The 121,700-nt window shown below is 35.8% G+C and overlaps 9 protein-coding genes and 1 pseudogene across 12 annotated transcripts; 4 read left to right on the forward strand and 6 right to left on the reverse strand.

Annotated features, from left to right (window-relative positions):
- Positions 1-3,080: 3,080 nt before the first annotated feature.
- On the forward strand, positions 3,081-11,926 carry LOC101897108 (probable metabolite transport protein CsbC). The gene is made up of 11 exons (XM_005183848.3): positions 3,081-3,278; positions 3,343-3,588; positions 3,677-3,839; positions 5,430-5,608; positions 5,662-5,843; positions 5,919-6,130; positions 6,199-6,352; positions 11,120-11,231; positions 11,300-11,459; positions 11,586-11,713; positions 11,779-11,926. The coding sequence occupies exons 1-11, from the start codon at positions 3,230-3,232 to the stop codon at positions 11,832-11,834; spliced, it is 1,641 nt and encodes a 546-aa protein (XP_005183905.2). The 5' UTR covers positions 3,081-3,229; the 3' UTR covers positions 11,835-11,926.
- A 2,763-nt stretch (positions 11,927-14,689) lies between these two features.
- LOC131801844 (synaptic vesicle glycoprotein 2A-like) lies at positions 14,690-23,519 on the forward strand. The gene is made up of 11 exons (XM_059120834.1): positions 14,690-14,779; positions 14,840-15,127; positions 15,188-15,350; positions 18,699-18,877; positions 18,933-19,114; positions 19,172-19,365; positions 20,905-21,058; positions 21,125-21,236; positions 23,010-23,169; positions 23,228-23,355; positions 23,419-23,519. The coding sequence occupies exons 1-11, from the start codon at positions 14,755-14,757 to the stop codon at positions 23,472-23,474; spliced, it is 1,641 nt and encodes a 546-aa protein (XP_058976817.1). The 5' UTR covers positions 14,690-14,754; the 3' UTR covers positions 23,475-23,519.
- A 4,736-nt stretch (positions 23,520-28,255) lies between these two features.
- Positions 28,256-29,929, forward strand: LOC101898261 (formin-2-like). The gene is made up of 4 exons (XM_020036853.2): positions 28,256-28,575; positions 28,747-29,044; positions 29,096-29,680; positions 29,743-29,929. Exons 2-4 carry the CDS (start codon positions 29,006-29,008, stop codon positions 29,908-29,910), a joined length of 792 nt encoding a protein of 263 aa, XP_019892412.1. The 5' UTR covers positions 28,256-28,575; positions 28,747-29,005; the 3' UTR covers positions 29,911-29,929.
- A 2,261-nt stretch (positions 29,930-32,190) lies between these two features.
- LOC101897576 (3-oxoacyl-[acyl-carrier-protein] reductase FabG) lies at positions 32,191-33,050 on the reverse strand. The gene has a single exon (XM_005183851.4). The coding sequence runs from the start codon at positions 33,016-33,018 to the stop codon at positions 32,248-32,250; it is 771 nt and encodes a 256-aa protein (XP_005183908.1). The 5' UTR covers positions 33,019-33,050; the 3' UTR covers positions 32,191-32,247.
- A 1,933-nt stretch (positions 33,051-34,983) lies between these two features.
- LOC101898434 (RUN domain-containing protein 1) lies at positions 34,984-39,990 on the reverse strand. Of its 2 annotated transcripts, none has more exons than XM_059120946.1 (4): positions 38,442-39,990; positions 38,178-38,358; positions 36,118-37,044; positions 34,984-36,058 (listed from the first exon to the last, which is right to left on the reverse strand). In XM_059120946.1, the coding sequence occupies exons 1-4, from the start codon at positions 39,832-39,834 to the stop codon at positions 35,869-35,871; spliced, it is 2,691 nt and encodes an 896-aa protein (XP_058976929.1). In that variant the 5' UTR covers positions 39,835-39,990; the 3' UTR covers positions 34,984-35,868. The 2 variants fall into 2 exon arrangements, with proteins under 2 accessions (XP_058976929.1, XP_058976928.1); XM_059120945.1 differs by having other exon boundaries at positions 38,424-39,990.
- A 763-nt stretch (positions 39,991-40,753) lies between these two features.
- LOC101898608 (protein bcn92) lies at positions 40,754-43,139 on the forward strand. Its single transcript, XM_059120950.1, has 3 exons — positions 40,754-40,915; positions 41,027-41,147; positions 42,833-43,139. The coding sequence occupies exons 1-3, from the start codon at positions 40,836-40,838 to the stop codon at positions 42,908-42,910; spliced, it is 279 nt and encodes a 92-aa protein (XP_058976933.1). The 5' UTR covers positions 40,754-40,835; the 3' UTR covers positions 42,911-43,139.
- Positions 43,140-43,162: 23 nt separating this feature from the next.
- Positions 43,163-63,488, reverse strand: LOC101897293 (6-phosphogluconate dehydrogenase, decarboxylating). Of its 2 annotated transcripts, XM_005183850.3 has the most exons (6): positions 63,377-63,483; positions 47,961-47,991; positions 47,558-47,666; positions 47,373-47,487; positions 43,838-44,708; positions 43,164-43,778 (listed from the first exon to the last, which is right to left on the reverse strand). In XM_005183850.3, exons 2-6 carry the CDS (start codon positions 47,966-47,968, stop codon positions 43,436-43,438), a joined length of 1,446 nt encoding a protein of 481 aa, XP_005183907.2. In that variant the 5' UTR covers positions 47,969-47,991; positions 63,377-63,483; the 3' UTR covers positions 43,164-43,435. The 2 variants fall into 2 exon arrangements, with proteins under 2 accessions (XP_011292656.1, XP_005183907.2); XM_011294354.3 differs by lacking the exon at positions 47,961-47,991 and having other exon boundaries at positions 43,163-43,778; positions 63,355-63,488.
- LOC101898784 (D-2-hydroxyglutarate dehydrogenase, mitochondrial) lies at positions 53,764-63,371 on the reverse strand. Of its 2 annotated transcripts, none has more exons than XM_059120948.1 (6): positions 63,355-63,371; positions 57,220-57,312; positions 55,029-55,571; positions 54,796-54,964; positions 54,595-54,724; positions 53,764-54,439 (listed from the first exon to the last, which is right to left on the reverse strand). In XM_059120948.1, exons 2-6 carry the CDS (start codon positions 57,310-57,312, stop codon positions 53,866-53,868), a joined length of 1,509 nt encoding a protein of 502 aa, XP_058976931.1. In that variant the 5' UTR covers positions 63,355-63,371; the 3' UTR covers positions 53,764-53,865. The 2 variants fall into 2 exon arrangements, with proteins under 2 accessions (XP_058976931.1, XP_058976930.1); XM_059120947.1 differs by lacking the exon at positions 63,355-63,371 and adding an exon at positions 60,592-60,695.
- A 6,262-nt stretch (positions 63,489-69,750) lies between the features above and the next one.
- LOC131801867 (D-2-hydroxyglutarate dehydrogenase, mitochondrial-like) lies at positions 69,751-76,194 on the reverse strand. Its single transcript, XM_059120949.1, is given in 7 exon segments — positions 69,751-70,420; positions 70,575-70,704; positions 70,764-70,817; positions 70,820-70,931; positions 70,990-71,532; positions 73,181-73,273; positions 76,054-76,194. Coding segments are annotated over 6 exon segments (1,506 nt in total). The 5' UTR covers positions 76,054-76,194; the 3' UTR covers positions 69,751-69,846.
- Positions 76,195-79,741: 3,547 nt separating this feature from the next.
- LOC101898953 (D-2-hydroxyglutarate dehydrogenase, mitochondrial-like) lies at positions 79,742-95,177 on the reverse strand (annotated as a pseudogene).
- Positions 95,178-121,700: the final 26,523 nt, after the last annotated feature.

A 121,700-nucleotide genomic window follows, 5' to 3' on the forward strand; every position in this document is an offset into this window, starting at 1 on the left:
GGGTGAGGCCGTTGTATGGGGGCCCTACCAAAACGCGAACCTCCATAGGCAATTTTATACTTCAATGATTGTTACCCATTACGAGTCTTAAATGCCAAATTTGAAAAACATCGTGGGTAAATATGGCAAAAATCATCAAAATACCGAATACCTATAAGTAGCGTTATATGGGGCTATAAAAAAATACCTACACCTGGACCAATATATCTCATTTTCAATACCAACCATCCTAGACGCAATACGAATTGTTGTTCCAAATTTTGAAGCTCTCCGTCAAATAATGTGGCTATATCGTGATTTCAAGAGGCAGACAGACAGACGGGCATCGTTAAATTGACTTTATGGGGTCTATGGCGAATATTTAGGGATGTTACAAACGGAATGACAAATTTAATGCACCCTCCTTTTCAAGGTGAAGGGTATACCTATTTTAAAAATCGAAATTTCTTGTAAATTACGTATTCATAAGCCAATATGAACTTCCAACAAATAAATTTTAAACCATTTTAAATAGGCTATAGTCGTGCGGGGCCGATTCCACCATGTTAGAAGCCCCCTTAGGTCCAAATTTATTTTGAAAGATTTAGCTTTTGAAATTATGTCACGCAGCACTACCATGACATTAACCTTAGCATTTCGACCAGGGACGTTTGCCCAATATTTACGCACTCCAACGTGCTGTTAGTTGTTGTGGTCCATTTTACAGCTAAATATAATCCAATGATCATCCAAAATGCTAGAATTCTTCCCTGTCCTAAACTCTCTTCTCAGGCGTGTCGATTGGCTTCAATTTTGTGATCAGGAAATTTTGTCTGTTTTCGGTTCATTTGAACCCCTAAATATTTTGCGATCATCTCCAAAAGCATGAGCCCCCTCTGTATCTCAAAATTTAGACTCGTCTATATGATTTGCTTGTCTACTATATTTGGCTATATTCGTCAACGAAATCAGCATAAAAATCCAGAAGTTCGGTAGAATGGAAATGTTGGTATTTTTCACACAAAAGTAATGGTATTATACCCGCTGCCCTAAACTCTAACTTCATGCGAGATTTTGTGTCCTTTGGTTTCTATTTGTAACGTTTATAACGGTTGCAAAATCAGGAACATATTTTGCGGACTTCTTGATATATAAGCATTCTAACTAACATCGCCTTCCATTGTATATTTCGCTATATACATCCGATATATTTACTATCGGCATCTACGTGATGGTCAGAGTTGACCTGTTCGTCTATTTGTGATTTCGCGGGGATTAAAAATATTCGCTGTTTAATGGAATATTTGACTTTTATTTAACACAAATGTTATGGTCTATTATACCTATAAATATTACCCGATGACCATCAAAATTGGAAGACTTCTGAAAAGCCCTAAGCTCTAGCACCATACTAACTTCCGGGTCCATTGGTCTATAATTACGACCTGTAGAGCAACTGCAAAATCAGGAAATTTTTCAGTTCTTGGTCCATTTCAAATATTATGCGATCCTCTCCAAATGCACTAGGCTTCTATTCTGAGCATATCCCCACCTACATTTTCAATTTCGAGAATCGGGCCATAATTGCGACCTGTAGAGTGATTACAAATTAATATGGACAGACGGACGGATATACATAGCTTGATCGACTCAGCTCGGCGAGATAGGAAGATACATATATATACTCTCCTATGTGGGAAACCAATATCGAGGTGTTACATAATTTTTGGCCCAATCAAACTTATAATACCCCCAACACATACAGAAGACGTTGCTTTAAATTCTAACTGGCAAACGTTACTCCATTCTGATCTCGACACTTCATCCTTTGAAACCGAAAAAAATGTACCCCTTCCTGGAACCTCCTTCTTTCTGCATATTTGACAAATTGTCATTTTCACAAAATTCACAAAATTTACTGTTTATTTATAATTTATTTAGATTTGTATTCAAATACCCACCATACTATGGAGAGTATATTAACTTTATCATTCCGTTTGTAACTCCTCGAAATACTCATGTCAGACCCAACAAAGCATATATATAAGTCGATTTAGCGATTTCCGTCTCTTGTAATGACACTATCTTTCGAACGAATTGAGATAGAAGGCTAAAATTTTGCACACATGTTTATTTTTTCAATAGGCAGTTTAAGTTCGTAAATGGGCCTTGTGGGTCTACGTTTTCATATAGCCCCGATATAACAGTACCTCCCGATATTCAGTATTTTGATGATTTTAGCGACATTATTAATCGGAATTGTTTAAAATTTTGTATTTGAAGTTCGCAATGGATTCTACAGCCTAAGACAGAAAATTGTCTGTGCAGGTCCACGTCTTCGTATAGCCCCCATATAACGGTACCTCCCTATATACGATATTTTGATGATTTTAGCTACATTACTCACCGTTTATTTCAAGTTCCGAATTTGAATTTGGTAATGACTTTTGACAAACAATGCCTGTGTGGGACCACGTCGTATAGACACCAATATAACGGCTATATTCGGTATTTCTAAAATTTTAGGAAAATTTTTTAAGGCTTCTATTTTCAAATTCGTTCCAAATCGTGGAGGGTATTCAAAGTTCGGCCCGGCCGAACTTACTGCTTTTTAACTTGTTTGTATTCATATGGCGAATCCAAAATATATTTTGACAGAAAACTTGGTCGTCAGATGGCCTTACTGGCCGACCTTATATAAGCCTTGTACAAAACTTTACTAAACAAAATTTTGCAGTATAATTTTGTGAGCACAAAAATTGTGAAATTGTCAAAAAAAAAAACTGTTGAGTCCTTCTTATTTGCTGAACTTTTAGTTTGGACACACTTAACGTTAACACACCGACATAAACATGTTGTAAATATTTGGGAATTATTTTCTTCAATATTACAAACTAATTTAATTTAAATATTAAAAATTCGAAGGATATTAAACTTTTTTGTTTAGCTTTGGCTCAAAACAAAAAACAGCAAATATTCGACTTAATGCCGAGAGTATCATAATTTTGTATAATCCCATAAAATTTATGAAAGCTGATAAAAAGTGGATAAGAACATTGTATCTCAGAATACAAGATGATACTGAGTAAATCTATGTCGCTTTATTCAGTTAGATTTGAAACGGTAGCTAGAACGGTTCTAAACGAATTGCCTTAAGGGCAATTATAACAAATATTACTATACAATGTGTGTTTCCTCCCTTACAACACGATAAAGCAGCAACAACAACAACAATTAGTGACACAATAAAATGGATTCCATACCAAACACCCCCGTAACAGAAAATGACGCACCACGAAGTAATATATATATGTTCAATTTAAAATAATATTAGCAAATATTTAATTTTAACGTTTCGAACAGTTTATCCCATCAAAAGAACCAACACAGAGGATGACTTAGATTTTGAAACACCAGCCGATTATGAAACAGCCATTAAAGTTTGTGGTTTTGGACGTTTCAATGTGTTGCTGTTATTGGTGGCCATACCAGCCATTATGGCGGCTGTATTTGAAACTGCTGTGGTTTCATTTATCCTGCCAAGTGCCGAATGTGATTTGAATTTGGATCTGGTTGATAAGGGTATTTTGAATGGCATCACTTATGGAGGTATGTAGGCATTGAACAAAGTTCGAATGAGTTAATTTGTTTTGGTTTTCTTCTGTCATTTTATCACAAATATTTGTGTGCGCTTTAGGTATGATTGTATCTGCCGTTGCCTGGGGTTATCTGGCCGACACGAAGGGTCGTAAAAATCTACTTATCTGGGGATTTGTGATCGATGTGATATGTGTTATCTGCTCAGCCTTGTCTCAAAATGTTGTCCAACTGATGCTGGCGAAATTTTTTGGCGGTTTTGTGTAAGTAAATTATGAATGAATTTTTGGGAAGACTCGATTTGAAGTACTTCCTGCGGGAGATCATAAATTAGGCCTTGGGTTAGAGCGCTCCAGCATTTGAATATGAATAAATCTTTTGTGTCTCGTACCATCGCTCGGTAGCGTAGCCCGACGTCAAGGAAGTGGGCGAAAAAAAAACAGCAACATCAGCAGAAATGTAAATCAAGTAAAGAAGCGACTTGTTCGAAACCCGCGTTGTAGTGGCCGAAAAATGGCTCGTGAGCCGAATCTATCGCAATATACCATTCGGCAAACATTGAAAAATTAGCTCGGTGTAAAGCCATTTAAATTCCAAAAATTCAAAAACTTACACCGCTACAGAAAGAGCTAAAGAGTTGCTTCGATTGGTCGAAAGTGGTGAACTGCCGAATTTGGGTTTCTCCGATGAGAAAACATTCGTTGTCCAGCAGTTTGTAAACAAACAATATGATCGTGTTTACTTACCACAGAGGTCGGCTGAAAATGTGCACCTTCGGTTGGCCATCAGAACTCAAGCGCCGGCCATGGTGATGGTGTGGGCCGCCATAACAGCCGATGGTCGCTCTCCGCTCGTATTAATCGACCGTGGCATCAGAATAAATGCCGAATATTATCGCGAAAGTATTCTGGAGGGTATATTAAAGTCTTGGGCGCGCAAACATTTTGGCCGCAGGCCTTGGACAACAGGACTCAGCACCATAGCGCTCGGCACGCGCCACCCACGAATGGTTACAAAATGAGGTTCCTCGCTTAATTTCCAGTACACACAATCGCCACCAAAATCTCTGAATACCAATCCGTTGGACTATTTTGTCTGGAGTATTTTGGAAAGCAAGGTTGGCACTAAAAATAACAAAGTGTCGATCACCTTAAGCAAGTGCTAGGTAGGTACTGATATATGGGGCCTATACGAAGACCTGGACCTGCATAGACAATTTTCTTCCACAGACTGAAGTTCACATTACGAACTCTAAATACGTACTTTGAAACAATTCCGTTGAATAATGACGCTAAAATCATCAAAATACCGAATATTGGGAGGTACTGTTATATGGGGCTATACGAAGACGTGGACCTGCACAGACAATTTTCTGTCTTAAGCTGAAGTATCCATTAAGAACTTCAAGTGTCAAATTTGATACAATTCTGGTTAATAATGTCGCTAAAATCATCAAAATTCCGAATATAGGAAGGTACCGTTATATGGGGAGCTATACGAAGACGTGGACTTGCACAGACAATTTTCTGTCTAAGGCTGTAGTATCAATTTCGGACTTCAAATGCCAAATTTGAAACAATTCCGGTGAATAATGTCGTTAAAATAATTAAAATACCGAATATCGGGAGGTACCGTTATATGGGCGCTATATGAAAACGGGGGCCTACATGGCCTATTTATGACTTAACCTACCTACTGGAAAAATAAACATGTGTGCAAAATTTTAGCCTTCTATCTCAATTCGCTCTTAATGTTTATTATTGTGAGAGTCTTAGCCTTACTTTCTCACTCCGTTTGCTTTATCACTTTTTTGTCGCTTTTACTTACGATGATTTTTGTTTTCCTCATTTCAGAATTTGCGGGCCATTTGCCGTTCTAATTTCATATCTAACCGAGTTCCATGGCACAAATCGTCGCCCCCAGGTTATGATGATTATTGGCATAATGTTTATGACCGCAAACATTGTATTGCCGATTTTGGCATTATCAATTCTACCAAACGATTGGAGTTTTCAAATATTCAATATGAAATGTAAGACGTTTAACTTTTCTTTAAATATTTCCAAAAAAAAATATTTTTTTCAGTTGTTTCATGGAAAATATTCATGGCAATATGCGGATTACCGAGTTTATTAAGTAGCATACTGTTGTGTTTTCTGCCTGAAAGTCCACGTTTTCTCATGTCGAAGGGTAGAAATTGCGAGGCAATGGAAGCATTTAAAATGATGTATTCAATGAATAAGGGGAAATCAAGGGATTCATTTCCAGTAAGTTGAAAATGAGTTTATAAATATTTTATTTTATTTAATGTTTAAATTTAATTATTGTTTGGTTAATTTAAGATAAAATCCCTGATTGAAGAGGTAAAGCAGAAACAATATAAAACTGCAAATAACCAATGTAATATATCCATAATTGGTGCAGCACCGAGAATAGAAAACAATGTGGAGTTGAAATCTTCTAAAAAGTCCAACACTTTTCGAGAACTTTGCTCAAAGAGAAATTTGGGATTATGCCTTGTCGTCTGTTTAATGCAATTTTTTATTTTACTGGGGTGAGTGGGATAATTTGAAGAAGTTTGGAAAATTTAATATAAGAATTTTTATAATTTTTCTCCAACAGATTGAACACAATGCGTCTTTGGCTGCCGCAACTATTTGCATCGCTTAATGAATATGAACACATCTCTTCGGAGGCAACCAGTATGTGTAAAATTTTGGAATATAGTGTTAATAAGACAGAGATTGTTAAAAATGTAATCGATGAGTGTGTTGTGGTAAGTAATGAAGGGGATATTAGCTTCCTATTAACAGTGGGAAAGACGCCTAGTAATTTTCAATTTTTATACCCTACAACACTATGTGTTGGGGGTATTATAAGTTTGATTGGGCCAGAATTTATGTAACACCTCGAAATATTGGTTTCCCATATAGGAAAGTATATATGGATCTTCCTAGCTCGCCGAGCTGAGTCGATCTAGCTATGTATGTCCGTCCGTCCGTCTGTCCGTCTGTACGTCTGTCCGTCTGTCCATGTTAATTTGTAATCACTCTACAGGTCGCAATTATGGCCCCATCTTCACGAAATTTAAAATGTAGGTGGGGTTAATGTCAGAATAGAACCCTATTTCTTTTGGAGATGATCGCCAAATGTTTAGGTGTTGAAATGGACCAAATACTGAAAAATTTTCGGATTTTGCAGTAGCTATACAGGTCGCAATTATAGACCAATCGATCGCGGAATTTCGCATGTAGCTAGAGTTTAGGGCGGGGAAGAAGCCTACCAATTTGGGTGGTCATCGGATAATATTTAGCGGCTAAAATAGACCATATCTTTTTTGTTGAAAAAATTCAAAATTTTTCATTAAACCGCGAATATTTTACATCCCGGCAAAATCACAAAGCCATGACAATGTTCCTTCTGATCTTTAAATTGATGTTAAGATCCAACAAATCGAATATATAGCAAAATATGTACGATATATATGTCTATCAAAGAAGATATGCTTGAAAGATCTATTTTATGTCGAGAACGGCTGAACTGATTTCGACAGTTCTCATTAATTCAGAATAGCCTCTTGGCAGAAAAGAAAAAACGCCTAAAAAATCGCATAAAAATATCTCTCTAAAGATGAAAATATAGATTTTGTAATATTTTCTCATATTTTTTCAATTTTGTCATATTTTTGGCATATTTTCATTTTGAATTAAACATTTGGTAATATTTCTACAGCTAACAAAACTAAGTAGTTAGGATATCAGGATATCATATACAGATCGCATTTATGGCCCGATCCTTACAAAATTTTGCATGGGGATAAGATGAGGGTCAGAATAGAAGCCTACTCTTTTTGGAGATGATCGCCATATATTTAGGGGTTGAAATGGACCAAAAAACTGCAAAATTGTCAGCAGGTCGTAATTATCGCCCGATCCTCAGGCACATTTGAATGGGGGTTACCGGACATTGCAAAAGCCAAGCAGTTTTGGATGGCCATCCAAAAATATTCAATGTGTGAAATAGTTTGCCAACTTTTGTCGACAAAATACGAAAATGTCCATTACAGTGACATTGCCACTTCTGAGAGATTATGGGTCTTTGGGAAATATTGGTTCCAGATCTAGGAAGATCATTTACGTGCAACATCTACCAATAAATTGGAAATGAGCAAATTAGTTTAAGTTGCTATTATTCGAAAATTAGAGAACGAAACCTGATGGTTTTCTTTTATTATTTGTCACAATATCTTGTGGAATTCTTTCGAGTATCTCGCCTATATACTGTATGGTTTATTATAGTGTTGTAGGGTATTCAACGGTCGGCCCCGCTCGACTGTAGCCTTTGCTTACTTGTTTTTTTTAATTAAATTAGATCATCCACAGATCAATAAGTTCTTCTCGTAGGAGAAATTAACTTATGATCGTCACCATAATAGAAAAATATGGAAATTATCTTTCATTTGGCATTTCTGATTGATAGTTGACATAATATCTCCTAAACAGTAACAAGTAAAAAAGCTGTAAGTTCGGTCGGGCCGAACTTTGAATACCCTCCACCATTAGATACAAATTCGGTCGGGCCGAACTTTGAATACCCTCCACCATTAGATACAAATTCGGCAATTTTCAAAAAATAAAATCCGTTAAAAATTCTGTTAAAATCTTAAAAATACCAAATGTAACTGTTATATTAGGGTCTATACGACGACGTGGACCTGCATAGGCAACTTTTGTCACAAGCTATTACAATATTCAAATGCGAAACTTGAAAAAAAAAAAATCTGTTTATAATGTAGTTAAAATCATCAAAATACCGAATATAGGGAGGTACCATGGGGGTTATAAATCGTAGACCCGCACAGACAATTTTCTGTATTAGGTTGTAGTATCCATAACGAACTTCAAATTCGAAATTTGATACATTTCAGGTAAATAATGTCTCTTAAATCATCAAAATACTGAATATCAAGGGGTACCGTTATATGGGGGCTATACGAAGACGTGACCTGCACAGACAATTGTTTGTTATAAGCTGTAGTATTCATTACGAAATTCAAATACCAAATTTGAAATAGTTCCGGTAAATAATGTCTCTAAAATCATCAAAATACCCAATATCGGGAGGTACCGTTATATGGGGACTATACATGGACTATACATTCCGATAAATAATGTCGGTAAAATTATCAAAATACCGCATATCGGAGGTATCGTTATATGGGGGGTATACGAAGACGTGGACCTACATGGCCCATTTTCAATACCAAAAGTCCTGCAGACACATTTGAGTAAGTTTTTATCAACTTCCTTCATTTCGTTGGGAAGCTAGAGCGATTTTCACAGACGGACGGACGGACATTGCTAAACCGACGTAGCATTTTATACTGATCAACAATATATATACCTTGTGGGGTCTAAAATGTATATTTCGAGGTGTTATAAACGATATGACAAACTTAATATACTCTCCATACTATGAACTTTTAATACCCTCCACCTTGAGCAAATGGAAACATTAGAACCCATTATGACCCACAAATACCAAGTTTCGGACAAATCCATGAAAAATTGTGGCAAAAATCGTCAAAATACCGAATATCGGGAGGTACCGTTATATGGGGACTATACCAAAACGTGGACCGATATATCATTATATCATATATCATTTCAATACCAACCATTCTCAATAGCAACCATCACAGACAAATTTTGACGCTCTATGTCAAATAATGTGGGTTGTATCGTGATTTCAACAGACAGACGGACATCGTTAAATCAACATAGAATTTTATGCTGATTTTGAATATATATACTTTGTGGGGTCTACGACGAATATTTAAGGATGTTAAAAAATTCATATACCCTCCTTTCCAAGGTGGAGGGTATAAAAAGATTTCTGACTAAGGAAAATATTTAGATATAGTAAGTTGTATAAAATCGCCGACTTATTTCGCAATTATTACAGATATAAGTATTGGATATTTCGACCCTTTGTGGTTGAAGAACCAGAACAGGTTGGCAGATATCTATCATCTTCACATCAGATTTTGCGTTTGTAAAAATGTTTGGATGTATTAAATTTGAAGAGTATTGGATGTCTATTTCGACTTCATTGAGCGTTTTGTTTTTCAAAATGACATTTGAAGAGAACGGGATGCATATTTTTTATGATTTTACGAGTATTTTTTATGATTTTACGAGTATTAAAAATGTTGACCTTTGTGGGTGAGGTACCAGAAGAAATGGCCCGATCTCGACCATTTTTATAAAAGATATTTTGTTCATAGAAATATTGAGATGTGCCAAGTCTGAATGGAATCGGATGTTAATTTAGCGTCTTATGAGCTACATAGATATTTTGACCCTATGTGGGAGCGGTACCAGAAAGAGTGGACCGATATATTCCATCTTCACACCAGACCTTGGGTTGAGAAAAATATAGTGATGTGTGTATTTTGGAGACAATCGGACTCTTATACACATTTTATAACAGTTATAACAATTCAAAATGATGACCCTTTGTGGGTACTTGATAGAGTAGACCGACATTGTCCACTTTCGCACCTGAGCTGTTGCAAATATTGCGATTTGCAAAGTAAGAGCAAAATCGGATAATCCTTTTCTCTCTGTGCAATAAAATATTTTCTTTGAAAATTTCGGCATTTTGTGGGGGAGGTACCAGAAGGAGTGGACCGATATTGCCCATCTCCGAACTCGGTCTAAGCTTGATAATAATATTACGATGTACCAAGTTTGAACCAAATCGGATCTACCTTCGAGAGTTATCGCGCGCACCAGCCAAAGAGACGGACGGACATCACTAGATCGGCTCCAAATATCCTTTGCACATTTTCAGCTTACCTCTTTGACTAGTAAACACGATCATTTTGTTTGTTTACAAACTACTGGACAACGAATTTTTTCTCATCGGAGAAAACCAAATTCGGCAGTTCACCACTTTCGGCCAAGCGATGCAACTCTTTAGCTCTTTTGAGTCTATTTTCTTTCTGTTGCGGTGTAAGTTCTTGCATTTTTTGGAATTTCAATGGCTTTACAGTTGGTTGCAGTTTTTTCATCTCACCCTGATACCCTCTCTAGCTATATGGTTGAGGGTATAAAGCTAAGAGAAATTTGACTGGTGGGCGAGTTCTTGCTTTTGCGAAGAACTAATATAGTTGTAATTTTAAAGTAGCGGTAAATTTGAACTACCCTTAAATTTATTGAATCGGTTTTAAAATAAGTTATAAACTACTTTCGAAATTAATTCAATTGATTCATTTTGTAATTATTTTCATTTATGTCAATTGGCTATTTTAACATGGGGACCATGTAGAAAGAGGTCATCATCCCGTCCATCCCTGCAGTACTTTTCAACTAGCTAGATATTTGGAATGATTGTTTAAATATTCTAATTATATATCACAATATCTTAAAGGATTAATCCATTCTTATCAGATACATACATAGAATATGAAATGGACGTCGTGCCCAACTGTAGCAATCGCTACAGTTGTCTTGCTCTTTATAATTATGTTTAATTACAGGTCATAACTCCTGCCACTTACACCAATAACATTGTTGTGGCCTGTGTTGGTTTGGTCACCTACCTCATAGCTGGGACTCTGGTCAATAAAATTGGCAATAAACAAATGCAGAGTAAATACATCAAATAACCAAGAACAATTTACAATTACCAAATTTCAAACTCTATTTTGCAATTTTAGTAATCGGTTTATCTTGCGCTGGTGTCTGTGGCATCGGCCTCTATTGGTCATCATCTTCGGTGGCCACTTTAATCATATCTTCATTGTACGTGGCTCTGTGTAGTATGGCAAACACCTCTGCTGTGGGAGCCTCGGCGAATTTATTTCCTACTTCATTAAGGTAATTATGGTAGAATTAAAAAAGTAACCTTATGCAATCGTATGTTTACAATTTTTCAAATTTATACCCTTGACCTCTTTTTATTTAATTATCAAATTAAAAATTATCAAATATTATTTTTCATAGAACAATAATTGTCTCCATGGCCATGATGCTTGGCCGCATTGGTTCGATTTTGGGCAATGTTCTTTTTCCGGTCTTCATGTCATTTGGTTGCATTCCACCTTTTGTGATGGTTGGTGCTGTTTTGTTTAGTAAGTCTCTTCTGTATTCATTATTGTTTTATTTTAAAATAAAAATTTTATTTTTATATTTTCAGTTGGTTGCATATTGGCTTCAATTTTACCAAATACTAGTAAATTAGAACTAAAGTAAATAGATTTTTATTAAAATCAAATATTACTTTTAAAACAATACAATAATAAGGAAATAATGAAAATGTGTTAAAATAAATGTCATGTAAAATATTCGGATATTTTGTTATTTTTAAGTTCAGAAGGATTGAAAAGGCTATATCGAAGTGGGGAAATGGTTAAAATATTGTTTACATTACACTGTGTAACACAAAAAATTAGAACAGGTAAAATCCAGCAGATTATTAAGGTAGAGCTTGAAATAGTTGGGGAACTATTCGGCAACACTGGTACAAACATCTCATGCACTTTCCGTGTTCTGTTTGATCTGTATTTTTACCAAGAATCGCCTTATACACAAGTAACGCTCGAAAATTATTTAATTGTATTATATTAGGAAAGGTCAAAAGTCGCACGGGTCCAACTATACGATACCCTACACCACTATGCGTATTTAGCAGAGTATATTGGGAATTTATGTGAAGTAGATCATACCAACCAAATAACATTGCAGTATAGTGCCTGATATGACTTCGATAATGATTATATTATCAATTTATCTGGTACCATTCTTGTAGAGTGCATATTATGCATGTGAGGGACTTTAACACCAAATCGGATGAAATATAAATATGAGAGCTACAACAATAACTGAAACGATTTTCTCCAAATTTGACGCACTTGCCTCTACACTGAATGTGGTCAGATGTGCCAAAATTTAGGTTATTTGGACTGAAATTGGGCATTTTGTGCACAATTAACCCGAAATCGTTTGAAGATGTAGGGTGAGATGACAAAACTGCAAACAATCTCAGACTGCTGTCATTCCTAAGCCACTCGTTCGACAGCTGTTAAAATTATTCCAGTGACAGCTCATTATATTGTTTACAAGCGTTGAAAAGCATTTTGGTGAAAATTTGCCAGAAAATATGTTATTCGTGATGGAATTCAATCGTGATAGTGTGATTTCTTTTTATTTGGCTGGAAAACCACAAGTGGCTATCGTTAGAGCACTCCAGCATTTAAATGTGAATAAATCTTTTGTGTCTCGTACCATCGCTCGTTACCGTGATGCTGGTAGCGCAGCCCGATGTGAAGGAAGTGGACGGAAGAAAACAGCAACATCAGCAGAAATGGTTCGAAAAATAAAGAAGCGACTTGATCGAAACCGGCCGAAAAATTGCTCATGAGCTGAACATATCGCAATATTCCATTCAGCAAATACTTGTAACATGAGCTCGGGGCAAAGCCATGGTCGATCTCCGCTCGTATTAATCGACCGTGGCATCAGAATAAATGCCGACTATTATCGCGCAAATATTCTGGAGGATGTATTAAAGCCTTGGGAACGCAAACATTTTAGCCGCAGACACCACGCCACTCAAGAATGGTTACAAAATGAGGTTCCTCGCTCCATTTCCAGCGCATAATGGCCACCAAAATCTCTGGATACCAATCCGTTGGACTATTGTGTCTGGAGTATTTTGGAAAGCAAGGTTGGCACCAAAAATACTAAAGTGTCGATCACCCCATCCAAGCGCTTCGCCGGGAATGGGCCAAAATATAGCAGAGCAACATTCGGGCAGCGTGTGACGGTTTCATTCAGCATTACATTCTAAGTCGATTTAACGATGTCCGTCTGCCTGATTTTCTGTGGAAATTACGATACAGCCCTCATTATTTCACGTAGATCTTCAAAATTTGCCAGAATAATTTGTATTGTGTCTAGGATGGTGGTTATTGAAATGTTTTGAATGTTTTGGTATAGCCGCCATATAACGGTACCTCCCGATATTCGGTATTGTCTAAAATTTGGTATTTGTAGGTCATAATAGGTTCTAGTTGCCGTGGGGGAACGTAGAATGTAAAGGTCAACATTTTCATGTAGCCCCCACATAATAGTACTTCCCGATATTCGGTATTTTTATGATTTTTGCCACATTTTCCACGAATTGGTATTTGTAGTTCGTAATAGGTTCTAGCTTATATGTTCATCCACATGTTGGTCCCCATTGTATGTATAGGTCCACGTTTTTGTATAGCCCCCATATAACGGTACCTCCCCATATTGGATGTTTTGATGATTTTTGCAACATTTTTCCATGGATTTGTCTAAAAAAATTGGTATTTGTAGATCATAGTGGGTTCTAGAAGACACCATAGATTAAAAAAAGGCAAGAAATCTTAATCTGAAAATTTTCAAATTACTGTGATATGTCAATTTTCAAAACCGTACCGTAGCTAAATATTGTTTGTGCAATTTAATTTTCTTAAAGTTCTTAACAGAATTTTCTGACATTTTCACATATGGCCATATAATTGAAACTCCGGATATTGTGTATTTTCATTATTTTTGTCAGATTTTTCTATCGGAATTATGTGGAATATTTGAGATATGTGCCAAAATTACTGGGTTAAGAATTGTACAATTATAATGCTTTGATTTGGCATAAACATCGCTGAGGACATAATGCCAGACAAGGCGTTTAGAATAGGGTACTTACGGAAACATTGCACATTAGCCAAAAGACATTATACAGATTTATTGTTAGTATACTGAAAACAAAAATGATGGTACATAATTTCCCATCCCTGACTCTCAGATTAGAAACTCCAAAAAAAACGATGTTGCATGTATGCATGTATTCACAGAGTACATTCTACATAGAGCCAAAAATCGATGCTACCCCCTTGTGTTTCCACACTTACATATATCAGCAAACATAATGAGTTCTTTTACATTATCAATCGCTCAATTGGTTTCCAATTAGAATGAGGAATCATGTCATTGCTAAAGATAAAAAAAGAATTGTTGACGACAAATGCGCTGAAAAGTCTACAATTGAAATCAGTAACATGGCAAACAGTCAGCAATAATAACGGAAATATTTCGAAGCATTAATAAAAGTTAGAACGCTGAACTAAAAAAAAAACAACTCGACATGGATATGAATTTGGAAGGAAAATGTAAGCTATTGCCTAGTCTCTGGTAATTGAGAATTTGAGGGAGAATTTTTTCTTTGACAGATACCCCCAAGGATTTTGCATCAATAATGGATATGAAAATTCCACCAAAAAAGCCAGCAACTGATTTTGCACCACCGCCACCTCCCCAGCAGCCAGCTGATTTTGAGGCAGCCATAAAAGCTACAGGATTTGGACGTTTTAATATTCTACTGCTGGCAGCAGCATTTCCAGCCATGTTGGCGGGGGTTATTGAAACAGCTGTCATCTCTTTTATATTACCCAGTGCCGAATGTGATCTTGATCTGAGTCTTATGGATAAGGGTATACTGAATGCCATAACGTCTTGTGGTAAGCTGTTGTGAAACTTGATTTTTAGAAATGTTTTAATTTGTTTTCGAATCTCCTTAGGAATGATTTCATCTTCATTGGCTTGGGGTTATTTGGCCGACACAAAGGGACGTAAAGGCATTATGGTATGGGGCTGTTTGGTGAATGTTATATTCGTCCTCTGGTCGGCCATGAGTCAAAGTCGCATAGAATTAATTATTGCGAAATTCTTTTCGGGATTCGTGTAAGTAGCGAGGTGAAATTAATATTTTTTACCAAAATCTCATTATTTCTTCCATTTGACGACCTATTATACTTGTACAATTCAAAATTGTAAGTTAAATTGAAAAAATCGCATGCAATAGGGTCTATTTCGCCCTCTAAATATTGTCCTATGACCATCCAAATTGGTAGGCTTCTACCCAGTTCTAAACTCAAACTCCATGAAAATTTTCGCGTCGATTAGTTTTTAATCGTGGTCTATAGAGCAATAGCCAAATCAACCCCCTTAATATTTTATGATCATCTCCAAAGACAAGAGGCTTCTATTCTGACCCTAACCCCATCTTCATTTTCAATTTCGTGAGGATCGGGCCATAATTGTAGCTTTATTACAAATTAACATGGACATACGGGCAGACGAACGGACATACATAGCTAGATCGACTCAGCTCGGCTAGATATCAAGATCCATAAATAGTTTCCCAATCAAACTTATAGTAACCCCAACACATAGTGTTGTAAGGTATAAAAAGACGATTCTCTAAAGCTAGAATCTTAAAAATGAGCACGTAGGTAAGTCTTGGTGTGTTGTCGTGTAAAAGCCTGGGTTTTTGAAAATTCGTATTAAAAGTGTACGAAAACTACTTAAATTACTAATAATTGAATATTTAGTATTGGACAAACGGAATGAGCTAGAATTCTGACATTTAGAATGAGAGTCCTGATGGAGTGCAGGATAAATGTACCACAGGGTTTCTTGGAAACTCGAACTTACAGGTTACGAAGAGTACTAAATTGGTACTAGACTTCTAAAATGGTACCCTTATGTAAAGGAATAGATCTAAAAATTTAAAATTTGATAGGAGAATTAAGGTAGGAATATATATATTCATATATCAAGGTGGTCTTGGTACCATTTAGTAATGGTACTAAATTCTAAACAGTTTAGTTAAGCGTGAACGGATGTAGCTACAATTTTGAGAGTTGGTATTGAAGTCTCTTTTGTTGAAATGTTTGTGATAGAAAGGTGTTTTTGGAAATATGTACCACAAGTGCACGAAAAGTACTAAATAGTACTACAGTTGGTACAATTTGAAAAATGAAAATTGGTTTGAAAAACTTGATATTTGGTATGAAAATCAAGATTGGGAAGTAAATTTGATATAGGGAAGTTGTGTGCGAACTGTACTAAATGATACTAAATTTGTAAAAGTTTGGTTTAGGGTGAACGGATGAAGCTGGAATTTTGAAAGTTGCCATTGGAGTCCCTTTTGATGATAGGTTTGTGATAAAGAGATGGTTTTGGAAATGAGTACTACAAGTGCACCAAAGGTACTAAATAGTACTACATTTGCTACAATTTCACATTGAGTGAACAGATATTTGCTAGAAATCTGAAATTTGGTATTAGGATCGCTGTTCATGTGTAGCTTGAACATATGGAGGTGGTTTTGGAATTGTGTACTGTAATTGTAGGAAAAGTACTGAATGGTACTATATTCGGTATTGGGTGAAGGGATAGAGATGAAAATATGAAATTTGATATTTAGATTGCTGATGGCATCTGTGTTTGAGATTTGGTGTTGGTTTAGAAATGCTATATATATTTGTACGAGAAGTACTAAACGGTACTAAATTTGGTACAATTTGGTATTTTTGGTATATATTTGGTATATTTGGATTACTGATGGCATCTATGTTTGAAAGTTGGCGGTGGTTTGGACATGTGTACTACAATTGTACGTAAAGTACTAAATTTGGTTTCGGGTGAAGGAACAGTGCTGAACTCCTGAAATTTGATATACATGTCACTTTTGGTATCTGTGGTTAATATATGCAGGTGGTTTTGGAAATGTGTACTATAATTGTACGAAAAGTATTGAATGGTACTTTATTTGGAATTGGGTAATAAAATTCTAAAATTTGATATTTAAATTACTGAAGGCATCTGTGTTTGAGATTTGAGTATGTACTATAATTGTTCGAAAAGTACTAAGTGTTACTAAAATGGGTGTTGAATGCAGGGGTAGAGCTTAGAACCCGAAATTTTATATAAATCCACTTTTGGTGTCTATGTTTAAGATATGGAGGAGGTTTTGGAAATGTGTACTATAATTGTTCGAAAAGTACTAAATGGGACTAAATTTGGTATTGAGTGAAGGGTAGTGCTGAAATTTGATATTGAGGTCACTGTTAATTTCTAGGGTTTACATATGAAGAGGTTGAAATAGTTTTGGCCCGAAAGATTGGATGTGTGTCAGGGTGAGATGAAAAAACTGCAACCAACTTCAGACTGCTGTCATTTCTAAACCACACGTCCGACAGCTGTTAAAATTATTTCAGTGACAGCTCATTATATTGGTGAGAATTTTCTAGAAAAAAAAGTTATTCGTTATGGAATTCAAGCGTGATAGTGTGATGTCTTTATATTTGGCTGGAAAACCATAAGTGGCTATCGTTAGAGCACTCCAGCATTTAAATGTGGTAGCGTAGCCCGATGTCAATGAAATGGACGGAAGAAAACAGCAACATCAACAGAAATGGTTCGAAAAGTAAAGAAGCGACTTGATCGAAACCCGCATCGCAGTGGCCGAAAAATGGCTCGTAAGCTGAACATATCGCAATATTCCATTCGGCAAATATTAAAAAATGAGCTCGGTGTTAAGCCATTGAAATGGCAGAAAGTGCAAGAACTTACACCGCAACAGAAAGAAAATAGACTCAAAAAAGAGCTAAAGAGTTGCTTCGATTGGCCGAACGTGGTGAACTGCCGAATTTGGTATTCTCCGATGAGAAAACATTCGTTGTCCAGCAGTTCGTAAACAAACAAAATTAAAGCCTTGGGCACGCAAACATTTGGCCGCAGACCTTGGACATTCCAACTGGACTCAGCACCATCGCATTCAGCACGCTCCACTCAAAGTGAGGTTTCTCGCTTCATTTCCAGTGCATAATGGCCACCAAAATCTCCGGATACCAATTCGTTGGACTATTGTGTCTGGAGTATTTTGGCACTAAAAAAGCAAGGTTGGCACTAAAAAATACCAAAGTGTCGATCACCTCAAGCAAGCGCTTCGTCGGGAATGGGCCAAAATACCGCAGAGCTACATTCGGGCAGCGTGTGACGGTTTCATTGGCCGTTTGAAGGCTATAATTCGTGCAAAGGTGACCAATTCGAACAAATCTAAACTTATTTAAAAATTTGATGCTATTTCTGACATTTTTGCTTTCATTTAAAAATTTAAAAAATATGGCGTTTGACTTTGGTACAGTTTTTTATCTCACCCTGTAAATATAGACTAATGGCATATAACGGCCTTAAAAACCGAGTGCTTCCTTTTACCACCATTCGAAATATCTTCCTTTACAGAATCTCTGGACCATTTTCTGTTCTAATGCCTTATATAACCGAATTTCATGGCTGCAATTACCGGTCACGCATCACGATGATTATTGGAACCATGATTTCCATTGGCGCAGTTTTATTGCCAGTATTGGCATTGCTTATTTTGCCAAATGACTGGAATTTCCTACTAGGGAATATACAATGTAAGTATACAAACTTTCGAACAAAAAATGTATAAAAATGTCGGTACATTTACAGTCAACTCCTGGCGAATATATCTGGCAATATGTGGCATACCAAGCCTTTTGGGTGGACTGGTGTTACTAGGATTTCCTGAAACCCCAAGATTTTTAATGACCAAAGGCAGAAATGAAGAAGCTCTAAAAGTGTTTAGAACAATGTATGCAATGAACACAAAGAATTCGAAGGAAACGTATTCGGTATTGTTGACTATTTTATTATTTCGATATATTAATTAATTTTAATAAAATTTGCAGATATCGGAACTAAAAAATGATTTCCCCACTCACCAACCTGAAGAGGACAATGTGAAAGTTACAGGAATTACAGAAATAAATCTAACAAAAAATCCTTTGCAAGGGCAAACTGGTCCATTTAAACTTCTGTTTTCAAAGTCATACATAAGTTTGACTTTGCGAGTATTAACCTTGAAGTTTTTCATGTTGTTTGGGTAAGAATATTTTTGATTTAAAAATTCACAGAACTAAGGAAATGTCTCCGAAGTTTAATCCCTTGACCAACAATGTATTTTTACACTGATACAAATCTCGGTTTTTATAAAAACAACCATATTGTAATAACACCCAACTATTTATACCCTACACCACAAGGCGGTCAGGGTATTATGCCTTTATGCATTCGTTTGTAACAGCCAAAAGGGAACGAGATAAACCCATAGTTCCTTTTGATGATCTGCATAGAATCACATTCTGAGTCGATTTATGCATGTTCGTCCCTCTGTCCCTCTGTCCGTCTGTCCATGTATTTTTGTAAACAAAGTACAGGTCGCATTTATTGCCCGATCCAGATGAAATTTTGCAAAATTATTTGTTTGGCCCAAGGAGGAACCCCATTAAAATTGGCCAGAATTTAGATATAGCTGCCATAAATATCTTCGTCCGCTTTGCTTTTTATTGTGCACCAAACGTGTAATATCAGCCTAAATAGTATGGAATTTTCCACATACGACCAAATTAGACCTGAAAATAAGTATGCCAAATTTGAAAATTTCGAAATCGGTTCAGATATAGCTAAAGCTCCCATATATGTTGTTCATCCGATTTGTTACTTTTTTCTCCGCAGCCGTAATATGCTCTCTGTAACAACAATATTTGGGGAAACATATCAAATACAGCTCAAAAATACAATTGTTAAATTCTATGGAGATCGGGTCAGATTTGGATATAGCTCCCATATATCACTTCGTCCGATTTGTCTTTTATTGTGCACCAAACGTATAATATTGGCCCAAATGGGATGGAATTAGGCATTTACGACCGAATTGAGTCTAGAAGCTAGTATGTCAAAGAAGATCGGTTCAGATATAGCTATAGCTCCCATACATATTGTTCATCCGATTTATTATATTTGTTCCCCACAGCCGTAATATGCACTCCCTAACAACAGAGAAATATAACAAATACAGCTCAGAAATATCTTTGCCAAATTTTATCGAGATCGATTCGGATTTGGATATAGCTCCGATTTATATATTTTTATCCGATTTCAAGTTAATTGTTCACCAAATGGGCAATATAAGCCCGTATTGAAAAGTTACAAATGCTTCGGCATATTTAGTCCTTTGAACTTTAAATAATAATTAATTGTTATGTGAAGCTCTACTAAATATGCAAAGCCGTGTGGGGTATCATAAAATTTACAGCTTTTTTACTTGTTTTAATTAAAAAATGTATTTTTTTAATTTTTATTATTTTTATTATTATTATTATTATTATTATTATTATTATTATTATTATTATTATTATTATTATTATTATTATTATTATTATTATTATTATTATTATTATTATTATTATTATTATTATTATTATTATTATAATAATTATTATTATTATTATTATTAATATTATTATTATTATTATTATTATTATTATTACTATTATTATTATTATTATTATTATTATTATTATTATTATTATTATTATTATTATTATTATTATTATTATTATTATTTTTCTTTTTTTGCCAGAAAAAACACCTTGCGCCTCTGGTTGCCCCAGCTATTTGCCTCCATTAATGAGTATGAACAGATATCATCGGATGCTACAAGTCTGTGCACAATATTGGAGTATAGCGTTAACAAAACCGAGATTATTACAAATCCTGAAGAGACATGCATTGTGGTAAGGAGTTTTTTTTAAAGGTAAATTAAAAACAAAGAATTTTTGGAAAATTTCTTGATTCTACAGATTATAACTCCATCAACATATGCCAATAACATTGTGGTGAGCTGTGTAATATGTGTTGCATTTCTGGCTGCAGGAACTCTTATAAACAAGTTGGGAGAAAAGAGAATGCAAGGTGAGTAAATAAAATTGTCTGAGAGGGGATGGACGTACTACGCATACAATGATTACATGGAAAATCTCGCTGATTGTGAAAGTAGAACTAAAAAAGAAGACCGTGTATCGGCAATTTGAAAGTTTGCATTGCAAAGTAAACTTCATAGAGATGGTAGGTTCTTCTCCCTCTTCCACACTTTTGGAAATGTTCAGATTAAGATTCCTCGAAATCCGCACATTTAAGGTAGATAGCCTCTTCGGTAATATTGCAGATAAAAATACAAGAAATATTATAGTAGAAAAATGTAATATCCAAGCGAGTTTACAAAGGAGTCTTTTGGTCCTTTTTATACACTCAACCGTATGGTTCTTGAGTGTATATACAGGGTGAGATAAAAAACTGTAACAAAGTCAAACGCTATATTTTTAAATTTTTTTTTTAATTTAATTGAATGAAAGCAAAAAATTTCGGAAATAGCATCAAATTTTAGAATAAGTTTAGATTTGTTCGAATTGTTCGCCTTTGGTACGAATTATGGCCTCCAAACGGCCAATGAAACCATCGTTGCCCGAATGTTGCTCTGCGGTATTTTGGCCCATTCCCGGCGAAGTGCTTGCTTCAGGTGATCGACACTTTGGTATTTTTTAGTGCCGACCTTGCTTTCCAAAATACTTCAGACACAATAGTCCAACGGATTGGTATCCGGAGATTTTGGTGGCCATTATGCACTGGAAATGAAGCGAGGAACTTAATTTGGTAATCATTCTTGGGTGGCGCGTGCTGATTGCGATGGTGCTGAGTCCGGTTGGAATGTCCAAGGTCTGCGGCCAAAATGTTTGCGTGTCTAAGGCTTTAATAAACCCTCCAGAATATTTTCGCGATAATATTCGGGATTTATTCTGATGCCACGGTCGATTAATACGAGCGGAGAACGACCATCGGCTGTTATGGCGGTCCACACCATCAGCATGGCCGGCGCTCTTTGGCAAGTAAACACGATCAATATGTTTGTTTACAAACTGCTGGACAACAAATGTTTTCTCATCGGAGAAAAACAAATTCGGCAGTTCACCAATTTCGACAAAGCGAATCAACTCTTTAGCTCTTTTGAGTCAATTTTTTTCTGTTGCGGTATATGTTCTTCCACTTTTTGGAATTTCAATGACTTTACCCTTAGCTCATTTCTCAATATTTGCCGAAAGGAATACGGCTCATATTTCAGCCACTGCGACGCGGGTTTCGATCAAGTCGCTTCTTTACTTTTCGAATCATTTCTGATTATGTTGCTGTTTTCCTCCGTCCACTTCCTTGACGTCGGGCTACGCTACCAATATCACTCCTTACCAGCCATGGTACGAGACACAAAAGATTTATTCACATTCAAATGCTGGAGTGCTCTAACGATAGCCACTTGAGATTTTCCAGCCAAATATAATGAAATCTTACCATCACGCTTGAATTCCACCACGAATAACTTTTTTTCTTTAAAATTCTCACCAAAATGCTTTTGTACTCTTGTAAACAATATTATGAGCTGTCACTGCAATAATTTTAACAGTTGTCGGACGAGTAGCTTAGAAATGACAGCAGTCTGAAGTAGGTTGCAGTTTTTTCATCTCACCCTGTACACCCTCTGCATCCATTATGACTTAGGGTATAAAAACAACGTTTATTTATTGGTAGGGGAAGATGGCAATATTTACCAGGGCTAGGCAGGGAATAGTATGATTACACCAAATTAATTGAATTAAAAATATATATGTATTTAATTTTATTTTCAAATTCTTTCAGTTATAACCTTATTAATTTGTGCAGTTTGCGGTTTCACTCTCTATTGGTCATCGTCCACTGTTACAACGCTCATCATCTCTTCTACTTACATAAGTATGGGCACGATAGCAATGACAGCTTTGATTGGGGCATCGGTTAATTTGTTTCCAACATCATCCAGGTACTATAAAATATTCCACTTTAATATATGTTTGAGTTATAATTGATATTTATTGCAGAACCATAATTGTTTCCTCCTCCATGTCATGTGGTCTCATCGGCACCATTTTGGGTAATATCTTATTTCCCATATTCATGGCAATGGGTTGCATACCGCCGATTGTAATGTTGGGTGGTGTTATGTTTTGTAAGTAGATTTGTAATAATTTTAGTACATTTTTGAATATTCACGACTTAATTTTCCTTACAGTTGCAGCGATTTTGGCATATTCTTTACCCAGCACCAAGAAATCAGAACTTAAGTAAATGTCATTTTATGGTAGTCCTAGAGCAATTTTGTTTTGAAAACGTTATGTTTAGAATTTAAAAAAAAAAAAACAACAAAAATATAAAATAAAGAATGCAGTGGTTGCGCCCAACGACAAATTGATTTTATGAAGGAGCAAAATGCACCTAAGTGTTCTTAACTATTAAAAATTACACTTCCTAACTATTAAAAATTATACCTTGTTTTTAAATTCAAATCACATATTAAAACAAGTAAGCAAAGGCTACAGTCGAGCGGGGCCGACCGTTGAATATCCTACAACACTACAATAAACGATACAGTTTATATAGGCGAGATACTCGAAAGAATTCCACAAGATATTGTGACAAATTATAAAAGAAAACCATCAGGTTTCGTTCTCTAATTTTCGAATAATAGCAACTTAAATTAATTTGCTCATTTCCAATTTATTGGTAGATGTTGCACGTAAATGATCTTCCTAGATCTGGAACCAATATTTCCCAAAGACCCATAATCTCTCAGAAGTGGCAAAAGATTAACATTTATTATTGGTTTTTGACTGAAACGCATCTATATGAGAAACAGACATTTGACTATATTCGTTAACGAAATAGTCAGAAGTGCGTCTTTCCTGTATTTGTGAATTCTCCAAAAAGTCACTGGAATGGTCATTTTCGTATTTTGTCTACAAAAGTTGGCAAACTATTTCACACATTGAATATTTTTGGATGGCCATCCAAAACTGCTTGGCTTTTGCAATGTCCGGTAACCCCCTTTCAAATGTGCGTGATGATCGGGCGATAATTACGACCTGCCGACAATTTTGCAGTTTTTTGGTCCATTTCAACCCCTAAATATATGGCGATCATGTCCAAAAAGAGTAGGCTTCTATTCTGACCCTCATCTTATCACCATGCAAAATTTCGTAAGGATCGTGGCATAAATGCGATCTGTATATGATATTCTGATGTCATAACTACTTAGTTTTGTTAGCTGTAGAAATATTACCAAATGTTTAATTCAAAATGAAAACATGCCAAAAATATGACAAAATTGAAAAAATATGAGAAAATTTTACAAAATAAATATTTTCATCTTTAGAGAGATATTTTTATGCGATTTTTTAGACGTTTTTTCTTTCCTGCCAAGAGGCCATTCTGAATTAATGAGAACTGTCGAATCAGTTCAGCCGTTCTCGACATATAAGAGATCTTTCAAGCATATCTTCTTTGATAAACATATATATCGCACATATTTTGCTATATATCCGATTTGTGGGATGTTAACATCTATGTAAAGGTCAGAAGTAACCTTGTCATGGCTTTGTGATTTCGCCGGGATTTAAAATATTCGCGGTTTTATGAAAAATTTTGAATTTTTTCAACACAAAATATATGGTCTATTTTACCCGCTAAATATTATCCGATGACCACCCGTCCTAAACTCTAGCTACATGCGAAATTCCGCGTCGATTGGTCTATAATTGCGACCTGTATAGCTACTGCAAAATCCGACATTTTTTCAGTATTTGGTCCATTTCAACCCGTAAACATTTGGCGATCATCTGAAAAAGAAATAGAGTTCTATTCTGGCCCAACCCCGACCTCCATTCCAAATTTCGTGAAGATCGGGCCATAATTGCGACCTGTAGAGTGATTACAAATTAACATGGACAGACGGACAGACGGACGGACGGACATACATAGCTAGATCGACTCAGCTCGGCGAGCTAGGATGATCCATATATACTTTCCTATATGGGAAACCAATATTTCGAGGTGTTACATAAATTCTGGCCCAATCAAACTTATAATACCCCCAACACATAGTGTTGTAGGGTATAAAAATTAAATTTAATAAATAAATAATATTATTATTTAAATTTTGACAGAAAATTAATTTTGTGTTGTCTATACGGATAATATATTAGTGAAATAACTGACGGCTGAAGCTGTAATCTTAAAATTTTGCACGAGGGTCAGTTTTGGTGCGTAGACGTGTGATAAGTCTAGGGTTTTGGGAATCCCTACTAAAAGGGTACGTAAAGTACGTAAATGTAATAAAAATTAAATATTTGGTATTGGACAAACAAAATGACCTAGAATTCTGAAATTTGAAATGAGAGTCATGGATGGAGTACAGGATAGATGTACCAAAGTGTTTTTGAAAAGTCGCACTTAAAGGTTACAAAAAGTTTTAAAATGGTACTAAACATCTAAAATGGTACTAAACTCTGAAGTGGCACCATTTAGTATTATGTGAACGATTAGAGCTAAAAACTTGAAATTTGATGTGTTAATCAACGTTTGGAAAGTAAGTTTGATACATGACGATGGTTTTGTAAATATGTACTTAGTGTACGAACTGTACTATATGGTACCAAATTTAACACTGTTTGGTTTAGGATGAACGGATGAAGCTGGAATTTTGAAAATTATTATTGGGGGACCTGTTGTTAGTAGATTCGAGATAAAATATCTATTTTAAAAATTTATACTACAAGTGTACGAAAAGTACTAAATAGTACTATATTTGTTATAATTTGGTATTGAGTGAACAGATAGTCCTTGAAATCTAAAATGTTTTATTAGGATCGCTGTTCATGTGCAGCCAGGACATATGGAGGTGGTTTTGGGAATGTAAAGTACTAGATGGTACTAAAAGTACTAAATGGTACTATGATGAAGGAAAAGAGATAACATTCTGAATTTTAATATTTAGCTTACTGATAGTAACTGTGTTTGATATTTGGCGGTGGTTTGGAAATTCGTTTTATATTTGTTAGAATAGTAGTAAATGGTACTAAATTGGGTGAAGGAATATAGCTGGAATCCTAAAATTTAATATTGAGGTCTCTATTGGTGTCTGCGGCTAAGATATGGAGGTGGTTTTGGAAATGTATAGTAGAATTGTTCGAAAAGTACTAAATAGTACTAAATTTGGTATAGTGTGGAGAAATAGAGCTGATAATGTTGGAGTCTGCGGTTAGAATACGGGGGTGGTTTTAGAAATGTGTACTATATTTGTTCGAAGAGTACTAAAATGGTCTATATTTTGTCTTGGTTGAAGGGATAGAGATAAAATTCTGAAATTTGATATTTAGATTACTAATGGCATATGTGTTTGAGATTTGGCGGTGCAAGAAAAGTACTAAATAGTACTAAATTTGGTATTTGATATTGAGGTCTCTGTTAGTATCATGGTAGTGGACTTATCTTAAAATTTTGCAGGAAGAGATTCTCGAAATATCTTCACTTTGGAAGTTCCGTTTTATGTGGTCAACACATAATAGTGGACCTATCTTTACAAAATTAAGCAGAGAGAGATACCGGCAGCTCTGGACTCAAAATGCCAAGTTACTCATGAGGTACCTTCAAAATACCGAAAATTATGAGGTACAGTAATATGACGAGTAAACCAAATACCAAAAAATTTAGCATGAAGAGCTTGTATCTACTCAGAACTCTAAATGTAAAATTACACATGACTTGGTTTAACATTGTGGTCAAAACATTCAAAAACCGAAAATCAGGAAGTCATACGGGTGAGATAAAAAAAACTGCAACCAACTTTAGATTGCTGTCATTTCTAAGCCACTCGTCCGACTGCTGTTTAAATTATTCCAGTAACAGCTCATTATATTGTTTACAAGCGTACAAAAGCATTTTGGTGAGAATTTTCCAGAAAAAAAGTTATTCGTGATGGAATTCAAGCGTGATAGTGCGATTTCTTTATATTTGGCTGGAAAAACATAAGTGGCTTATCGTTTAAATGTGAATAAATCTTTTGTGTCTCGTACCATCGCTCGTTACCGCGATACTGGTAGCGTAGCCCGACGGACGGAAGAAAACAGCAACATCAGCAGAAATGGTTCGAAAAGTAAAGAAGCGACTTGATCGTAGCCCGCGTCGCAGTGACCGAAAAATGGCTTATGACCTGTACATATCGCAACATTGCTTTCGGCAAATATTTAAAAATGTGCTCGGGTAAAACCATTGAAATTCCAAAAAATGTAAGAACTTACACGGCAACAGAAAGAAAATAGACTTAAAAGAGCTAAAGAGGTGGTTCGCTTGGCCGAAAGTGGTGAACTGCCGAATTTGGAATTTCTCCGCTCCGATGAGAAAACATTCGTTGTCCTGCAATTTGTAAACAAACAAAATGGTCGTGTTTATTTGCCACCAGAACTCAAGTGCCGGTCATGGTGATGGTCTGGGCCGCCACAACAGCCAATGGTCGCTCTCCGCTCGTATTAATCGACCGTGGCATCAGAATAAATGCCGAATATTACCGCGAACATATTCTGGGGGGTATATTAAAGCCTTGGGCACGCAAACAATTTTGACCGCAGACCTTGGACTTTCCAACAGGACTCTGCACACGCTACCCAAGAATGGTTACAAAATGAGGTTCCTCGCTTCATTTCCAACGCTACAATGGTCACCAAAATCTCCGGATACCAATCCGTTGGATTGTTGTGTCTGGAGTATTTTGGAAAGCAAGGTTGGCACTAAAAAATACCAAAGTGTCGATCACCTCAAGCAAGCGCTTCGCCGGCAATGGGCCAAAATACCGCAGAGCAACATTCGGGCAGCGTGTGACGGTTTTATTGGCCGTTTAAAGGCCATAATTCGTGTCAAAGGTGACCAATTCGAACAAATCTAAACTTGTTCTAAAATTTGATGCTATTTCCGAAAGTTTTTGCTGTCATTCAATAAAATTTAAAAAAAATGTAAAAATTATGGTGTTTGTACGTAAAGTACTAAATTTTGTATTGGGTGAAGGGATAGGGCTGGAATCCTGCAATTTGATATTTAGGTCTCTCTTGGTATCTGGAATTGAGATAAGGAGGTGGTTTTGGAAATTTGTTCTATGAAAATAACTAAATAGTACTAAATTTTGTATTGGATGAAGGAATAGAGCCGAAATCCTGAAATTTGATGTGAATGTTACTGTTGGTGTCTGTGGTTAAGATATGGATATGGTTATGGTGGTTTTTGGAAATGAAGCCTATAATTGCTCGAAAAGTACTATATGAATAATTCAGCTGGAACGACTTCTCTCAAAGAACATTCCTCCAAGAATTTTTCGATTGGTTTCGGATTTGATATTTTAAAAGTGAGATAACACACCTTCTGATATATAAGAAGTCATAGTCGAAGTTATCTAAATATCTGTAGACAACATCGGGAAATTATTTCATACTTATTTTTCTTTTCTTAAAAACTAAATTTACATTTTCATTTTCTCTTAACATTTATTTCGACAAATTCTCTTGTTATTTCCAAGTTGCATTTTTTTACCAATGATCATCGAAAGTGAAAACGAAAATATCATCAAGAATGACTTGTGAAAATCTCAATGGGGTTTTTCATCCAAAAGTGAAATAGCAATTCTGTGGCATTGACATTGAAATAATGTCTCTTGGGGCTATAAAAGATGAGCCAGGTTGTGGCATCGGTGACAGTCACCTAAAGTCCACATTGAAGAGAAGAAAAGCTATGGACGCCTAAATGGGAAAACATTGGAGAGTGAAAATCACAAGAAAATGTCAATGGAAATGTTTTCGAATACAATTTTCACATTGGTAAGCCAGTTACAAGGAGTTGGAAATTATTTAAATTTTTAATATTTCCAGATTTTGGTGTTATCGTCACTGCTCAGTTCGTGTCATGGCCAAAATAATACCCTTATTGACGCCCAGCCAGACAGTGGTGGCAATAAAGTACGACGCAGCATAATTGATCCGTATGCTGGCCTATCACCATTTGCACCGTTTGGTGCTGGTCCACCACCATTTGGTTTTGGTTTCCCACCCTATCCATTTCCATTTCCACCACCTTTTCCGCCGCCACCATTTCCTCCACCATTTGGTGGCTTCCCACCACCGCTAGCACCACCATTACCATTGCCACCACCACCAGTGTTACCAGCACCCTTTCCTGCGCCATTTCCACTACCCTTTTATCCTCCAGGCCCACCATTTGGCTTTGGATATCCATACGCACCTCCACTGGCAGCGGCACCACCACCGCCTCCTCCGCCACCACCTCCGCCTCCTCCACCTCCAATTCCAGCACCAGCGCCTATAATATTACCAGCTCACACAGCGGCAACCTTGAGTGTTGCCTCATTGCTACACGCGTTGATCGCCAAGAAATTCTATCCACCCGTTGTGCCGTTTCCAGTTCCCAGACCTGTGCCATTTCCAGTCACGGTTAAGGTATGTATAGGGTTTGTATAATATCACATGGATGATTATCATTAACATATTCTCTGTTACAGGTCCCTGTACCAGTGGCCGTTCCTGTTGATCGTCCCGAACATATTACAATCCTACGACCATCCAATCATTATGAGGAGGCGGAGCATGTTCTGCACGACGATAAGTACCATGAAATGGAAAATGAATGGAATTCCGCACCGCCTGAGATTATACGGCTTTCGGAATAAGAAAACTACAGACTTTTTGTTTTTCAAAACTCTATTATATATTGTTTCTTAATATTTTTCATATTTAAATAAACAAATAATTGATTATTTATTTAAAATAACCAAAAAAATAGACGAATTTTTTAGAGAAATGAACTGAGAGTTTATTATCCTGGATGAACACTTTTTCCGTCTAAGAAAAAATTTCATCATCCTGGATGAACACTTTTTCCGTCTAGGAAAAAAGTTCATGCTGGATGAACACTTTTTCCGTATAAGAAAACAGGATGAAAATTTTTCCTAGACGGAAAAAGTGTTCATCCAGGATGAACACTTTTTCCGTCTATGAAAAATTTTCATCCTGGATGAACACTTTTTCCGTCTAGGAAAAATTTTCATCCTGGATGAACACTTTTTCCGTCTAGGAAAAATTTTCATCCTGGATGAACACTTTTTCCGTCTAGGAAAAATTTTCATCCTGGATGAACACTTTTTCCGTCTAGGAAAAAATTTCATCCTGGATGAACACTTTTTCCGTCTAGGAAAAATTTTCATCCTGGATGAACACTTTTTCCGTCTAGGAAAAAAAGTTCTTCCTGGATGAACACTTTTTCCGTCTAGGAAAAAATTTCATCCTGGATGAACACTTTTTCCGTCTAGGAAAAATTTCATCATCCTGGGTGAACACTTTTTCCGTCTAGGAAAAATTTCATCATCCTAGATGAACACTTTTTCCGTCTAGGAAAAATTTCATCATCCTAGATGAACACTTTTTCCGTCTAGGAAAAATTTCATCATCCTAGATGAACACTTTTTCCGTCTAGGAAAAATTTCATCATCCTAGATGAACACTTTTTCCGTCTAGGAAAAATTTCATCATCCTAGATGAACACTTTTTCCGTCTAGGAAAAATTTCATCATCCTAGATGAACACTTTTTCCGGCTAGGAAAAATTTCATCATCCTGGATGAACACTTTTTCCGTCTAGTAAAAATTGCATCATCCTGGATGAACACTTTTTCCGTCTAGGAAAATTTTTCATCCTGGATGAACACTTTTTCCGTCTAGGAAAATTTTTCATCCTGGATGAACACTTTTTCCGTCTAGGAAAATTTTTCATCCTGGATGAACACTTTTTCCGTCTAGGAAAAATTTTCATCATCCTGGATGAACGCTTTTTCCGTCTAGGAAAAAATTTCATAATCCTGGATGAACGGTTTTTCTGTCTAGGAAAAAATTTCATCATCCTGGATGAACACTTTTTCTGTCTAGGAAAAAATTTCATCATCCTGGATGAACGCTTTTTCCGTCTAGTAAAAAAAGGCATCATCCTGGATGAACACTTTCTCCGTCTAGGAAAAAATTTCATCCTGGATGAACACTTTTTCCGTCTAGGAAAAAATTTCATCATCCTGGATGAACACTCTTTCCGTCTAGGAAAAAATTTCATCATTCTGGATGAACACTCTTTCCGTCTAGGAAAAAATTTCATCATCCTGGATGAACACTTTTTCCGTCTAGGAAAATATTTCATACTGGATGAACACTTTTTCCGTCTAGGAATAAATTTCATACTGGATGAACACTTTTCCGTTTAGGAAAAAATTTCATCCTCGATGAACACTTTTTCCGTCTAGGAAAAATTTTCTTTTTTCTTCTAGGAAAAAATTTCATCCTCGATGAACACTTTTCCGTCTAGGAAAAATTTTCTTTTTCCTTCTACACTTTTTCCGTCTAAGAAAAAATTTCATCCTCGATGAACACTTTTTCCGTCTAGGAAAAAATTTCATCCTCGATGAACACTTTTTCCGTCTAGGAAAAAAATTCATCCTCGATGAACACTTTTTCCGTCTAGGAAAAAATTTCATCCTCGATGAACACTTTTTCCGTCTAGGAAAAAAATTCATCCTCGATGAACACTTTTTCCGTCTAGGAAAAATTTTCATCATCCTGGATATACACATTTTCCGTCTAGGAAAAATTTTCATCATCCTGGATATACACTTTTTCCGTCTAGTAAAAATTTTCATCATCCTGGATGAACACTTTTTCCGTCTAGGAAAAATGTTCATCATCCTGGATGAACACTTTTTCTCTGTATGGGAAAAAAGTTCATCCTGGAAAAAGTGTTCACCCAGGATGATGAACTTTTCTCCCATATGGAAAAAGAGTTCATCCAGGATGATCAACTTTTTTCCTATACGAAAAGGTGTTCATCGTGGTTGATGATTTTTTTTATACGGACTTTTTTTACTGTAGCATAAACTTTCCAATGTTTCCAATATTTTTTATTTTTAATTTATTTTAATTATTTATTTATTTTCTAACAACAATTACAACAAATATAATAAAGTTCACTTAACGTGGACACATGGCATGTTTGCCACCATCGACGGGGACCAAAGCACCGGTTATAAAACTAGCTTTGCTGCTGGCCAAAAATGCAATCGTTTCCGCAACTTCAAAAACGTTACCCACTCTACCCATGGCATGGGTGCCCTTGCTGCGTTCCAAATAATTGGCATACTCCTGCTCCGACATACCACCGCCCCGCTTGTGGATTTCCGTTATAACAACTCCGGGATTCACCGAATTCACTCGAACATTTTCCTTGGCCAAATCCAAAGACAGACACTTGGTGAATTGATCCAAAGCCGCCTTGGAGACACCATAACTCAAAGCACCCGGAAATGAACGTAGACCGGCCACACTTGAAACATTAACAATGTTACCTTGGGTATTGATGAGATATGGAACCGACAGCTTGCTAAGCGTGAACACAGCCCGAACATTTGTGTTCAGCACATTATCGAATTGTTCAATGTCGATGTCCATGAGACCTCCCATAGCCAAAATGCCGGCATTGTTTACCAAAACATCCAATCTCTGGAATTTTCCAATAACTTCATTTACGATTTTCTCAGCATCGGTGGTGACATCAGCAATAATGGGCAGACAGACAATGTTGGCATTGGCAGCTTTACACTTCTTTTCCGTCTCCTTTAGATTTCCAGCATTACGTCCAACTATGGCAACATTAGCCCCATACTTGGCCAGTGTCTCGGCTGTGGCAGCACCAATGCCCGAACTAGCGCCGGTTATTAAAGCAACCTTACCGGTGAAATCCATGTTACCCACTGAACTATACACACCCAGAATGTAATAATTCGAAGTGTAAAAACTCTTATCTCTGACACAAATTTTGAGAGCTTATTTCTAGCGATGATAACTATTGGCCCAACTGATAAGATTAGGTGAGTGTAAAAAATAACAAAACTATGAAGTTGATGGAAGTGATTTTATTGCAATGTTTGCTACCTCAACTACACGATTGGAGAACTATTATTCCAATTCAACACTGTTGCCATTGTAAATTGATGTTCCTATGTGGAAAAGTTCATCCCTCATGAACACTTTTCCGTATAGGAAAAAAGTTCATCCGGGATGAACACTTTTTTTCCGTATAGGAAAAAAGTTCATCCGGGATGAATACTTTTTTTCCGTATAGGAAAAAAGTTCATCCGGGAACACTTTTTTTCCGTATAGGAAAAAAGTTCATCCGGGATGAACACTTTTTTTCCGTATAGGAAAAAAGTTCATCCGGGATGAACACTTTTTTCCCGTATAGGAAAAAAGTTCATCCGGGATGAACACTTTTTTCCCGTATAGGAAAAAAGTTCATCCGGGATGAACACTTTTTTCCCGTATAGGAAAAAAGTTCATCCGGGATGAACACTTTTTTCCCGTATAGGAAAAAAGTTCATCCGGGATGAACACTTTTTTCCGTAAAGGAAAAAAGTTCATCCGGGATGAACACTTTTTTTCCGTATAGGAAAAAGTTCATCCGAAAAACTTCATCCGAGATGAACACTTTTTTCCGTATAGGAAAAAAGGAAAAGGATGCACACTTTTTTCCGTATAGGAAAAAAGTTCATCCGAGATGAACACTTTTCCGTATAGGAAAAAAGTTCATCCGAGATGAACACTTTTCCGTATAGGAAAAAAGTTCATCCGAGATGAACACTTTTCCGTATAGGAAAAAAGTTCATCCGAGATGAACACTTTTCCGTATAGGAAAAAAGTTCATCCGAGATGAACACTTTTCCGTATAGGAAAAAAGTTCATCCGAGATGAACACTTTTCCGTATAGGAAAAAAGTTCATCCGTATAGGAAAGATGAACACTTTTCCGTATAGGAAAAAAGTTCATCCGGGATGAACACTTTTTTCCGTATAGGAAAAAAGTTCATCCGGGATGAACACTTTTTTCCGTATAGGAAAAAAGTTCATCCGGGATGAACACTTTTTTCCGTATAGGAAAAAAGTTCATCCGGGATGAACACTTTTTTCCGTATAGGAAAAAAGTTCATCCGGGATGAACACTTTTTTCCGTATAGGAAAAAAGTTCATCCGGGGTGAACACTTTTTTCCGTATAGGAAAAAAGTTCATCCGGGATGAACACTTTTTTTCCGTATATAAAAAAGGTTCATCCGGGATGAACACTTTTGTCCCGTATAGGAAAAAAGTACATCTGAACACTTGTTTTCCAAAAGTTCATCCGGGATGAACACTTTTTTCCGTATAGGAAAAAATTTCATCCGGGATGAACACTTTTTTTCCGTATTGGAAAAAAGTTCATCCGGGATGAACACTTTTTTTCCGTATTGGAAAAAAGTTCATCCGGGATGAACACTTTTTTTCCGTATTGAAAAAAAGTTCATCCGGGCTGAACACTTTTTTCCGTATTGGAAAAAAGTTCATCCGGGATGAACACTTTTTTTCCGTATTGGAAAAAAGTTCATCCGGGATGAACACTTTTTTTCCGTATAGGAAAAAAGTTCATCCGGGATGAACACCTTTTTTCCGTATAGGAAAAAAGTTCATCCGGGATGAACACCTTTTTTCCGTATAGGAAAAAAGTTCATCCGGGATGAACACTTTTTTCCGTATAGGAAAAAAGTTTTTTCCGTGTAGAAAGAAGGTGTTCATCCAGTATGAACTTGAGTTGAGTTTTAGCCACTTTTGTTTCGTCAGAATCGTCAATAAACACTTCCGTATTATTTAGGTTATATTCCATAACTTTTATTGTGGTATATTGAATTTATTTTAATTATTTTTTTTAATTTGAGGATTAAAAAAAAGATCAAAGGGATTTGGATTTTTGCTATAATACATTTAAATATAAGTTCATACATATAATTATGTATTAATATGCATGTATGTAGGGTATATATGTAGTTGTGTATGTAAATGGATAGAAAATGGGCAAAAATTGTGGGCTTGGCATGGGCCCATGTTGTTTCGTTTTGTTGATTTTTTTTTTTGTTTCAATAAAATGTACATTTAAAAACAAAATAAATTAGTTCTAGAGCGTTCTAGTATCATATATATTTTAATATACATATAAATATTTGTTTATATGAGATTGGGATTATTTTTTACTATTTTTTTTTAAATTGTGGAATATTTTATACCTTAAATCAAAAAAAAAATTGTTATTAAATATTTATGTTAGTTAACCTAAACATCCATTAATAAATCCGTTCATAGCTGATACTTTTTTTCAATATTGCACATTAGCTTATAAGGAAAGGAAAAACATTTTCAATCCGTTTGTAAAAAAATGGAATGAATTGATATGAAAAAATTGAGATATTCCTTCTAAAATTAATATAAGTTAGAAATTCCTGAATATTCAATTTTAAATCTTATAGGAAAAAGTTAATTGTTGAAAAAATAATAAAAATTTTTTCAAAATAATATTATGGGGTATGAAATTAGAATCTAAATAAGCCAGAGATGAAATAACGAAATCATAACACCCTGCAATTTCTGGTGGAGTTCATAAAAGAAGCCGTGGCAATGTGTAACGTGGTATCTTCTTCAGTTTTAAACCAATAGAACCGCATTGCGCTGAACTTCATCTCAATTTCCAATTTCAAATACAAACGGATGAAAACATATTTAAAATAAATACATTTAAAGATTACGAAAATGTCGCACAGCCAAATCAACTGGTAAATCAAAGTCATATTTGGTTAAGACATCAATTGAACGTAAAGCATCGCGAAATCCAGTACAGGCCACATAGCTATTGGTCATATAATAATTATCCAACAAATCGTTACAGCTAAAGATAAGATTTAACCACTCCACCAACTGATGAGAACTGTAAATAAAAAAACACAAATTAATTTGACAAATTAATTTTCCAAAACTCAAACATACTTTAGTCCAGCACACACGAATGCCTTGAAATGGGCATTATAACTTCTCTTATAGGGACGATGCATGGCAATAATTGTGCCCACGGTACTCAACAGATTTTGTTTAGATGTTACTGCCTGGGAATTGACAATATCCAAATTAAAACTTTGCGAAAGCTTTCGAGCTGGCGTATTGTTGTATTCATCGCCATGTTTCAAATAATAATATTCCAATATTAATTCCCAAGCATGCATGGGCCTTGTGTTTCCGGTAGAGAATATTCCACCATTGCCACCATTATCTGCATCTGGCCAAATGCCACTTGTGTCCATACCCTCAACATCATCATAACCAAATGCTGCCGCAGAAGAAGCCGACGACGATGACAAAAATGAACCAGCATCACAGTCACGTGCCCGAAAATTATGTTCGGCCATAAAAACAGGGGACGGATTAAGGCAGCGCATGAAAGGTACAATAAGACTAGAAGTCATTTGCGGTGAAGACTCTACCCTTAGGCCATGTTGAATCAGTTTCAACAGTGTCATGGCAAAGTTTTTCCTCACAGCTGTAGTTAGCTCCTTGTTGAGTGTGTTAATGGTATCACCACGTATACGGGCACAGTGGGCCATTCTACGACTATTCTGTTGTTGCCAGTTATAGTAATCGTTCATGTCATAGTCATCATCATCGGAATCGGATGAAACTTGATAGGGTTTCAATTGATTGCGATAATTCGCTTTAATGCCATTTCGTGCTGCACGTGGAGGGATTGTCGTCAGCATACCATTTGAAGCTGATGTTGTCGGTTGACTGGTGGCAACATCTGCCGATTTGGCTTTTTTCATCGATTTGCGTAATTTTGCCAGTTTTTCACGATCAAAATTTAATGTTGCTGCCAACGAGGCGACCTCTTGAATATCCACTTCCAACTGGGCACGCAAATCGCTGGAATTAAAAAAATGGTTAGTACAAATTGCCAGCAAATAAGATTCATCAATGAATAAAAATCCTAATTCCTAGCCCAATCAGATTTGGACCACATCACAGATGCCTAGTTATAGTTTGCATTAGATTTCTCGGCAATATAAAAATCAAGCATCCGCAATATCGGATTCAAAAATGGGGATTATATTTGTTTTATATACGATTTTTTGTTATTCCAATGTTTGAGTTTCAATGGAAAGGTAAAGGGTAAGGAACACTGATAACATAACATCCGATCGTCGCTCTCCGCTCGTATAAATCGACCATGGCATCAGAATAAATGCCGAATATTATAGGGAAAATATTCTGGAGGGTGTATTAAAGCCTTGGACACGCAAACATTTTGCCCCCGACCTTAGACATACCAATAGGACTCAGCACCACTTTTTTTTAGAAACACACATTTAATAAAACCTTGTTTAGAGTCTGGTCACAAGTTTATCTCAGTGAACTAATTAACCTACGAATTATGATTTGAGTGTGTTCCTCTTCTAAGGTAATTAATTTCAAATTCTGCAAATTATTCCAATACAGCACTAGCCTAGAGATGACGGCTTGAAATATGTCAGAGAATGTTTCTTGGCTTAACAAATCAGATATTAACAAATTTTCCTCCTTATTCGAGGATTTCTCTCTTATTCTATTCACCATCCAACTTGTAATCTTTTATTTTGCAAATTTGCAAGATACACCAAAAATGGACAAGCCCGAGATGATATATGCTATATTCTGCTTGAAATATGTCCCAGAAGTGTTACTATACTTAGAAGAAATAACAAATTCCCCTCCTGCATCACCCATCTACAAGAATGATTTGTCAAATAATGTCTCCCTTCCCTGTCCATTTTCCAACTCTTATCCATCATTGGTATTCAGGTTAGAATTTAGGCTACTTCCTTTAAATTACTGGTCTGGACCGTTTTCTTACAAAAATATGCGAGGTCTAATTCGTTTTTTTCAATGTCAATGATCTAAAATTTATCAAAATACACAGACATAAAGAAGATCTAATAATTACTAATCAACTAATCAAACCTTACCCAATTCCAATTCCCCAAGTGCCTACATTTCCAACTATATCTGCTTCAACTTACCCCCAATGATTTCCTTTGTTTGTTTTCTTCAGGGTATTCTTTTGGAATTCTTCAGGCTTGGCACCGAAATGGGTTGTGGCAAACATTTGCATTAGCAACGAAGCTTTGTCCATTAAACTATGGGCCTTGTGGTGAAGGCTTTCACGTGTTGCCGCCGATGTAGCAGGATTAGCCCGACAATCTATTTAAAAATTAAATAAAAAAATATATTATTAACAAACTCCCTTTGCAAAGGTACAAATATACCCTCAGTTTTATCATCACCATTTACTAATGCTGCCTTCGGCTCTTTGGGTTTCAGTGAATCCTTTTTCTTTTTTGCCGAATAACTGTTGTAGGCTTCACTTAATTTCTCACCACCTGTGGTCAGGGTTTTCAATTTACTCTCATCTGTATCACATTGCAGGAATGCAATGAATCGTTCCAAATCAGTTATTTGTGTTTTCAATTGGGCCACCAATTGTTCCTTCATTTTCAGGGGACCCACAAATTCTCCAATGGCATTGTCTACTTGCGACTTGAGTTCTTCGGCGGTAAGCTCGGGTAATTTTTGTTCATCTACCTTAAAATTGAGTTTGGTTTTTAATTCATCAATAATGATTTTTTGCTTTTCCAAAAGGATATGTTGTGGCAGAACAGGTGCTCCCGATTCATAGGCTATTTTTTCCAATTCAGTTAGCTGAGTTTTTAGTTGTTCAATCAACTCGAACTGTCGTTTGTCCACCTGACCATCCTCGGTGTGATTTCGCAGAGAAGAACCACAGCGACTTGCTGTCCGGCTAAGGGAGGAAATGTTTGACTGATCGGGAATACCTTGAAAAGCAAATTCCTCTAAATCTTTCAGCAACTGATCCCTCTCATGGGGAGGAGCTTCCACAATCTGACGTACTCTCAACTGAACATGGGCAAAGTGTGAAGTCAAAGCCATTAAAGAGGATGTAAGCATTTCCTGCTCCTCTTCCAATGTCTTTAGGCGTGCAACTTCGGCCGGATCGTCACCATTATGGGAGAAATCTTGTTTTTCTTGACTGACATCTGATTGACTTAATAGTTCCAATTCGGATTCTGGACTAAGCAGTTCCGAGGAGGGGGTAACAGCATCATCGTAATTGGCTCCAAGTGGAGACCAACGTTCACTTAAAGGCTGTAAGGAGTCATCAAAATCCCCAGGAGAAAACTCCAAAGAACCATCAAGAGTTTGGTTGTCATTTGTCTCTGTTTGCTGCTGCGGTGGTGCGGGTGGTTGTGGTGGTGGTGGTGGTGAGAGTACAACAGTTGTGCTTAAATCTGTTGATTTGGGAAGTTCACAATGTGTTACCATTTCGGAAAAGTTGGCAAAGTCCTCTAAAGCGGTTTCATCTTCCTTTCCCTTGGAATTTTCACAACAGCTGCTACTCTCAACAATCTTCAAAGTATCTCCTGCCAATTGCGTTTGTTGTGCCTTCGTTTCGAGGTCTTCTTTTGTGGTCATAAATGTGTCGTCGTCATCAACCTTGTCTCTGCGTGCCTCTCCATCGCCACCACCTCCTTCGCCTAGTGTTAACAGGACAACATCTTCTTTGCTTTGTTCAACAAAGCCTTCGTCAAATTTCTTTGCCTCGAATTGTAGTTCTTTGGCAAATTTACACACAATTTTCTCACAATCTGTGGTATTCATGGTTGAGGAATATCTTTAATCGCGCGCATTATAAATTTTTCATGATTTTGAACACTTTTCAGCCAATTAATTGTAAAATTTTAAACACTTTTCACGCAGAAGAAAAAAATCAATTTTTCAAGTATGGTTATTTTTCCTTGTTTGACAGTTAATAAAAGTATAATGAGAATAAGAAATTTGCTCATTCCCATGAAGGAGCAAAACTGTAAGTGAGAGCTCGTTAAATAGGGGTTGATTGGATGAGAAACAACGGTAATTGTAGGAGATTAAAGAACAGAATGAAAATCTGAGACACAAACCAATTACTTCAGCAACTTGTTGTCAGTCGATTTAATGTTCCCTACTCATGGTTATGGGTAAATGTAATTTTTGGTTAAATGTCGATCTATAGATCTCTTCTTCAAAAGGCAAAAATAAAGAAAAATGAAAAATGCTCTAATCAAGGATTTATGTACTTTAAGGGGTTCCCAATGAACATTTCGAAATATTGCGAACTGAGGGACAAATAGAGAGTGAATTTTATAACATGGAATAAGATAAAGCAAAGGAGCTAGAGAAACTAAAGGAACTAAACTTACCAAGGAACTAATTATAGTTCCGGTAGTTCATTTTACAGAATATTTCCTTTGCGCTAGTTCGATTTAGACGAAGAATTCCGCGAAGAAGGTTCAGTTTTCCTCATGTCTCATTCGTAAACAACAGAGGTCCCTCGGGGATTTTGCTTTCTGTTTAATTTTTATCAAGTATTCCTTTTTGGCCTTTATATTCGTTACGTTGGGGACGACTTTCATTTTGGTTTCCCACGCGCGCATTCGCTCTGTTTTGCAACACTCAACCACAGAACCTGCAGCTATCTAACTTAGCTATCCCTAGCCACCAATTCGAAGTCGACTTACCTACCCCTAGAAAAATAGAATTTATGCAATTCCATTCGATTCATTCGGCAAAGATAAACAAAATAAAACCTTAAATCTTTTAAAATTATTTAAATTAATAGCAACATGTCGACAAGACGTTTAGCCAAGTCTCTGTACCGCCAGCTTCTACGCGAGGCGGAAAAGTTGCCTTCATATAATTTCAGGTAATTGGTGTGTGTAGTGCTTTTGTTGTTGTTTTTATTGTTTTTATATTTTAATCAATGTTTAGTGCCAACTTTATTTTGGAAATCTTCAATGAAACTTTTCAATTTCAGATTGTATGCCTTACGTAAAATACGCGACACATTCCAAACGAACAAAACCATCAATGACTTTGAACTAATCGATCGGGAGATTGCCACAGCCAAACAGAGTTTGGAAATGCTAAGAAGACAGGTGAGTGTCGGTGCAAAAATTTACATATTGCCGTTCGATGATGAAATTATTTCGTTTAAGTTTATGTTGAACTAGGCTTAGGTTCTCTTTGACCAAATGTGGTACATATCCATGTTAGTGAAATTTCTAACTGGCCGACAGTATCCACTTGGCATCAAAAGGAAAATAAAATCCTTTAAAGCATTGAGGACTACATAAGTCAACTTAAAATCGCCTCTTTTGAAACCGATAAACACACTTTAGGGTGGCACAAGTAGGGTTTTTGGCAGCATGCCGATTATTTTGAAAACTTAACCGCTGCTAGTTCTTGGTGTCCATTGTAAGATAATATAATTTTATTCTTGGACAAGAGAAGACCCTTGGGTCAGCTATGAGAAGATCGGTGGATCATCCATGAGAAGACCAGACCTTCAGATCATTTATAAAAAACCAGACTTTCGGGTCTTCTATGAACATACATTCGATTCTCGAAGAAGACTTTCTACTTTTCTAGAAGAAGGCCTTCATCTCGTCCAGGAGATGTCCTTGTCGTCTTCCTGGTGAAGACCATCGATGAGAAGACCAGAACACTTTAGGGTGGCACAAGTAGGGTTTTGGGCAGAATGCCGATTATTTTGAAAACTTAACCACGGCTACTCCTTGGTGTCCATGGTAAGAGAATACAATTTTATTTTTGTACAGCTATGAGAAGGTCGGTTGATCATCCATGAGAAAACCAGAACATCGGATTATGTATAAAAAGACTAGACCTTTGGGACTTCTATGAACAGAGTAGAAGACTTTTTGATTTTCTGGAAGAAAGCCTACATCTAGTCTAGGGTAAGTCCTTTTGGTCTACCTAGAGATCTCGTGATCTTCCTGGTGAATCCCGTTTAGTCTTCCTAGAGAGGCCTTTCTGATATTTCTATAAAATACCACGTGTTCTAGGTTTCCAACCAGGAAACCCTTATTTTTCAAAGAAAACAAATGCATTTATCAGTAGTACCGGCGCAATTATCTGAGCAATTCTACTCCCGAGTTATGGTCGCCAAAACTCTCGTTAATGCCTGGTATATTTCCAGTTTTTGTAAGACCAACCAACCAATAATGGTATTTACACCAGCCACGCAACCCGAAGCTTATAAATATGTCTTTTTTTATAACTAGGAAACATATGCTCTGTTGCATATGCTCTGTTGCAGAACTGCAAAAATGTAAACTTTTTACTACGATAAACGATTTTTCCTTTATGATATAGAATCGTATTTTAAAACTAGTATATTCTGGCAGGTTCTAGAAAATGGCAATTTAGAGACCCTGAATTCGAGAATTTATGTTCCGTGTAACTTCTGGTTATGGCATAGTTCCCATATAATGGTAGCCCCTGGTTTTCGAATCTGATCTATATTTTTCACATCTAGATTATTTAGTATTTAAAGGTTTAAATGTATTTTTTCTCTCTGAGATATTTCAACTGATCCCTACAACTCTCATCTTTCATAGTTGCTATACCAAAAATGTCTGTTTCCCAAGAACGACTGCACGTTAAACCTATCCTAAATTTAAGTCTGACCCGTAAATTAAATTTTAAAATAATTCTCCCAGAGATTGATTTTCGAAGCTTCAAAATCTATCTTTGAATCCTTTAAAACACCACACCAATTATATTTCAAAACTAATGTTCAATTTTTCTCTTTCCTTTTCAGGCCATTATTGGACATCTATATTCGGCAGAAAAATTAGTCATTGAAAACAAGAAGAGACTAAAACATTCAGATGATTAGAAATTAACACCGACCCAATGCCGTTTCCTCACACAATATAATCAGAATTAGTAGTTGCGCCTTACGTTAGATGATAGTTATACCTTTTGGCCTGTTTTGTTTGTTTTTTTTTCTTTCTTTTTTTGCATTTCAAAGAACTGTTTTTTGTATGTGCAACAGTAAACGAAGAACTATAAAAATACGTAGATAATTGTTAAGATTTTAAATAAAAAAATATATAACAAATGAATACCTTTTTTTTAATATAATTTATTTTTCGTGTGTGTATAAAATAATGTTCGTTTATACAATTTGTACATATATATTTAAGAATATACGAATGATATACAAGGAGGAATGATTACCAATTTACAAAAGTAGAAATGAATTACAACATTATTTTTTAGTATGATGTAATGGATGATTATTTTGATTCCAAAACGATTTTTGTTACGTTAATCCACCTATCCATTTACAGCAAGCATTCGAGTTATTTGTGTACGGAAATTTAAATTTATTTATTTAATTTTTAGTTTTAATACACCGTTAAGCTTGATAAGTACTGGCCGAAACATTGCCACCAGTTCCGGTCCAATTGGTGTGGACAAACTTGCCCTCCTGGCCCAATAACTCATAGGTGTGGGCTCCGAAATAATCACGTTGAGCCTGCAACAAATTGGCTGGCAAACGTTCCGAACGATAGCCATCATAGAAGGATAAAGCTGTGGATAAGGCAGGTACAGGAACACCCCATAAAAAGGCTTTAGATACCACCTGGCGCCATGAATTCTGACCAGTGGCAATGGCCTTCTTGAAGAAGGGATCCAACAGGAGATTTGTTAATTTGGGATCCTTTTCATAGGCCTCTTTAATGTTGCCCAAGAAGACACTGTAAAGAATGGGAATAGAACATAAATTGCATAACTAAATTCTCTTCTAAGTACTTACCTTCTAATAATACAACCACCTCTCCACATCAAGGCAATGCCACCATAATTCAAATTCCATTTACTGACATTGGCTGCCTCACGCATCAACATAAAACCTTGGGCATAGGAAACAATTTTGGCACAGTACAAGGCATGTTTTATGTCATTCAAAAACTCCTTGAGATTATCAACTTTGATGGGAGTATTTGGTCCACTCAATTGTTTGCTGGCCGCCACACGTTCATCCTTCAGAGCTGACAAGCATCTTGAAAACACCGCCTCACCAATTAGTGTCACCGGAATACCATATTGCAGCGCCGCTATGGCTGTCCATTTTCCAGTACCCTTCTGTCCGGCAGTATCACGAATACGTTCCAACAGATAACCCTTATCATCTTTATATTTCAAAATATCTGCTGTAATTTCAATAAGGAATGAATCCAATTCCTCACTATTCCATTTATCGAATTGTTGGGCAATTTCATCGGGTTTCAAACCCAAACTTGTCATTATGTGATAGGCTTCACAAATCAATTGCATATCGCCGTATTCGATGCCATTGTGAACCATTTTAACAAAGTGACCAGCACCACCTTCACCCACCCAATCGCAGCAGGGTTCATTGCCAGCCTTGGCGCAAATGGCCTGGAAGATGGGTTTTATTAAAGGCCATGCCTCCGGATGTCCACCGGGCATAAGTGAGGGTCCATAACGGGCACCTTCTTCGCCACCACTAACACCGGAGCCCACAAAAAGTATACCCTTTTGTTTTAGCTCATCACAACGACGTGCGGTATCCAAATATTCCGAATTGCCACCATCAATGATAACGTCTCCGGGTGAGAGCAGAGGTACAAGTTGTTGTATGAAACTGTCTACAGCTTGACCGGCTATATAAAGGAAGGAATTTACATTTTTTGTCAGTCAAGTGCCAGAGACAAAAATAGGAAAATGAATAGGATTTGAGATAATGGAACATAAAATGAAGAGTTGATATAGGAAGTATATGGATACTGATGATATGGAGGAAAATAATTATGTACGGTGATATCGGAACATAAAGAAATGCAAGAAATTGGAAATCTGAAGAAGAGAAGTTTAAAAATTAAAATTATTTGATTATGATATTTTCGAAATAATACAGTTTCCAAAGAGTTTCCTTTTCAATGAAATGACGGCTGTTTTGAGTTTAACGAGAATTAGAAAAAATCAAGAGAATATGGATTTACTGTAAAGCAAAATATTAGACTTGATCAAAACACCCGGATTCTATTATTATTTAAATGATAAAATGGGAGTTGAAATGGAAGTTTCAAAATCATTCAGGTGCAGTTAAGCCCCAATGTTAATCATTATCATGGGGAAAACCTTATAACAAATGGGGTTGAGCGTTAATTTGTATACCCACCCTCATCCGTTTGTAGCACATACAAATGTACATCGGAAACAGCAAAAGGTATATATATTCGACCATACAGCCCATATTTTTTAACGTAGAGGCTCGAAATTGAAATTTGACACAATAGTTTGTATTGTGTCTAGGATGATTGGCATTGAAAATAAGCTATACCGGGCCCAGTTTTCGTATAGCCCCATATAGTGGTACGGCCAGACAGTAGACCCCAAAATAAAATTCTCCGTCGATTTAACGATGTCCGTCTGTCTGTTGAAAGCACGATACAGCCCACATTATTTTACGTAGAGCCTCAACATTTGGCAGAACAATTTGTATTGAGTCTAGGATGATTGGTATTGAAAATGAGCCGCCGCCGCCATATAATTCGGTATTTTGATGATTTTCGCCACATTTTTTAACGGATTTGCCTAAAAATTGGCACATGTAAGTCATATTGAGTTCTAGCTCCGGTGGCAGAATATTGAATATTTAGGTCCATTTTGATCATTTTCGCCACATTTTTTCAGCGATTTGTCTAAAAATTGATACTTGTTGGTCATTATGGATTCTAGCTCCGGTGCCAGAACATTGAATATTTAGGTCCGCGTTTTTCTATAGCGCACATACAACGATACCCACCACAGGTATACGTCTTCGTATAGTCCCCATATAACGACACCTCCCGATATTCGGTATTTTGACAATTTTAGCGACATTATTAACCGAAATGGTTCCAAATTTCGTATTTGAAGTTCTTTGTAGGTACTATAGTCTATGACACTAAATTGTCTAAGCTGGTTCAGATCTTCGTATAAGTCCCAAATACAATATTCACAGGAATTGTTAAAAATTTCGTAGTTGAAGTTCGTAATAGCAAAAACCTCGCGTATGCATGTCCACGTCTTGGGATAGCCCCAATATAACGATACCTCCCAATATTCGCTATTGTGATGATTTTCGCCGAAATATTCAGTAGAATTGTTTCAAATTTCGTAATAGATACTACATCCTATGACATGGCTCCCATATAACGATACCTCCCGATATTCGGTATTTTGATGATTTTAGCAGCATTACCCACCGGAATTGTTTCAAATTCCGTATGTTAATTTCGGAATCGGTACTATAGTCTATGACCGAAAATTGTCCATGCAGGACCACGTCTTCGTATAGCCCCCATATAAGGGGTTTCATTTCAGAGGTATTTAAATTTCCTTCAAAATGGTGGAGGGTATTTACAGTTCGGCCCAGCCAAACATAGCTGCTTTTTTAAATGTTAATTTTTGTGGGCTTCACTTCTTTTTATGGCAAATCGTTTTGTTTTGACAAATCAGCTAAATACTTTCATGTTTATGCAGAGATTCCGTTTGTTTACTTTTCACAGTTTTTTGCAAAAGAGAGTAAAACTACCTTATTCTCTCAGAAGGAAGCTGCTCCACAATTCCTGGAGCAAAAGTAACCAGATAGATCTATCATTTTTTTTTTAATTAATTGAAAATTGCATTTGCTTTTAAACCCACTTAAAATTGTTGAGTATATTGTAATAATATAACAACAGAGGTAGATCAAACTTGGTCTCAAGATTTTGACTCTGATTTGTCCTATCTTTATACCTCTATGTCTTGGAATAGAATATAAATTCTAATTTCGAGATGTAATAGCAATTCCATCTTTAAAATCAAAATATTACTTTATACACCATTACAGCTTCCCCCCTTTCATTCGAACCAGATGATTATTGCTGCTCAAACAATGACGTTGCAATAAGCTAGAATCTGGCGTGACGTGTATAACGTCATATGGAACGACTCATTCATTGGGAACTTTGAAAGGCAAGTAAAAGAAACGCTTTTGCGACTACTTAACAATGTCAAATCAAAAGGTTAATAAAAATGTGTGTTGAGAAAGAGCGAGAGAACAAACCGCAATGTAATCAGAGGGAGAGCGTCTCGATAATGATATGCGTTTTGATAGGCACTCATATGCAGGTTCTATACGAATGTGTATGTGTAAAGTGCATATGAAATTCATATTGAATGAAGTGCTGACATTGATTTCTCTAAGTAAATAGAATAAAAACTTAAAAACTAAATCGAAATGTAAAAGTAATGACATTGCTATGATACCCAGTTTCATGCGTGATTTAAACACCACTCACCTTTCACCAACATCATGACTTTGCGTGGAGTTTTCAACTTGCTGACCATGTCAGCCAACGATGTAGCTCCAATGACCTTTGTGCCTTTAGCCTCATTTTGCAGGAATTGTTCAACCTGAAATCATGAGATTTTTTTTGTTAATACAAACCTATATGTGCATGTATTTCAAATCCGCCAACATTACCTTATCCACAGTACGATTGTAGGCACAGACAACGAAACCCTTTGAATCCATATTCAATATTAGATTTTGACCCATGACGGCCAAGCCGATCAAGGCAATATCAGCTTTTCTGTAAAATAAAAATCAATTGTTAATGGCATTTAATTGCAAAAAAAAAAAACGAGGCACTGAGACAAGGCGGGAAGAAGAAAGGAGGTCAATTATACAGCAGTTTAACAAAAATCTAATGTCTTTTATTTTTACTTCATTATCATTTATAAATCGTGCTATGCCCTTGTTGTTGTAATTTTTGTGTTACTGTCATAATTGACCTTGACTTTCATTTTTTGCCGATTAATGGCATTAATTGTTGCTAAGATTTAAGATTTAACACAGATTTTATGTTTCATTCAGCTTTACTTACTGTGACATATTTATTTGGCTGTTGCTGCTGGTGGTGGTAACCGAACAAAAAATTTTATTAATATTTTTTTAAACTAATTATTTCTTCTTTGTACTTTTTCTTTTTGTTAGTCAGCTTTCTCCCAGCTATCCGCTTTATGGTGTGTTTTAGTCGGCGATCGCGCGATCACTAAGCCAACAAAGTGGTTTGTTTATTGTAATGGTTTTTGCAAAAATATAAAGGAACGAGTAAAAAAGCGCTAAATTCGGCCAGGTCGAACTTTTAATACCCTTCACCACGTGGCAAAGGCAAACTTTAAAAATATAAAGAGATTTAATATTTAAATGGCACTTTATTCACTTTTAAATAACTGCAAACAAAATTCATTTATTATACCCTCCACCATATGACTCCTCGAAATACTCATGTCAGACCCAACAGAGTATATATATTCTTGATCAGCGTAAAATTCTAAGTTGATTTAGTGACGTCCGTCTGTGGGTCTGTCCGTAAGTCTGTCTGTTGTAATCACGCTATCTTTCGAACGAATTGAGATAGAAGGCTAAAATCTTGAACACATGTTTATTTTGCCAGTAGGACAGGTTAAGTTCGCAAATGGGCCATGTCGGTCCACATTTTCATATAACCCCCATGTATCGGTACCTCCCGGTATTCGGTATTTTGATGATTTCAGCAACATTATTTACCGGAATCGTTTAAAATTTCGTATTGGAAGATCCAAATGGGTACTACAAGCTATGGAAAATTTTTTTTGAATGCAGGTCCACGTCTTCGTATAGCCCTCATATAAGGGCACCTCCCGATATTTGGTATTTTGATAATTTTAGCCACATTTTTCAATGAAATTGTCTGAAAATAAACAAAAGAAGTTCTCTTTGTTTACTTTATCCTCTGGAAGAGAATTGCATAGGCCCACGATATCGTATAGCCCCCTTACAACGGTATTTTGATGATTGTAGCCAAATTTTTCAATAAAATTGTCTGAAAATCTGCATAAGGATTTTCTTCTGAGTACTTCATATCCTGGAAGAGAATTGTCTACCTAAGTCTAAGATATCGTATAGCCCCCTTACAACGATACCTCCCGATATTCGGTATTTTGATGATTGTAGCCAAATTTTTCAAAAAAAAAATTTCTGAAAATCCACATAAGGATTTCCTTCTGAGTACTTCATACCCTGGAAGATTATTGTCTATATAGGTCCGGGATATCGTATATTCCCAATATAACGGTACCTCCCTATATTCGGTATTTTGATGATTTTAGCAAAATTTTTCTATAGATGTCTAAAAATCTATACTAGAAGTTCTTTCCAAGCACTTTACTCCCTGGAAGAGAAATATCTATATAGGTCCATGATATCGTGTAGCCCACATACAACGCTACCCCCCGATATTCGATATTTAGCGATTTTAGGAACGTTATTCACCGGAGTTGTTTCAAATTTCGTACCTACAATTCGTAATGGGTACTATAGCCTATGACAAAAAATTGGTTATGCAGGTCCACGACTTCGTATAGCCCCATATAATGGTACCTCCCGATTTTAGCCACATTTAAGGTTCGTAATGGATACTACAGCCTATGACAGAAAATTGTCTATGCAGGTCCAGGCCTTCGTACAGGCCCATACTTTTCCGGCAATACTTACTAAGTGGGAAAATACTTAGAACATACTCTCTCTCCCTCTCTCTCTCTCTCTCTGGAGAAAAAACTCGCAAAACTAAGATAACAGCTGACCCATCAAAACCACTTTAGTGCAAATCTTAACACCAGAATTATTTTAATGCAGTTTATTTGTGTTTTCATTGTTATAACAAAAAGAAAATAATAATAATATGGATTATATTTCAATTTCAACAAATATGCATTTTTGGAGATGTTACAAATTAAATGACAATTCTAATATATCCCCTTCTATGATGTAGAGTATAAGGAAAACTTAATCTCTCTTCTTCACATGTGCTTTGCTTTTTTAAAGCTTTACTCAGCAAATAAACTTGTTCGCAAAGCACTTATGTTGTTGTTGTCTTTGTTGGTTTTAATTTTGCAGAGATGGAAACAACGATATTCCCATTTCATTAAAAATTTTATCCTCCAGCATTGTAGACTCTACAATGTAAAATGTAGAGACTGGTTGAAAACAATTGGGAATAATAGATCTGGATGCATAAACAAGCAAAAGAGAATCCAGAAAATAGAAAATAAAATTATGTAGCGAAAAATATGATATGGAGACAATAATGGTCAAATATAAGTATTCGATCAATTTAATAAGCCTCCGCAAGGAAAATAATTCATGTCCCAATGTGAAGGGTAAATTTTTAAGAACTATAGAAAAAATGCTATCGTTAGAGCACTTTAGCATTTAAATGTGAATAACTCGTTTGTGTCTCGTACCATCGCTCGTTACCGTGATGCTGGTAGTGTAGCCCGTCGTCAAGGGAGTGGACGGAGAAAAACAGCAACATCAGCAGAAATGCTTCGAAAAATGCCTCGTGAGGTGAACATATCGCAATATTCCATTCGGCAAATATTGAAAAATGTGCTCGGGGTAAAGCCATTGAAATCCAAAAAGTGCAAGTACTAATACCGCAACGGAAGAAAAATAGACTCAAAAGAGCTAAAGAGTTACTTCGCTTGGCCGAAAGTGGTGCACTGCCGAATTTGGATTTCTTCGATGAGAAAACATTCGGTGTCCAGCAGTTTGTAAACAAACAAAATGATCGTGTTTACTTGCCAAAGAGGTCAGCTGAAAATTTGCTCCTTCGGTTGGCCACCAGAACTCAAGCGCCAGCCATGCTGATGGTGAGGGCCGCCATAACGGCCGACGGTCGGTCACCGCTCATATTAATCGACCGTGGCATCAGAATAAATACCGAATATTATCGTGAAAATATTCTGGAGGGTGTATTAAAGCCTTGGGCGCGCAAACATTTCGGCCGCAGACCTTGGACATTCCAACAGGACTCAGCACCATCGCACTCAGCACGCGCCACCCATTGACCGTTTGAAGGTCATAATTCGTGCCAAAGGTAACCAATTCGATCAAATCTAAACTCTTTCTAAAATTTGATGATATTTCCGACATTTGTTGCTTTCATTCAATAAAATTTAAAATAAAATGTGAAAATTATGGCGTTTGACTTTGTTGAAGTTTTTTTTTTCACCCTGTATATATGGACCATGTCGGTCGATTTTTTTCGGTTTTTTAAGAGACTAAATAAACTCCTTGAGGGTTAACATTTTCACCAAAATAATCCTCGTATTATTAACTGTTATATTGCCGAAAACACTGTATACCTAAAATGTAAGGATTCCCAGGATTCTTAATCCGAAAATTCCCAAAGCGGGGGAATACTTTCAAAATGCCGTTCTACTTTCTAATTCAAAAAATTCAATTTTGTCGCACATTTTCTTTTTTTTTTTTTAATAGTCTCTCAAAAATGTCCTTACAAATACACGATTATTGGTTTGTAAGTTCCTCAAAAACAATTCATAAAAAGTCCTCGTCTATCAGGGCTCTGAAAATCCCTTTTGAAACATATTTGAAAATTCAACGTTCTTAGCTCTGATAGTTCTCTAAAAATATCACAAAAATCTATGAATATTTTCCCAAACATTTTTATACCCTACAACACTATATTATAAGTTTGATTGGGCCAGAATTTATGTAACACCTCGAAATATTGATTTCCCATATAGGAAAGTATATATGGATCTTCCTAGCTCGCCGAGCTGAGTCGATCTAGCTATGTATGTCCGTCCGTCCGTCCGTCCGTCTGTCCGTCTGTCCATGTTAATTTGTAATCACTCTACAGGTCGCAACTATGGCCCGATCTTCACGAAATTTAAAATGTAGGCGGGGTTAATGTCAGAATAGAACCCTATTTCTTTTGGAGATTATCGCCAAATGTTTAGGGGTTGAAATGGACCAAATACTGAAAAAAGTCGGATTTTGCAGTAGCTATACAGGTCGCAATTATAGACCAATCGACGCGGAATTTCGTATGTAGCTAGAGTTTAGGGCGGGGAAGAAGCCTACCAATTAGGGTGGTCATCGGATAATATTTAGCGGGTAAAATAGACCATATCTTTTGTGTTGAAAAAATTCAACACTTTTCATTAAACCGCGAATATTTTAAATCCCGGCGAAATCACGAAGCCATGACAAGGTTACTTCTGACCTTTACATTGATGTTAACATCCAACAAATCGGATACATAGCAAAATATGTGCGATATTTATGTCTATCAAAGAAGATATGCTTGAAAGATCTCTTATATGTCGAGAACGGCTGAACTGATTTCGACAGTTCTCATTAATTCAGAATGGCCTCTTGGCAGGAAAGAAACTACGTCTAAAAAATCGCATAAAAATATCTATCTAAAGATGAAAATATTGATTTTGTAAAATTTTCTCATATTTTTTTCAATTTTGTCACATTTTTGGCATATTTTCATTTTGAATTAAACATTTGGTAATATTTCTATAGCTACGAAACTAAGTAGTTAGGATATCAGGATATCATATACAGATCGCATTTATGGCCCGATCCTAACAAAATTTTGCATGGGGATCAGATGAGGGTCAGAATAGAAGCCTTCTCTTTTTGGAGATGATCGCCATATATTTAGGGGTTGAAACGGACCAAAAAACTGCAAAATTGTCAGCAGGTCGTAATTATTGCCCGATCTTCACGCACATTGCAAAAGCCAAGCAGTTTTGGATGGCCATCCAAAAATATTCAATGTGTGAAATAGTTTGCCAACTTTTGTAGACAAAATACGAAAATTACCATTCCAGTGACTTTTTGGAGAATTCACAAATACAGGAAAGACGCACTTCTCACTATTTCGTTAACGCTGATTTCGTTCAAGAATATAGTCAAATGTCTGTATCTCATATAGATGCGTTTCAGTCAAAAACCAATAATAAATGTTAATCTTTTGCCACTTCTGAGAGAATATAGGTCTTTGGGAAATATTGGTTCCAGATCTAGGAAGACCATTTACGTGCAACATCTTCCAATAAATTGGAAATGAGCAAATTAGTTAAAGTTGCTATTATTCGAAAATTAGAGAACGAAACCTGATGGTTTTCTTTTATTATTTGTCACAATATCTTGTGGAATTCTTTCGAGTATCTCACCTATATAAAATGTATCGTTTATTATAGTGTTGTAGGGTATTCAATGGTCGGCCCCGCTCGACTGTAGCCTTTGCTTACTTGTTTTGAATTACAATTGTACCTCTAATATCCCTTTGTCTTAAAATTCATTTAGCTCTCTTAGCAATTTCTAGAAACAATTCATGATTGTTTTTTTTTTGATAATTTCTACAAATATTCTTTAAAAAATACAAGATTATTGCTTTGATAGTACCTCAAAACCCCTTATGATTCCTTTAAAGCAGTCATTACAAATCAGCGATTAGTGACAAAAAAATATATCAGTAAAAAGCCAATTTTCGTAGATCTGATCAAGAAGAAATCAGTGTTAAGTCATTATTTATACGAATATTTTTTATCCATTTGCTTTATAAATTATTTTGGTAAACATTTATGTTTAAAAACAATTAAATGGAATCGCAAAATATAGAGAAAAACAGAACTTTAGTTTTCTCTTAAATTATCTCTTTTTTTCGGCTCATGTTTTAGAACACGGTTTTAAGCAGTGCTGTACTAAACAGTCCATGTTTATAACCCTGGTACTTTTCTATTCTTTAAATATTCCACATTTGTAGCTCTGATAGCCCTTGATTGTTTTTCTCTTGCTTCAGTCGTGGTACCCATGGTTTCAAATACAATTTTTTCTTTTTCATATATTTACAATTTCTCTTTAATATCAAATAATTAATTTCATATTCTACAACATTCAGTCCAGATCATTGAGCTCTACTCTATTTAATATAAAACCTTGTATGGATTCAAAATACCATTTGGATCCAACAGTTGTTTCATGTCACGCATCATATTTATGGCTTCGGCACTCTTGGAGTGTTTCAAATATTTTGTCTTTAAAAATCCAATACCATGTTCGGCACTGACGCTACCCTTCAGCTGGGCGGTATATTCATAGATGAAAGGCTCCAAAAGTTTATACAATTCCGGCGAGTACTGTTCACATGAGACATTCAGATGGAGATTCAAATCACCCAAATGACCATAACCAGTTACACGTTTAGCCAAGTGGCCGGCACGTTTTTCCACCACTTTGACAATGTCATAGAAGGAACGCAACGGTAGAGAAATATCGTATTTGAAGCAATAACCATCCTTGGTCAATGCGGTCGAAATGAATTCTCTTAGCTTCCAGATTTCCAACATTTTACTGGGTTCACTGGTATAGGTGCCATCCACTACATCACCCTTGTCCATAACCAATTGAATGAAATTGTTTAATTTTTCCATATCATGTTCGGCATTGCTGCCAGAGGTTTCTATCAACATATAGAATGGGTAGCCTTCAATGGGGGATCTGGAGGAGGGAAAAGCAAATAAATTAGTTTTATCTTTATGGTTTACATTTCCTAGCAACACTTTTCAGGCCTTTATGCGTTCAGAATTACACAAATTAACTCAGTTAGGACTTGCCCTGCAGGAAGTAGTGAGAGGGTGTTGAAAAATACTCACTGTAGATTGTTATTTTCTATACTGGCTGCCAATGATGGGGCATCAATTAATTCACATGATGATAAAATCTCACCCAGATGACGTTTGGCATTCTTCAGGGTTTGCATGACAGCCTCAAAGGAGTTAAGGGCTAGGAATAAAAATATTGTATTGAGTATTTTAATTCCTTTTTTCATTACAAAATATTTTCCCAAAACTTACCCAAAAAAGCCACATTCACCGAATCAGATATGGCGGGGCACAGGATAGCCAACTTGGTAACGACACCCAAGGTGCCCTCGGAACCAATGAACAAATGTTTCAAGTGATAGCCTGTATTGTCTTTTTTAAAATCAGACATTAAATCGATTACCTTTCCATTGGCCAAAACCTAAAATGAAAATATATTTTGACTTCAAAAAAAGGAAATCCAAATAATTTTCCATTTTACCCACCGCCTCCACACCCAACACAGAGCCATGTAAATTTCCATAACGTATCACCCGCAAACCGCCAGCATTTGTTGAGATATTACCACCAATGTGACAACTTGATTTGGCGCCCAAATCCAATGGCACAACAAACCCAGCCTCACGTGTCTTGGCATCCAAATTCTCCAAAATCACACCCGATTCACAGGCCGTGATGCCAGTTATATCATCAATGCTGAGAATTTTATTTAAACGTGCCAATGAAAGAACAATTTCATCACAAACCGGCACGGAGCCACCCACCAAACCGGTGTTACCACCCTGTGGACATACCGCCAAACGGCGTTCATTACAGTATTTCAGAATTTCCGATATTTCTTGGGTGGAACCAGGTTTCAACACCAATTGACTGCGACCTCGGACACTACGCAAAAAATCCACATTATATCCTTGCAAATCATCGGTACTGTCTTGCAGTATATTTGTGGGTCCAATTAGGGATTCGAAAAAGGACACATCTTTGCCATTCAATTCGGCATAGTTGCCTCGTTTGATGTTGTGTCGAACCTGTGAAGAGAGAAAAATAAAATTTGTAAAAATTACTCAGTATCTGTCTGAAATAAGTATACGGCCTATGATCGAGGGGAAGTCTTAAACCAAATGGATATAAACCATATTCGAACTATATAAGAATAGACTAAATCGAATCACCTCATTTTGGACAAGGGGTAAATTAAAAAAACATACAGGGTGAGATGAAAAAACAGCAACCAACTTCAGACTGCTGTCATTTCAAAGCCACCCGTTCGACAGCTGTTAAAATTATTCCAGTGACAGCTCATTCTATTGTTTACAAGCGTACATAAGCGTTTTGGTGAGAATTTTCCAGAAAGAAAAGTTATTCGTAATGGAATTCAAGCGTGATAGTATGATTTCTTTATGTTCGGCTGGAAAACCACAAGTGGCTATCGTTTGAACACTCCAGCATTTAAATGTGAACAAATCTTTGGTGTCTTGTACCATCGCTCATTACCGTGATACTGGTAGCATAGCCCGACGTCAAGGAATAAACGGAAGAAAACAGCAACATCAGCAGAAATTGAAAAGTGAAGAAGCGACTTGATCGAAACCCGCGTCGCAGTGACCGAAAAATGGCTCATGAGCTAAACATATCGCAATATTCCATTCGGAAAATATTGAAAGATGAGCTCGGGGTAAAGCCGTTGAAGTTCCAAAAAGTGCAAGAACTTACACCGCAACAGAAAGAAAATAGACTCAAAAGAGCTAAAGAGTTGCTTCGCTTGACCGAAAGTGGTGAACTACCGAATTTGGTTTTCTCCGATGAGAAAACATTCCTTGTCCAGCAGTTTGTAGCGTGTTTACTTGCCAAAGAGGTCAGCTGAAAATATGCACCTTCGGTTGGGCACCAGAACTCGCCAGAATCCGGCCATGGTGATGGTGTGGGTCGCCATAACAGCCGATGGTCGCCCTCCGCTCGTATTAATCGAACGTGGCATCAGAATAAATGCCGAATATTATCGCGAAAATATTCTGGAGGGTGTATTAAAGCCTTGGGCACGCAAAAATTTTGGCCGCAGACCATGCCCTTTCCAACAGGACTCAGCACCATCGCACTCAACACGCGCCATCCAAGAATGGTTACAAAATGAGGTTCATCGTCTCATTTCCAGCGCACAATTGCCACGAAAATCTCCGGATACCAGTCCGTTGGACTATTGTGTCTGGAGTATTTTGGAAAGCAAGGTTGGCACTAAAAGATACCAAAGTGTTGATCAGCTCAAGCAAGCGCTTCGCCGGGAATAGGCCAAAATACCGGAGAGCAACATTCGGGCAGCGTGGGACGGTTTCATTGGCCGTTTGAAGGCCATAATTCGTGCCAAAGGTGACTAATTCGATCAAATCTAAACTTATTCTTAAATTTGATGCTATTTCCGACCTTTTTTGCTTTCATTCAATAAAATTTGAAAAAAAAATGTAGTTTTTTTTATCTCACCCTGTATGTGTCAACTATATGGTATGGAACCAATTATAGCAATATTTACTGATAATAATTATTCAAAAATCTCCGATTTTGGGAGTTATTTGAAATGGAAAGTTTACTCCAACACAATTTCCCAATTCTGAATATTTCAATACAAATGCAGAGTTTTTTAGAATAGTTATTCCATACTTAAATTTTGGATTCTACATTTACCTCTGTTAATTCTGGTATACCCGAAGTCTTATATGTCCGCAAGGCTGGTAAGAATGTATTCCTTATTTTCTGCAAATTATTAGAACGTAACATCTGAAAATACAAAAAACAAAAAAAATAATTTTAATGGTTTTGGTATTTTGAAATTAATAGATTGAAATCAATAATAGTTTACCATTATTAAGAAAATTACTACGCCTCTACCCCCACTCTAATTTTACAACAAGAAGAAAACTCTTCAGAAAAATTACTCAGAATTCGGACCTACTGCGGTCCGACGCGTCGGAAAAACTTCAGACGTTGAACCGGAAGTATTTTCTTCGCTGGAATGATTCACCCAAACACCCAAAATTCCAAACCATCTATTAATTTAAACATTTTAGTTTTTTTCTAAATAAAATTGCCGACACGTGCCATTTTTCAACACATACATGTTGTGTGATTCCAGATTTTCATTACATAACATCATATAAGTTTCAAATTATTTTAAATGACTTCCTCATGTTCAAACTAAACAAAAAATATGATAAATTTTCTATTATATTTTTTATTTTGCGGTACTAAAAGATTTCGTCTCTGAAATGTAATAAAGTACGGTTGACTATGGTCGACTTAACTAGCAGAGGGTATTATTTTTCATTGTTTATAGTTTACAAAACTATTTATCAAAACATCAGCGTCTGCTGTATGTCTGAAACAGACAAAATTCACTCTAATCAATGCTAGACTCAAAATGTATTCCCATATTGTTCGCATGTATGTATGTATGTTCTCATGTATGTCTCCGACAGCATAAAAATAGAAGTGGGGTAGCACGGGACTCCAGTGTGATCAATAGAGAATTGTCCAATATTCTCTGGCATGTGTAGGTACATACACGCAAACAAAAAAACATACGCGTGCAAGAGTTCCAAAATTCGTCAACAGTTCTATTTTGATATGTTAATTCAGTTTTCTAGACACTCTTTAGACTCTAGCCGTAAGCGAGTACATTTTAATAAAAAAAATTTAAAATGTTTATCAAATCTCTCGTGTGGTAAATAAACGTAAAACCGGTCATCTGTTGGGTCTTTCTTGTGTTGTATCTGGCGGAACACATGTTAGGGTTGCCATGGCACAGTAAAACTGCTACTATATAAAGACTTTCTGGTCTTCTATGAGAAGTCCCTCTGGCCTTCTATGAGAAGTCCCTCTGGCCTTCTATGAGAAGTCCCTCTGGCCTTCTATGAGAAGTCCCTCTGGCCTTCTATGAGAAGTCCCTCTGGCCTTCTATGAGAAGTCCCTCTGGCCTTCTATGAGAAGTCCCTCTGGCCTTCTATGAGAAGACCTTCTGGCCTTCTATGAGAAGACCTTCTGGCCTTCTATGAGAAGACCTTGTGGCCTTCTATGAGAAGACCTTCTGACCTTCTATGAGAAGACCTTCTGGCCTTCTATGAGAAGACCTTCTGGCCTTCTATGAGAAGACCTTCTGGCCTTCTATGAGAAGACCTCTTTGTCTTCTATGAGAAGATCTTCTTGCATTCCATGAGAAGATCTTCTTGCATTCTATGAGAAGATCTTCTCGCATTCTATGAGAAGACCTCCTGGCCTTCTATGAGAAGACCTCTTTGTCTTCTATGAGAAGACCTTCTGGCCTTCCAAGAGAAGACCTTCAGGTCTTCTATGAGAAGACTTCTTGATCTCCTATGAGAAGACCTTCTGGGCTTCTTCTTCTATGAAAAGAGCATCTGGCCTTTCGGTCTTATAGGAGATGACTTTTGGTCTTCTACGAGAACATCTTCTGGCCTTCTGTGAAAAGACTTTCAGGCTTTCTATGAGAAGACATTTTGGTCTTCTAGGAAAAGACCTTCTAGGAGGCGACCTTCTAGTCTTCTAGGAGACCACCTTCTGGTCTTCTAGAAGACCACCATCTGGTCTTATAGGGGACTATCTTCTGGTCTTCTACGAGAAGATCTTCAGGCCTTCTTTGAGAAAATCTTCTGTTCTTTCATGAGACGACCTTCTGGCTTTCTTTAAGAAGACATTTTGGTCTTCTTTGAGAAGACCTTCTGGCCTTCTATGAAAAAACTTTCTGGCCTTCTAGGAGAAGACCTCCTGACCTTCTACAAGGAGACGTTCTTATTTTTTGACATGATTTTAAAAAGAAAGCTTAACTTTTAATTCACTTTTCGCGTTTATATACCCTCAAACGTATGGATACAGAGGTATATATCATTGGATACGGCCATAACGTGCCTCATCGAAATTACCCTAGGCCGCAGGTCTCTTTGGACCAAATCCGTTTCACGACATTTGGAATTGATCTGGGATTGTCCGACCGTCAGTCTGTCTATCTGTCATACATAGATCGAGTTTAGAGATGGGAAACATCGTTTCACTCCTTCTGGTGTGAATATAGGATAAATCGGCACACTCTAAATTTCTGAATAATTAATTCTAATTATTTAAAATGCGAAAGAAGTATCGTATTCTCTTCGAATTTCATGTATCCCATTATTTTAGTAACGCAAGTTCCTGTGTGGAAACGATAGATACCGTCCAAGCCCTTCTGATACCTCACGTTTTGCAGATTGTTCACAAAAAATATTGTAATAGATTTCTGATTTTGTTCAAATCTAAGAATTAGTTCAGATGAGAAGTGGATAATATTGATCCGCTCTTTTGGTATATCTTCCAAAAATGGTTAAATAATACTACTTCATAATTAAATCACTAGACCATAAAATAATATAGAATTCTAGCTGGCTGGTTGGCTACCCCACTAACAGTCGATATCGGGAAAAAATCAGCATTTTATGGAAGTATAACTAAAAACAAGTAACATAGTATCAGTCGAATTTTTTTTATTAGAAATAATGTAAGTCAAAATAATATTTCAATAAACTGTTGTATGCGTTTTTACTGTAGTTGTCGTTGTTTCCCATTTATAGTGTGTTGCTATTTTTAACGAAAACTTGGCAACCCTTATGGTTAAACTCAACATTGATAAGAGAACAACGCAATTAACTTCATATCTCAGATGGTGGAGATGTTAAATGCTAAAGATGCTAAAGGCTTGGTAAAAATGTCTTACTAAGGATTCAGATATGAATTGCATCCTTCGTATAAAGAATAGAATGAGATGCAAAATGGATGTTATTCCAAATCACTTTAACCACTGCTTAAAGAGCATTTTTGATATTCTCTCAATCTACGTGAACGTGAATACACAGATAAACTATGTATTAGTTAACACCATTTGGGAAATTCTTATAAAAAGTATTTTTTCAAATAATTTATTTAAATAACTTCAATAATCTTTTTATCACACACTTTTTTATCTTCTCAAACTTTATTGTATTTGGAATGGTTAAGTAAGAACCTTTGGCATACCTTAACTAATGAACGCTATAAACGCTACCCAGATACTCTTTAGAAACGTACAAATAACAACACACGCCCGACGAAAGCCAAATAAACACTGATTGAATGTATGTATGAACAGAAAGCACAATAATACAAACTGAGGCATATGAGACAACAGCTGTTTTTCCCCCAAACTGTTGTTGGCGCCCAAACACAACCAAACAGAGAGAAACGTGTTCTCTGTTCTCTTTAATCATAAAACACAAGAGAATAGGGGATACCGTTGGAAAACAAACTATAATTGGGAGAGTACTACAACTGAGAATTGTTTTCTTGATAAGTACGTTTATTTGATTGATTAGAAATAAGATTTCCAATAAAGATAGGAATAAAATCTTTAGTATTTTATCCCTAATTGATTTAATAAGAGCCGAAATTTTCGAATTATAAACTTGATTTATAATCCCACTTCACAATTTAATCACTAGACCATTAAATAATATAGAATTCAAGCTGGCTGGCTATCTCGTTGAAAGTCGATATGAGGGAAAAATTCAGCATTTTATGGAAGTATAACTAAAAACAAGTTAAATAGTATCAGTCGGTTTTGCCGACAGAGGTTCCTAAGCAATTGGTCAATATTGACAAATTTGTATCTGACCTAAGACTGAAATAAATATTACAACGTGTCAGATTTGGACTATGTCGACTACTTCCTACTTTTTGTACGAAATATGTGTACATTTTTGGAAAATGTATTCCACAAAGTATATATATTTTCTTAATCAGCATAAAATTCTATATCAATTTATTTTGTATTTTGGTGATTTTGGCGACATTATTTACCTGAATTATTACAAATATCATATTTAAAGTTCGTAATGGGTACTACAGCCTATGACAAATTTTTTTTGTATGCAGGTACACGTCTTCGTATAGCGATATATCCCGATATTCGGCATTTTGATGATTTCAGCAACATTAAGCACCGGAATCGTTTCAAATTTCGTATTAGAAGATCTTAATGGGTACTACAACCTATGGCAAAAAATTTCGTATGCAGGTCCACCTCTCGTATAGCCCCTCCCGATACTAGGTGTTTTGATAATTTCAGCAACAGTATTCACTGGAACTTTTTCAAATTTCGTATTTGAAGTTCGTAATGTGTACTACAGCCTAGGACAAAAAAATTCGTGAACACTTCCAAGTCTTCGTATAGTCCCCAACATCAGCAGAAATGGTTCGAAAAGTAAAGAAGTGACTTGATCGAAACCCGCGTCGCTGTGGCTGAAAAATGGCTTCTAGGCTGAACATATCACAATATTCCATTCGGCAAATATTGCACAATAAGCTCGGGGTAAAGCCATTGAAATTCCAAAAAAAGCAAGTACTTACACCGCATCTGAACGAAAATAGACTCAAAAGAGCTAAAGAGTGGCTTCGCTTGGCCGAAAGTGCTGAACTGCCGAATTTGCCAAAGAGGTCAGCTGAAAATATGCACCTTCGGTTGGCCACCAGAACTCAAACGCCGGCTATGGTGTGGTGTGGTCCGCCATAACAGCCGATGGTCGCTCTCCGCTCGTATAAATCGACCATGGCATCAGAATAAATGCCGAATATTACCGCGAACATATTCTTGAGGGTGTAAAAAAGCCTTGGGCACGCAAACATTTTGGCCGCAGACCGTAGACATTCCAACAGGACTCTGTACCATCGCACTCATCACGCGCCCCTATAATGGTTACAAAATTAGGTTCCTCTCTTCATTTCCAGCCCAAAATGGCCACCAAAATCTCCGGATACCAATCTGTTGGACTATTGTGTCTGGAGTATTTTGGAAAGCAAGGTTGGCACAAAAAAAATACCAAAGTGTCGATCACCTCAAGCAAGCGCTTCGGCTGGAATGGGCCAAAATACCACAGAACAACATTCGGGCTGCGTGTGAAGGTTTCATTGGTCGTTTAAAGGCCATAATTCGTGCCTGATGTCTGATGCTTATTTCGGATTTTATAATCGTTTTGGTTATTCGAAACATTGACCCTTTGTGGTGGAGGTAGCAGAAGAAATGGTCCGATCTCTACCATCTTTATAACAGATCTTGTGTTGATCGAAATATTGAGATGCATCAAGTCTGAATGGAATCTGATGTGATCTTCGTGTTTTATTAGCTTCATGGTTACTCAAAATATTTACCCTTTATGGGGAAGGTACCAGAAGGAGTGGACCGATATATCCCATCTTCACAGAAGATTTTGTGTTAGTAAAAATAATGACATGTGTGAAATATGAAGAGAGCCGGATGCTTATTTCGGATTTTATGATCGTTTTGCTTATTCAAAATGTTGACCCTTTGTGTGGGATGTACCAGAGGAAATGGTCCGATCTCTACAATCTTTATAACGGATCTTGCGTTGATGGAAATATTGAGCTCTGTAAAGTCTGATTGGAATCGGATGTTTATTTCGGGTTTTATGACCCTTTGTGGGGGAGGTAACAGAAGGAGTAGACTCATATATTCCATATTCACACCTTACCTTGGGTTAATAAAAAATCGGACTCTCACATCACATTTTATAAAAGTTGTAATCATTCCAAATTTTGACATATGTGAGGGAGGTACTTGATGGAGTGGACCATTATTATGGATGTTCGCACCTGACCTAACATTGATGCAAATATTAGAATTCGCAAAGTTGGTGCATGATTTATCCTTTCTCTTTCGTGCAGTTGAATATTTTCTTTGAATCTAAGATTTAACACACATTTTATGCTTCATTCATCTTTACTTACTGTGACATATTTATTTGGCTGCTGGTGGTAACCGTAACAAAAAATTTTATTAATATTTTTTTAACTAATTATTTCTTCTTTGTACTTTTTTCTTTTTGTTAGTCAGCTTTCTCCCAGCTATCCGCTTTATGGTGTGTTTTAGTCGGCGATCGCGCGATCACTAAGCCAACAAAGTGGTTTGTTTATTGTAATGATTTTTGCAAAAAACATAAAGGAGCAAAAAAACGCGCTAAGTTCGGTCAGGTCGAACTTTTAATACCCTTCTCCATTAAATAACTGAAAACAAAATTCATTTTTTTCAGTATCATTAGGTTCGTCCGTTTACTTTCCCAGTAACACTTACTAAGTGGGAAAATACTGAGAACATACTCTCTCCCTCTCTCTCTCTCTGGAGAAAAAATTGTAAAAACTAAACGAATATCATCATGCAAAACTTTTGAAAAATAACAGCTGATCCATCAAAACAACTTTAGCGCAAATCTTAAACGTAGAAATATTTTAATGCAGCTTTTTGTGTTTTCATTGTCATAACAAAAAAAAAACAAGTGTGCATATTTGGAGATGTTACAAATTGAATGACAATTCTAATATACCCCCTTCTATGATGTAGAGTATAAGGAAAACTTAATCTCTCCTCTTCACATGTGCTTTGCTTTTTTAAAGCTTTACTCAGCAAATAAACTTGTTCGCAAAGCAACTATGTTGTTGTTGTCTTTGTTGGTTTTAATTTTGTAGAGATGGAAACAACGATATTCCCATTTCATTATAATTTAAGTCATGTATAGCCCCCATATAACGGTACCCCCGATATTCGGTATTTTGATGATTGTAGCCAAATTTTTCACTGGAATTGTCTGAAAATCCACAAAAGAAGTTCTTTCTAAATACTTTACTCCCTGGAAGAGAATTGTCATATAGGCCAACGATATCATATAGCCCCCAGTACCCCCCGATATTTGGTATTTTGATGATTTTATGAACATTATTTACCGGAATTGTTTCAAATTTCATATTTAGAGTTCCTATGACAAAAGATTGTTAATGGAGCTCGAGGTCTTCGTATGGCCCACATATATCGGTACTTTACTATTCTCGGTTTTTATGATTTTAGCAACATTATTCACCGGAATAGTTTAAAATTTCGTATTTAAAGTTCCTAATGGGTTATACAGCCTGTGACAGTAAAATTGTCTATGCAGGTAAAATTCTTAGTATAAAGCTACCTCCCTACATTCGGTATTTTGATGATTTTAGCTATTATTATTCATCGTAGACCGTATAGACCCCAATAAGCGACTTCCTATATTTTGCATTTTTAAAATTTTAACAGAATTTTAAAGGCTTTTTTTTTGAAAAATTTCCAATTCGTTCCAAATGTTGGGTAAAGGGCAATTTTTAAGAACTGTGGAAAAAATACACTAAAACTACGTCTCCGTATAGACCCCAATAAGCGACTTCCTATATTTTGCATTTTTAAAATTTTAACAGAATTTTAACGGTTTTTTTTTTTTTTTTTTTGAAAAAATTCCAATTCGTTCCAAATATTGGGTAAAGGGCAATTTTTAAGAACTGTGGAAAAAATACACTAAATTTTCCATTGATAGTACGGTCCAAATAATTTAATGTTTAAAGAATATACGATGCAAATGTTGACTGCGATTGCGCCTCTTTTCAAAATTTCCATGGTATTTCACGTATTAATGCTTCATTGTTGTCTTCCCATGTGTCAAATGAGGCGGGCTCCTCTATATAGACATGCGCCTTAACAAAGCGCGACAAAAAATAATCTAAAGGCATTAAATCGCCCGATCTAGTCTCGAAAGTCAAATAAAATGTTTACCAAACTCTCCTCTTAATAAGTCCTATGTTACGCTTGTCGTATGACATGTGGCATCATCTTGTTGAAACCACATGTAATGCAAGTCAAGCTCCTCAATTTGGGGCAAAAAAGTTGAACCTCATCACTTAACTTAATCTTACGATGAAGCAATTAAAAAAATTAAGTTTGACCGTGACGAACTTTTAATACCCTCCACCATTGGGTAAATAAAGCTTTTTTATATAAAAGTATCTGGATTCACCTGTGTTCCACTTTAAACTACAAATACCAGCTAGACCCTTTAAATAATGCAGTTAATGTGGGCCATACAAAAACGGCAACATAAATTTATACTACAAGGGTTGTTTTCTACAGGGTGATATGAAAAAACTGCCACCAACTTTAGACTGCTGTCATTCTTAAGCCAGCAAACGCCGGCCAGGGTGATTGTGTGGGCCGCGTTAAAAGCCGATGGTCGCTCTCCGCTCGTATTAGTCGACCGTGGCATCAAAATAAATGCCGAATATTATCGCAAAAATATTCTGGAGGGTGTAGTAAAGACTTGCGCACGAAAACATTTTGGCCGCAGACCTTGGACATTCCAACAGGACTCAGCACCATCGCACTCAGCACGCACCACCCAAGAATGGTTACAAAATGAGGTTACTCGCTTCATTTTCACAATGGCCACCAAAATCTCCGGATACCAATCCGTTGGACTATTGTGTCTGGAGTATTTTGGAAAGCAAGGTTGGCACTAAAAAATACCAAAGCATCGATCACCTCAAGCAAGCGCTTCGTCGGGAATGGGCCAAAATACCGCAGAGCAAACATTCGGGCAGCGTGTGACGGTTTCATTCACCGTTTGAAGGTCATAATTCGTGCCAAAGGTAACCAATTCGAACAAACCTAAACTCTTTCTAAAATTTGATGCTATTTCCGACATTTGTTGCTTTCATTCAATAAAATTTAAAAAAAAAAAAAAACAAGTAAAAAAGCTGTAAGTTCGGCCGGGCCGAACTTTTAATACCCTCCACCATATGGTACAAATTTGACAATTTCCAAAAAAAATAAATTAATAAATAAAATCCGTTAAAAATTCTGTTAAAATCTTAAAAATACCGAATGCCTATACGACGACGTGGACCTGCATAGGCAACTTTTGTCATAAGTTATTACAATATTTAAATGCGAAACTTGAAGAAAAAATCTGTTTATAATGTAGCTAAAATCATCAATCATATGGGGGCTATACGAAGACTAAAGTATCCATTACGAACTTCACATGCGAAATTTGAAACAATCCCGGTAAACAATGTCGCTAAAATCATTAAAATACCGAATATCGGGGGGTACGGTATATGGGGGCTATACAAAGACGTGAACCTACATGGCCCATTTTCTGTTTTATGCTGCAGCATCTATTACGAACTTCAAATACCAAATTTGGAACGATTCCGTTAAATAATGTCGCTAAAATCATCAAAAATACGGAATATCGGGGGGTACCGTTATATAAGGGCTATACGAAGACGTGGACCTACAAAGATTATTTTCTGTCTTAGGCTGTAGTATCCATTTGGAACTTCAAATACCAAATTTGAAACAATTCCAGTGAATAGTGTCGCTAAAATCATCAAAATACCGAATATCGGGAGGTACGGTTGTATGAGGGCTATATGAAAACGTGGTCCTACATGGCCCATTTACGAACTTAACCTGCCTACTGGCAAAACATACATGTGTGCAAAATTTTAGCCTTCTATCTCAATTTGTTCGAAAGATAGCGTGATTACAACAGACAGACGGACGGACGGACAGACAGACATGGCTAAATTGTCTTAGAATTCTACGCTGATCAAGAATATATATACTTTGTTGGGTCTGACATGAGTATTTCGAGGAGTTACAAACGGAATGACAAAATTAATAGACCCTCCATAGTATGGTGGAGGGTATAAAAATATGTAAAAAATATAGTGTTTGACTTTGTTGCAGATTGTTTATCTCATCTTGCATATGGACCATGTCGGTCGATTTTTTTAAGAGACTAATAGAACTATTGTTATCTATTATATTGCTGAAGATACTGTATACCTAAAATGTAGGGATTCCAAGGATTCTTAATTCGAAAATTCCCAAAGCGGGGGAACTTGCCCTTTCTATTTACATTACTTTGCGATTATAACTTTCAAAACGCCGTTCTTCTTTCAAATTCAAAATAAATTAATTTTCTCGCACATTCTTTTTGTTTGAATAGTCTCTCAAAAATTTCCTTACAAATCCACGATTATTGATTTGAAAGTTCCTCAAAAACAATTTATAAAAAATTCCGCGTCTATCATGGCTCTAAGAATCCCTTTAGAAACATATTTGAAAATTCAACGTTCTTAGCTCTGATAGTTCTCTAAAAATATCACAAAAATCTATGAATATTTTCCCAAACATTTTTTTGAATTACAATTGTACCTCTGATATCCCTTTGTCTTAAAATTCATTTAGCTCTCTTAGCAATTTCTTGAAACAATTCATGATTGTTTTTTTTTTTTTATACCCTACAACACTATGTGTTGGGGGTATTATAAGTTTGATTGGGCCAAAAATTATGTAACACCACGAAATATTGGTTTCCCACATAGGAAAGTATATATGGATCTTCCTAGCTCGCCGAGCTGAGTCGATCTAGCTATGTATGTCCGTCCGTCCATCTGTCCGTCTGTCCATGTTAATTTGTAATCACTCTACAGGTCGCAATTATGGCCCGATCTTCACGAAATTTAGTATGGAGGTGGGGATAAGGTCAGGTGGAGATGATCGCACAATATTTAGGGGTCGAAATGGACCAAAAACTGAAAAAAAAACCTGATTTTGCAGTTGCTCTACAGGTCGCAATTATGGACCGATCGACGCGGAAATTAGCATGGGGCTAAAGCTTCGGGCTGGGCAGAAGCCTTCCGATTTTGATGGTCATCGGGTAATATTTAGTGGGTGAAAAAGACTATAACATTTGTGTTAAATAAAAGTCAAATTTCCATTATACCGCGAACATTTTTAATCCTGGCGAAATCACAAATAGACGAACAGGTCAATTCTGACCGTTACGTAGATGCCGATAGTAAATATATCGGATATATATAGCGAAATATATGCAATGTGTATATAGAAAGGAAGGGGATGTTAGTTAGAATGCTTATATTTCTAGAATGGCTGGACCGATTTTGACAAATTTTGTCAATTCAGAATGCCCTCTTGACATAAAAGTATAAAATCTAAAAAAAAAACCGCATAAAAATAAGTAAAAAATGATCATAATATAGATTTTTTGTATTTTGTGACATTTTTTTATTTTTTCATATTTTTTATCGCATGCGATTTTTTCAATTTGACTTATAATATTTAGGTGTACATTTTGTAATATTTTTCCACCTTAAAACACAGGTTTGGGATATTATATACAGATTGCAATTATCGTCCGATCCTCACGAAAAGGGTAGGGTTATGCTCAGAAGGACTTGGCCTATTGTTTCTAAAGATGTCCGCAATATATTTAGGGGTTGAAATGGACCAACAACTAAAAATTTTCCTGTTTTTGCAGCCGTTATAAAGGTCATAAATAGAAACCAAAGGACACGAAATCTCGCATGAAGTTAGAGTTTAGGACAGCGGATAGAATGGACCACTACTTTTGTCTGAAAAATACCAACATCACTTACAGGCGATAGGCTGATTTCGTTGACGAGTATAGCCAAATATCGTAGACAAGAAGATCGTATAGAAGAGTCTAAATTTGGAGATACAGAGGGGTCTCTTGCTTTTGGATATGATCGCAAAATACGACGGAGTGCGTAAATATTGGGCAAATGTCCCTGGTCAAAATGCTGGGCACATAATTTCAAAAGCGAAATCTTCCAAATGGATTTGGACATAAGGGGGCTTCTAATCTATTGTAGTGTTGTAGGGTATCACATGGTCGGCCCCGCACGACTGTAGCCGTTGCTTACTTGTTTTTTTTTTTTTTTTTGATAATTTCTTTTCTTTAAAAAATACAAGATTATTGCTTTGATAGTACCTCAAAACCCCTTATAATTCCTTTAAAACAGTCATTACAAATCAGCGATTAGTGACAAAAAATATATCAGAAAAAAGCCAATTTTCGTAGATCTGATACTTCCTATAGATATGCTCCTAAACCAGCGCTGCTCAAGAAAAAAATATCCCTTTCCAGTCAAATTTCTCTTTGCTTATTTAAATCAAGAAGAAATCAGTGTTAAGTCATTATTTATACAAATATTTTTTATCCATTTGCTTTATAAATTATTTTGGTAAACATTTATGTTTAAAAACAATTAAATGGAATCGCAAAATATAGAGAAAAACAGAACTTTAATTTTCTCTTAAATTATCTCTTTTTTTCGGCTCATGTTTTAGAACACGGTTTTAAGCAGTGCTGTACTAAACAGTCCATGTTTATAACCCTGGTACTTTTCTATTCTTTAAATGTTCCACATTTGTAGCTCTGATAGTCCTTCATTGTTTTCCTCTTGCTTCAATCATGGTATCCATGGTTTCAAATACAATTTTTGTTTTTCGTATATTTACAATTTCTCTTTAATATCAAATAATTAATTTCATATTCTACAACATTCAGTCCAAATCATTGAGCTCTACTCTATTTAATATAAAACCTTGTATGGATTCAAAATACCATTTGGATCCAACAACTGCTTCATGTCACGCATCATATTTATGGCTTCCGGACTCTTGGAGTGTTTCAAATATTTTGTCTTTAAAAATCCAATACCATGTTCAGCACTAACACTACCCTTCAGCTGGGCGGTATATTCATAGATGAAAGGCTCCAGCAATTTATACAATTCCGGCGAATACTGTTCACATGAGACATTAAGATGGAGATTCAAATCACCCAAATGGCCATAACCAGTTACACGTTTAGCCAAGTGGCCGGCACGTTTTTCCACCACTTTAACGATGTCATAGAAGGAACGCAACGGTAGGGATATGTCATATTTGAAACAATAACCATCCTTGGTCAATGCGGTGGAAATGAATTCCCTTAGCTTCCAGATTTCCAACATTTTACTGGGTTCACAGGTATAGGTGCCATCCACTACATCACCCTTGTCCATAACCAATTGAATGAAATTGTTTAATTTTTCCATATCATGTTCGGCATTGCTGCCCGAGGTTTCGATCAACATATAGAAGGGGTAGCCTTCAATGGGAGATCTGGAAGGAAAAAAGCAAAGAAATTAGTTTCAATTTTTTGGTATTTACTTCCTAGGAACACTTTACAGGCCTTAATGAGATCGGAATTACACCAATTGACTCAGTTAGGGCTTGCCTTGCAGAAAGTAATGAGGGGGTGTTGAAAAATACTCACTGTAGATTGTTATTTTCTATGCTGGCTGCCAATGATGGGGCATCAATTAATTCACATGATGATAAAATCTCACCCAGATGACGTTTGGCATTCTTCAAGGTTTGCATGACAGCCTCAAAAGAGTTAAGGGCTAGGGATGAAAAATAGTGTTACACTTTTTCCATTACAAAATATTTTCCCAACACTTACCCAAAAATGCCACATTTACTGAATCAGATATGGCGGGACACAGAATGGCCAATTGGTAACAACACCCAAGGTGCCCTCGGAACCAATGAACAAATGTTTCAAATGATAGCCTGTATTGTCTTTTTTAAAATCGGACATCAAATCGATTACCTTTCCATTGGCCAAAACCTAAAATGAAAATATATTTTGAGTTCAACAAAAATAAAAGAATTTCAATTTTACCCACCGCCTCCACACCCAACACAGAGCCATGTAAATTTCCATAACGTATCACCCGCAAACCGCCAGCATTTGTTGAGATATTACCACCAATGTGACAACTTGATTTGGCGCCCAAATCCAATGGCACAACAAACCCAGCCTCACGTGTCTTGGCATCCAAATTCTCCAAAATCACACCCGATTCACAGGCCGTGATGCCAGTTATATCATCAATGCTGAGAATTTTATTTAAACGTGCCAATGAAAGAACAATTTCATCACAAACCGGCACGGAGCCACCCACCAAACCGGTGTTACCACCCTGTGGACATACCGCCAAACGGCGTTCATTACAGTATTTCAGAATTTCTGATATTTCTTGGGTGGAACCAGGTTTCAACACCAATTGACTGCGACCTCGGACACTACGCAAAAAATCCACATTATATCCTTGCAAATCATCGGTACTGTCTTGCAGTATATTTGTGGGTCCAATTAGGGATTCGAAAAAGGACACATCTTTGCCATTCAATTCGGCATAGTTGCCTCGTTTGATGTTGTGTCGAACCTGTGAAGAGAGAAAAATAAAATTTGTAAAAATTACTCAGTATCTGTCTGAAATAAGTATACGGCCTATGATCGAGGGGAAGTCTTAAACCAAATGGATATAAACCATATTCGAACTATATAAGAATAGACTAAATCGAATCACCTCATTTTGGACAAGGGGTAAATTAAAAAAACATACAGGGTGAGATGAAAAAACAGCAACCAACTTCAGACTGCTGTCATTTCAAAGCCACCCGTTCGACAGCTGTTAAAATTATTCCAGTGACAGCTCATTCTATTGTTTACAAGCGTACATAAGCGTTTTGGTGAGAATTTTCCAGAAAGAAAAGTTATTCGTAATGGAATTCAAGCGTGATAGTATGATTTCTTTATGTTCGGCTGGAAAACCACAAGTGGCTATCGTTTGAACACTCCAGCATTTAAATGTGAACAAATCTTTGGTGTCTTGTACCATCGCTCATTACCGTGATACTGGTAGCATAGCCCGACGTCAAGGAATAAACGGAAGAAAACAGCAACATCAGCAGAAATTGAAAAGTGAAGAAGCGACTTGATCGAAACCCGCGTCGCAGTGACCGAAAAATGGCTCATGAGCTAAACATATCGCAATATTCCATTCGGAAAATATTGAAAGATGAGCTCGGGGTAAAGCCGTTGAAGTTCCAAAAAGTGCAAGAACTTACACCGCAACAGAAAGAAAATAGACTCAAAAGAGCTAAAGAGTTGCTTCGCTTGACCGAAAGTGGTGAACTACCGAATTTGGTTTTCTCCGATGAGAAAACATTCCTTGTCCAGCAGTTTGTAGCGTGTTTACTTGCCAAAGAGGTCAGCTGAAAATATGCACCTTCGGTTGGGCACCAGAACTCGCCAGAATCCGGCCATGGTGATGGTGTGGGTCGCCATAACAGCCGATGGTCGCCCTCCGCTCGTATTAATCGAACGTGGCATCAGAATAAATGCCGAATATTATCGCGAAAATATTCTGGAGGGTGTATTAAAGCCTTGGGCACGCAAAAATTTTGGCCGCAGACCATGCCCTTTCCAACAGGACTCAGCACCATCGCACTCAACACGCGCCATCCAAGAATGGTTACAAAATGAGGTTCATCGTCTCATTTCCAGCGCACAATTGCCACGAAAATCTCCGGATACCAGTCCGTTGGACTATTGTGTCTGGAGTATTTTGGAAAGCAAGGTTGGCACTAAAAGATACCAAAGTGTTGATCAGCTCAAGCAAGCGCTTCGCCGGGAATAGGCCAAAATACCGGAGAGCAACATTCGGGCAGCGTGGGACGGTTTCATTGGCCGTTTGAAGGCCATAATTCGTGCCAAAGGTGACTAATTCGATCAAATCTAAACTTATTCTTAAATTTGATGCTATTTCCGACCTTTTTTGCTTTCATTCAATAAAATTTGAAAAAAAAATGTAGTTTTTTTTATCTCACCCTGTATGTGTCAACTATATGGTATGGAACCAATTATAGCAATATTTACTGATAATAATTATTCAAAAATCTCCGATTTTGGGAGTTATTTGAAATGGAAAGTTTACTCCAACACAATTTCCCAATTCTGAATATTTCAATACAAATGCAGAGTTTTTTAGAATAGTTATTCCATACTTAAATTTTGGATTCTACATTTACCTCTGTTAATTCTGGTATACCCGAAGTCTTATATGTCCGCAAGGCTGGTAAGAATGTATTCCTTATTTTCTGCAAATTATTAGAACGTAACATCTGAAAATACAAAAAACAAAAAAAATAATTTTAATGGTTTTGGTATTTTGAAATTAATAGATTGAAATCAATAATAGTTTACCATTATTAAGAAAATTACTACGCCTCTACCCCCACTCTAATTTTACAACAAGAAGAAAACTCTTCAGAAAAATTACTCAGAATTCGGACCTACTGCGGTCCGACGCGTCGGAAAAACTTCAGACGTTGAACCGGAAGTATTTTCTTCGCTGGAATGATTCACCCAAACACCCAAAATTCCAAACCATCTATTAATTTAAACATTTTAGTTTTTTTCTAAATAAAATTGCCGACACGTGCCATTTTTCAACACATACATGTTGTGTGATTCCAGATTTTCATTACATAACATCATATAAGTTTCAAATTATTTTAAATGACTTCCTCATGTTCAAACTAAACAAAAAATATGATAAATTTTCTATTATATTTTTTTATTTTGCGGTACTAAAAGATTTCGTCTCTGAAATGTAATAAAGTACGGTTGACTATGGTCGACTTAACTAGCAGAGGGTATTATTTTTCATTGTTTATAGTTTACAAAACTATTTATCAAAACATCAGCGTCTGCTGTATGTCTGAAACAGACAAAATTCACTCTAATCAATGCTAGACTCAAAATGTATTCCCATATTGTTCGCATGTATGTATGTATGTTCTCATGTATGTCTCCGACAGCATAAAAATATAAGTGGGGTAGCACGGGACTCCAGTGTGATCAATAGAGAATTGTCCAATATTCTCTGGCATGTGTAGGTACATACACGCAAACAAAAAAACATACGCGTGCAAGAGTTCCAAAATTCGTCAACAGTTCTATTTTGATATGTTAATTCAGTTTTCTAGACACTCTTTAGACTCTAGCCGTAAGCGAGTACATTTTAATAAAAAAAATTTAAAATGTTTATCAAATCTCTCGTGTGGTAAATAAACGTAAAACCGGTCATCTGTTGGGTCTTTCTTGTGTTGTATCTGGCGGAACACATGTTAGGGTTGCCATGGCACAGTAAAACTGCTACTATATAAAGACTTTCTGGTCTTCTATGAGAAGTCCCTCTGGCCTTCTATGAGAAGTCCCTCTGGCCTTCTATGAGAAGTCCCTCTGGCCTTCTATGAGAAGTCCCTCTGGCCTTCTATGAGAAGTCCCTCTGGCCTTCTATGAGAAGTCCCTCTGGCCTTCTATGAGAAGTCCCTCTGGCCTTCTATGAGAAGTCCCTCTGGCCTTCTATGAGAAGACCTTCTGGCCTTCTATGAGAAGACCTTCTGGCCTTCTATGAGAAGACCTTGTGGCCTTCTATGAGAAGACCTTCTGACCTTCTATGAGAAGACCTTCTGAAGATCTTCAGGCCTTCTTTGAGAAAATCTTCTGTTCTTTCATGAGACGACCTTCTGGCTTTCTTTAAGAAGACATTTTGGTCTTCTTTGAGAAGACCTTCTGGCCTTCTATGAAAAAACTTTCTGGCCTTCTAGGAGAAGACCTCCTGACCTTCTACAAGGAGACGTTCTTATTTTTTGACATGATTTTAAAAAGAAAGCTTAACTTTTAATTCACTTTTCGCGTTTATATACCCTCAAACGTATGGATACAGAGGTATATATCATTGGATACGGCCATAACGTGCCTCATCGAAATTACCCTAGGCCGCAGGTCTCTTTGGACCAAATCCGTTTCACGACATTTGGAATTGATCTGGGATTGTCCGACCGTCAGTCTGTCTATCTGTCATACATAGATCGAGTTTAGAGATGGGAAACATCGTTTCACTCCTTCTGGTGTGAATATAGGATAAATCGGCACACTCTAAATTTCTGAATAATTAATTCTAATTATTTAAAATGCGAAAGAAGTATCGTATTCTCTTCGAATTTCATGTATCCCATTATTTTAGTAACGCAAGTTCCTGTGTGGAAACGATAGATACCGTCCAAGCCCTTCTGATACCTCACGTTTTGCAGATTGTTCACAAAAAATATTGTAATAGATTTCTGATTTTGTTCAAATCTAAGAATTAGTTCAGATGAGAAGTGGATAATATTGATCCGCTCTTTTGGTATATCTTCCAAAAATGGTTAAATAATACTACTTCATAATTAAATCACTAGACCATAAAATAATATAGAATTCTAGCTGGCTGGTTGGCTACCCCACTAACAGTCGATATCGGGAAAAAATCAGCATTTTATGGAAGTATAACTAAAAACAAGTAACATAGTATCAGTCGAATTTTTTTTATTAGAAATAATGTAAGTCAAAATAATATTTCAATAAACTGTTGTATGCGTTTTTACTGTAGTTGTCGTTGTTTCCCATTTATAGTGTGTTGCTATTTTTAACGAAAACTTGGCAACCCTTATGGTTAAACTCAACATTGATAAGAGAACAACGCAATTAACTTCATATCTCAGATGGTGGAGATGTTAAATGCTAAAGATGCTAAAGGCTTGGTAAAAATGTCTTACTAAGGATTCAGATATGAATTGCATCCTTCGTATAAAGAATAGAATGAGATGCAAAATGGATGTTATTCCAAATCACTTTAACCACTGCTTAAAGAGCATTTTTGATATTCTCTCAATCTACGTGAACGTGAATACACAGATAAACTATGTATTAGTTAACACCATTTGGGAAATTCTTATAAAAAGTATTTTTTCAAATAATTTATTTAAATAACTTCAATAATCTTTTTATCACACACTTTTTTATCTTCTCAAACTTTATTGTATTTGGAATGGTTAAGTAAGAACCTTTGGCATACCTTAACTAATGAACGCTATAAACGCTACTCAGATATTCTTTAGAAACGTACAATTAACAACACACGCCCGACGAAAGCCAAATAAACACTGATTGAATGTATGTATGAACAAAAACCACAATAATACAAACTGAGGCATATGAGACAACAGCTGTTTTTCCCCCAAACTGTTGTTGGCGCCCAAACACAACCAAACAGAGAGAAACGTGTTCTCTGTTCTCTTTAATCATAAAACACAAGAGAATAGGGGATACCGTTGGAAAACAAACTATAATTGGGAGAGTACTACAACTGAGAATTGTTTTCTTGATAAGTACGTTTATTTGATTGATTAGAAATAAGATTTCCAATAAAGATAGGAATAAAATCTTTAGTATTTTATCCCTAATTGATTTAATAAGAGCCGAAATTTTCGAATTATAAACTTGATTTATAATCCCACTTCACAATTTAATCACTAGACCATTAAATAATATAGAATTCAAGCTGGCTGGCTATCTCGTTGAAAGTCGATATGAGGGAAAAATTCAGCATTTTATGGAAGTATAACTAAAAAGAAGCTAAACAGTATCAGTCGGTTTTGCCGACAGAGGTTCCTAAGCAATTGGCCAATATTGACAAATTTGTATCTGACCTAAGACTGAAATAAATATTACAACGTGTCAGATTTGGACTATGTCGACTACTTCCTACTTTTTGTACGAAATATGTGTACATTTTTGGAAAATGTAGAAATATGCGTGAGGTAACGGATATAGCGGACCGAAGTATTCCACAAAGTATACACTGGTGGCCAAAACTAAAGCAACTGAAATTACATGGAGAATGAATGCCCTGTAACTTTTTAAAAAATTAAGAAAATGAGAAAGTTTTTCTTGTTCTAAATAAGGTACTTTATTCACTTTTTAAAAACCTAAAACATAAAACCAAAATTCATTTTTATATAAAAAATAATGTTTGGTAAAGTCAACTAACCCGATTTTGGCTTGGACAAAACAAAAGCAACTCTGTTGTATATTCATATAACCGCTTCAATTTCAGTTGTTTTTACTGTGATATTTATCGCTTTTTGCTTCCTTCGACAATTTCGCTTGTCATAAATCCTTTTAGAGAAGTTTTTTACAACAGTATGTGTTTTTCTTTTCGTTTTTTAAGTACTTCCCAAAAATTTTTAAAAATGGCTAGAAGCAAATACAGTACCTGAATAAAACAGCAAATTATCAGTGACTATCAAAACAACATATCACAGAAAATGATTTTCGACAAATATTTCATAAATATTTATGTTATTTCATAATTATTTCTGTATACTAAGTCGGTTTTTTGAAACTGGATCAGTAGTAACAGTCTATAACGGATGAAGGCCATGAAAAACTTCAGCCCGTAATGATCCACAAATTGTGAGAGAAATAAAAAACAACCATTTAAGAGTTCAACTGGATTGGTGAGAGAGCAATCATTGGATATAAGCTCGAGATCAGTGCGTAGACGAGTAGTGGCAGCTGGTCTGCATGACCGTAAGACATCAAAAAACCATTTATATCTAAAAAAATCAAAAAGGCTTTCGGAAACGATAACATTAAGTGGAATCAAGCTCAATGGAAAAAAGATTATTTCTGGGATGAGTCTACGTTTAAAAATAAAGGCTCAGACGTGAAAAATTTTACGGCGAGAAGACCAAAAAATGAAGGACTCAAGCCGCAGTGTTGCAAAGGTACAGTGAAGCATGAGGGTGGGTCAAAAATGGCGTGGCGCTGTTTTTCTTTCTATGGATTTGGGCCTATCCATAAAATAAAGGAAGTTGTGGATCGGTTTGTTTACAAAGATGTGTTGGACATCACGTTGTTCCCTTACGCTGAGTAAAATATTCGGCTGATTTGGGTGTTTCAGCATGACAACGATCCCAAACTTGTATCAAAACTTGTCAAATATTGGTTGCGGGAGTCAAAAATTGATGTTTTGTTATGGCCGGCACAATCATCTGACCTAAACTCCTTAGAAAGCCTTTGGAGTATCGTAGATAGGAAGATCAAGAGAGATTCGGAAATAAATAAGCACAACATTTTCTAAAGAATTCGGGGTGCCTGGGAAAGCACACCCAAGGATCAAATTGAGCGTGTTATAGATTCAATGCCTCGTAGGTGTGCAGCTGCTATCAAAAATAATGGTTATGCTATCGACTACTAGCCAAAATTTAATTATTAAAAAAAAAAAATCAAAAGTTGCTTTAGTTTTGACCAAGCAAAAATTGGGTCATTTTAGTTTTCCACATATTATTTTTCGTTCAAACTTATTTTTGTATTTTTATTTTTAGTTTCTTGAAAGTGAATTAAACCCCTCATTTAAAACTGGAAAAATAATTACGATTTGTTTATTTTTGTAAAAGTTACAGGACATTTATTGTCTTTGCGATTTAAGTTGCTTTAGTTTTGGCCACCAGTGTACATATTTCATCCTCACACCAGACCTTGGGTTAAAAAAAATATAGTGATGTGTGTAATATGAAGAGAACCGTATGCTTATTTCGATCGTTTTGATTGTTCCAAACTTTGAGCCTTTGTGGGGAAGGAATGGTCCGATCTCTACCATCTTTATAATGGATCTTGCGTTAATGGAAATATTGAGATGAACTAAGTCTAGATGGAATCGGATGTTAATTTTGCGTCCTATGAGCTTCACAGATATTCAAAATGTTGACCCTTTTTGGGGAGGTACTGGAAGGAGTAGACCGATATATCCTATCTTCATAGCGGATGTTATGTTAGTAGAAATAAAGGGATGTGTGAAATATGAAGAGATCCCTATGCTTATTTCTGATATTTTGGTTATTCGAAACATTGACCCTTTGTGGGGGAGATACCAGAAGGTAGGGCCCGATCTCTATCATCTTTATAACATATCTTCGGTTGATGAATGTTAATTTCGTGTTTTATGACCCTTTGTGGGGGAGGTAACAGAAGGAGTAGACTCATATATTCCATATTCACACCATACCTTGGGTTAATACAAATATTATGATGTGTCTAATTTGGAGACAATCGGACTCTCACATCACATTTTATAAAAGTTGTAATCATTCCAAATTTTGACATTTGTGAGGGAGGTACTTGATGGAGTGGACCATTATTATGGATTTTCGCACCTGACCTAACATTGATGCAAATATTAGAATTCGCAAAGTTGGTGCAAAATCGAATTATCCTTTCTCTTTCTGTGCAGTAGATTATTTTCTTTGAAAATGTTCACATTTTGTGGGGAGGTATCAGTGGACCAATATTGTCCATCTCCGAACTCGATCTAAGTTTGATAATAATATTACAATGTACCAAGTTTAGACCAAATCGGATACTCCCTTCCAGAGTTATCGCGCTCACAAGCCAGCCGGACAAACATATGGACGGACGGACATCACTAGATCGACTCCAAATGTCCTGAAACGGATTTTGTCCAAAGAGACCTAGGGTCTAAAACTGTTATTTCGATAAAGCACGTTTTGGCCATATTAAATGATATTTACCCTATCTAGTCACATTTCTGAGGGTATAACAATCACCCCTTATTATATTTTTGAAGACTAAAGAGAATTCTCTGGAATTTTTGAAAATTACATAATTATCGAAGATATTTCCCCAAAATTTTTGAAGCCTACATATATTATAGTATATTTTTTCAGTTTATTTTAATTTATTTATTTTGTAACAAAAACATATTAATTATTTATTAAAACCTTGAGTTATAACACATTAAATAAATCTCCACTAAAATCGCTTCATATATCCAATAGTTTTTTTCCTTAAGACCTCAAAACCTTATAGGGATTCAAAATACCATTCGGATCCACCAGACGTTTAATATCATGCATCATCTCAATGGCCTCGCTGCTCTTCGATAGCTTCAAATATTGAGGCTTTAGGAAACCCATGCCATGTTCGGCACTGACGCTGCCCTTCAGTTGAGAGGTGCACTCGAAAACAAACGGTTCCAATGCTTTGTACATTTCCTTCGAATACGCCTCTGTGGTTATATTCAAATGAAGATTTAAATCACCCAAATGGCCAAAACCACAAACACGTTTAGCCATATGGCCGACTCTCTGCTCCATCACTTTGACAATGTCGTAAAATGAACGCAACGGCAACGATATGTCATAGGTATACAAATGGCCATCTTTGGCCAAGGCTGGAGCGATGATTTCACGCAGTTTCCACATTTCCTGGATTTTACTGGGCTCTCCCGTAAAGGTGCCATCAATGACATCGCCCTTATCCATGGCTAGCTGAAGGAAATTGTTCAGTTTTTCCATATCGTGTTCGGCATTGCTGCCCGATGTCTCAATCATCATATAGAAGGGATAGGTGTCAATGGGAGATCTATATGTAAAATTTAATAATTAATTAATGAAATAAATTATTAATATTTCCTACTCACTTCAGATTCATATTTTCCACTGTGGCTTGCAGCGAAACCTGATCAATCATTTCACACGAAGATAGAATCTCTCCCAAATAACGTTTGGCATTTTTAAATGTTTGTAGGACACTTTCAAAGGAATTGAGACCTAAAAATGATCCGCCATACCATTTGGAATATTAATTTTAAAATTAATCCAGAAGAGATAAATGAAATGTATATGGACCTACCAACAAATGCCAAATGTACCGACTCCGAACGTGGTGGACATAATATGGCCACTTTTGTCACAACACCCAGTGTGCCTTCGGATCCTATGAAAAGATGTTTCAAATGATAGCCGGTGTTGTCCTTCTTAAAGTCTGACATCAAATCCAAAATTTGACCATTGGGCAATACCTGTAAAGCAAGAAAAGGGTACAAAAGTGAGATTATATTAATGAATATATTCAACAATACTAAACCAGTATGGAAAGGTCAAAAGTCGGGCGGGACCGATTATATGATACCCTACAACACTATGCATATTTAGTAGAGCTCCCGTAACAAAAGAATTTATTTGAAGTAGATCATACCACATATCCACATTTGACTTTAGATCAGTTATAGTTTGGTTCCAGAGGGAACTAAAATAGGGGAGGCATATCCAATTCTGAATCGATTTTCACTAAATTTGACGGATACATTTTAATCTTTTATACCAAATAACATTGCTATAGAGTGCATGATATCACTTCGAGAAGGATTATATTAAAGAAATATATATCGGAGCCGAGTACCGCCAAATGGAAACATACGTCCCGAAGTTCACTACATTTGGCCTGATATTAGCCATTATTTGCACAATAAACCCGAAATCGGATCTATCGAAATCTTAGACGATCTCGATAAAATTTGATAAAGGTATTTCCGAACTCTATCAGATATCAGATATCTGGTATCAAATATCATTTTATTAAATGCATATTACGAATATGAGGGACTTAAAGACCCCAAATTGGATTAAACATATATGGGAGCTATTGGTATATCTATACCGATTTTCACCAAAATTTATGTACTTGCTTTTAGACTGAATTCGGTCGGATGTGCCAAAATTCAGGTCATTTGAACTGTTATTGGCCATTTGGTGCACAATTAACCCGAAATCTGCTGAAGATGGTGAGATAAAAAACTGCAACAAAATCAAACGCCATAATTTTTTTTTTTTTTTTTTTTTTTTTTTTTTGAATGAAAGCAAAAAATGTCGGAAATAGCATCAAATCTTAGAATAAGTTTAGATTTGATCGAATTGGTCACCTTTGCCCGAATGTTGCTCTGCGATATCTTGGTCCATTCCCGGCGAAGCGCTTGCCTGAGGTAATCGACACTTGTTATTTTTTAGTGCCAACCTTGCTTTCCAAAATACTCCAGACACAATAGTCAAACGGATTGGTATCCGGAGATTTTGGTGGTCATTGTGCGCTGGAAATGAAGCGAAGAACCTCATTTTGTAGCCATTCTTGGGTGGCGCGTGCTGAGTCCTGTTGGAATGTCCAATGTTTGCGTGTCCAAGGCCCAACACACCCTTCAGAATATTTTCGCTACAATATTCGGCATTTATTCTGATGCCACGGCCGATTAATACGAGCGGAGAACGACCATCGGTTGTTATGGCGGCCCCCAGCATCACCTTTGCCGGCGCTTGAGTTCTGGTGGCCAACTGAAGGTATATATTGTCAGCTGACCTCCTTGGCAAGTAAACACGCTCACTTTGTTTGTTTACAAACTGCTGGACAACGAATGTTTTCTCATCGGAGAAAACCAAATTCGGCAGTTCACCACTTTCGTCCAAGCGAAGCAACTCTTTAGCTCTTTTCAGTCTATTTTCTTTCTGTTGCGTTGTAAGTTCTTGCACTTTTTGGAATTTCAATGGCTTTTCCCCGAGCTCATTTTTCAATATTTGCCGAATGCAATATTGCAATAGGTTAAGCTCACGAGCCATATTTCGGCCACTGCCTCCCGGGTTTCGATCAAGTCGCTTCTTTACTTTTCGAACCATTTCTGCTGATGTTGCTGTTTTTTTCTGTCCACTTCCTTGATGTCGGGCTACGCTACCAGTATCACGGTAATGAGTGACGGTACGGGACACAAAAGATTAATTCACATTTAAATGCTGGAGTGCTCCAACGATAGCCACTTGTGGTTTTCCAGCCAAATATAAAGAAATCACACTATCACGCTTGAATTCCATCACGAATAACTTTTTTTCTGGAAAATTCTCACCAAAATGCTTTTGAATGCTTGTAAACAATATAATGAGCTGTCACTGAGCTGATTTAACAGATGTCGGACGAGTGGCTTAGAAATGACAGCAGTCTGAAGTTGGTTGCAGTTTTTTCATCTCACCCTGTATATGAGAGTTATATACAGATCTGAACCGATCTTGATAAAATTTGCCAGAGGTATTTCTGGGCAGTATCTGATATCTGATACCATATATGGGAGCTGTATAAGTTCGATACGTTCCACCACAACTTTCCAATGCTCGATCAATCACGGATGCTGATTGGCGCACAGGCATCTCCTCTACAACTCCCCTGGCGGAGACCGTAGTGAGCGGATCGTCGCTGGGCATTGGTTGTTGTCGGTAGGCTCACCTTGCTCTCATTGGAAGTAGTTGTAGTTGTATTAGTAGACAGACATGGGACCCTCAGCGGTCACTCAGAACCATTGCGTCCACTTGTCTTTAGTCTTTGGAAGAATACCCAACACGGCCACTGTCGCCAACACACAACATTGAAAAGAGGTAATTTTGTTGTTTGAAAAGAAAGGAACCTAATAAAGCATAAATTATATTAAGAGTTAATACTAATTTATCTTTGTTTTATTTCTCGTTATTTTCTTTCTTTTTACTTAAACCACACGCGCGAATCACCCGCACCAAACCTCTCACCTACACATCACACCTCTCACATAATAACTCTGGGGAGTTTTGTTGTTGTTGCCGCTATACGAAGCCTTTCCCCCACTCCCCTGAGTTAAACATTTGGTCGCATCGAGCCGGATAGAAGCCATCCCTTTGTCGTTGCTCCCTGTATTGCATGAAGAAGTCATTGGATTCTCTTTCATCATTATAATCAACACTAAGAAACAGGTACGTAAATTCAGATTACCATTTGAAGTGAGCTACCCGCGGTTTCATAGTGAATATTTCAATTGTTTCGGTTTGGTCGAATCTCAATTGCTCTACGCGCGTGTTACATATCAAATACAGTCCACTCTCGTCTTTGCATAAAATATTATTCATTGTACTGATCAACCTACGTTGCGTTGATCATACAATTGCCTTTCGTTTGGAAACAAGTCAGTTGGTCGACTTATATTAACACTTCTTGTGTTAATTAAGTGCATTTCCCTACAACAAGTAGTTCTGTCGTTGTAAAAATAATTAGCTTTCTTTGTACTGATCATCCGTTGTCGCGTTGATCATACAAAAATATTTGGTGCTCTTGTTCCGCTTCGTTCATTTGTTTCGTTTTCTAACTCTCATTTCAAATGAACACTTTGTGAGAAAAAAAGTCTCATTTGACAAAAAATTGTTCCCCTCGTTGTTGCCCTACTCCCTCGCCTTAGTTGAAGAAAAATTTGCATCACCACAGCATACATTCAGTGGGGTAAAACAGCATAATTTGTGAATTTTTTTAATTTAATTTAGAAATTATTTTTCGATAATTTTCTGAAATATTTTTAACTAGTAGTAGGGTTTTTGGAATTTTTTGATAAATTCACCCTACATTCGGCATTCTTTGCAGACATATTTAGTGAAACATATTGGTGCAAATTAATCGTTTTTTGGTTAATTTTACAACATTTTTAGATTTTGTTTAACTTCTGCTTGCAATTGCAACTCTACTTAGGGGTTTTGAAATTTTTTGACAAATTCACCCTACATTCGGCATTCTGTGCAAATATTGAGGCAGCACATATTAGTTGAATCTGTTTGTTTGTGTGGCTATTTCGTAATTGTTCGGGTAAATAAATCACAGTTGTTTACACTATTTGTGACTCTCTGTATGGTTTTGGGTATTTTTTGGAAGAATACACCCTACTTTCGGCATTACTAAAGTATTAATTATCTTAATTTTGTTAATATTGGAGCAATTTTATTCTTTTTAAATTTTGTAGTTTTTGCCATATAGGAAAAGTTTTTCTTAAATTTTCTCCTATTTAGCTTTGTTTTCATTCCCAATTTTACCAAATTCGTGGAGGTTTCTTAAGGAAGCTTTTTATTTCTCGTAGTTGCATTTGTTTGCTTTGTTTTTCCGTCTACTCCACGTAACAGAATGTCGATAACACCAGTTACTCGATTAATTAGAGCTACTAACACTGTTCTCAAGTCTGTTGAATACTTCGAACAGATAAATGAATCCCAGTTTACAGTATTTAATCTTGAAATCCGTATTTCGGAAATACGAGAATTGTGGGAAAAGGTTTTGATCACCTACGCTGAGTGTAAAAACTACCTCAAGGCATCCGAGACTGCACAGACTGACCATTTTGATGTCGTTGAGGATAAGTACAATAATGCATTTATTGCATATCATTGGTGTTTGACCACCATAAACAAGCATCTTGTCCGCCTTAAAACCCCACTCAATGAAAATGGCTCTCCTGCTGCGGCTCCTCAGTCCTTACCTGCTCCCAGTTCTAACGTACCAAACATAGCTATTTGTAATAAATCTAATAGAACACCACCTTCAGGCTTGCTTTCGAGCGAACCTAACTCATCGGTTCCTGTGCAGTCTGTTTCTCCACCCGTTGATGCTTTCTCCAAATCTTCCCCCAATAATTGTTGCTCCAATCCACCCTTCGATAGTCATTGTTTTGTAGTACCACCCATTGATATCGAAGTCTTTGCTGGCGATTTTGTTTCTTGGCCCACATTCCGTGATTTGTTCACAACTCTGTATGTCAACAATGCACGCCTATCAGACATAGAACGTTTCTGCTATCTTAGGCAGAAGACTTCCGGTGAGGCTCGCGAAATCGTTTGCAGATTTCCACTCACAAATTGTAGTTTTACATTGGCATGGAAAGCTTTGGCGGAGGCTTTCGACAATAAGCGCATCGTAGTAAATAGCCATATCAAAAATTTGTTTGATATTCTTCCACTAAAAATTGAAACTTGTTCGGGTTTGAAAAGTGTCCAACGCGGAATTAATAGTTGTCTCGCTGCAATGACCGTCTACGACGTCGCCACGGATCAGTGGGATCCAATTCTTGTACATATTTGTTTGCAGCGTTTGCCTTTAACCACCTTGACTTTGTGGGAGCAAAGTATCAAAAATAAGTCGTTGTTGCCTTCCTGGCCAGAATTAGATGCTTTCCTCACTGAAAGAATACAAACATTGCAATGTATTCAACATATACGTAGAAATCTTCCCACAAACATTGTTTCTCATAGTTTCGTGCCTAAATCGTTGCCATCAAAGAGTGTTTCACCTCATCGCTACTCAACTAGGTCGTTAACATCCACGCATGCTCGCACATCTAGTTCAATCATCAAAAAGTCGTTGGTACATGAACCAAAATGTGTTGATCCTTCTCCTCGGCCAAACACTTATTGCCCAATTTGTCCTAACCAAAGTCATATGCTCCCACTTTGCTCACAGTTAAGAAAACTTTCGTTTGAGGACAAATTCTTAATTGTGAAAAAGAATAAGTGTTGTATAAATTGTCTTTCTCGTGGCCATGCTGTTAAAAATTGTCGCAGCACAAATAGTTGCAAATCTTGCAAACAAAGGCATCACAGCCTTCTACACCGGCCACAAATAAGTAGTTTTGTTGGATCCCCTTGTTCAAAACAATCTCAGGTATCTGCAAATCTTGAATCTTGCCTGTCTTCACAAACACACATTGTGCAATCTAAGAAATCCTCTCCGGCTTGTACTTCAGTCAACAGTCGAGATTCGATGTACAAACAGACAGTCCCTCCCGCCTTTATCAAAAGTCGAGGTACAAACCCCCCTCCGACTTTTACGAAGGTCAAAAGTCGAGGTCCAAAGTCTTCTAAAACGCACCCACCTTCTGCTAAAAATAATTCAAACAGTCAGTCTCCCAACACCATTGAAGATCATGTGCTCTTGGGAACTGCACTGGTAAATATTGTTCATGATGGTAAGTCGTACACTACTCGTGCAATTGTAGATCCTTCCTCTAAAGCATCGATTGTAAGTAAGAAACTCAAAAATGCAATTGGAATTTCAACTTGTCCTTTGAAAATCAAATCTAATTCGCCAAAAGAAGCTTGTTTGCTTAAGTTGTCTTCCCCTAAAAACGCATCTAGAATTGTTGAAACAAAAGCGTTAGTCTTACCCAAAGTAAAGGGGAAGTTGTCCTCGTCACCATCTTTTTGTAATTTAAAGACTCGAATTCCTAATCTTGAATTAGCGGATTCTTTCGATGACAGCCCAATAGATTTGCTACTTGGCGCTGACTTGTATCCTAAAATTCTAGAAGCTGAACCTCCAAAAATTGTTTTGGATTCATTGCTGGCCCAAAAGTCTATTTTTGGGTACATTCTCACCGGTTCAGTACCTCCCTCGACTGTAATTTAATCTTGAACCAAGAATTGAAATCGACCAATTTAGAAAGGAATCGTATCTTTTATAATCGAAATTTGCTGAAAACATTAATTGCGCAAAACATTGAAATTGTAGACCGAATCTGTCGGCAATTCGTCAAATCGCTATGATAAAAAAAAAAACGAAAATCTGCAACTATAGCTCACTTAGGAATCTGAATTTACGTTCCTTCCTAACTTATAATAAATTGATATTAATTGCTAGACTCGTAGTTCTAGCAAGGGGGCCGGAATGTATAAGTTCGATACGTTCCACCACAACTTTCCAATGCTCGATCAATCACGGATGCTGATTGGCGCACAGGCATCTCCTCTACAACTCCCCTGGCGGAGACCGTAGTGAGCGGATCGTCGCTGGGCATTGGTTGTTGTCGGTAGGCTCACCTTGCTCTCATTGGAAGTAGTTGTAGTTGTATTAGTAGACAGACATGGGACCCTCAGCGGTCACTCAGAACCATTGCGTTCACTTGTCTTTTAGAAACGGAAGCGAAACCCAACACGGCCACTGTCGCCAACACCATATTGAAAAGAGGTAATTCTGTCGTTTGAAAAGAAAGAAACCTAATAAAGCATAAATTATATTAAGAATTAATACTAATTTATCTTTGTTTTATTTCTTGCCATATTTCTTTCTTTACACCACACACGCGTATCACCCGCACCGCACCAAACCTCTCACCTACACATCGCATACCTCATTCTCACATCATAACTCTGGGGAGTTTTGTTGTTGCTACCGCTGTCGAAGCCTTTCCCCCACTCCCCTGAGTTAAACAGGAGCTATAGCTATATATTGACTGAATTTGATATACTTGCTTATAGGCTGAATTCGGTTAGAAGTACCAAAATCCAGGTCAATTCGACTGATATTGGTCATTTGGTGCACAATTAACCCGAAGTCGGCTGAAGGTATATATGGGAGCTATATCCAAATCTGAACTGATCTTGATTTGGCAGAGGTATTTCTGGGCGGTATCTGATATCTGGAACCAAATATCATTCTTCAGGTGTACATATTACGAATGTAAGTCCCTCAATCGGATGAAACATATATATGGGAAGCTATAGCTATATCTGAACCGATTTTCACTAAATTTGATGTACTTGCTTCTAGACTGGATTCGGTCGGATATGCCAAAATGCAGGTCAAAATGCAGGTCAATTGATATTTTTTGCAAAATTTCATCTTCGGATAATAAATGCGACCTGCATTTGGTTCACAAAAATACATGGATAGACGGACGGACGGCAGACATGCAAGAATCGACTCATAAAGTGATTCTATGAAGATCCTCAAGAGTAACTATGGGTCTATCTCTCGTCCTTCTACATATTACAAACAAATACTCAAATACATAATACCCTTTCCACTTTGTGGTGCAGGGTATAATGAAATAGATTTTTAATTTCATTAAAAAATAATCTCACTAAAAAGGCCGATAAAAAATCTGAAACTTCTATGTTAAATATTTCCACTATACAATTACAAGTTAATATTTATATCTTTCCAAAACATATTATCCTAAATAATATTTTTTTTTTACTTACCGCCTCGACGCCCAACACCGAACCATGAAGATTTCCATAACGTATGACCCGCAAACCGCCGGCATTTGTCGAAACATTACCACCAATGTGACAACTCGATTTGGCGCCCAAATCCAGAGGAACCACAAAACCGGCCTCCTGGACTTTTGTGTCCAAATTCTCCAATATCACACCCGATTCACAGGCGACAATTCCAGTAATATCATCAATGCTGAGAATTTTATTTAGACGCCCCAACGAAAGGATAATTTCATCAAACACAGGCACCTCCCACCACACCCGTATTACCACCCTGCGGACAAACCGCCAATTTTCGTTGATTGCAATATTTGAGAATTTCGGAAATTTCCTGCGTTGAGCCGGGTTTGAGCAACAATTTACTGTTGCCTCTCACACTCTGCCAAAAGTCGACATTGTATCCTTGCAAGTCATTATCGGGACCATCGCGCAACGTATTTGTGGCACCAACAATGGACTCGAAAAAGGTAACATCTTTGTCCTCTAGTTCGGCATAATTGCCACGTTTGACATTGTAGCGTACCTGGAAGAGAAGAAGAAAACAAATGTGGAAGTAGAGTACCTTATCATCCCTTTCGTTTTTCCCCTCATCGGTTAACAGCAGGATTAGGGAAATTATTTTAATCCTGCTGTGTGGCACGTTATGTTTATGTGGATTAGTGTCTGTGTGTGTGTTTTGGGTTCATTATCAGGAAATTGTTATTGGTTAAATAGACAACAATTGAATGTCATAATTGCGAGACATATTTCCATTATGTGTTTCTTAGAATGTGTGTGTGTGTGCATGTCCTTTAAAGGATACATAACAGTTGTTGCTGTATCTCATTATTGTAACGTAATCTTATGCAACTATATTTCGAAATTCCCTGAAATTCTTTACAATCTTTACGGTGCATTAACATATCTAACTAAATCCTTGTATCAGAATTGTGTATTTTTTTAATATGGTCGGTAAGTTTGTAATAGTTATCTATACTGTAAGGTATGGAAAAAATAGATTTGACCTCTTTATAATATCAACTCAGAAACATTTTTGGGAAGCAGAAAATTGGAATTTGGAAACTATAAGCCAGGATTTGTGGATAATTTCGACAGTTATATTCGAGAATTTTTAATTTGAATTTTTTGAACAACTTTTAAAGTTAGATCTTGGTACGACTTGTAGATGTAATTTTTCGGATTTTTGATCAGCGAAAAATTCTAAGACGATTTAGTCCTATCCGTCCGACCGTCTGTTGTAATCACGCTAGAGTCAAAACTAATTAAGATAGGAAGCTAAAATTGTTCACAGATTAGACTTTAGGTCAAATTCGAAGATGGGCCATATCGGTCCACGATATCGTATAGCCCCCATATAACGGTACTCTCCGATATTTTGATAATTTTAGCTACATTTATCAATGGAATTGTCTCAAAATTCACCCAAGAGGTTCCCTCTGAGTACTTTACCCCCTGGAAGAGAATTGTCTATATAGGTCTGCGACATTGTATATCTCTCATATAACGCTACCTCCCGATACTCGGTATTTTCATGATTTTAGAAACATTTTTCAATATAACTACATCTACACCGGGAGTTCCTTATTAATATTTTACTCCCTGGAAGAGAATTATCTATATATGCCCATGATATTGTATATCCCCCATATAACGGAACCTCCCGATATTCGGCATTTTCATAATTTTAGCCACATTTTTCAATGGAACTATCTGAAAATCGACAAAAGGGGTTCTTTTTAAGTACTTTAGCTCCTGGAAGAGACGTGTCTATATAGGTCCACGATATCGTATATCCCCCATATAATGGTACCTTCCGATATTCGGTATTTTAATGATTTTAGATGTCTGTTTAAACGTCGTATTTAAAGTTCGTAATGGGTACTACATATAACGATACCTCCCAATATTCGGAATTTTGATGATTTTAGAGACATTATTCACCGGAATTGTTTTAAATTTCGTATTTGAAGCTCGTATTTAAAATTCGTAATGGTTACTACCGCCTATGACAGAAAACTGCGTATGCAGGTCCACGTCTTCGTATAGCCCCCATATAACGGCACCTCCCTACATTCGGTATTCCGATGATTTTAGCGACATTATTTACCGGAATTTCGTATTTGCAGTTCGCAACGGGTACTATAGGCTGTCCAGATGTTCGTATAGCCCCCACATATCAGTACCACCCTATATTCGAGATTTTGATGATTTTATTAAAGTTATTCATTGGCATGTTCCAAATTTCGTATTTGAAGTTCCTAATGGGTACTGCAGCTTGTGACAGAAAACTGGCTATGCAGGTCCACGTCTTCGTATAGACCCCGATATAACAATAACTCCCTATATTCGGTATTTTGATGATTTCTAACAGTATTTTTCAACACTTTTTTTCATTTCCAAATTCCTTCCAAAAGGTGTAGGGTATTCAAAGTTCGGCCCAACCGAACTTACAGCTTTTTTTACTTATTTCTTGTTTATATCTAAACTTAAATATAATTTCTAGATCTCAGAACTCTGATAGTTTCTGATTCAAGTCTGTATTGAGGATTTTAAGAAACTATCAAAGCTACGATACAAGTTTTAATTTTAAAGGACTTATTGCCTTGGCTATAATCTTAGATTTTTATTGGAATATTTTGAATCCGTTTAACAGCGATTTTTAAATGCTTTTTTAATAAATTATGAATGAAATTATATTAAAATAATTTTAATCACTTTTAAGATGAGAATACATAGAAGTATTTCCTTTGCCACAAATCACCGGCGGTATTTTGTACAAAAGAACAATTTGTGAACTCAAAAAATTGATTTTTGGAACAAATTCTTTTTAATTTTTAAAATTTTCTTAGGTCGACTATTTTTTGATTTTTTGAAATATCGTATGATTTTGGAGTTCTATTCGTGAGGTTCGTAGTATCATAAAATAATTTCCTAATGACTTCTATTCTATATATCTTTCCAAAAATTTGCATCCTGCTTTGGCGGTTTAAATCAATTAACATTGGTAGCTATGTTGTTATGATATCATAACAACAGATGTATTTTCACAGGGTTACCATACTTGGACTTTCTCTTGTCCTATCTTTATACTTCTATGTCTTTGGTAACAGCTCATGGCAGAGACATGTTAATATAAAAACCAAAATTACAGAAACAGATAACAAATAAAAATTTGAAAAATCCAAAATTTTGGTTTCAAAATTCTATTCCATGGACCTTTCCGAAAATTTACACATTGCCTTAGCGGTTTAAACCAGTTCACATTGGTAACTATGTTGTCACGATATCGTAACAACAGAGTTATTTTCACAGGGTTACCATATCTTGACCCTGTCTTGTCCTATCTTTACACTTCTATGTCTTTGGCTCTACTCGTGACATTTGAATTTGAAATGTTTGTGATTTTCAAAATAATTCACATACGAGTTTCAGATCAAAACGTTGGCCAGAAAATGACGTCACGTTGACTTTAAAACTTCTGCATCGTGTCGTTTCATAAATCATAATGTAATAATCACACGAATATTCTATGATAAAGACTTAATTTCAGCCAGTGTCTTCAGAAGTCTTTAGCATTAAGGCTTCTATTTAATTTATGGTTATTCGAAAGAGTTAAAAATCTGTTCATTTCAATATCTTACCTGCGATAATTCTGGCAATCCCGCTGAGCTGTATGCCCGCAATGCTTGCGGCATGACGTTGTGTAGTTTTGTCAATTTTTTCAAATGCAGCATCTAAAAACAAATGAATCGTAAAATGTTTATTAATTTAATAATATAATTAACTTAATTATTATTATAGTCATTAAATTTTTCCTTTAAATAAATGTTTTTTTTTTTCAGAGATATTGGAATAAAATTATTATTTTTTGTAAATATAACTAGTAGCCTAGTGGCATTTTTTTACCCTCAGCCATATAACTAAAGAAGGTATATATCATTTGATACGGCCAAATCCGTTTCAGGACATTTTGAGTCCAACTAGCTATGTCAGTCCCTCTGCCGTCTGTCTGGCTGGTGCGCACGATAACTCTCGAAGGGAGTATCAGATTTGGTCCAAACTTGCTACATCGTAATATTATTATCAAACTTAGATCAAGGTCGGAGATGGGCTGGTACATCCCCCAGAAAATGTCGAAATTTAACAAAAAAATATATGTTACTGCTCCAACTTAGCAAATCATAGTAATCGCATCAGTACTAGGTCAGGTGGGAAAATGGACAATATCGAGTCCATTACCCACAAAGGGTCAAAATAAGTATAAGAGTCCGATTGTCTTTAAATTACACACATCACAATATTTTTAATAACCTGAGATCTGATGTGAAGATGGGACATATCGGTCCACTCCTTATGCTACATCCCCCACAAAGGATAAACATTTTGAATACTTAGGAAGCTCATAATTTGCATCCGATTCCATTCAGACTTGGCGCATCTCAATATTACTATAAACACAAGGTCTGTTATAAATATGGTAAAAATAGGACTATTATTTCTGGTACCTCCCCCACAAAGGGTCAATATTTTGAACAATGAAAACGATTATATTATTTTGCAGACTGTTGGCCACCAAAACTCAAGCGCCGACCATGGTGATGGTGTGGACCGCAATAAAAGCCGATGGTCGCTCTCCGCTCGTATTAATTGACCGTGGCATCAGAATAAAGGCCGAATATTATCGTGAAAATATTTTGGAGGGTCTTTAAAGCCTTTGGCACGCAAACATTTTGGCCGCAGACCTTAGACATTCCAACCCAAGATTGCTTACAAAATTAGGTTCCTCGCTTCACCAATCCGTGTCTGGAGTATTTTGGAAAGCAAACGCTTCGCCTGGAATGGGCTAAAATACCGGAGAGCAACATTCAGGCAGCGTGTGACGGTTTCATTGGCCGTTTGAAGGCCATAATTCGTGCCAAATGTGACCAATTCGAACAAATTTAAACTTATTCTAAAATTTGATGCTATTTCCGACATTTTTGATTTCATTCAATAAAATTAAAAAAAAAAATGTAAAAATTATGGCGTTTGACTTTGTTGCAGTTTTTTTTATCTCACCCTGTATGATGTACCAAATTTGGGTCAAATCGGGTACTCCCTCCGAGAGTTATCATGCGCGCCAGCTAGCCAGACGGACGGATGGACACCGCTAAATCGACTCTAATTATCCTGAAATGGATTTGGGTCTAAAACAGCGGTGCTCAAGAAGAAATATCTCTTTTCAGTCAAATTTCTCTTTGCTTATTTAAATCAAGAACAAAACAGTGTTAAGCCATTATTTATACAAATATTTTTTATCCATTTGCTTTATAAATTATTTTGGCAAACATTCATGTTTGAAAACAATTAAATAGAACCGTAAAATATAAAGAAAAACAGAACTTTAACTTTCTCTTAAATTATCTCTTTTTTCGGCTCATATTGTAGAACACGGTTTTGAGCAGTGTTGGTTTTCTCTCAAATGATTTCTCTTTGTTTTTTTTTTAATAATCAAAAAACCCGTGTTAAAATATAATTTACACAATTTTTGTAAAAAAATTGCTTTATTACAAATTTTTGATAACATCTAAGTTAAAAAAACAATTGATGTGAATGGGTAAAAATAAAGAAAAATACAATTTTTGTTTTCTCTTAAATAATCTCTTTTTGGGACTCATGTGCTAGCAGCACTTCTCAATGCTGCTTTCAAAAAGCATCAATAAATCTGTATGAAAATATTATTTATTTTTTATTGTATGTAAAACAATTTAAATAAATCTTAGATAAAAAGAAAAACCAAATGTTAAATGTTCACTTTGGCGCACATGAACTCATGGTTTTGAGCAGTGCTGCATGAATGTTGTCCTAACTATTAAAATAAATAAAATAAATATGTTTTTAAATTGATTTGTTGGTGTTTTAAATAAGAGAAATTGAACAGTTGAACGAGCTCTTGTGGTTTAGCGGGTCTGGTTAATATTAGTTTCTCTTAGTTTTAATAACATCAACAAATCAACGTCATAGAATTTTTATTATTTTCAATAAATATAGCAATGTTAACAATTTTAATTCATTCTTTAAATTATCTCTTTTGACGGATCAGCTCAGCCTTAATTTAATACAATTGTTATTACTTAAAAAACAACTTAATTATAATTTGCTTATTATTTTTATGTATTTATTTTCTGAATTAACATTTAGTATGATAACACTGCTGTGAAGTATTTGTCAATAATTAGAAGTTATCCGATTTCATTATCTCTCTGTTTAAAATAGAACAGAAAAATTCCACTGTGTTGTATTATTGTGCAATAATAAAAAAACAAACGTGTCAGAGTCACCAAAACTACTTCCACTATTGAATAAAATTATAATAAATAAAATAACTATTTGCAAAAACTATTTATTGTAAACACACTAATGACAAGTGGTATTTATATTATATGTAATTTTTATTATTTTAAATTATATTAAAACTTACTTTTTTCCAGCCAGATAACCAGACACCCTTTGCTTGCACTCTGAAAGTCAAATGACAACTGGAGGTCTTATCACTTTCAGCCACCTAGGTTCTTCAGCACACACAAACACATACAATTTATTAGATGTTTTGTTTTTGGAAAGAACTCAACAGCTGATTGCGTGATCTAAAGAGAACAAGTAAAAAAGCTGTAAGTTCGGCCGGGCCGAACTTTTAATACCCTCCACCATTTGGTACAAATTTGGCATTTTCTAATAAATAAAATCCGTTAAAAATTCTGTTAAAATCTTAAGAATACCGAATGCTTATACGACGACGTGGGCCAGCATAGGCAACTTTTGTCATAAGTTATTACACTATTTAAATGCGAAACTTGAAGAAAAATCTGTTTATAATCTAGCTAATATCATAAAAATACCGAATATCGGGGGGTACCGTTATATGGGGGCTACACGAAGACATGGACCTGCACAGATAATTTTCTGTTTTAGGCTGTAGTATTCAATACGAACTTCAAATGCCAAATTTGAAACAATTCCGGCGAATAATGTCGCTAAAATCATAAAAATACTGAATATCGGGAGGTACAGTTATATGGGGGCTATATGATAACTTGGACCTACATGGCCCATTTACGAACTTAACCTGCCTACTGGCAAAATATACATGTGTGCAAAATTATAGCCTTCTATCTCAATTTGTTCGAAAGATAGCGTGATTACAACAGACAGACAGACAGACAGACAGACAGACGGACAGACAGACACACAGACAGACAGACGGACATGGCTAAATCGTCTTAGAATTTTACGCTGATCAAGAATATATATACTTTGTTGGGCCTGACATGAGTATTTCGAGGAGTTACAAACGGAATGACAAAATTAATATACCCTCCATAGTATGGTGGAGGGTATAAAAATGGAACGAAGAGTAATCATTATTTGGATTTTCTCTTTTAATATATTTTTTTAAGTTTTGTTTATTTAAGAGAAAAATTAAAAATTGTTCAATAATTAATAAAATTAAACTATGGTTGGACAAGACGACCATGTGATGCCCTACAACTCTACATGGGAGTATGTACGTATGTACACATATTGAATATTCAATTGTTGTTTAATATAAAACACATTTTCAATTATAAAAAATCTTAAAATTTTTAAAACTGTGTTATTTTTTTAAACAGTGTTATACATTTTGAATATTTGTTGACCCAATAATCAAGGGATTATTTTAAAGACGTGGTTTTTTAAAAATATTTTTTCAAGGGGTTTCAAAGATACAAACTTTGGCTTTTTAAAGATATTTTTCAAGGAGTTTCAGAGATACAAACTTGGATTTTATAAAGATATTATTTCAGGGAGTTTCGGAGATACAAACGTGGATATTTTTTCAAGGAGTGTTAGAGATATAAACGTGAATTTTTTAAGATATTTTTTCAAGGAGTCTTAGAGATATAAGCGAGGATTTTTTAAAGATATTTTTCAAGGAGTCTTAGAGATATAAACGTGGATTTTTTAAAGATATTTTTTCAAGGAGTCTTACAGTTATAAACGTGGATTTTTTAAAGATATTTTTCAAGGAGTCTTACAGATATAAACGTGGATTTTTTAAAGATATTTTTTCAAGTAGTCTTAGAGATATGAAAGTGGATTTTTTAAAGACATTTTTTCAAGGAGTCTTACAGATATAAACGTGGATTTTTTAAAGACATTTTTTCAAAGAGTCTTACAGATATAAACGTGGATTTTTTAAAGATATTTTTTCAAAGAGTCTTACAGATATAAAAGTGGATTTTTTAAAGATATTTTTTCAAGGAGTCTTACAGATATAAACGTGGATTTTTTAAAGATATTTTTTCAAGGAGTCTTAGAGATATAAACGTGGATTTTTTAAAGATATTTTTTCAAGGAGTCTTAGAGATATAAAAGTGGATTTTTTAAAGATATTTTTTCAAGGAGTCTTAGAGATATAAACGTGGATTTTTTTAACATATTTTTTCAAGGAGTCTTACACATATAAACGTGGATTTTTTAAAGATATTTTTCAAGGAGTCTTAGAGATATAAACGTGGATTTTTTAAAGATATTTTTCAAGGAGTCTTACAGATATAAACTTGGATTTTTTAAAGATATTTTTCAAGGAGTCTTAGAGATATAAACGTGGATTTTTTAAAGATATTTTTCAAGGAGTCTTAGAGATATAAAAGTGGATGTTTTAAAGATATTTTTTCAAGGAGTCTTAGAGATATAAACGTGGATTTTTTTAACATATTTTTTCAAGGAGTCTTACAGATATAAACTTGGATTTTTTAAAGATATTTTTTCGAGGAGTCTTAGAGATATAAACGTAGATTTTTTAAAGATATTTTTTCAAGGAGTCTTAGAGATATAAACGTCGATTTTTTAAAGACATTTTTCAAGGAGTCTTACGTGGATTTTTTAAAGATATTTTTTCAAGGAGTCTTACTGATATAAACGTGGATTTTTTAAAGATATTTTTTCAAGGAGTCTTACTGATATAAACGTGGATTTTTTAAAGATATTTTTTCAAGGAGTCTTACTGATATAAACGTGGATTTTTTAAAGATATTTTTTCAAGGAGTCTTACTGATATAAACGTGGATTTTTTAAAGATATTTTTTCAAGGAGTCTTACTGATATAAACGTGGATTTTTTAAAGATATTTTTTCAAGGAGTCTTACTGATATAAACGTGGATTTTTTAAAGATATTTTTTCAAGGAGTCTTACTGATATAAACGTGGATTTTTTAAAGATATTTTTTCAAGGAGTCTTACTGATATAAACGTGGATTTTTAAAAGATATTTTTTCAAGTAGTCTTAGAGATATAAACGTGGATTTTTTAAAGATATTTTTTCAAGTAGTCTTAGAGATATAAACGTGAATATTTTTAAGATATTTTTTCAATTAGTCTTAGAGATATAAACGTGAATTTTTTAAAGATATTTTTTCAAGTAGTCTTAGAGATATAAACGTGAATATTTTTAAGATATTTTTTCAATTAGTCTTAGAGATATAAACGTGGATTTTTTAAAGATATTTTTTCAAGGAGTCTTAGAGATATAAACGTAGATTTTTATTTAAAGATATTTTTTCAAGAAGTTTTACAGATATAAACGTGGATTTTTTAAAGATATTTTTTCAAGGAGTTGCGGAGATACAAACGTGGATTTTTTAAAGATGTTTTTTCAAGGAGTTGCGGAGATACAAACGTGGATTTTTTAAAAATATTTTTTCTGAAGTTTTCAGAGATGTATACGTGGGTTTTCTAAAGATATTTTTCAAGCAGTTTCAGAGATACAAGCGTGAATTTTTTAAGATATTTTTTCAAGGACTTTCAGAGATACGAATGTGGATTTTCTAAAGATATTTTTTAAGGAGTTTCAAGGATACAAACGTGGATTTTCTAAAGATATTTTTTAAGGAGTTTCAAGGATACAAACGTGGATTTTCTAAAGATATTTTTTCAAGGACTTTCAGAGATACGAATGTGGATTTTCTAAAGATATTTTTTCAAGGAGTTTCAAGGATACAAACGTGGATTTCTAAAGATATTTTTTCAAGGACTTTCAGAGATACGAATGTGGATTTTCTAAAGATAATTTTCGATAACTTTCAAAACTCTATTATCTATTAAAAATTAGACCATTTAGAGATACATCGTGAGTTTTTTTTAATATATTGTGGATTTAATATATATATATATATATATATATATATATATATATATATATATATATATATATATATATATATATATATATATATATATATATATATTTCCGAGAATATCAAATTAAACTTTGAGTTTTTTTCTTTTTTTTTTTTTTTTTTGTTTGAGGGTTGTCTAAATAATTATTTACTTACGAAGAATAAAAACTTTAGAATTCAAGATTTTAACAAGCGCAAACTTGCTATGTAAGAAAGAAATAATTAATTGTAAGGAACTTGAAAAATTTTAAAAATGTCAGTGGAATAATATTACTCAAATTAAAACCGCTATATGAGGGGTATACGAATATGTACCGTTATAAGGTTAGACCTATATAGCCATATCTCTTACAGGGGGTAAAATACTCACAAATAAATCCTTTTGTAAAATTTTAGATCATTTCATTGAATTTTCGTATTTAGATTTCGTAATGGGTACTGGAGCCTATGACAAAAAATGCGCATGATTGCCCTTTATTTTTTGGAAAATTTCCTACTGCTTTTTTACTTGTTTTATGTTAAAGTTATGATCAGCCCTAAACTCTGGCCATACTAAACTACAAAGTAACTACAAAATCAATATTTTTTTTTTGGTACATTTCAATCCCTAATTATTTTGCGATCACTTCCCCCAACAAAAGCTTCTATTCTGACCTTAACCCCCATGCAAAATTTCATGACAATCGGGCCATAAATGCGACCTGTCACGTGAATACAAGTTAACATGGACGGACGGACGGACGGACATACATAGATAGACTAAGCTTGGCGAGGTAGTAAGATCCATATATAGTTTCTCATGTGAGAAACCAATATTTCGAGGTGTTACATAATTTTTGACCCAATAAATCTTATAATGCACCCAACACATAGTGTTGAAGGGTATAAATATCAATTCAATTGTTCAAAATTGGCATATTCTAATATTTTTCTAAAACTTAGATTAAGTTCAAAGATATGTTAATATGACAAAAAATAAAGAAAACAGTAATGAAAGGACAAAAGTCGGGCGGCCCTACACCACTTTGCGTATTTAGTAGAACATACCAACTATGAACCTTACTTGAATGCGTATCATGGCTTCAGAGTAGTCACAATTTGGGAACTATTTATCCAAATGTGAATCGATTTAAAAAAAAATTGACGGAGGCTTTTGTGCCTCTAGTACCAAATAATATTGCTGTATAGTGTATGATATGACTTCGTTAAGAATTATATTAAAACATATTTATTGGAGCGATAGATATACCTGATATACCTCTATAGATATATCTAAAGCGATTTTCACCAAATATGAAGTACATGCTTCTAGGCTAAATTCGATCGGAAGTGCCACAATTCACTCGGATAAAGATATATATTGGAGCTATATCCCAATATAACCGATCTTGACAAGGCACTTATTTCATAGCTGTGTCTGATATCTGGCACCAAATATCGTTCTTGTGGGATACATATTACTAATATGAGAGACTTAAAATGTAAATTGATATACTTGCTTCTGGACTGAATAAGGTAGGATGTGCCAAAACTCAAGTCATTTGGACTGATATATACCATTTGTTGCACAATCAACCCGAAATCGGTTGACGATATATATGGAAGCTATATCTAAATTTGAATCGATTTTTACCAATATCAATAGGGTTCGTCCTTGGGCCAAACATATATTGTTTAGAAAATTTCATCTGAATCGGATAATAAATGCAACCTGCATTTTGTTCACAAAAACACATGGACAGACGGACTGACATGCATAAGTCGGCGCAGAAAATGAGTCTATGAAGATCCTCAAAAGTATATATTCACAACTTTTATTAGCATCTTCTTATGGGTATTTTTCTGCCAAAAGGCCATTCTGAATTGGTGAGAATTGTCAAAATCCATCCAGCTGTTCTTGAGTTAAAAGCGGTCTTACCAACATCCCCTTCTTTGAGATTGTATATGTTTTACTATATACAGGGTTGCCCATATTCGACGGACCTTTGGGTCCATTCCAATCGACGAGGCTTGTCCGCAGGCACCATTCTTTGCGTCAATTGAATTTTGTACGGGAACAAATGCAAATCAATGCGAATAATCCGTTGTAAAGTGGACCGAGCCATGCCCAACTGCTGAGAACGGCGTTTTTGGGATGTTCTTGGGGACCTCTCAACACTGGCTCGTACAACAGCGATATTCTCGGCCGATCACCTTTGTCGACTTTTATATGGCCTCTTCGGATTAGAAAGAGCCTTACCAGTGAAAAAATTTTCGTATAAACGCTTAATGGTGTTCTTAGAAGGCGCACTTCTCACATTCTTTAATGTTTTAAAAGCACGTTGAGTTTTCACAATTGACTTCTTGTAAATTTCAACTATTTCAGAGCGCTCGCGTGGCGTGTATTAGTTCATGGTAAAAATCTGCTTGGACTGACGCTTCAAACGCGGTATGTCATTAAGCGATGTGACATCTCTGTCAATATGGGCAACCTTGTATGAGATATCTTACTTTTCAGCATCAATGTAACGGTCAGAAGTAACCTTTCGTGTGATATCGCTGGAATTAAATTTTTTCGCGGTTAATTGGAAATTTTTCACATTTTTCCATGTAAAATTTATGGTCTATTTCAACCGCTAAATATTATTCGATGACCATCCAAATTGGTAGGCTTCTGCCCAGCCCTAAACTCTAACCCCATGCAAACTACAAAATCATATTTTTTATGTTTTTGTCCATTTAAATCCTTAAATACTTTGCGATTTTCTTCCCTAACAATAGGCTTCTATTTTGCCCTTAGCCCCACCGCTATGCAAAATCTCGTGAGGATTCTACCATAATTCCACTCAGAATGGTAAACGATTGAAGAAGCGAAAAACTTACCTTAGATGATATACCCTCTGTAACATGCTGCTGAAGGTATATAAATTCTCCTACATTTCAGTTTAATTATATAACTAATGATGCAAACATCATTTGTAGCGCTCATACTAAGTTTTGGAATTCCAGCCCTACCCCCGATAAAATTAGACAGTAACCATCCTTATGATTTACTTTCTTCCACCAGATCTCACCTCATTTCATCCGGGCGGTAGTAAATTGTCATTCACAGTGTCATCTGTCAACAACTCCATACGTATAGGCTTTAAGGCAACCGTAAATTTAATTTTCTATTAAACAAAATTTGTCTTTTAATTAATTTAATTTAAAATTAAAAATAATTAAAAATAGTTAAAGTTGCGTAGTCAAAAGTCACTGAAATTCACCATTTTAATACTAAATTATACAACTCTGCCTAAATCCAAATGCATCAAACTTGATTTGAGTTCATTGCAACATGTTGGAAGTGCCAACAACACAAAAGCCACCACCATCATCAAACTATGCTTGAGGGAGCGAGAAAGAGAATTGAGCTACCCTTACTAAAAGTAAGAGCGAGAGAATAAAACAATGTGTTGTAGTTGTTGTTCCATTGACACCCTCAAAACATGCCATGGCGTTGTAAAGGGGCGTATTCAAAATATCTACCTGCTGTTGTTCTACAATCGAAGTAAAATAAAAAATGGAGAATTTTTGTATCTGTCGACAACATAGCGTCGGCATTTGTGCTGCGGACAAAGAGAAATGGCGTTATGAATTTTTGGTAATAATTCGACGATGCGTTTTAGGTAGAAAATATTTATTTTATTTTGCTTTCTCCATTTTGAATTTTACGAATTTTACAATGCTTTGGTTCTTCTTTGAATCGTCATTTTAGAAGCAAATCAAAAATTCCATGAAGTTAGTTGTACGACATAAAATTAGGGCAAAACGTATCTCCGGAGTTAAAATTACTTGTTAAGCGTAAAAAATGAGAAATGCTGAAAGAGTGATCAATCAATTGGACTTAGAGAGTTTAAAAATCTTGAATGACTGATTAAAGGCCCCCGGGGCTGAATTCATTTTCTATGAAAATATGAAATGAAAAATATTTTCGAGTTTTGCCTTGTTAAGGCGAAGATCATACGTTTTATGATTTACGTCTCGAAAGAGAAAACAAACACAAAAATATTTTCGTTATAAATTTTTTTATTTGATATTTTTATAGAACAAGAATTGAGGCCCCGGTTTCTCAAACTTTTTGTTTTTGGATTTATAAAAATTTCGTAAAAGAAAAGGAGCGTAGGTCGAAATTGAACAATGGCAACCTAAAACTACTCTGTATTTTATGAATAAGCTAGCCGATGGCTTGAGTCAGTCAAAAAAAAAGTGTTTTATGTATTCTCACCTTTATTACATTTGTTTGAAGGACGCGAATTACGTATTTCTTTTTTTATTAAATAAATTACTTATTATATTATCAAATAAGAAATAAAAAACTTTTAAATATATAAATTCCAAAAAAAGCTATAAATTTTAAAAACTAAAAAAATAATGAAGCGAAAATGTTTTTTTTTTTTTTTTTCAAATATTAGTATATTAATTTTTATTTTTTTTTAACTTCAAGCTTTTATTTTTTAAATAAAACATTTTCATTATTTAAATTGAGATTTCAAAAATTTCTAAAATTCTTAATAAGTTCATCTCAAAAATGTTTTAAAAAACGTTTTTATAAAAATATATATTTTAAAATATTACTTTTTATTTAATTTTTAATAAATCATTTATATTTTCTGGCAACATAAACCATTAATTAAAAAATATAAAAATTGGAACAAAGTCAGATGCCATAATTTTTAATTTTTTTTTTTTTTAATTTCATTGAATGAAATCAAAAAATGTCGGGAATAGCATCAAATTTTAGAATAAGTTTCGATTTGTATGATTTCAAACGTCCAATGAAACCCTCACACGCTGCCGGATGTTGCTCTGCGGTATTTTGACACATTCCCGGCGAAGCGCTTGCTTGAGGTGATTGACACTTTTGTATTTTTTACTGCCAACCTTGCTTTCCAAAATACTCCAGACACAATAGTCCAACGGATTGGTATCCGGAGATTTTGGTGGCCATGGTGCGCTGGAAATAAAGCGAGGAACCTCATTTTGTAACCATTCTTGGGTGGCGCGTGCTGAGTGCGATGGTGCTGAGTCCTGTTGGCTTGCGGCCAAAATGTTTGCATGCCCTAAGCTTTAATACACCATTCAGAATATGTTCGCGATAATATTCGGCATTCATTCTGATGTCACGGTCGATTAATACGAGCGGAGAGCGACCATAGGCTGTTATGACGGCTCACACCATCACTATGTTTGGCGCTTGAGTTTTGGTGGCCAACCGAAGGTGCACATTTTCGGCTGACCTCTTTGGCAAGTAAACACGATCATATTGTTTGTTTACAAACTGCTGGACATCGAATGATTTCTCATCGGAGAAAACCAAATTCGGCAGTTCACCACTTTCGGCAACTCTTTAGTTCTTTTGAGTCTATTTTTTTCTGTGGAAATTTAAATGGAATTACCCCGAGCTCATCTTTCAATATTTGCCGAATGGAATATTGCGATATTTTCAACTTACGAGCCATTTTTCGGCCACTGCGACGCGGGATTCGATCAAGTAGCTTCTTTACTTTTCGAACCATTTCTGCTGATGTTGCTGTTTTCTTCTTCTTTACATCCACTTCCTTGACGTCGGTCAAGGAACGACAGCCACTTGTGGTTTTCCAGCCAAATATAAAGAAATCACGCGAATAACTTTTTTTCTGGAAAATTCTCACCAAAATGCTTTTGTACGCTTGTAAACAATACAATGAGCTGTCACTGGAATAATTTTAACAGTTGTCGGACGAGTGGCTTAGAAATGACAACAGTCTGAAGTTGGTTGCAGTTTTTGCATCTTACCAACGTAAAATTCTAAGACGATCTAGCGATATCCGTCTGTCTGTTGTAATGACGCTATCTTTCGAACGAATTGAAATTGGATTGTAGCAGGTTAAGTTCGTAAATGGGCCATGTCGGTCCACGTTTTCGCATAGCCCCCATATAACGATACCTCCCGATATTCGGTATTTTCATGATTTTAGCGACAGTATTTACCGGAATTATTTCATATTTACATACATACAGTATCTCCCGATATTCGGTATTTTGATGATTTTAGCAACATTATTCGCCAGAATCGTTTAAAATTCCGTACTGGAAGATCCTAATGGCCTAATCCTAATCCTATGGCAAAAAAACTGACGGTACCTCCCGATGTTCGGTATTTTGATGATTTTAGCGATATTATTCACCGGAATTGTTTCAAATTTGGTATTTGATGTCCGTAATGGATACTACAGCCTAAGACAGAAAATTGTCTGTACAGGTTCACATTTTGGTATAGCCCCCATATAATAGTACCTCCCTATATTGGTGATTTTAGCTACATTATTTAACGATTTGTTGCAAGTTTTGCATTTGAATGTACTAATGGCTTATGACAAATGTTGCCTATGCAGGTCCACTTTGTCGTTTAGACCCTAATATGACGGCTACATTTGGTATTTTTGAGATTTGAACAGAATTTTTAACGGATTTTATTTTTTTGAAAATTGCCAAATTCGTTTCAAATGATGGAGGATATAAAAAGTTCGGCACAGCCGAATATGCAGTTTTTTTTTTTTTGTTTTTCTTGAAAATAAAGTAAAAAATTATATTTCTTCCGTCCGTACCTCTGTCTGGTTTGTACGATAACCCTCGAAGGGAGTATCCGATTTGATCCAAACTTGGTACATCGTAATATTATTTTCAAACTTAGATCGAGTTCGGAGATGAGGATTCGGCCCACTCCTTCTGGTACCTCCCCCATAAATGGTCAAAATTTTCACAGATATTAAATTACAAGAAGAAACACGAAAGGATCATCCAATCTAGTGCCAACTTTGCAAATTCCTATATTTGTATCAGTACTGTGTATATGGGCAATATCGGGCCACTCCATCTATACACAAAGAGTCAACATTTTGAACAATTACAACTCAAAATCAAAAATTAAAAGGTTTAATATTTTAAAAAATAATTTATTATTTTTAATAAAACTCTAAAAAATAGGGGTTTATTATTGTTTAATATATTTATATCAAATATTTTTTATAATTTAATCATTTTATAATTACTGTTTTATATGAAAATTTGGTGCTTTTAACACTTTTTTAAGATTCTAACCAAAAAATATTTTTTTAAACATATTTAAAAATATGTATATACTTTTAAATATTGTATGTATTATAATATTTTTAATTTTTTAAAAAACAATGGCCAAGAAAATTATTTTTCAAATTATTAATATTTTATTTTTTATAAAATTTTGATATTAATAAATTTTTAACAAATTAAAAATAAATATTTTTTGATTTTTTTAATATTGTTTATGTTTAAATATTTTTTCCTGTATGATAATTTAAGTATTATACTTTAATATGAAATGATTTTTTCATTTTTAATTGTTAAGCTGTAATTTTCCATACATTTTTCAAGTATATCACAAAAATAAAATTAATATTTTAAAAATATTTAAGAAGAAATATTATGGTATCGAATTTATATACAGGCTGATATGAAAACAAGTAAAAAAGCTGTAACTTTGAATACCCTCCACCATTTGGTACAAATTTAACAATTTTCAAAAAAAAAATCCGTTAAAAATTCTGTTAAAATCTTGAAAATACCTAATGAAGCCGTATGTTAGAGTCTATACGACGACGTGGAACTGCATAGGCAACTTTTGTTGCAAGCTGTTACAATATTCAAATGCGAAACTTGAAAAAAATGTGTTTATAATGTAGCTATAGGGAGGTACCTTGGTGTTTATAAAACGTGGATCTGCACAGACAATTTTCTGTCATAGGCTCTAATATCCATTACGAACTTCAAATGCGAAATTTGAGACAATTCCGGTAAATAATGTCGCTAAAATCATCAAAATACCGAATATCGGGGGGTACCGTTATATGGAGGCTATACGAAGACGTGGACCTGCACAGACAATTTTATGTCATAGGCTATAGTATCCATTACGAACTTTAAATATTAATTTTGAAACAATTCCTGTAAAAATGTCGCTAAAATCATCAAAATACTGAATATCGGGAGGTACCATTATATGGGGGCTATACGAAGACGTGGATCTACATGGCCCATTTTTAATACCAAAAGTCCTGCAAACATAGTACAATTTGAGTAAAATTTTATCAACCTACCTTATTTCGTTCGGAAGCTAGAGTGATTTGCACAGAAGGACAGACGGATAAATTTATCCTAATCAAGAATGTATATACTTTGTGGGGTCTAAAATGTATATTTCAAGGTGTTACAAACGGAATGACGAACTTAATATACCCTCCATACTATGGTGGAGGGTATAAAAACTTCAACCAACTTCAGACTGGTGTCATTTCTAAGCCACTCGTCTGACAGCTGTTAAAATTATTCCAATGACAGCTCATTATATTGTTTACAAGCATACAAAAGCATTTTGTTGAGAATTTTCCAGAAAAAATGTTATTCGTGGTGGAATTCATACGTGATATTGTGATTTCTTTATATTTGGCTGGAAAACCACAAGTGACTATCGTTAGAGCACTCCAGCATTTAAATATGAATAAATCTTTTGTGTCTCGTACCAACTCTCGTTACCGTGATATTGGTAGCGTAGCCCGACGCAAGAAAGTGGACGGAAGAAAACAGCAACATCAGCAGAAATGGTTCGAAAAGTAAAGAAGCGACTTGATCGAAACCCGCGTCGCAGTGGCCGAAAAATGACTCGTGAGCTCGGGGCCATTGAAATTCCAAAAAGTGCAAGAATTTACACCGCAACAAAAAGAAAATAGAATCAAAAGATCTAAAGAGTCGTTTCGCTTGACCGAAAGGGATGAACTGCCTGGACTGAATTTGATTTTCTCCAATGAGAAAACATTCGTTGTCCAGCAGTTTGTAAACAAACAAAATGATCGTGTTTACTGACCAAAGAAGTCAGCTGAAAATGTGCACCTTCGGTTGGCCACCAGAACTCAAGCGCCGGCCATGGTGATGGTGTGAGCCGCCATAACAGCCGATTGTCGCTCTCCGCTCGTATTAACCCTTTCAGTGTCAATGAAAATTTTTGTCGAGATAAAAATCTGAAATTCCGTACTAATTTACTAAAATGTGCTCAGAAATTCGAAAACGAAACTAATAGAATAGAACTGCAATATTTTTAAATAACGAACGTGTCTGTTATTAAAAAATATCAAAAATAACGGTTCGTAAGAAAAACAAAAAATGGCAAAGAAAGAGAGTACTTTTAAATGTCAAATATATTTGACAAAAACACTGAAAGGGTTAATCGACCGTGGCATCAGAATAAATGCCTAATGTTATCGCCAAAAAATATTCTGGAGGGTGTATTAAAGCCTTGACCACGCAAATATTTTGGCCGCAGAATTTACATTCTCAGCACCACAGGACTCAGCACCATCGACCTGAGCATGCGTCACCCATGAATGGTTACAAAATGAGGTTCCTCGCTTCATTTCTAGCGCACAATCTCCGCATCAAAATCTCCGGATAGCAATCCGTTGGACTATTGTGTCTGGAGTATTTTGGAAAGCCAGGTTGGCACTAAAAAATGCCAAAGTGTCGATCACCCCAAACAACCGCTTCGCGGCCAAAATACCGCAGAGCAACATTGGGGAAGCGTGTGACGGTTTCATTGGCCGTTTGAAGGCCATAATTCGTGCCAAAGGTGAACAATTCGAACAAATCTAAACCTATTCTAAAATTTGATGCTACTTCCGACATTTTGTGCTTTCATTCAATAAAATTTAAAAAAAAAAATATGGCGTTTGACTTTGTTGCAGTTTTTTTTTATCTCACCCTGTAGGTCCACATTGTGGAATATCTCCCATGTATTTAATAATCTGATGGCTTTCTCGATTTTTTCAACCGAAATACCTAAACTGCCCTACAAAAATATTCGATATAGGTCCTCATTTCGACTTTGGATGCATCATGATGGAGTTAATTCTATAAGGAATAGTTTTATCTTTGTGGGATTATTTTGCTTATACTTACATAAAATACTTCTTTAACCATATCATGGGTTTAGGTAAGACTTAGACTTTTGATGTTTTGATTTTGGCACCTATAGTAGAATTTTATGACAAATAAATTTGTACAGTATTTTGACTTCCTAAGATTTCGTTTAAAGGGCGTTTTACACACCTGGGTTAGAATTTTTTCGAACAAATACATCTCGTATTATTATCTGCCTTACTGTCGAAGACACTATATTCCTAAAATGCAGGGATTTAAAGCAATTCTTATCTGAAATTGGCATAAAATATGGAAGAGGTCGCTCTATTTAATTTACTTCTCTTTATAAACATTCAAAACCTCTACAGTTTTCTATTTTTAGCTCGACTTTCATAATTATAACTTTTGGTGTTTTACAGATTATCAGGTGGTGAACTCATTGAAGATCAGAAGGACTTCTCATAAAGGGACTAAAGTTCTTCTCAGAAAGGACAGAAGATCATCCCATAGAAGACCACCAAAAGGTCTTATCATAGAAGTCCGCAAGGAAGTCTTCTTATAGAAAACCGAAGGTATTCTTATTTTTCTCTTCTTTTCTCAATGATGACCACAAGATCTGCTCATCGAACGCAAAGAGGTCTTCTCATACAATGCCAACAGGTAAATAATGTCGCTAAAATCATCAATATACGGAATATCGAGGGTACCGTTATATGGGGGTTATACGAAGACGTAGGCCTGCACAGACAATTTTCTGTTATAGGCTGTGGTATCCATTACGAACTTCAAATACCAAATTTGAAAGAATTCCGTTGAATAATGTCGCTAAAATCATTAAAATCGGGAGGTACCGTTATATGGGGGCTATACGAAGACGTGTACATACATGGCCCATTTACGAACTTATCCTGTCTACTGAAAAAATAAACATATGCGCAAAATTTTAGCCTTCTATATCAATTCGTTCGAAAGATAGCGTGATTACAACAGACAGACAGACAGACGGACATCGTTAAATCGACTTAGAATTTTACGCTGGACAAGAATATATATACTTTGTTGGGTCTGACATGAGTATTTCGAGGAGTTACAAACGGAATGACAAAGATAATATAACCTCCATAGTATGGTGGAGGGTATAATAAGCAGAAGATCTTCCAGTTGCAGGCAATTGGTTCCCTCATACAAGGCCTGAAGTTTTTTCATAAGAAAGGCGCTTTTATAGATGGCTAAAAAGTATTCTCATGGAAGTCTTTATCATTACAGACCAGCTGTTCTCGTTAAAGTCGGGAAGGTCTTCTAAATAAAGGTCAGCATATCTGGGCATAAATGACCAGCAAGTTGTTTAAGGAAGAAACTTTTACTGAAGAAAATACACCAGACAGCCTCTTCAAAATAAGACACAAACTTTCTTATACAAATGGGAGGCCTGCTCACAAAAGACGGGAATGGTTTTTAGTAGAAAGTCAGACCAATGTAGTCTTCAACGGTGAACGAATAGGAGCTTATATGTAAGGAAAAATATCAATCTGATTCGTAGTCAACCCAAACCAATACTTAACACTTTCAATCATTCATAACATAAGACGGACTGTTACAAATGACCAGGTAACTGGCAAAAACAACTAAAAATTTACAAAATGAAGTTAGATGGCCACGCCTTGAATTGATTTGTCACAGGTAAGTTCAACCAAGCGATCCATTACAACTGCCGCTGCCAAAAGAAGAACTCCAACGAACACTACTCCCAACACCAACAACATAAAATGTAAATGAAGAATACCAAAACAACTGAAAAACACCCCTAGCGAACCTACAACATCCATAACAAACATTAGAAAATTCACACACATTCATACACACACATCAAATATTACAACAAACATGACACATTGTAATGAAACGTTGCGTAAAGCAACAACACAAATATCACACACAATCGTTGCTCACTCACCAGAAACCATCGTAATAAATTCTGGACACGAATGCAAACGACAACAACAATCTCAATATGGAATGATCAACAGCCTCAGAAACAGAACAACATGAAGTCATTTCAAAGAAAGAAAAAAACGAAACACGAACAGAGTTCAGCAAACGAAAAATGGCAAACAATCAAAATGCTGTACTGCGGTACTGTACCCAAACATCGGCTCGGCTGTGTGAGAGCAACAAAAAACGAAACAAAACAACAACTCACCACCACTTTCACCCCCCTTCCCAAACAGTCTCAGCGGCTTTGTTCTGCTGTATGAGAGACAGAAAAAAACACAAACAACATTGAACGAGTCATGCTCCACTCACACTCTCTTTCTCCCCACCCTGGCTCCCTTGACTAAAAACAAGCAAACAAAGGAGCAGTACAGCGCATGTCAAATTCAATGGCGTTGCTGAACCAGCGAAGCAAAGATAACAACGCAAAGGAAGAAATCGAAAAAAAAACGGAAAAAATTAAAATGAAGACAACGATGATATCAACTGCTGCCGCCGATGCATAGGCTCACAAGATACACACCACGAACGAAGTCGATGTACGGCCGCATTTCTGGTATAGAGAAAAATTTTGTAAATTAATATGGCGTCGTTCGTCATTTAACGAATGTTGCGCACAATAATTGAAATCGTCGTTCGGTCATAAATACAATGTTGTGTACCGTGTGTGTGTGACGAAGGGTAACATTTTTATTTTCATGCCAACGAAAACAGTGCGGAGGTGTTGTTGTCGAATTGCTTCGTTATGTGTGTGTGTGAGTTAGTATTGTCTTTGTATTAGTGCTGCCTGTGTGCATGATGTTTGGATTTTCACAATTAAATTTGTTGGTCTCCATATTTTACACATAACAATGTGAAATCTATAAATTTAAACAAAATGAATGCCAGCAATGACATCAACAATGCGGCCATGGGCTGTTGACAAGCCAGCTCGTATTAGCCAATAGATCAGCATTTTGCAGAAATAGAGACATGTTGGATACCTACACTTGAAAGTCTCTTTGAAATAAAAGTCAATATTTGTACCAATACACTACTCCATAATATGGGGAGTACCTATGTAATTTTTATACCCTCCAAGGAGGAGGGTTTGTAACACCTCTAAATATTCGTTTGTAACACCTCTAAATATTCGTCATAGACCCCACAAAGTATATTTGTATATACTCATGATCAGCATAACATTCTAAGTCTGTCCGTCTGTTGAAATCACGATACAGTCCACATTAATTGGTGGAAAGCTTTGAAATTTGGCACAGTAGTTTGTATTGTGTCACATAATGGTAGCTTCCGATATTTTGATAGTGTTAGTCACATTTTCACGGATTTGTCTAAAAATTGGTATTTGTAGTTTGTTATGGGTTCTAGCTCCAGTGGCGACACATTATATATGTAGATCCACGTTTTCATATAAGGGTACGTCCCGATATTAGGTATTTTGATGATTTTTGGCACATTTTTCCACAAATTTGTCTAAAAAAAAGGTATTTGTAGTTCGTTATGGGTTCTAGCTCCCGTGACGGAACATTGTATACATAGGTCCACGTTTTCGTATAGCCCTCATATAACATGATATTCGATATTCGGTATTTTAATGGTTTTAGTCACATTTTTCCATGAATTTGTCTAAAAATTTGTATTTGTAGTTTGTAATAGGTTCTACCTTCGATGGAGGAACATTGTGCATATAGGTCCACGTTTTCGTCTAGTCCCTATATAAGGGTACCTCCCGATGTATCCCAAAATTTTCACAGATTTGCCTAAAAATTGGTATTCGTTATGAATTCTATGTCCGGTGGCAGAACATTGAATATCTAGGCAGACGTTTTCCTATAGCGTACATATAACTGTACCATCGGATATTCGGTATTTTGACGATTTAAACCACATTTTTTAATAGATTTTTGGGAAATTTGGCATTTGTACTTCATAATGGGTTCTACAACCGGTGTCAACACACTGTCCATATTGGCCAACGGTTCCTAAACAACGGTTCGGTATTTGATATATAGAAGGGGGTTTTGGCCATACGTACCAAAAAGTAATTTTTAAATGGGAATCTTTGATGTTGTGTAGGATAGACGAACCAAAGGGATTTTGGAAATTCAAAGAACAAATGTACCAAAAGTTCTCAATTGCACTAAATTTGGTACCATTTGGAGTTATGTGAACGGATAGAGCTAAAAACTTTAAATTTGATATCAGAATCAAGGTTGGAAAATAAGTTTGATACGTGAAAGTGGTTTCGGAAATGTGTACTAAGTGTGCGAACAGTACTAAATCGTACTAAATTTGAAACAGTTTGGTTTAGGGTACAAGGATAAAGCTGGAATTTTGAAATTTTGTTGATGGTAGATTTGTGATAAAAATGTGGTTTTGGAAATGACTATAATTGTAAGAGTACTCAATAGTACTATACTTGGCACAATTTGGTATTGCGTGAACAGATAGTGCATGAAATCTGAAATTTTGTATTAGGGTCGCCTGGACATATGAAGGTGTTTTGGAAATGTGTACTATAATTGTCCAAAAATTACTATATTTGGAATTGGGTGAAGGGATAGAGAAAAAATTCTGAGATTTGATATTTAGATTACTGATTGCATCTGTGTTTGAGATTTTGGCGGTGTTTTGTACGAAAAGTACTAAAATGCTACTAAATCTTTAACGAAGGTCTTTGAGGTTGTGTAGGGTAGATTAAGCAAAAGGATTGTAGAATTTCAAAAGAACAAGTGTACCAAAAGTATTAATTGCACTAAATTTGGTACCATTTGGAGTTATGTGCTTGGTCAGATTTGGAGAGTAGGGTCGATATAATGAAGTCTCTTTGGAAATGTGTTTTAAGTGAAAGTATTGTGCTAAATGCTACCAAATTTGGCACAATTTGGTTTTGATATGTTGGTATTAGGGGACACTGCTGGTTTGAAGCCTTGAAATGAAGAAGGTGTTTGAAAATGCGTACAACAAGTATACGAAAAATTCTTAACGGTACTAAATTTGGTATTGGGGCAGAAATATGAAATTTTTATTTTGGAAAGATGTTCCAAAAAAGTACGAAAGGTACTAAATGACAATAAATTTGAAATAGGGTAAGTGTGCCTAAGTGCCCAGTAGTCGACACTTTTTATTTTAAACCCAAATAAATGAAACAAGTATAACTAAATGTAAACAGAAATTTTGAGTCGATCTAGCTATGTATGTCCGTCCGTCTGTCCGTTTGTCCATGTTAATTTGTAATCATTCTACAGGTCGCAATTATGACCCGATCTTCTCGAAATTTAGAATTTAGGTGGGGTTAAGGTCAGAATAGAACCCTATTTCTTTTGGAGATGATCGCATAATATTTAGGGGTTGAAATGGACCAAAAACTGAAAAATTTCCTGATTTTGCAGTTGCTCTACAGGTCACAATTATAGACCAATCGACGCGAAAGTTAGCATGGGGCTAGAGCTTTAGGCTGGGCAGAAGCCTTCCAATTTTGATGGTCATTGGCTAACATTTAGTGGTTGAAATAGACCTAGCATTTGTGATAAATAAAATTCAAATTTTATATTAACCCGCGAATATTTTTAATCCCGGCGAAATCACAAATAGACGAACAGGTCAATTCTGACCATTACGAAGATGTCGATAGTAAAAATATCGGATATATATAGCGAAATATATTCAATGTATATATACAAAGGTAGGGGATGTTAGCTAGAATGCCTATATCTCCAGAATGGCTGGAGCGATTTTACAAATTTTGTCAATTTAGAATGAACTCTTGGCATAAAAGTATAAACTCTAAAAAAAAAAATGAATAAAAAGATGCTAATAATGATGTTAATATAAATTTTGTAGTATTTTGTGACATTTTTTATTTTGTCATATTTTTATCGCATGCGATTTTTTTCAATTTGACTTATAATATTGAAGTGTACATTTTGTAATATTTTTTCACTTTACAACACAGGTTGGGGATAATATATACAGATATCAATTATCGTCGGATCCTCACGAAAATTTTCACATGGGTAGGGTTAGGTTCAGAAGGGTTAGGCCTATTGGTTTCAAAGATAAACGCAATATATTTAGGGGTTGAAATGGACCAACAACTAAAAATGTTCCTGATTTTGCAGTCCTTATAATGGTTACAAATAGAAACCCAAGGACACTAAATCTCGCATGAAGTTAGAGGTCAAAATGCTAAGGGTAATATCTGGGCAGTGTTCCGAGACATAATTTCAAAATCGAAATCTTCCTTCTAACATATTGTAGTGTTGTAGGGTATCACATAGTCGGCCCCGCACGACTATAGCATTTGCTTACTTGTTTTTTATTATTAATTATCCTTACAAAAAAAATCGGTATGCCACTGTTGGAACATGTCATACCGACAATTGACAAGTGATGCCGACTACTGGGAAAAAAGCATTATTTTAGTAAAACTCCAAATTTATGAAATTTTATAAAAAATTATTAAATGTTTATTTATTATTGCAAAAATTAAATTAATTTTGTAATAATTGAAAATTTCCACTCAAAATGGTAAATGATTGAAAACGCGAAAATTCTAAAAGTGCCGACTACTGACTGGTACACTTACCCTATAGCGTAGGTATGAAACTAGAATTATTTTTGTATTAGGATTACTGTGAATGCGATTATTTAAGGAAATGCGTACTTTAACATGTACGAAAAGTACTAAACTCTTTATTGAGTGTATGAAAAGAGCTGGTATGGTGATTTTTGGTAGAGTTTTCACTTTTTCAAGATAACAATGAGTGTGTAGCTTTTAGATAAAGAAATCGATTTGCAAATGTGTACCATAAGGTGTACGAACAAAATTGCTTTAAAGAGTACACAAAGAGCTTACGATAAATCGAAGTGAATACTATCTTTGGTCCAAACGTTGTACATCGTTATATTATTATCAAACTTAGATCAAGTTCGGAGATGGGCAATATCGATCCGCTCCTACTGGTATCTCCCCCACAATAGGTAGGAATTTTCACAGAAAATAATTTACATTATAGAACATGGAAAGGAAAATCCAATTTTGTTTAAACTTTGCAAATACCAATATTCCTTCCTTCTACGGATGGTATATTAGCTTTGTCAATCCGTCTGTAACTCCTCGAGATGTGCACAATAGACCCTACAAAGTATATATAGTCTGTATCAGAGTAAAATGCTGAGACGATCTAGCGATGTCCGTCTGCCTGTCTGTCTGTCTGTTGTAATCACGCTATCTTTCGAATGAATTGAGATAGAAGGCTAAAATTTTGCAGACATACATAGTTCATCAGTATGCAGGTTAAGTTCGTTAATGGGCGATGTAGGTCCAAGTTTTTGTATAGCCCCTCAAATGACGGTACCACCCGATATTCGGTATTTTCATGATTTTAACGACATTGTTTGCGGGAATAACAAAAATATGACAAAAATTTTTGTATGCTGGTCCATAGTCGCCATATAACGGTACCTCCCGATATTCGGTATTTTGATAATTTGAGCAACATTTTTCCACGGAATCGTTTCAAATTTCGTATTGGAAGATCTTAATGGATACTAAAACCTATGGCAAAAAATTTCGTATGCGGGTCCACGTCTTCGTATATCCTGCATAAGACGGTACCTCCCGATACTCTGTATTTTCATGACTTTTGCGACATTATTCACCGGAATAAAAACAAATTTCGCCCATATCCCCGTATATCCCCCCATATAACGGTACCTCCCGATATTCGATATTTTGAAGATTTTAGAAACTGTTTCAAATTTAGTATTTGGAGGTCGTAATGAATACTACAGCATATGACAGAAAAATTGTAAGCAGATTCATGTCTTCGTATAGTCCCCATATAACGGTTTTCAATTAAATGGTATTTTTCAGATTTTTTTTATTTTCAAGCTCTTTTTAAATGGTGGAGGGTATTTCAAGTTCTTTTCAAATGGTGGAGGCTATTAAAAGTTCGGCCCGGTCGAACTTAGCTTATTTTTTACTTGTTATTATTAAATTCGTCTACTCCATCAAGTACATCATGTGCAAAAGGTCCAAATTTTCAATAACCATGAAGCTCATAAAACGCGAAATTAGTATCCGGGGATTGGTAATAGATCCCCTAGTTTTAGCACTTCCACAAAAAATGTCAAGATTTCCAAAGAAGATAATTTACATCATGAAAATATATAGAATCATCGAAGCCTGGTATTGTTATTAGTGCATGTTATACGTGAATGGACAATATCGGTCGACTCCTTCTAGTACCTCCTCAACAAAGGTACAAACTGCCTATTAACCGAAACTCTCTCCGATTCTTTTCAAATTTGACTCCTCTCAATATTGCTACCAAGACAAGATCTGACGTGAAGATGAGATATACCAGCCCACTACTTCTTGTATCTCACCTCAAAGGGGAAAACATGTTGGATAGCCCTTATAAAATGCAAAACAATTAAGCCATTTGCATCGAACTTCGTGAAGCTCGATATTTCTACCAACAATAGATCTAATGTAAATATGGTATGGCTGTTCACTCCGTCTAACACCTGCCCACAAAATGTTTATATTTTGTTTAATAATTATTTCCATAAAATTGGAAATAGGTATCCGATTTTCTTTGAATTTTGCACACCCCAATATTTTGATCAATATTAGATAAAATGGAATACTTCGTTCCACTATATCTGGTACCCACGCACACATTTTTCATATAAAGTGAAAAAAAAAAAAATAGTCGATATAGTACAAATTTGGCACGTTGTTATATTTATATCAGACTTACGTAAAATGCTAAATGGACAATATTCTGTACTTTTAGAACTAGAATCTTGAAATTTCGCATATAGGATACTATTGGCACAAGGCTTTGGAAATTCGAACAGTTAAATGTACTAAACAATTCTAAAATGTGCGTTAGAATCTTCAACAAGTAAAAAAGAAGTAAGTTCGGCCGGGCCGAACTTTGAATACCCTCCACCATTTGGAACGAATTAGAAAATTTACAAAAAAATTAAATCCAATAAAAATAAATAAATAAAATTTAAAAATCTTTAAAATATCTAATATAGGATGGTGCCGATATATGGGGGGATGGTGACGATATTGTGGACCTATAAAGACAAAACTATGTCTGTGTGTAAAGTAATCACAAGGAACTCCTTGTGTGGATTTTCAGATAATTCCATTGGAAAAAGTGGCTAAAATCATCAAAATACCGAATATAGGGGAGTACCGTTATATGGGGGCTATACGATATTGTGGACCTATATAGATGATTCTCTGCCGAGGTATAAAGTACCGACAAGGAACTCCTTGTGTGGATTTTTAGACAATTCCGTTGAAAAATGTGGGTAAAATCATCAAAATACCGAATATCGGGGGGTACCGTTATATGGGGGATATACGATATCGTGGACCTATATAGACAATTCTTTTTGAGGAGGTAAAATGCCCACAAGGGACTCCTTTTGTGGAATTTCAGACAATTCCATTGAAAAATGTGGCAAAAATCATCAAAATACCGAATACCGTGGGGGTACCGTTACATGGGGGCTATACGATATCGTGGACCGATATAGCCCATCTTCGAACTTGACCTGCCTGCAGACAAAAGAGAGATCTGTGCAAAATTTTAGCTTCCTATCTTAATTCGTTTAGACTGTAGCGTGATTACAACAGGACGGACAGGGCTAAATCGTTTTAGAATTTTACGCTGATCAAGAATATATATACTTTGTTGGGTCTAAAATGATTATTTCGATGAGTTACAAACGGAATGACGAACTTAATATACCCTCCGTACCTTTTTTGGTGGAGGGTATAAAAAATCACATTTGGTAGTTCGAAATATAAAGGTACTAAAAAGTACTTATTTTTTTAGGTGAATTATATGCATTTATGGCTAAATATCTTTAAATTCACATTGGATAAGTTTGCGTTTTTAAAAAAGCACACAAAAATATCTTCCTATTTCGCCAAGCTGAGTTGTTCTAGCTATGTATGTCCGTCCGTTCGCCTGTCCATGTCAAATTTTGCATGGAGGTGTGGTTAGGGTCAGAATAGCATGTTTTTGGCATAATATTAAGGGGTTGAAAAATATTTGAAAGAGGAAAAACTGAAAAATTTCCTGATTTTGCAGTTGCTCTACAGGACGCAATTATAGACCAATTGAATCGAAGTTAGCATTGGGCTAGAGCTTAGGACTGTGCAGAAGCCTTCCAATTTGGATGGTCATCGGGTAATATTTGGAGAGAGAAATAGACCATAACATTTGTGTTGAATAAAAGTCAAATTTTCCATTAAACCGCGAATATTTGTAATCCCGTCGATATCACAAGTAGATGTTAGCTAGAATGCATATATCTCAAGAATGGCTGGACCAATTTTGACAAATGTTGTCAATTCAGAATGCCCTCTTGACGTAAAAGAATAAAATCTAAAAAAATCGCATAACAAGTAAAAAAGCTGTAATTTCGGCTGGGCCGAACTTTGAATACCCTCCACCATTTTGAACGATTTTGGCAATTCTCAAAAACAATAAAATCCGTTAAAAATTCTGTTAAAATCTTAAAAATACCGAATGTAGCTGTTATATTGGGTTCTATACGACGACCTTAAACTGCATAAGTAACTTTTGGCATAAGCCATTACAATATTCAAATGCGAAACTTAAAAAAAAAATCGGTGAATAATGTAGCTAAAATCATCAAAATACCGAATATCGGGAGGTACCGTTATATGGAGACTAGACAAAGACGTGGAACTTCTAATACCAAATCGGAAACAATTCCGGTGAATAATGTCGCTAAAATCTTCAAAATACCTAATATCGGAAGGTGCCGTTATATGGGAACTACACCAAATCGTGGACCTACATGAACATTTTCAATACCAAAAGTCCTGCAGACATAATATACATTTGAATAAAATTTTATCAATCTACTTTAATTCGTTCGGAAGCTAGAGTGATTTTCACAGACGGACAGAAATCGCTAAATCGACATAGAATTTTATGCTGATCAAGAATATATATACTTTGTGGATTGACTAACTTAATATGCCCTCCATACTATGGTGGAGGGTATAAAAAGATGCCAATAATGATGTTAATATGAGTTTTGTAGTATTTTCTGATATTTTTTTTCATATTTTTTTTGCATGCGATTTTTTCAATTTGATTTATAATATTGAAGTGTAAATGTTGTAAAATGTTTTCACCTTACAACACAGGTAGGGGTTGCAATTATCGTCCGATCCTCACGAAAATTTTCATATGGGTAGGGTTAGGCTCAAAAGATATCCGCAATATATTTAGGGTTGAAACAACCAACAACAACCGACCAATAACTAAACATTTTCCTGATTTTGCAGCCGTTATAAAGGTCACAAATAGAAACGTAAGGACACGAAATCTCAAGCTACAGTGTAGAACAGGGGGTAGAATGAACCACATAAAAACAAGTAAGCAAAGGCTACAGTCGAGCGGAGCCGACCGTTGAATACCCTACAACACTATAATAAACGATACAGTTTATATAGGCGAGAAACTCGAAAGAATTCCACAAGATATTGTGACAAATAATAAAAGAAAACCAGCAGGTTTCGTTCTCTTATTTTCGAAAAATAGCAACTTAAACTAATTTGCTAATTTCCAATTTATTGGTAGATGTTGCACGTAAACGGTCTTCCTAGATCTGGAACCAATATTTCCCAAAGACCTATAATCTCGCAGAAGTGGCAAAAGACTAACATTTATTATTGGTTTTTGACTGAAACGCATCTATATGAGATACAGACATTTGACTATAATCTTCAATGAAATCAGCGTTAACGAAATAGTCAGAAGTGCGTCTTTCCTGTGTTTGTGAATTCTCCAAAAAGTCACTGGAATGGACATTTTCGTATTTTGCCTACAAAAGTTGGCAAACTATTTCACACATTGAATATTTTTGGATGGCCATCCAAAACTGCTCGGCTTTTGCAATGTGCGGTAACCCCCATTCAAATGTGCGTGAGGATCGGGCAATAATTACGACCTGCTGACAATTTTGCAGTTTTTTTTGGTCCATTTCAACCTCTAAATATATGGCGATCATCTCCAAAAAGAGTAGGCTTCTATTCTGACCCTCAGTTTATCCCCATGCAAAATTTCGTAAGGATCGGGTCATAAATGCGATCTGTATATGATATCCTGATATCCTAACTACTTAGTTTTGTTAGCTGTAGAAATATTACCAAATGTTTAATTCAAAATGAAAATATGCCAAAAATATGACAAAATTGAAAAAATATGAGAAAATGTTAAAAAATCAATATTTTCATCTTTAGAGACATATTTTTATGCGATTTTTTTAGAAGTTTTTTCTTTCCTGCCAAGAGGCCATTCTGAATTAATGAGAACTGTCGAAATCAGTTCAGCCGTTCTCGACATATAAGAGATCTTTCAAGCATATCTTCTTTGATATACATATATATCGCACCTATTTTGCTAAATATCCGATTTGATGGATGTTAACATCAATGTAAAGATCAGAAGTAATCTTGTCATGGCTTTGTGATTTCGCCGGGATTTAAAAAATTCGCGGTTTAATGAAAAATTTTGAATTTTTTCAAACCAAAAGATATGGTCTATTTTACCCGCTAAATATTATCCGATGACCACCCAAATTGGTAGGCTTCTTCCCCGCCCTAAACTCTAGCTACATGCGAAGTTCCGCGTCGATTGGTCTATAATTGCGACCTGTATAGCTACTGCAAAATCAGGAATTTTTCAGTTTTTGGTCCATTTCAACCCCTAAATATCATGCGATCATCTCCAAAAGAAATAGGGTTCTATTCTGACCTTAACCCCACCTACATTCTAAATTTCGTGAAGATCGGGCCATAATTGCGACCTGTAGAGTGATTACAAATTAACATGGAC

The sequence above is a fragment of the Musca domestica genome, unplaced genomic scaffold (assembly GCF_030504385.1).
Source record: "Musca domestica strain aabys unplaced genomic scaffold, Musca_domestica.polishedcontigs.V.1.1 18, whole genome shotgun sequence".
NCBI lineage: Eukaryota > Metazoa > Arthropoda > Insecta > Diptera > Muscidae > Musca > Musca domestica.

Excerpts from the sequence above, each read along its gene's own strand:
- LOC101898261 (XM_020036853.2), top strand. The coding sequence starts at position 29,006 with ATGTCAATGGAAATGTTTTCGAATACAATTTTCACATTG. Across the intron at positions 29,045-29,095 it reads CGAATACAATTTTCACATTG|ATTTTGGTGTTATCGTCACT; the intron begins GTAAGCCAGTTA and ends TAATATTTCCAG. Across the intron at positions 29,681-29,742 it reads CATTTCCAGTCACGGTTAAG|GTCCCTGTACCAGTGGCCGT; the intron begins GTATGTATAGGG and ends TCTCTGTTACAG.
- LOC131801844 (XM_059120834.1), top strand. The coding sequence starts at position 14,755 with ATGGATATGAATTTGGAAGGAAAAT. Across the intron at positions 21,237-23,009 it reads GGGAGAAAAGAGAATGCAAG|TTATAACCTTATTAATTTGT; the intron begins GTGAGTAAATAA and ends AAATTCTTTCAG. Across the intron at positions 23,356-23,418 it reads GTTGGGTGGTGTTATGTTTT|TTGCAGCGATTTTGGCATAT; the intron begins GTAAGTAGATTT and ends TTTTCCTTACAG.
- LOC101897576 (XM_005183851.4), bottom strand. The coding sequence starts at position 33,018 with ATGGATTTCACCGGTAAGGTTGCTTTAATAACCGGCGCTAGTTCGGGC.
- LOC101897293 (XM_011294354.3), bottom strand. Across the intron at positions 47,488-47,557 it reads ACAATCGTACTGTGGATAAG|GTTGAACAATTCCTGCAAAA; the intron begins GTAATGTTGGCG and ends TCATGATTTCAG. Across the intron at positions 43,779-43,837 it reads GGTGGTTGTATTATTAGAAG|TGTCTTCTTGGGCAACATTA; the intron begins GTAAGTACTTAG and ends CATTCTTTACAG.
- LOC101898784 (XM_059120948.1), bottom strand. The coding sequence starts at position 57,312 with ATGTTACGTTCTAATAATTTGCAGAAAATAAGGAATACATTCTTACCA. Across the intron at positions 54,965-55,028 it reads CTGTGTTGGGTGTGGAGGCG|GTTTTGGCCAATGGAAAGGT; the intron begins GTGGGTAAAATG and ends TTTTCATTTTAG. Across the intron at positions 54,440-54,594 it reads ATAGAAAATAACAATCTACA|ATCCCCCATTGAAGGCTACC; the intron begins GTGAGTATTTTT and ends TCCCTCCTCCAG.
- LOC101897108 (XM_005183848.3), top strand. The coding sequence starts at position 3,230 with ATGGATTCCATACCAAACACCCCCGTAACAGAAAATGACGCACCACGA. Across the intron at positions 3,589-3,676 it reads GAATGGCATCACTTATGGAG|GTATGATTGTATCTGCCGTT; the intron begins GTATGTAGGCAT and ends TGTGCGCTTTAG. Across the intron at positions 5,844-5,918 it reads AATCAAGGGATTCATTTCCA|ATAAAATCCCTGATTGAAGA; the intron begins GTAAGTTGAAAA and ends GGTTAATTTAAG.
- LOC101898434 (XM_059120945.1), bottom strand. The coding sequence starts at position 39,834 with ATGAATACCACAGATTGTGAGAAAATTGTGTGTAAATTTGCCAAAGAA. Across the intron at positions 38,359-38,423 it reads TGGTGATGATAAAACTGAGG|ATTGTCGGGCTAATCCTGCT; the intron begins GTATATTTGTAC and ends ATTTTTAAATAG. Across the intron at positions 36,059-36,117 it reads TTCGTGTGTGCTGGACTAAA|TTCTCATCAGTTGGTGGAGT; the intron begins GTATGTTTGAGT and ends TTTTATTTACAG.
- LOC101898608 (XM_059120950.1), top strand. The coding sequence starts at position 40,836 with ATGTCGACAAGACGTTTAGCCAAGTCTCTGTACCGCCAGCTTCTACGC. Across the intron at positions 40,916-41,026 it reads TTGCCTTCATATAATTTCAG|ATTGTATGCCTTACGTAAAA; the intron begins GTAATTGGTGTG and ends TTTCAATTTCAG. Across the intron at positions 41,148-42,832 it reads TGGAAATGCTAAGAAGACAG|GCCATTATTGGACATCTATA; the intron begins GTGAGTGTCGGT and ends TTTCCTTTTCAG.